At 33.4% G+C, this 144179-nt stretch overlaps 2 protein-coding genes across 2 annotated transcripts in view; both read right to left on the minus strand.

Annotated features, from left to right (window-relative positions):
- Nucleotides 1-13849: 13849 nt before the first annotated feature.
- LOC129230577 (transmembrane protein 47-like) lies at nucleotides 13850-107661 on the minus strand. Its single transcript, XM_054864981.1, has 5 exons — nucleotides 107445-107661; nucleotides 106483-106539; nucleotides 26029-26215; nucleotides 17705-17854; nucleotides 13850-14175 (listed from the first exon to the last, which is right to left on the minus strand). Exons 2-5 carry the CDS (start codon nucleotides 106531-106533, stop codon nucleotides 13949-13951), a joined length of 615 nt encoding a protein of 204 aa, XP_054720956.1. The 5' UTR covers nucleotides 106534-106539; nucleotides 107445-107661; the 3' UTR covers nucleotides 13850-13948.
- Nucleotides 107662-120685: 13024 nt separating this feature from the next.
- The window catches only part of LOC129229557 (activated Cdc42 kinase-like), a 71376-nt gene continuing 47882 nt past the window's right edge, over nucleotides 120686-144179 (minus strand). The window contains exons 10-17 of the mRNA XM_054863883.1: nucleotides 144010-144174; nucleotides 141872-142011; nucleotides 141664-141789; nucleotides 139175-139356; nucleotides 137746-139085; nucleotides 131212-131364; nucleotides 129759-129828; nucleotides 120686-125068 (exon numbers count right to left, since the gene is read on the minus strand). Of these exons, the coding sequence (XP_054719858.1) occupies nucleotides 124850-125068; nucleotides 129759-129828; nucleotides 131212-131364; nucleotides 137746-139085; nucleotides 139175-139356; nucleotides 141664-141789; nucleotides 141872-142011; nucleotides 144010-144174 (2395 nt within the window). The 3' untranslated portion in view covers nucleotides 120686-124849. The remainder of the gene's footprint in view (nucleotides 125069-129758; nucleotides 129829-131211; nucleotides 131365-137745; nucleotides 139086-139174; nucleotides 139357-141663; nucleotides 141790-141871; nucleotides 142012-144009; nucleotides 144175-144179) is intronic.

Consider the following 144179-nt stretch of genomic DNA (forward strand, 5'->3'; position numbering starts at 1 on the left):
AAAATCGTACAGATTTTGGAAGGGGTTCACAAGACAAAAAAGGTTGGGAAATGTTTGTCTTTTTCTTCCTTGTTTCAACTACAACTTCTTCTACTTTTAGTTCATTTAATTTTTGTGCTGAAGAGATTGTTCGCTTCTTCAAGGTACAGGAGCTATTCCCCCCCCCCCTCCCCCAAGACTTTTTTTTTTCAACTAAAAACCACAGTGAAAATGAAAACTGTTTTGTATGGAATATTTATGTCTAGCTACTTTTCTATGTTGTCACTATTTCAATTGAGTCATTTGTAGCAGCATGGCACCAATTTTCCAAACACTTGTCACTGAAAGCAGCCGCCTGATCAATAATTTTATACTATTAATGGGAGCATTTCCAATATCAAAATCATAGTTGATTGCTTATTTTGAACGCATATAAGTAAAAGATTGTTTCAAATGTCTTTAATTTTTCATAGCATAATAGCGTTTCTGAGCAGCAATTCTAATAATATTCACTACACATAATACAGCATAAAAAAACTTTTATTTTGAACTTATTTTTTGTTCTTGCCACTTATATTTCCTAACGTTGTTAAGTACATTTTGTGTTTACTGGAAAACATTGGAAGTTTACTAATAACCTCTCAAAAATACATGTCAGAAACACGTCATTGCCTTGATATAAAAAAGTAAGCCTTCATGCAACTTTTTGACAATATTTATAAATGAACTTTTGAATTTTGCACAGTGCTTCTGTTGATGCTTTGCTGTGCCAAATCATTTCTGATTGAATCTATGTCAACTTTTAAAATATATTACGATGTATTGAATGTTGTGGTTTTAAAATATTATGTGAATTTCTTGTTATTGTTCTACAAAGATTTAGGATTTAGTCATGTCATTTTGGTAAGGTAATTTTAAGTCCTACCTATGACCAATTACTGTGATTTTAATTTCTGTATCTAGTCTATTTTGATGTTTGAACTTTAATGCCAGTATTTTTATTTTCAGTTGTGATTTAATTGAAAGTTCACAATTGTTTAATTCTCGAAAATTATGAATAATTCTTAATGCAAAGTAAGCTATTAATCTTTTAGACATGTTTTACTTTTAGAGGCAAAAAAGTATAGATTAACAATCCTTTCGCTCTACCGTATGTAATTTGTATTTTCAACTATATTAAATATGCTTTAAAATTTCCTCCAGTGACGAAACTGCAAGCATTCTTGCTTACTTACATTAATTTAATAAAACTTTTAAAAATTATTAACCTGTGTAAACAGATGGCCTTGAAACATGTCTTTGCCAAAAAAAAAAATCATTTTTGTACACCTCTTATGCACTATTCAATGAAAATAAAAAAGGTGTAAATAATGCAACTATTCCAAAAGTATTGGTTTAACATAGTTTTAAAACAAATAGTTTCTGTTAACATTAACACATCTTTTTTAGCCTACTTTCCCAGTAAAAGTCAGAAAACGAAGAAAAAAGCATGAAAGAAGGCTTAATGCATCTTAAAAATATCGCAAAAAAAAAAAAAAAAAGTCAAAAATAAATAAATAAATATTGAAAAATTAAAAATTGGAAAGTATGGTATTGAGATGGGGGAAAATGTCTGTAGGTCTGTCTGTCCCCCCCCCCCCTAATAACTTTTGAATGAATAGTCCGATTCGAAAAAACTTTTTTTTGTTCAAAAGATCTCGGCGAGGACACCTCATTCCCATGTTCCACTTTTTGATTTTAACTATTTTTTGTTTAATTTTGAACAGTTCAAAAAAACTTAACATTAGTGCTTACGGGGAAATTCAAGGCAATTGCGAACTGTGAGGCGAATTTGCTTCAAACAAACTTTGTAGAAAAAAACTTTTGATGAAAAACTTAATATATGTATGTAAAATATCTTTTTGATTTGAACAATTTTCTGTTCAATTTTGAACAGTTCAAATCCCTGAACATTAGCGCCTACAGGGAAACTGAAAGTCAATGTAGATTCCATACTTAAGGCAGATTTACTTCAAACAAATTTTGTTGGAAATAGCTCTTGACTCCAGACTTAGACTCCGAAAATTTAGGGGCACTTGACTCCGATTCCGGTGCCCGACAATTAATCGGACTCCGACTCTCTGACTTCGTAGCTTTGGCAAAAATTTATACACGGAGGACAAATGACTGACTCTGATTCTTAGATATTTGACTCCGACTCCTTTACCCCAAAATGAGATTGACTCCGACTCCACAGCTTTGGTTTTGACTGTGAAATAATTATTATTGATTTGACTTGTTTTTATTTTTACACTAAAGTTTTAATTTAGGTATTCAGTTTTCGGCGAATAAACTCAAAGTCATTTATGTTTCTAAATAAAGATACTCGCAGACGATTTTTTTTTTTTTTTTTGACAATGAAAATTATTTTTTTAAGTTGACATTTCATTGTTATTTATTTTGGTAAGTGCATTAATTCATTTAAAAAATTGTTTTTGGCAACAGGGGAAAAAGAAGTGATTTTTTTTTTGATATGTTTTTTTTAATGAGCTTATTAATTTTAATTATTTTTTTTCGTTTTGAAAGCTGTTAAAGATTTTTTTAATGGAAAAAAGTGTATTAGCTGCTTTGTTTAAAGGTTGCTGCTATTTTATTTGTTCGTTTATTTTATTTTTTTAGATGAGTGGGGAATATTTTATTCCTAGAAATCAGCATAAAGTATTTTAAAAATATGTTTGAAAACATTTGCGATTTTAGCTATTTTTGAGAATATTGATCAGGTACTAGAAAGTAGTATGGGTATACGGGAAAGTAGGCTCGTCTAGTTCTAAACAGAACTTCTTGTATATTAATGCATAAACAATCCATTCTCTTATCCTGAACATTACAAAATTGCATGACATTAATTAATGTCTCAATATAATTCAAAAGGTGCAAATATAAGATCAGAAGTAAAGCTCTGAGTTTATCAAATTGCATTACACACACACACACACATATAAGATAATGCTAAATTTGCAGTCTGTTTGGCTGAGTCTTTTCTTTTTTTTAAATATGTAATATAAAATGTAACTAACTGCATGTTATTTACCAACATTGATGCTTGTTAACTATGACACTGCTTCTCAATTTTAAAAGTCCAAACACATTTCATGTTTCTATGTGGTTTAATTATGTCAAAAAATATAAAATAATTCATCCCAAAATATGAAATCTCTTGCATTCCATTTATTTTTATATGCTACATGAACAGCCTTGCATTGTTTTTAAACTTGTATAAATGAAGCTTTTGCATTTTAAGTGTGCATGAGAATTTATTACATATGTATGCTCTATTTCCTACTGGACATCTGTGCTAACTTATAAATAAAGTTTTCATAACTATTGAAGTTTTGTTCTAAATTTCAATTTCTTGAAATTATTATTTTAATGTTTTCTATTCAGCACTTTTTAAATTACACTTCTTCTATTGCTCCTGTCTGAAATCTTTGCTCCTGTTTAGCAATAAGAATGTTACTATTTTTTAGCCTACTTTCCCAGTAAAAGTCAGAAAAAGAAGAAAAAAGCATGAAGGAAGGCTTAATGCATCTTAAAAATATCGCGAAAAAAAAAAAAAAGTCAAAAATAAACAAAATAATTAAATAAATATCGAAAAATTAAAAATTGGAAAGTAGGGTATTGAGATGGGGGAAAATGTCTGTCGGTCTGTCCCCCCCTAATAACTTTCGAATGAATAGTCCGATTCGAACAAACTTTTTTTTTTGTTCGAAAGATCTCGGCGAGGTCACCTCATTCCCATATTTCACTTTTTGATTTGAAATATTTTTTGTTCAATTTTGAACAATTCAAAAACACTTAACATTAGCGCCTACGGGGAAATTCAAGGCAATTCCGAACTGTGAGGCAAATTTACTTCAAACAAACTTTGTAGGAAAAAGCTTTTGATGAAAAACTTGTTAATAAAATATCTTTTTGATTTGAACAATTTTGAACAGTTAAAAAAAACTTAACATTAGCGCCTTCAGGGAAACTGAAAGTCAATGTAGATTCCGTACTTGAAGGCGGATTTACTTCAAACAAATTTTGTTGGAAATAGCTTTTGACGCCAAACTCCAGACTTCGACTCTGAGAATTAGGGGCACTTGACTCCAACTCCTGTGCTCGACAATTAATCGGACTCCGACTCTGACTTCGTAGCTTTGGCAAAAATTTATACACGGAGGACAAATGACTGACTCCGATTCTTAGATATTCGACTCCGACTTCTTTACCCCAAAATGAGATTGACTCTGACTCCGCAGCTATGGTTTTGACTGTGAAATAATTATTGTTGATTTGACTTGTTTTTATTTTCACGCTAAAGTTTTAATTTAGGTATTCAGTTTTCGGCTAATTAAACTCGAAGTCATTTATGTTTCTACAGAAAGTTATGCGCAGACGATTTTTTTTTTTTTTTTTTTGACAATGAAAATTATTTCTTTTAGTTGACATTTTTTTTTTTTTTTTTTGGTAAGTTAGAAATTGGTTTCTGAAAAACAGATGAAAACTTCGTATTAATAAAATTAACAAGTAGTAATTGGATGGCTCAATTGCCAAATCGATCAACTCCACTTGAGAAAAAAAAAATCCTCATTTCTGCTTTAATAGTGCTTTATCCATGCTTAGCATGTGAATTTATATTAAAGTTTTTGTTCAGTACATTTCTGACCATGTGATGGCAGAAAATGTAACATGATGGCCTATTTACTTCTATGGATATATAACACTATCTTCTTCATACCTTTTCTCTACTGTTTGTTTTATGGAGTTAGTCGATTTGGCAAGTGAAACATCCTATTGTAACAACAAATCTTGATTTGCAGTTTTCTTTCCTTTTCCGCATTTTTCCACATTATGCATGTGTTCTTGCCTGCAAGATTCATCTTGAAGCAGTCAAACTTGCTTATAACGAGAGAAAAGGGACCGCAATATTTGCTCATTATAACTGAGTGCTTATAAGAAGCAAGTTTGTGAAAAAAAATCATGAAAATTCATTACAGTTGCTTTTTTTCTTCTTTTTACTCACTGTTCAGTACAAACAAATTTTAGTTAATTTGCTTTGAACTGTATGAATGTCTTTTTTTCTGTCCTTGTTTTTGAGGAATATACAATTACACACATTTTTACGTGTTTCTTTACTCCCACAAATTAAAAAAAAAGTGTCTGTCATCGCTTGTTCTCAGGATTTATGATTTATCACTACCTTTGGTTGACTTTGGAACGTTTTAGGAAAATTTACCAAACAAAAAAAAAGTTCATCTGTAAGTTAATAGAAATTTTACGAATCTCAAAAATATTGCTCGCTTTAAGCGGCGTTTGCTCGTTAAAAGCAAGTTATGCTCCCATAGACTTAACATTGTGCCAACCAAGTATTTCTGATTTCCTCTCTAAATCCGAGTTCTCGTTAAATCAGGGTTCATTATAAGCGAGTTCAACTGTATAAAGTGTGGCCATCATGTAAAAAAAGGTTGGGTGTCACTAGTCTAACCTAATGAAGGCCAAATTGTTTTAACTCACAAATTAAAGTGAACATTAATAGAAAATGAGGTATAAGAGTTATTTTACAAGAGACTTTCGGTTATGAAGGTTTTTGGAGACTTATGGCAAAAGCACTATAAAATTTGTTAATATTGTGTTACAAGAAGGTACATACATATTTTTTTAATACCAGATAGTTGTTTGAAATAAATATTTGTGACATAGTAACGTTTTGTTTTTCTGTGGTAAAGAGAAATGTAAACTAAAGCATTTCGAGTTCGATGGGCGAACAAAGCAAGCTAACATTTCTAAGATAAGTTAGGGAAACATGAAAACAGTATTGGGGGTCTGTAGCCCTCCACTTATATATATTTTTACCACAAACATAAATGTAAGTTCTCCAGTTATATATAATTTTACCACAAATGTGAGTAAATGTTAACACTTTATTCTAATGAATATGAAGATAAATACTAACGAATTTTTTTAAAGAGAGAGAGATTTCTAAAACTTTGTTTTAAATAAGAAGCAGACACAAGAAATAGTTTTAAAAAGAACTTTTTTTTCTATATAGAATAATTTTTATTCACAATAGAATGTAAAGAAGAAAAATGTTACAGGCAATGCAAAATAAGACTCACATATAGAATGAATTTATATTCAAATTTTATTAAAGATAGCATTTCAAGTTACTCTTAATTTTCATAATAATGCCCTTAGTATTATTTGAAATGAAATGACTATAAAATCCAAACATCAATTCTTTGATAACACTAATTCATCCTAAAATCACAACTCATAACGCTGCTTAATTCATTTAAATAAATGATGTAAAGATGATTTTTTAACAATAATTTTTGTTTAAAAATTACATAAAATATATGGTAAAAACACAGCGCATAATTTTTTAAATGTAAGTAAAGAGAAGATGGCGCAGCAGTAAAAATAGTACACAAAATCCTGAGCAACATTATTTTGTTTTATGTGCGATTTTTTAAGTAAGTCTATAAAACAAAACTATGACATTCAAAATCAAGATCATCTCAATTTCAAAGACTTTCTCATCTGAATTCAGCAGATTGTCTTTCATTTTATAACTTTTGTACTGATTGACGTTCAGTACAAACGAATCTACAAATCATGATCAGAATAACGAAGATAACTAGTTTTTGATAATTTATTAGCCATAATTAAATATTATTTAAACAAATAATGCAACTGATTTTTAAAAATATTGTAATAATTACTAAAGAAAATAAACAATATGCCATTTTACCTCAAACAAAAATTACATTGACAAAAATTTAAACATCACAGAAAGCTGCACTTATAACTCTGTACTGAAAGTATTTTCTACATGAATTTTAAATTCAATGCCGTTTTTTTTTACATACTTCCATCTTTAGCATTACTTTCTGAGACTTCTAACTCATTTTTGATAGTTACTTGTTTGTTTAAACTGGTTCCCCTCAGCCTTAATTTTTTTTTTCAAAAAAAAAAAAAAAAAAAAAAAAAAAAATCAAAAATTTTGTTAATTTAAAGAAATGATTGTACTTAAAATATAACATTTTCAAGACTACATTGCTCTTATGAAAAACACAATTTTACTTCTTGTATGGTAAAATTATGCACTTCAACAAGAAAAATATATTTCAAAGGGTAATCATTAGTATTTGATTTTATCATACTGTTGTAGAATTTGTTCTAATCCGTTTCAACATCCATAGTTTATCTGAACTGTAAAAACAATCCTTTATACACTAAAAGCTTTAAATAAATCTAAAATTAAACAGCTAGATTAAGACATTCATTTCTTAAAGCTCAAGAAGATCCTTGAGCAATCTAATTTGGGTTCCACACACACACACGAACATTATACAATATTTTATTAGAAAATATTAAACTCATGGCACAACATTTTGAATATTTATTTTAGGATTCCATAAATGAAGCATAAAAGTTGGATTTTGGGAAAGTAATATAGAATTTATATTTTTATGGTCAAGAGTAGGGATAGCATTGGGTGGTCCCCTATGTCATTTAACCAAAAGTGATCCCTATGAACCTCCTGTCATAAGTATGGAAAAAGTACAAGCTGAAAATGTGAAGGTATAAAAAGCATTTATATAAAAAAAAAAAAAAAAAACAATTTTCAGTGTTCACAATTTTATTGGGCAATGGATAAATTTATCAGAGATACATTTAAATGTATGCAAAAAACATGTCACACATTGTTTCTTTCCTTTAATGAAAAATACCTTTTCTTCAGGGGGAGGGAAGAGGAAAGTTCAAAATCAGTTGATCAATGTTTCCTTACAAATTTCTACAACTAACTTGAGGCTTAAAAATAATAAAGCTTAAGATGAATTTTTGTTATACATTTTTTTCATACATAGATAGGTTTCATATGCATTGTTTTTTTCTTTTTCTTTTTAACATTTTCAAAACAAGATGGTAGTTTATGCTTATGAAATTGTAAATAGCTTTAAACAGCAAACTTTTGAACACAGAAAAATAAAAACGTAAATGTAATTAAGAGCTCAAATTTGATGCTTCACCATTACAAGTTACTCTAAGCACACAAAAAATTCATACAATATACAAAAATTTCTTTGAAAAATTACCAAAATGGACAAAAAACATTATACGGCTTTTCAAAATCAGATTTTGCATTTTCTCGATCAGGAGGGGGGGAAGAGACAGCTTATCAGCATCAGCCATTTGGAAATTGAAGTTAATAAGCCCATATTTTGTACAAGCATTAATAAATTGTTTTTTGTCAATAACTACATGAAATTAGTAAATATTTTCTCTGAATCCACCCCTTTCCTAGTTAAATGGGATTTCAACAACCTAATTCAATTCCATCCAAGTAATCAACCTCTGAAATTTTACTTCTAACTGCACTGTTATACAAGACCATTATTTTAATACTAATAATAAAAACAGCATTAGTTATTGTAAAGGCTATTTCAATATACTATATTTGATCAACAATCACAGCTTAAAATAGTGTCTGATTTTTTGTTAAAGGAAATGGGAATATTATGGAATCTTTAAAATCTTACGAAAAAGATTCCTAATTTAATGAAATCTTACTTCTAAACACATATGTTCCTAATTCTTATCATCCAAGGAGTTCAAACATGAAGGAGAAAAGACAAATTTTATCACAAGCTAGATTTTTTTTTTTTTTTAATTTACTCAAAAATGTTTTTGATAAAGTATTTTAGTAATAAAAGTTAAGTATTCTTTAGTTATACTTTCATTAACAATAAAATTGAATAAAAAATTTTTAGTGATGGTTTTATAACATCTGAAAAAACTTTTGAACTTTAATCAGCAGTTTTCTAATAATTTAAATATACTTTACTTAATCGAAACCTATGCTGCTAACAGCTCCTTTAATGCAAGTTTGATGTTTTTATATTATTCATAAGTTGTGCCATTGTTTTTATAATTAATTTTCAATTATCATTGCATATCAATGCCATATTATTTCTTAAGTAAAAAATTTATGAAGAATATTTCTGCATCACAATAGTTACCAAACTTTATAATCTAGCAATTTAAAAGTATAATTTAGGAACCCTAGTTCTGTACCTCAAAGGTAAAATACTATAACGGCTATTTTTTCAATTTTAAATTTTTCAAAATGCATATAGGCTTGTTCAATTTATGTTATAAATCTGTAATAAATTGTGCCGATTTATAACAGAAATTTAAACTGTGTAAGAAGTTCTTCATGAAAGAAAATTTCACAAATGCCAGTTAAAATAGTTTACCTGAGGCAAAGAATCTGCATCTATAACTTGATCACATTCACAAATTTTAACAAAAAAGAATTTTAACATTTTATGTACACTTACCACTGTCAAGGCAGCTACTTAAAAGCCTTGCTTTACTTTTAAACTACTTATATACAATGCATAAAATTTGAAAGTAAAAATATTAGGATTTAGTTTTGGAGGGATTCTTATTTTTGTTTCAATTCTACATTATTTTAAAAGATGAGATTGGAAGGAAAATAACTATCTGTTAAGATAACAATTATTTTAAACACACATGTATTACATTTACTCAATACATTACAAGAAAATCTTTCCATAGACAGGGATGAAAAGTTTGGATTTCATTCAAGTTGAAAATTATTTGTACACCACTAAAAATATTCAGTGCACATAAATTGCTAATTTTGTATATGAATAATTCTTCATGAATATGATAAAAATATCTGACATTCCTAAATGTGTTTCAGAATTTTGTAAAGAAAGAGCTATAGTTTTTTTCTTTTTTTTTTAATTGTAATGTTATGAACTCATGTATGCATTTATAGAGAACAAATGCTGCACAATTCTGTTCTATTGTGTTCAGTCCTAATGTGTCAAAAAGAAAAGGACGTATATCCCCCCCCCCCCCCATGTTATTGCTTTCCATCCCTGCTAAAAAAGATCCTTCAACATTACTTTCCTGATAATAGAATGAAGAATAACACATAAGTTCATTTCAAAAGTGATGCTGTCTGACCACCGATGAGTTGGAAAGGCTAACATCCAGTTTACAAGTGGAAATGGGCACATCTATTAGTTTTCAGGGATGCTGGCTTTTGCAGATATGTGTTAGCCTCTAAATTAAGCAGAGAATCGCATTGAAATGAACAAAATACGCACATCAAGTGTTTTTTTCTCCTTCTTATTCAGATAGACTCATCTTAACTGGAAGTTTGCCAATTCTATATCAACCGTAGGCAGACAGCTACATATTTTCTACAGCGGATTCTAAGACAAATCTATTTCTCAATCATGAATCGTTGTTTTGAAATGTTTAAAAAACTTCCTAATATACTGGTAGAAAGAGAATTAAAAATTATATCTAAAGGATAAAAACTCATTTAACATATTCCTAAAACATTCAAAAGTTCATGTATGAAAGCATAACTTATTTCTAGCACAAGGCACAGGCCACTTAAATTTGTGGCTAATAGGGGCTGCCCACGAACCAGCATTTGCAACTGAGTACACAGATTTTTTTTTTCTTTTTTTTTTGTTCTTCAGTATTCCAACTACATTTACACATTCTCAGAATATGCCATTTCTAAATGCAATTAAGAATTGGCATTTTGTCACTTTACTTTTAAAATGCATTTCATTTTTTTTACAACCAGCATGTACAGCAATATATAGCAGAATTAATTGATTAATATAAAGGCCCCTCAATCAAAATACTTATTGCTTTTTGATGTATATATATATAAATAGCATTTTAATTCATTATGCTACAATATCTTTCCATTTCAAAATAATGTACCTTTTTTTTTGGTGATCCATACATATCACATTCTTTGGAATGTGCTTTAAATAGCATGTTCATGTTCGTATTATTTCTTTAAAATATCAAATCAGACATTAATGAAACACAATAATGGTGCATTTAAAATGCCCACATTCTACAAAATTTATTCGTATTGTAACAATGATATTACCCGATTGATTATGATATTACTTTAGTGTCACGTGATGGACCTTCAGAGATTTTTAAAAGCAAGTAGATTATGCATAATGTTGACTATGATTGAGCTTTACAACATATTTGGAAATAGAAAATGTTAAACTGAGATAGAAAAGAAAAGGAAATTTCTGAATAAATACAACTTTGTTGTTTCTTCAATAGTTGCTTTAATTAGCTAAATAACAAGTAATATACTGTTGCGCTAAGCACAGAAGTCATATCTGCACTTTTTAACAAAATTGAGTTATTGTCACCAGGTGGTTCTTTTTATGTATTTTACCTAAATACAACGTTTATGGTCATTTGGGAATGGAGAAATTTAAAAACAATTTCTGAAAAAGTGGCATCTGAATCAAATACATAGAAGCACAAAACTTTAAAAAACAATATCTTAGTTTGAGCTTGACTGCAGATACCACTTTTGTGCTTAGTACAGCAATATACATTTTACTTGAAATTTAAATCTCATTTTTTTAAAATATGCATAGTTAGGAATAATTATTAAAAAAAATACTTTAGAATTTGAATTGTGATTCTGAAATATTTCATTTAATATTATAAATACTTCAAATAAATAACTAGGAAAAACAATCATAAATTTACTACTTCCAAATGTATGGTCAAATACCATATTTTGAAAACAGTCTAAATTTGTTCTTCTATTCAATTTATATATTTACATAGAACCGAATGATGGCAAACCTTTTCCCCCCGCAATATGATTTTTTAAGTAAAGCATATTCTTGTGCAAAGCGCTTTGTAAAGAAAACCAACAGAAAGTCATGGGTCAGGAGTGGCCAAATTCTCCATGTCGGATGCCATAGTTTATCTTTAATTTTTTGCATATGCTTGAAACAAGTAGTTTTGCATGAGAAACATAGCATTGAAAAATAACGTAAAAAACTAAGACAAACTGGAAAGTGCTGCATGCAAAAATATATAAATGTATATATATATGTGTGTAAACACCATAGCTTTTCATAAAATGGCAACCTAATGTATTAGTTTATGCAATGGTGAATACTAACATTTTTCAATATTTCAAGAAAAGCATAGTAATACTTTATTTGAAATGTATTTTTAAATTTCTATTGTTCTTGCGAAATAAACACTTTAAACAAAATTCTTGATGCTGATAAAAGATCTTGCAAAATTCTGAAATGATCTACTACAATGCTTTGATAGCAAAAACACTGCGTATTATATTAAAGACAGAAAACTTTCAATGATTCTCATTGGCAAGTCCAACTGGAACTTTTTAAAAATATATGAGTTTCTAACTGATGAATTAGGAATCAGAATGCTATAATGTATATCATGGCGATAAAACAATCAAAATTGTACATGAACAGTATATTTGATGATCAGTCCTGATGTCAAAAGACAAAATGCAATGGTTAAGTTCAATTATTAATTTAGTATTAAAAATGGGTATGCATGCAACGATACATGTTAATACCAAGCTGTAAATCATCTTAAAACTAAATTTATACTGTCCATAAAACATTAAAATTTTCAAATATTCTTTTTACTTACTTAAACATGTCTTAATTTAGAAAAATGTGGGTTGCTTCATTATTAATCTAATCAAACCATCAAAATTCAGGCTGGGCGTCACCAAATGTAAAAAGTTTATGGAAAACTATTTAAAAACATCAATTGAAATAAATGTAAGTAACTGTACAGATACATAAATTTAAATATTATTTCCTCCTTTCTTCATTTATGATTTCAAAGAGAGATGAAAATACATGAAATACACCGCCAGCTCAGTCAATTCCGTGCTTATTAGCACTTATCAACCCGGCATAGGAGTGACTGAGCTGGAGGTGGAAAACCTCTTAAGAAGCCTAGAGTGCTAAATAAACTAATAACTAATACAGAATTAGCACTGACCAGACGAGTGTCCAAAACAATGGTTTGGTTCAACAGTCTGGTCAGTGCTAATTCTTGTAATAGCTACCAGTTTGTTTGGCACTCTAGGCTTCCTTAAGAGGTTTTCCACCTCCAGCTCAGTCACTCCTATGCCGGGCTGATGAGTGCCAATAAGCACGAAACTGTAGTCCTCGGCTGGAATTGACTGAGCTGGCGGTGTATTTCATGTATTTCTGCCTTAGCCCTGGCTATAGGGCGGTAACTTACTGAAGAGATGAAAATGTTCAAACTTTTAGTACAACTTGATATAAAAATAAATAGCAGACAGGAAGTAGTTGGCCACCCTGATTGCAGGCAGGCAGACACATAAAGGGAACATTTTGTAATTTCTTTTGTCACTAGAATGAAAATAACTGTAGCACTCACATTAAATTCTGCGATTATCGACACTTCAACGTACACATATCCACAGAGCATTGTAAGCATTAACATCACAATATAAGAAGAGTATAAGGTGTCAGGAGCTGAGATCATTGTCCCAAACATTTATTGGACGTTAAAAAAATTCTCCTGGATTTTTTTGGTGAACAGCTTGGGTTAATCAAAATGATGTAAAAAGCTTGAAGTATCAGTCAGGAAAAGGTTAAAACACATAATCCAGCTTCATAATGGACTGGTATTCTTGGATGGATGACAAAATGTTTGTCTTTAAAATAGGGTTGCCAACTCATTGCGAGAATCACCAACCCAAATTTCAAATAATAAATAAATGGGGAAAAAAAATCCAGAGAAAATTATTTTAAATAATCATAAAAATGGCACATTTGTTTCGATAAAGAAAGTTCTTAACGACATCTTAAGTAAAATAATATACAAGTTTGATTTTTAATCTCTCAATAAATAAGTACATATCACAATTGATTAAAAAAAAAAAATCTCATGTCGATGTCTCAAAAAAAAAAAAGCATTAAATAAGCGAGATCTTTGTCTCAGTAATTAACAATTATACAAAAGGGGAGGAATAGCATAACTAGTTTCATTTTAGTTGGCAACCCCAAGAATTTACTTATGTACACAGTTTTTTATACTTCTATGCTTTAGAATCTCCATTCTCATGAGTAATGGTCCGTTCTTTGTAATAAATTTCTTCCGTCTCTTTGTCACAAAGCAAAAGAAGTATGGCACCAAATAAAAATATAGCAGCACCCCAAGCAACACCGTATGCCCATCCGAACTCCCACACTGATCTGTTGCTTCGTTCAATTTCAGATGCAAAGCAGGCAGGGTAGATCACCAATGCAATTAGCACAGAAAGCACTGAAAAATCAACATTTTCAATATAAAATACACATAATATACACAAAGAGTTAACACTTGAATTATGCAGTATAGCCCCCAAGGGCTCTTGTCATTAAAATCAAATAAACCAACTAGAATTATGTGAGGGGTCATTTTGACCCCAAGCACACTTTTTTTTACTAGTTGCTCATATTTTTGAAAAAAACTGAATCCTTTCTTGACTTGTCCTAAATCACTGTGCTGTGTCATAATATAAAATTTCAAGCAATTATATTTTAAAACAAAACTAAATATTTGTACTTAAAATGAAGGCAGGTATAATTTTGACCTTTTTGAGCAAAAAAAAAAAAAGTAAATATATTAACTGATTCTGAAATAGAGCAGAAACTCATAAATGGCTGGACACATCCACCAACAAAAAAGGCTTACATTTGGAGTAGGTACTCAACAGAATGTAAAGGTATCCCCCCCCCCCCATGTTCATAAGACGTGCTCGATTAATTCTCCAAAAACACATGGGACTCCCCTTTTACCAATCTTTTATAGCCGTTTTTTGATAGTTCATCATGTCGAAATCGGCATATTGTTATGCTTTTCAGGATTCTAGCATAAATTTTTTCCTTTAAAATAAAAAAAAGTCAATCAAGCTCGAGAATGTCCAGTTAACTTTTTTTTTTGCAATTTTGTAACCATCTCACAACCTTGTGCTATCTTCAAATAGTCATTTTTTTAAAATGTACACCCTTTAGCTTGTAATTAAACCCCCTTACCTTAATCTGATGTGCTATAATATATCAATGATCCTTTTTTTAAAACTTATGACAGGCTGTCCTAGACGCATCCACCAGCAAAAAAGGCAGACATTTGGTGTAGGTATTCGACAGGATGTAAGGTATCTCCCCTGTGTTTATCTGCCCCGCTGGAGTAAATCCCCAAAAACCCAGTAGGCTCCCCTACTAATAGTCATGCAATACCATTTGCCCAGCACCATGAGTAACAAAATAATTAACAAAAACTTAAGAAAGCAATAAAAATCTTAACTATATTTTTTTTCCCTCAAGCTATCCTGTACACCAGAATACCAAATTTCTCTGATATTCCATGTCCCCTCAATTTATAATTTATTTCAATTGAAATTGTTGTAAATATCTTCAGCAAAACAATTTAATTTTTAACTTATCGTTTGCTGATTGAAGTTTGTTGATGGTTTTTTTTAATTGTTATAAAGAATGAATGTATGTAAATTTGATTATTAATATTTAAAATTTTTAGAATCAGTTGAATTAAAAAAAAAATATACAGTAACCTAATATACTTTTATTGTGTGATTTTTTTTTGTAATTCAAATGTTTAAGTTACAGCATTAATAAGGTGACCATTTATTTTTATCCCCTCAAAACAGGAAATTTTCCAATTCAACTGCATGTGCATGTTAAAAAAAGGGGGCTATTTTAAATAGTTTAAATGAGAGACAAAAACCAAAAGGAACACTCAAAAGAGGAGAATTGTGGTAACTTTTTAATGTACAAATATGCTATAGTACGTTTCGTACTGATTTTAGATAAAAATAGAATTTTTTGCAGAAATTAGCAATTTACTTTTAAATCAACATTGATTTTAAGATCTGTAATTTGCAATTGTGCTTTTTCACTAATCCACAAGTTAGTCATAAGCAAAAATATCCTTTCTATGAGTGCATTATGCCCAGGAAAACATAGAATCTCTTTATAGTAAATAAAAGTAAGGTTTCAAAGAAATTCTGGAGGGAAGTCTGGCGGACGTGCGCCCAGGACGCCCCATAGCACCAACAGCCTTGAAATTTTGTACAAAATTACTTCGAGCCCCGGGGGTGTGCATCTGGGATTTTATTTTATTTTATTTATTATTTTTTTTGTAATTAATTTTTTAAGCTCAAATTTCACGTAAATTGCCTAATATTGCCTATTAAAGGGGTGAAAAATTACTTGCATATACTAGTATTATATATCGTTGGAAAGGGTAGAATTTTCCGCGATCCACACAATTTGTTTCAATGCTCTAACTTAAATATGGCAGGAGTTATTTGCGTTTTTAGCTCGAACTTTATTAGGTTTAGCTAAAATTTAGGTACTACTTTCTTCATTCAGTCTATCAGTAAAAAGCGAAGGAATTGTCCAAGTTTTCATTTTGACACCACTGGAAATAGCGGCTTTTTTACTTCAGATCTAACTCGACCAATGGTCGAGAAACTGAGTTTCTATCTCCAAAGGGAAAAAAGTTACAAGCCGTTAAAAAGAAAGTTTGAACAGTTTCATCTCCATTAAAATTATTCCATGTTTTATTTGGCGTTGCCATAGTTACGTCTTTTCGATTTGCATGTTTCTTTTTTCTTATTCACAAACTTTAAGGGTTTCGATTTTAACGGAAAATCTTTGGCTCAACTCAATTCACGCCCCGAGATAAAGAGCAAAATACCTGTATATTACTTGAGACCACGAATATGAAAGCGACTTTTCAAACGTACAAAACTGCAGTTATGCAATGCTCAGGAGCCCCTTAGCCTTTATGGCTCTGCAAGTTGTTACAAGTTATTTTGAAACTTGGGGAAGGGGTACTTTTTGATCCAAAAGGGAGCTAGCTCATAATGCATTTTTAATCTGTTTCTTTTTAATTGGCGATTTAAATCTTTGAGAATGAAATTAGATTGCAAAGCAATCTTCGGGGGTTGGTGAGCATTAGCGAGCAGGGGGCAGAGCCCCCTAGTATATTAAATAATTCTGCTTGATTTAATTTATTGGTATGAAAATACTTAAACAACCTACTCCACCCAGTGACTTTTGGTTGATGCATTCAGTGTTCCATTCTGTCACTTCAAAAAATGGGTATTGCAGTATGTCCAGGGACAACAAGACAGAATACCTGAAAAAAAGGCTGTCCCATTCAAAGGAGACGTATGGTCACCTTAAGCATTAATTGCATTTAGATGGCGAAAAAGTAAAAATGACAAGCTTTGCGTTCTTTATTGCAATTCCATTCAATTTTCCTCTGCATATCATATCCACACCTTCATGAAAATAGACACTTCTGAAATAATGTGTGGTCAAGTGCCATGTCCTGACAGCTAGACTTTAAGAAACCTGGCTGTTCTGTTAAAAGGTGTGCATTTGAATGATGATCTTCAGGGTTCCCATCAGAGGAAAAAATGTGGGTGAGAAAATCTAGCAGTCTGTTGAAACTAGAGTGAGATTTTTTTAAAATCTTATTTAATTTAACAGCCATGATAAAATAACGAGAAAGTCTGGCATCAAAATATTTTTTAAGTGAGGTTTCTTTTAAAAGTTTATGTTCCCCGCGGTCTTGTACTCTATCGGGAATCCTGATGATTAATATCAGGGCTTGTGCGAGGAGCACTGAGAAAAATCACGATAGAGCTTACTTTCTGATTAGGTCTTGTTTTTGGGGAAACACAGCACTGATTACGAATTAATAGAATTTAAAAAAAGACTTCTCTAAGAAAACACTTACTACAAAAATTCAAGATGAAGCAAAATTGAAAAAGGAAACTTACATGCTCCAACCATAACATAAAGTGCAAATCTGTACAATGTGTATTTTCGTGTTGGGTCTTTGCTGCATAACCCCATTCCTGTCATGACAGTGGCCCCAATATCCATCAGCAATGTAATAACACATAGAGCTGCTGCTCCTTGTATGTAACCTTTATATTTGAGAAAATACATGAGTGAGTTTAACACCAACTTCAATTGACTTGCATAAAAAGTAAAACAGCATTTCTACTTCAAAAGAAAATAACTATATTAGACAGCAATATTTGTTTTGAAGAAAGTAACAGAAAAATGCCTGCTTTCTTTTTAAAACATAAAATATTTTTCTAAACACAAAATGATTTTTTATAATACAATCTCAAAATTCCATTCATATTTAGGCTCATCTTTTTAATATTGAAATTCCTTTTAAAAGAAATGAACTAAAGTATCAACATAGTAGAGACTGGGGATACTTGATCCCCACTTTAGTTTTCAATTTTTTTTCTCTGCTGCAAATTATCAGTTTTTTTTTTTTTTTTTTAAAGTACGCAAACAAAGGTTTTTTTCCCCTTTTATGTGACAGTATTTTTTTAAATTGAAACTAAACAGATAGTTTTGGTAAAATAATTTTTTCAATAATTTCATAAAGGGATTATGTATCCCCACATCAAGGGATACAAATACAAATGTGACGCCCAGCAACAAGCTCTGGGCCCAGCTAGGCTGGTCCTAGTCAGTTTATAAGTCCCCAATGAAGATCAATGGCCCTCTTAAAGCTATCCACCCCCTTGCTCATTACCACCTCTTCTGGTAAGCTGTTCCAAATGCCCAGGACCCTACTGAAGGGATACATGATCCCTTCATGGGGGATACTTGATCACACTGAGAAAATACTTAAGATTTTTCATTAGATAAGCAATTTAATTATGGATTTTAGTTTTCTACATAATGTTTCTATAAAAAAAACACTATTTCTAATTTTCTTTATTAGATTATAATAATAATATGAACACAAAATAACAGATTTAAATTCCACTAGGACATTTGTAAAAAAAATGTACACAACTTGAATGAACTTATGATGCTTTTGATCAGTTACTTTTTCTCTAATACAGTTGTGAACAATACATTTTATAAATAAAACTAACAATTTTTTAAAGTAGCGCAATGAATCAGAAATTACAACAAATAAAAAAATAGGATGACAAGCACAAAAATCAACTTATTTGCTTCTTGTCTTGCATGCAATAATAAAATTAAGAGTTTTATCAATTAAATCAATTTTTAAAAAGAGGGAAGAAAAATGTAAGTATCAGTGTACTTATGAAAATAAAAGAAAGCCTAGCATATGTTTTCAAAGCCTGAAAAGTAAAAAACAAACAATTTGTTTGCAATAATTCTTTAAATTCCACTCAACCCAACTGCATGTGTGCAGTTTAACACAATTTGTCAATTCTTCAGGAAAATATATTGATTAAGCAGATAACCTTTTTGCTTTAGAAAACTTAGCAAAATATTTTTTTTTCACACAAATTAAGATTTGACATCTATTTTAACTTGTTCAAGTTCATTTGGCTGATCAGAACATAACTCATCAGTAGAGTTAGTTTATGTTTAGATGTTTGAGGTGTTATGTGGGTTACAAGTGCGAACTGATATTTTTATTGTTTAGCATACTTACTGCAGTGATTACATAAATCTGTCACTCATACTATGATAAATTTTATTATGTTAATATGGTTTTAAATGTTTAAAGTTAATGTCAACTAAATAAACAACAGTTATATTGTTTTCATTGTGTCTATATTGTCATATGGATACTTGATCCCTGGGATCATGTATCCCTCTAAACAAAGGGATCAAGTATCCCTAATATGCGATTTTTACAAACATACTTGTTATATTAATAACAATAAGAGGCAATTTACTAAAAATATGTCTCAATTATAAAAGACTGTCTACTTTAACATCAGTGTTTTTTTAAGTTGTAGATATTGGATAGTGTAAACTTCACAATGCTTTCTAAAAAAAAAGTTTCCCTTGACACAGTCAATCATTTCTTGAGCTAAAACAAAATGGCTGAAAAAAACAAAGGGCTGCCAGATTTTTTGTACAAGTATCACTTTAACATAATTCTCATGTTTCAAATCTCTATTTGATGATTTTGGTACATTTTTGGCTATGGGATCATGTATCCCCAGGGATCAAGTATCCCCAGTCTGCCCCACTTAGTTTTTCAGCTTACTCAATCACAATATTGTACCAGCACTTACATTCAAAAATATTTAAATATTTAGACATTTATGCAAATATTTTGAACAAATTTCAAATTTATTTTTGAGCAAAATTAACTTAATTTTACAAGAACTGAAATTTTCAGTAAAGGTCAAAGAAAGAAGAAAAAAGCTTGAAAAAAGGCTTAATGCATCTTAAAAATGTAGCTAAAAACAAAAAAAAACAAAAAAAAAAGTAAAAAATAACATAATTAAATAAATATAAAAAAAATTAAGATTGCAAAGTGGGGTACATACAGATGAGGAGAATGTGTCTGGCTTGTCTTTCTCCCCTTCTCCCCCTAATGACTTATGAGTGAATGGCCCAAATCAAACAAACCTTTTGCTGCTTGAAAGATCTTAGTAAGGACACCTCATTCCATTTTTTGATTTGAACAATTTTTCACTCACATTTGGACAGTTCAAAAAACTTAACATTAGTGCCTACGGGGAAATTCAAGACAAATATAAATCCTGCACTTAAAGGCGAATCTGCTTCAAACAAACTTTGTTAGAAAAGCTCCCTTGGATGAAGACCCCCCCCCCCCATGTATAGAAAATATTTTTTTAATTTGAAAAATTTTCCGTTCAATTTTGAACAGTTCAAACCCTTTAACATTAGGGCCTACTGGGAAACTAAAAGTCACAATAGATCCTGAACTTAAAAGCAATTTTGCTTCAAACTAACTTTGTTGGAAATACAGTAGGCGACTTAATAGGTAGAACTTAATGTGATCACAGTTAATGTTATCATTCGCTTAATGTTATCAGAATAACAAAGTCCTGGAACACTTGTATATCAATATGCATTAAAAAAGTTGAATATTGTAATCAGTGTCTTCGTTTATTATGTTATCACTTTTTCATAGACTTTCAATTTTTCCCCTGTTTTTGTTCCTCAATCAACAGAAATACTAAGGCAAACTCCGACAAGACTTATGTTCTGTGCGGCATTTTGTAATATTCCATGGTATTGCAAACTTTTCTAGGGAGGAAACAACAGGAAGTTTGTTCTCAGTGACCACAGACTCCCTTAAAGACACCATTCGCTTGCACAAGCAAAACTTCTGTCACTGTACATGTCCATGGTTCGTTGTGGAGGTGGTGATCTTCTCCCCACATTGAGAGGATTAACGTAGCTTCCGAGAAAACAAGTTCCTTTCTATCAATAATGCAGAAGAATTTTTCTCCTTGTCCAGTTACCTTAAAACTTCACTCTGAACAGTCAAACATTTTACCCACATAGGAAAAGTGCAATGATTTAACTGTCAAGGAAGAAATTAAAATTTTAAAACACTTTAACAATTTACCCATGTTGAGTCAAAGGAATGCTGCAGCACGGCTAAAAATTTCTCGGCCATTGCTTTGTAAGTTCTAAAGAATCGTGATGAGATTGAAAACAAAGTGAAGCTAAATGAAAATTTAAATAGCAAGCAAAACCGTGAGGAAAATCTGCTTTAAAACTGCGGTTTATTGCAGTTGTAAAAAAAAAAGGTGCATATTAAATATATATATATATATATATACATATATACGTATTTATATTATTTTGTGCCTCCTGGATTCTTTTCGGTTATTGTTATCAAATTGTATTTGTCCAAAAGTGATCACATTAAGTGTCGCCTGCTGTAGCTCTTAATGACCAACTTCCGACTCTGACTCCTAGAATTTTAGGGCCTTGACTCCAACTACTGTATCGCAATATTAGTCGGACTCGGACACTGACTTCTTAGCTTTGGCAAAATGATCAAAGGCTTCACTCTTGGAATTGTAAAGCCTTTGACTCTGACCAGGGCCGTCCGAAGAGCTGACGGCGCCCGGGGCGAAGGTGGTTTCCTTGCGCCCCCCCCCACCTATACACACAGAAAAATCAAGTTAGTTATAACATCAGTGTATACTACGTACATACTTGAATTTTTTTTACGTATTAATGAACAGAACAATCAGAGGGATATGCATAGAGCAAATTAAAACACAAGCAATGAATCTGTTTCTAATATTTGTGAAACATTAATGAACCAAAAACTTTTTGAAAAATGGAAATGTTAAAAACCCAAATATTTGTCAAGTAAAATTTTAGCCCACTAGATAAAAAACAATTAAAACTGAGTTGGTTATTCATATTGATCAAACTAAGAACACAAATAAATAATTTGCTGATTATAAATAGTAAATGTATTTACTGAAGTAAATTACATCAAAATTAAATTTCAATCTGGACTCATCCAATGGTTCTTTTCAAGAGTTTTTTTTTTGGTTTTTCTTGTTCCAACTTAATACCAGCTGTCATATATGTTATTAACAAAGATGTTATTCTTTTGCATCAAATATTTGTAAGTTTTAGGGGGAAGCCCACAAATACTCAACAACATGGAAAATCGCTAAGAATTGCGTTTTTGGAGCTCTAATTTCGAAAAATCACTGGCCCTAATATTATAAAATATGGCCTTACAAATTGCGTTTTTAAGACTTGAGTTAATGAAAATATTCATGCAAGGGTCCCCATGCAGCCTTTCTTTAATATGACAAGCAATGGACTTTTTAAACAACACTAACAAAAAATTTAAGTGGAGTAGCCCCTGAATGTGAAACATTGCTCAAATTTTTTGAACCATAATTTTAAACAATTTTCCTGGGAAATCCTACAGATTCTCCAATCCATAAAATCTTCAAAGTTTGTCTAAAGTTGTGTTTTTGAAACTTCAATTTCGAAAACTTGCAGGGGGAGAAGGAAATGATTTCAATCTATTTAAAAAGTATTCCATCGGAAACAGTCTCTGAGCTGCCTCCCTTATCCTAACGTCAATAAACATGGCCTATACTCGCGTTTTTAAGGCTAAAATTGCGTTTTTAAAACTAAAAGTTTCTAAATTTTGACCAAACACCTTTTAATTTTTTTTCCTATCCGATCAAAAAAAAAAATTTTTTTTTTTTGAGCAATCACGATTGCTTATTGTTCTCATTTGACAGTCCTTGATGTTACGGTTCCTTTTTACTTTCTTCTATATCTAATATATAGAAGAAAGTATTGGATTCGTGCAAATTTTCGAATTTCGAATTTTGACGGATTCGAACGTTTTGAGGTGTGCTGAGTCCATTTCGACTATTTTTGGAAAATGTCTGTCTGTCTGTGTGTGTGTATGTATGTGTGTGTGTATGTATGTGTGTATGTGTGTGTGTCACGTCTGTGTGTGACCAGTTTTTTGTGGCCGCTCTACAGCAAAAACTACCGCACGAAATCGAACGAAATTTGGTACACATATGTGCCCCTATGTGAACTTGTGCCCATTGGTTTTTGGCGCGAATTCCTCCAAGGGGGGTGGAGCAATGGGACGTTTTTTGAGTTACGCGTGCTTGCTATTCCTCAGGAAGTAACTGGCGGAATCAAACAAAATTTGGACCATATGTTGCCATTAACAGGAACAGGTGCTGATTCAATTTTGGTGGCAATAACTCAAACGGGGGTTGAGCTATAGAACGTTTTTTGTCGTCAATTGTGACTGCTGTATCTCAAGAAATAATGAACGGAATGAAAGAAAAATTTATCGGCAAGTAGACCTTAGTGGGTATAAGAGCTGATTTTATTTTGGTGTCAAAAACTGAAAAGGGGGGTGGCGCAATCGAATGTTCTTTTTTTTTCATTGTGAGTGCCATTTCTCAAGAAGTAATGCTACGTTCTGGATGAAATTTGGAATAAATGTGAATCTATTTGTAAATAGGCGTTGTTTCAATTTTGGCGCCAATCGCTCCATGGGGGTCTGATTTTTTTTTGTGTTAATAAAAATAGCTTTATAAATGCAACAATAAGAAAGATAAATTACAATATTCTCGTCTGCTTATTTCACGTGATTTTAATTTTCGGGAGATAATCGGAAATGTTATCGCAATGATTTAAAATTAATAACTGTTGCCATTTTATGTTTGTTAACAAATAAAACATCTAATTAATTCAAGCAAGGCTTTTAAAATAACTTTCAAGTCGTTCTTTGCTTTGCTTTTGCGGGAATTCAGGAATTCGGACGGTCGTCAAGTTTTTTTTTTTTTTTTGCTGGGAATATTGCATTCTTTTCAAGCATAGGGATTGATCAGAATTCACAAGAAAGATATAGAAGAAAGTTTCGTGATGGCCACAACATACTAGTTCAGTTTGGACCAGGACTGCAGCACCACCGTCCACCGGCGGCGGCACGGCTGGTCCTGAGCACTGTCCAACGGAATCCACTTTTACTGGGCGGTGGCGTCCATGTCCTACACAAGCATGCTCATACACACTCCCCTACGCGCGCACGCCTTTACACACATACACACGCCTACGTGTACACACGTAAGCCTACATACACAACTGTACACACGTAACCACCCAGGAGGAGGGAATGCTTGGGGGGGAGCCATTTCTCGAAACAATAACTCTAATCAGTAGGGTCTTGTCGCAACTCGGGATTGCGAAAAACATAATTTGAATTCAAAGTTTCGGAATTCAAATTAGAGTTAATTGGGGAAAGTTTGTCACATTTTAATTTTTTTGTTTTTGTTTTTTTCCCCTTAAAACTTTTTTCTCGTTACGTCGCTGCTTGCAGGGGCAGAATTTAAGCAAATTTGGTAAGAACTGGACAAAGGAGAAGTGCCTTTTGTTTGATTCTAAACAGTTATATTCTCAGAAATTGTATCTGCTTCAATGATACAAAGGAAACAAATGTTTTGGAGTCTTAGAGAGAGGAATATTTTCGTGCCCTAGGAAAAAAATATAGAATCATTGCAATGATTCTCTATTTTGTGTGTCTATGACTGTGTACCTATGACACACAAAATGAGGGGGCGTTGCAAGGCTCCCCTAATCTTGTACAATTGGAGCATTTTATACCATGAGGGACGCCACAAGGTGCCTCTCATTTCGTGTGACTGTCGAAACGAGGAGCGCCGCAAGGCGCCCCCTCATTTTGTGGCGCCCGGGGGCGATTGCCCCGCTCGCCCCCCTCTTGGGACGGCCCTGACTCTGACTCCTTTATTCCAAAAGAAGTCGACTCCGACTCCTCAAACATTGCAGAGTTACAGACTGAAGAAAAAGGACCGACTCTGACTCTTGGAATTTTAAAGCTTTCGACTCCAAATAGTTTATGCCAAAAGAAATCTCGACTCCGACTCGTCAAATATTGGCAGTTGGGGGAAAAGACCAACTCTGACTCCAAATCTTTGGATTTAAAACCTGTGACTTCCAACTCTGACTCCTTTACCTCAAAATCACATCGACTTCGACTCTGCAACCCTGGTTTTTGTAAACTTGTAGATGAGGAGGAATTTAAATTATTCTCTGCAATTCAACTTTTAAACATATGACTAGGGGGCTCTGCCTCCTGCGACAGTAACCTCACCAGCTACGGTGGTTCAATCAAAAATTGCTACTAAGAAGAAATTTCTAGTAAAACCTATGTTCAATGCACTAAAAACTGCTTTCCAATGCATATTACTTCATTTTCGCATTTATTCTGTAAATTGAAGGTCTAAAACGCAATAGAGAGTAAAAAATGAAGAAATGCCGAGTTGTTAAAAAATCTGCCAATTTATTCAATCTTTCAAATTTGGCACCAATTATAAGGAGCAAAACTAAAGGGAAATCTCAAAAGATATGTATTTTGATTAATGCAATACAGTGGTTGATGAAAGGGAGGGGGGGAGGCCCAAGTTAATTGAATCTGCTACTTTAATAAATCAAATCCTCAAAAACAAAACAAAATTCTCAGCTTTAACATTAAAAAACACCGGATATTTGAAACCAACATGACATTTAAATGAATCAAGCGTATGTGACTAACCATTTCCCACAAACACATCAGCAGTCTTTTCTTTGAGTAAAATGAGATTTTTTACCAAATGCAAAGAAATGTATTTTTTTCATCAAAAGACATTTTGTAAGGTTATTGCAATTTTTTCAATTTGGATATGTATTTCAGTCATGCTTATAGAGAAAAAAAATCTGATTTCACTAATTTTTTTAGATTTAACACATAAAAGCATTTAGATGAATAAAGATAACGATGCCTGGGATGTTCTAAACACTAAACAAATTTTCTCACCAACTCTTCTAGCTGGATAGCATCCAGGTTTGACTTTAAGCTCAAATGGTAGGGGCTGCTTTGCTCCTTCGTCAACACACTGTTCCCACAACCCTTGGCGAAATTTCTCTGCTGTCAACCAATTTGATGAAGCAAGACATAGAATCATTAGGAGAATGACGATTGATCCACATATGAAGGCTATCACCTAAGTGAAATGAAAAAGAAAAAGAAAAATCAAACAAAAATATATCATGTTATAAAAGTTTATGAATAACAATACAGTACAACCTCATTTATCTGGATTAACTGGGACCAAAGGCCATCTGGGTAATCTAATAGTATGAGTAATAAGCAAAACAAATCCTTAATAAGCAGTCTAACTATTCACTTGATCAAAAAAAGCCATGTCTTGTAACAAAATGACACAGAATTGTACACAAGAAAGATGTTTTTTCACAACATTTCATTGTAAAGAATTGTGCCACTGTCTTCTGTTTTAAGCATGAGTGGAAGGGCAGGCCCTATATTTGGGCAATCGGGGGGGGGGGGGGGGCAGGGCCTGATTAACGCACGGTCCAGTGGGTCCGCGGACCTGGGCACCACAAATTTAGGGGCACTAAAATAGCATAAATTAACTTACTTCCTTCCAGTGAATGTTCCTTTTCAGCTTTAAAAAGAATCAAAAATCTTTTTAGAAGCTGCGTTTCTCCGGATAATTTACAGGTGTTTTTCTTATTGACTATTGAAAATTCTATGACATCAAAATTAGATTTCGATTATGTATGTGATCGACACATTTGTTTTGTTTTGTTTTTTTTTTTTTTGCTATTTTTGCAGTTTTAAATTGTTTTTTAATTCATCTTCACCTTAAGGTAAGGTAATTTTAACTATGATTAGTATGATGACTATCAAGTTTTTAATATTCAAATCCCAGGTTTCTGTAGTAATGTGTAGGTTTCTAGTGTATTAGGTTTCTAGTACAAAACATTGACTTTGAAATTGTGCTGATCTTCTCATGGGAGGGGGGGGCACCAATTTTTACTCAGGACCTGGGCACCAAATTGTCTTGATCGGGCCCTGGGGGGGGGAGGTCTTTCTTAAAGTACATTGTTCTTTCTTAATGTACTGTAATTTTCAAAACAAACGTTGATTTTGACAAAAAGTTTATCTTAACTATTTCACTTTGCCCCTCATTCCCCTACTAATTTAACACATTTACATCACCTTCACTTTTCAGATTTGGAAAAGCATGTCCCAATCAAGCAGGTATCGGAGGAGTGGACTGTTATCTCCTTTCCTTAACATGACCAAAGATAACATAAAATGAGGTTTTTGGGACTTTACTGTTAGAGGAGAGCCTCAAGTCTCTTAGTTAGGGCTAAATGTTACACTTATGACTTCCTCATTCTGATTTGTGTGATAATATTTGTGAAAAGACAGAAGCTAGATATGCTTTTGGCTCATATTGACAGAGTATTTTATTTATTTTATAATTCAAAGCAGTGTCAAGAATAACAAAGTAAAATATTTTACAATGTCACTTTGATTTTCCATCACACTGACATTACTTTTTTGCTCTTAGTTCGCCTAGATAAAAATTTATAAGTTCCCTAGCCATGAGTGCCAATATATGTAACTAGTATCAGCACAAGGCAATGGCTGTGCAGAGAATTTAAAAGAAATCTCTTGGGTTAATAATTAGTCTCCCAATATTGAGTTAATGACAATCTACCGAGTTAGTCGACTCATTCCATAACTGAATTATCTTTCACTGACTGAGAATAACTCTGTCAATAATTGAGTTAATGGCAATCTAATTCAGGATAATCTTCTTCACGTCATCCTCAAAATAAAAAGAACCAATTTCTGTAACTAAAATGCACACAGGTTATTTAACCTGAGTTTCAAGCACACTCCCAGTTGTAATAAAAATTCCCAATTCGACTAAAGACAACTGTCCCTCAAAACACCCATTAAAAATTAGCACAGAGTAAAACTCCCCTCCCCCGGAACATAAAAGAACTTATAATTGAAATAGGAATAAGAACAAAATGCCCCCTCATCTGGAAGAAAAAAAGATAAAACAAAATTAAAGTTCAGCTCCCTCCTCAGAAGAAAGAATTAGTCGGAAAACGTATTATAATTGGAGCAAAATAAAATCCCTCCTTTTCCTAAGTTCCCGGTTACAATTAGGAAGACAGATGACAGTAAATGACCTGTAACGTTTGCAAATCAGGGTTCGTGATTTTTTTATTTAAAAAAAAATTAAAGAAAATCAGATTTTTTTATTTAAATCAGATTTTTTTTAAAACTTCTAAAATTTGTAGATATTAATTACTTTACAATGGTAAACACAATATATTTCATACAACAGATGAATCTATTTAGTTTACTTTTAAAATTAAGTTCTCTAACTATTCAATACATTTTTAAAAACTTATTAATGCGTTATAATGCTTAGATGAGATGTGATTTTCTTTTATGCTTTGCTTAAAGATAAGGTTTCCATCATCATGTACGTTTTTAGTGTAAAATAATATGTTGAACAATAACTTTTCTTAACTATATTAGTCATGTAGTATAAGAAAAACAGAAATTATTTATTTCATTCTGAACTGTAAATTCAGAGTAAAAGAAATATTGCAAGAGCAAAAATCTGTTACAAACAGAAAGAGGGACCTACAGTGGCTCCCAAAAGTGTTCGGTACACTTTGAAACTTTTAGTAAAACCAAAATAATTCAAAACTGAATTCGAATATGAAGTCCAATATTTTTTCACATCATTCCTATGTCATTCTAAATACAACCCATTGTATTTTTCAAAATATTGACAGATCTTTTTTTTGAAATGGGTCAGAAAACGAAGAGACAGAGAAATAACACGCCACAAAAGTCATCGTACACTCAAATATTTTCGAAAAAAATCATGGTTAAAATTATCATATGCCGTTTTATTAATATTTTTGCATTGTGTTGACCCTTATAAGTCATTTGACTTTAATTTTTTGTTTATTTATTCCTTAATATTGTGCTTATTGTTATTTATGCTATAAAATGGCTAGTGTTCGTAAAAAAACCGCAAGCACCATTCAAAATTTGAATTTTTTCCCCACAGTAGCGGTAAATTGGTTTGAAATGTCTCTAAATTAGTTAATTTATTTGTTTGTAAAATAAATTGCTTGATAAAATGGTTTAAAGAAAGGAATCGGACCGAAAACAAGGTAAGAAAAGGTCAACCGGCAAAGTTGACAAAACATGATCGGAGATTTAAAGTTAAAAAATTTATGAAAAATACACATTTCAGTGCTGTAAAAGTTTCTGCAGAGTTAAATGAAACAATTAACCTTTAATTTTTACCTAAAATTGTTCGCCATGTTCTCTGATTAGCTGGATTAAATGGGACCTCTTCCAGCAGAAATTTTCTTGGTCGTCCAAAAAACAGAAAGCTTACGCTTTTCGTCGCCAAATTAATGATAAATAAGCTCAAAACTTTTTAGAATTACGTCTTACTTACAAATAAAAATGAATTCAACATTTTTGGTTATATTGTTGCATAGTTGTAAGTAGATGAAAAAATTAGGAACTTAATCTTAAGAATTAGTTGGATCAGTTAATCAGGACGGTGGAGGGTGTTCTAGTGTGAGGGTGCATATCAGCATCAGGACTTTAGCAGTTTGGAATTTTTTGATGAAATAATGAATCATGCTGTTCCTTTAATTATTTTAAACACCCATTTTGAACTCTTAGCCAAAAATTTAGTTATTGGAAACAACTTGGTTTTTTATCAAGATAATGATAAGAAGCACACGGTTTTCTACATTTGCGTCTAGTTCCTCTAAAATTGTCCTAAAATTTAGAAAATATCCCCTCAGTCTTCAGATTTTAACTTAATGTAACGTATTTAGAGATTTCCGGAGGCTAGATTACGAAAATAGGACTTTAAAACGAAAAATAGAGCTAGAAACAGTTAGACTCGAAGTGTGGTTGAACACTTACTCAGAAATTACGCAAAAAAAAGAAAGAAAAAAAATGAAATCTATTCCCAGGCGTTTAAAAGGTGTTATGAATAATGTATGATATTCTATTAATTAATAACTTAATCAAAAGTTAGATTATTCAATAATATATAGACATTTTTTAAAGTGTTCAAAGACTTTTGTGAGATAAAAATTTCCGGCACTTTTTGGTTTTCGATTTTTAAAAAATTAAGTTTTAATATATTTTTAAAACTTTTCATGTAATTTTGTTAAAAATTGATTATAGATCTTATAATTAAATACCTATTCCGAAATATTAATTCTAATCAATGGATTGGGGCCTATTTCGTTGAAAGTCGTAGGTGTACGAAGACTTTTGGGAGCCACTGTATGTAGTTTTTTCCCATTAAAGTTCAGATAGTATATTGCAGTGCAGTAATACATTCAAAAAACGCAAAATTAATTTATAAAAATTAACTGATTTTAATGATTTTTTCAAAAAAATCACATGATTCAAGTTGATTGATTTAAATCAATGATTTAAAAAAAAAAATACTTGATTTAAATCAACGAACCCTGTTGCAAATTCGTAGTTTTCAAGCGCAGTCCAGTTAAGATAGCAGTCAATTAACGAATTGAATACCCGAGAATTTTCGCTGACTCAGAAGTCAGAAATCTATATTGGCCAAGTTTTTGCCACCAACTAGGTGATATATCGCCAAGTTGGCGACAACATTTAAAAGCCAAATTCAATGTCAATTTGGAGATAATTTGCTAGATTTTCGTAGAATTAACGTTAAAATCGTCGATATCTGCAAAATGAATATCCGTAAAACGGTCTTTTCCGCATTGGTTGGCAACAAACTAGGGGTAATAAATATTTATTAAAAAAAAAAAAAAAAATCTGCAACCTAAAGCACTATTAATAATGTATTTTTGTTCCTTTTACACGCTACGTTTTGTTCCTTTTACACGCTACGTTTTGTTCCTTTTACACGCTACGTTTTGTTTCTTTTGCAGCAGTTTTAAATCTTAGACGCCGAAAGAAGATAAAATTTCTTCAAACTTGAAAGTGCCGTTCTCTATACTTACTAAAATTTTATGCGTGTAGGAAAGTGTCTAAAAATTCATTCATTTAACGGGCCGTTCACAAATGATGTTATGCTAGTAAAAGGTTTGGACCCCCCCCCCCCCCCCCAGTCTCTCTATCAAGCATGTTGAAAAAAAAATGTGATATCATCTATGAACAGCCTCTTAACAAGCATTATACTGTCGTGAAAATCTGCAAATTCTCCCCCCCCCCCCCTCCGCCCTTTTTTTTTCATCAATCCGTACTTTAGTTTTATTGAACAAGTTTTCTTATTTCGTTTCCCCTAGCACGAAAAAACGTTAAATTCCAACCTTTCCCTATTGTTAGTATGGGATCCAAAACGCTTCTTCAAGCATCTCAAAAACTCATTTCGGCAGATACTGCACTTTACCTTCTCACGGCAGTATCACTTCTAAACGCAAGTAGTACATGAGTACACGCAACTATTCTCTTTTTAAGTTAAGCAAAACGGCGACATGCACAAAACGAAGTAGGAGTCCATATCAGATTTTTATTTTGATGCAAATATTTGGTTTGAACATCGAACTAGGTCCGTTGTTTTGAATTTCCCCGGGTGGGGGGGGGGAGGCACACGGTATGTATTCAATGTAAATCGTAACAAAAACAGCAAACACAACGCCCATTAACGCGTAAGCTCATTAATTTCTCAAAGCTGAGGATGGCTTGACCACCCCACTTAAATGACAGGTCTGCTTCGAGCTCAAATTGCAGTACCGAAAAGTTTTTGCGCATAAAGAAAAATAAAACTATACACAACCAAATCAACTGACATTCTTCATCATACTGTCATGCCTGTTGTTGGGTGTCATCTACGACCTCTGCAGAACACTGACCGCACTCCATTTATTCCAGCAACGGCAACGTCGTGACAATGCGCACTCAGGAATATATTACGGAGCTGCATCGCCAGTGAATATCAATGCGGACAGAGCTCATGGGGAAGCATTTCATTAAAAGCAATATCCAGCTATTCAGAAGAAAACTTGATGAAAGGAATGATAGATCATAATGGGGCTGAACAATGGCTGGATGACGTCATGTGCGACAGAGGTCAATGTCACATCGATCGCCACAAAGTTGTGGTTGTAGTTTTTTTATTTATTTTTTCCTACACAAGCCCACTTTTTTTCTTTACGTTCAGAAATAAGAACCAAAACGTTTTCACGTCATTTAACGGTGCACCCAAAATTCATGAGATAATACCTTTTAATTCTATTCCCTTTTAAAGCTTTTCATCACGAACATTCCGAATAAAATTGTTCCGATTTATAATTTTTATAGAATCTTTTTTTGAGCAATCACAACAGTCAAATGAGAACAATAAGCGTTGCTTATTGTTCTCACTTGACTGTTTTTGGGCGTCCTATGATTTTATTCCCCCCCCCCCTTCCCGCCTCCCTCTGCAGCACCACCGTCGCGTCGGCCGGTCCCTCCCGATGCTGCTCCTCTGGCGAAAACCGTCTCCAGGTTGCAATCCTTGTCCTACACACCTCTATACACACACACGCGCGCACACACACACACATACACACGCATACATACACACCTACACACATACACACTCATACATATAGACATATGCGTACACGCACGCACACATACACACACAGACACACACGCCTACATACACACTCGTGATTGCGAAAAATATAATTTGAATTCCAGTTGCCTAAATTGATTTTTTTTTTTTTTTTTTTTTTGACGTCAAAAGGAGCTGCAGTTGTGCAAACGAACTCACTTATTCTATAAGTCAGCCTTTCTCATTCATTTTTAAATCCAGAATCTTAATTTTTCTAATTCAAAAAATAAAACTATTGGTAACTTTTATTTGGGGTTAACAATGTCATGGTAGGAGTAAGTGGGATAAAGAAAGCTCTTTTTTAAGATGACACCCAAACCAAACTACTAAATTTACGTTGATAAAACTTTTGATTTATTTTCACACAATTGATTCATAGGTTTTGCACAAGCAAAAACCAATTAATTTTGTAGGATTATTTTTGATGGTGTAAATTTAGGGTAGAAATTAGTGTATATTTAAACAAATACTGTTTTTGAAATGATAAACTAAATTGGTCTTAGAAAATAGATACTGTAAAAGTACTTGTTTTCGCGAGGCTTTAATTTTCGTAAACCCGTAGTAATCGCAAAAATTTAAGCCTCGCGAAACATTTTTTTTTTTTTTTTTTTTGTAGCGAAATTTCAAATTTCGGTTCTGTTTATGTATGATTCGAGAAAATTTCAGCTCGCAAAATGCCCTATATCTTCATCTTTGCGAAAATAAGTGCTTTTAAAGTATTCAATATTACATCGGGGGGGGGGGGGGGGAGGGTATATTCAGATCAAAAGTTACAAACAGCAAACAAGAGATAAAAATCTCTTAAAGCACTTCTCACAGCAAAGTTGTAAAAATAAGTACAATCGATTTCATTATTTTCCCAGTTACAATCTAAGCATTTTCGATTATCAAAAAAAAATTTGTTAGATAAGATAAAAATAAAACTCAAAATGCCATACATAAAAACAGTTTCATTTCTCATGATAAACTAACTTTCTGACAATAATCATTTGTCGGTAACAACAAGTTCTATCTAGAACTAAACGAGCCTACTTTCCCATATACAGTGGCTCCCAAAAGTGTTCGTACACTTTGAAATTTTTTAGTAAAACCAAAATAACTCAAAACTGAATTCGAATATAAAGTCCAATATTTTTTCACATCATTCCTATGTCATTCTAAATATAACCCATTGGTTTTTTTTCAAAATATTGACGAATCTTCTTTTTGAAATGGGTCAGAAAACGAAGAGCCAGAGAAATAACACGCCACAAAAGTCATCGTACACTCAAATATTTTCGAATAAATTCATGATTAAAATTATCATATGCCGTGTTATCAATATTTTTGCATTGTGTTGACCCTTATAAGTCATTTGACTTTAATTTTTTGTTCATTTATTCCTTAATATATTGCTTATTACTGTAAAATGGCTGGTATTCGTAAAAAAACCGCAAACGCCATTCAAAATTTGAATTTTTTTCCCACAGTAGTGGTAAATTGGTTTGAAATGTCTCTAAATTAGTTAATTTATTTGTTTGTATAGTAAAGAGCTTGATAAAATGGTTTAAAGAAAGGAATCGGACCGGAAACAAGGTAAGAAAAGGGCAACCGGTAAAGTTGACAAAACGTGATCGTAGATTTAAAGTTAAAAAAATTATGAAAAATACACATTTGAGTACTGTAAAAGTTTCTGCAGAGTTAAAGAAACATTTTACACTTAATTTTCACCTAAAACTTTTCGCCAAGTTCTTTAATTAGCTGGATTAAATGGGACCTCTTCCCGCAGAAATTTTCTTGGTCGTGCGAAAAACAGAAAGCTTACGCTTTTCGTCCCAAAATCAATGATAAATAAGCTAAAAACAGTTTAGAATCATGTCTTACTTACAGATAAAAATTAATTCAACATTTTTGGTTAAATTGTTGTATAACTGTGAGTAGAAGAAAAAATTAGGAACTTAATCTTAAGAACTTAGTTGGATCAGTTAATCAGGACGGTGAAGGTGTTTTAGTGTGAGGGTGCATATCAGCATCAGGACTTGGTAGTTTGTAATTTTTGATGAAATAATGAATCATGCTGTTCCTTTAAATATTTTAAAAACCAATTTTGAACTCTTAGCCAAAAATTTGGTTATTGGAAACAACTTTGTTTTTTATCAAGACAACGATAAGAAGCACACGGTTTTCAACGTTTGCGTCTAGTGCCTCGAAAATTGTCCTAAAGTTTAGAAAATACCCCCTCAATCTCCAGATCGTAACTTAATGTAACGTATTTTAGAGATATCTGGAGGCTGGATTACGAAAATAGGGCTTTAAAACAAAAATAGAGCTAGAAATAGTAATACTCGAAGTGTGGTAGAACACTTACTCGGAAATTACGCTAAAAAAAGAAAGAAAAAGAATGAATTCTATTCCCATACGTTTAAAACGTGTTATGAATACTGTATGATATTCTACTAATTAATAATTTAATCAAAAGTTAGATTATTCAATAATATATAGACATTTTATAAAGTGTACGAAGACTTTTGTGTTGATAAAATTTCCGGCACTTTTCAGTTTTTGATTTTTAAAAAATTAAGTTTTAATATTTTTTAAAAACTTTTCATGCAGTTTTTTTAAAAATTGATCATAGACCTTATAATTAAATACCTATTCCGAAATATTAATTCTAACCAATGATTTGGGGCCTATTTCGTTGAAAGTCGTAGGTGTACGAACACTTTTGGGAGCCACTGTACCAATATTGACTTTCTAGTATCTGATCAGTATTCTCAAAATTAGCTAAAATCGTAAATTATTTCAAACATATTTTTAAAATATTTTAAGCTGATTTCGAGAAATAAAGTATGCCTAGACAGAACTTCTTGTTGTTGAATTAGATACGTAAAAAAAGAACAAATAAAATATCAGCACCTTTTAAACAAAGCAGCTAAATACATTTTTTTCATCAAAAAAGAAAAAAATCTTCAACCGCTTTCAAAAAGGAAAAAAAAAAGAATTCAAATTAAAAGCTCATTAAAATAAATACATCATATCAAAAAAAAATCGTTTGTTTTTCCCCTGTTGCCATTTTTTTTTAAGAATGAATTAATGTACTTTCAAAAATAAATAAAAACAATAAAATGTCAACTTAAAGAAATAATTTTCATAGTCGAAAAAAAATCGTCTGCGCATATCTTTATGCAGAAACATAAAGGACTCCGAATTTCTCCGCCAAAAACTGAACACATAAATTAAAACTTTAGCTTGAAAATAAAATCAAAACATATTAAAAACAATTATTTCACAGTAAAAACCATGGCTGAGGAGTCAGAGTCGGAATAGATCTGATTTTGGGACAAAAGAGTTAGATTCGAGAGCCGAAAGTTTTAAATCAAAGACTCGGAGTTGGAATCGGTCATTTCCACAAAAAGTCCGAAAGTCTGTCAATATTTGCAGAGTCGAAGTCGGACTTATTATTTAATACAGGAGTCGGAGTCAGAGTTGAATTTCCAAGAGTCGGAGTCGGTCATATTTCCTCCGTGCATAAAGTTTTGCCAAAGCTACGAAGTCGGAGTCGAAGTCGGGAGTAGGTCGTCAAGAGCTATTTCCAACAAAGTTTGTTTGAAGTAAATCCGCCTTTAAGTTTGGAATCTATATTGACTTTCAGTTTCCCCGTAGGTGCTAATGTTAAGAGATTTGAATTGTTCAAAATTGAACGAAAACTTGTTCAAATCAAAAAGATATTTTTGATACATGTTTTTCATCAAAAGCTTTTCCTAACAAAGTTTGTTTGGAGCCACTTCGTCTCTAAGTTCAAGATTTATTTTTGCTTTGAATTTCCCCGTAGGCGCTAATGTTAAGTTTTTTTGAACTGTTCAAAATTTAACGAAAAATTGTTCAAATCAAAAAATGAATTATGGGAATGAGATGTCCTCGCCGAGATCTTTCTAACAAAAAAATATTTGTTGGAATCGGACTATTCATTCAAAAGTTATTAGGGGGGACAGACAGACAGACATTTTTCCCCATCTCGATACCCTACTTTCCGATTTTTAATTTTTCAATATTTATCTAACTATTTTATTTATTTTTGACTTTTTTTTGTTTTTCTGGATATTTTTAAGATGCATTAAGCCTTCTTTCATGCTTTCTTCTTCTTTCTCTGACTTTTACTGGGAAAGTAGGCTAAAAACGAGCATAACGATAAATTCGTTTACATATTATTTCCTTCACAATTCATCGGTCAAAAGAGTACATATAAGCAGGGCCGCGCCGAGCCTGATCGGCGTCGTCGTGCAAATGTCTTTTGCGCGCCTTTCTGTACTGGTGTTCGAGAAAAATACAGTTAACACTCGGAGTGAGATTTTGTACAACATGGAAAACAATACGTTTGGCATTTAATATATTAAAAAAGCAATGTATCAACATTTTGTGCTTTGTCAACATGTACACTTAAATACAATATTTATGTACTCAAACCTGTTTTTGTGTGGTGGAGAAAGACAGCATTAAAAAAATCGTTCATTTTATAAATAACTTCGTCCGTTTTATAAATAACTTCGTCCAATTTATAAATAATTGCGTCAATTGAGTCCCAAGCTGATTGAAATTTTCATATACCGCACAAAAAAAGTTCGCACGAAAAAAATATCTAACAAAAAAAAAAAAAAAAAGACTGCACAAAAACAGGTTTGAATGTACATTACATTCTGAATACATCCTATAATTTGACACTATCAACATATATCTAGAAACAAATTAGTATAATATGTAATACGTTACACATTTGAAATCTAAAGAGCTTATGTTATGTATAAATATAAATGTGCAAACACATTTTCAATTAATTATTCGAAGTAAATTATACTAACACACACATTAAATCTTTCCACCCAATCGCATTCGATCAATAAAAAACTATACAACAGCAAAATGAACAAGTAAATGTAACTACTTTAATCAAAATAAGCTCAACATCTATTAGAAGTTAAATAACAGAAATAGAACTTTTCGGGCTTTGTTCCTAGCAAATTGATTTATAAGTAAGTTTTAAAAACTTAGTTTTTAAAAACTATCATTTTCGATAGGAATAACTGCAATTTGCCAATCTCTCTTGACCCATACTGGATCTTAAATAGTTTTTAGCTACTCTTTGCTCCCTCCTCCAACTTGGAGCACCACCAATTGAAATCCTGTACAGCCATCGGGCTCCAGAACTAGAGATCTTGTTATCAAGACTTTTGGAGACATCTAAATCTTTCGCACTCTGCACGTCATCAGACACGACAACAACAGCTACTCTTAGCTTTGAAAATTATCTTTCTGCGGTAGCTACTAAGACCACTTAACCGAAAAAAGGTCATTTCAAAATGAAAAATGTGTGAAGCTGGTTAAAAGTTAAAAAAAAAAAAAAAAAAAAAATCCTCACACGCGTGTATGTTCTCCCGTACGCAGGTAGCTGTCCCCCCCCCCCCTCCCTCCTTCAGTTTTTAGATTTGGGGCAACCAAATTCATTTCAGTGATGAAAAACGCAGTGTTATAAAATTGAAACAGTAACAATAAATGAACAAATGAAATAAAGTGATAAAAGTACTTTTTCTGTAAAATCTTAAAAGAAAATGCAAATTTTGGATACTATTTAAAAACATACAAGATTCTGCATTATGATTTACCAAACGGAGGGCCGCTGAAATGTACGTTTCAAATATTTTTAACGGGAAAAAAGTATACAGTGCATAAGACAAGCCTATGACAAAAGCTTTAGTTTAATAAAAAATGAGTGCATAAATAAATACGATAGCTTCATACGGGCTGCGACGCATTTACATTCGTTTATTGATTTATTTTGTAAAGGTGGAGAAGATGCATGGGCAACCGAAAAATATTTTAGATAGAAAAAAATTTAAAGGCAGTATGTGAGATTTAAAACAATGTTATGAACAGTCATACAAGTTGGACTTTGAATGCAAAAAAAGAAAGTATACCAAAACTTTATCAAGAGATTCAGAAGGCATATGGTACTAAAAAAATAAAGGCGGGAAAGAGTTTTCAAAGCCATCCTGTCATCGATCTTCACCCAAGGTGGCTTACAATACAACTACATATATAGGAAACAATTCTGAACGATCAGGATAGCGCCCCACACCCATCCCATAAAAAAAAATCGCTAAAATTTTGTTTTTAGGACTTCAAATTTTAAAACTCTTCCAAAGGTCCTCGAAATTATTCTCCCACTAACATTCCCAAAGATCGACTAACTGCGTTTTTAAAGCTAATACAAAAAAATTCCTAGGCGGGCGCCCTCCTCAACAACGGTATTAAAAATAGTACTAAGTTTCGTTTAAAAGATCCAATTTCGAAATGTTTAAGGGGGAAATCTCCTAAAAACTCCTTTCCCTAACATCATTACAATTCAGGTGAAATTTCATTTTTGGAGCTTCAATTTTTAAAAATTACAGATCTTTCAATGTTACCAAAGACAACCTACTTGCAACCAGTTTTTAAGATTTCAACTTCGACAAAATTTCTAGAGTGGAGTTCCGAATGCCTCTTTTCAGTACATCACCAACCGTTTTTGCAGCTAGAATTTCTAAAAAATTTTGGGGGAGAGCTCCCGATGCACTTTTTTCGAACATAATCGGAGATAATTTACAATTGCGCTTGTAAACATTCACTTTTTTAAAAACGGCCGTTTCCAAGTATTGTTTATGGAATGCTTTTAAGATATGTTTTTAAGATGACAAATTACAAAATTTTACGTAGGTGGGCGTCCAAATCTCACATAGACCGTTTAACATTGTGTTTTTTACAGCTGCAATTTTTTTAAAATTTCCAGACATACAACAATTGCGCTTTTAAAGTTTCAATTTAGAAAAATGTCCGGGAAAGCGTCCCCGAATCCCTTTTCCCTCTAACATTAGTAAAAAGTCTTAGAATGCATTTTTAAGCCTATACAAATTAGAAATTTTTTCAGGGGTCCAAACTCCAATCTCTTCTAACCTTAATATCACCAAAATTCTTCTACAATTGCGCTTTTAGAGCTACATTTTCGAACATTTTTCGGGAGAGAAACCCCCGGAACCCCGACCTTTGAGTGCGTATTATACTTATGTGCGATTAGGTTCATATATTGCAGAAAATCTCTCTCTCTCTGCATTATTCAAAATACGTCTGAAATAATCAAGGGGCAATCAACTTCAAACATCCCCCCCCCCTTTTTATGATCTCGCGAGGGTCCTGATGAAAAATTAATTTTTTTTTTTTTTGGTTGGAGATTTTTTACCCCCAATTTGGAGTATTTTTTTTATCGGTAGAGCTCGGCGCCTTTTTGACTCTGGCACCGTCGTGCATCGCACGACCTTGCACATAGAGACGGAACGGCCTTGCATATAAGACAGGGCGAGAAGTTTCGAACAGATAAAACAGAATTAAAATTATTACAGTCATCCCTTCCCTCGTTTATTGCGGTTAATTCGTTCAAGTCTCGACCGCGATATTCGAATTTCTGCGAAGTACTTACTTATAGATCGAATATTTTCCTAATTAGAGCATATAAACATATTTTATTCTTAATAAAGGTAACACTGTTAGAAAAACCGAGTAGCTGAACACCACTTACCAATACAGGGTTGGCATAAAAGAATATCCCGGTTTTAAAAAATTTATATTTCATAAAGTATTACATTTACCACTATAATTGATACAGTGTATTAACTACTGCATTAGGATTAGCAATAATGTTAAAACCAAGACCTCTGGGAGGGGGGGGGTAACCCAAACGGGGGGCGGGGTTGGGGGGTAAAAACAGCCCTTCTTCCACTTCGCTGCGCCACTGACATTCCGCAAAACTGGATTGGCCGTGCAGATTCGCTGATTTTCTCTTTATGAGTTGGCAAGCCAGATCCATAAAACTAACCCCAAGTGATTTTTTTTATGAGGTTTCGTCAGAGAGACGGAGTTTATTTACTACCTTTGCCTACCTACAACAGTGCAAGAACTGAAAGATCGCATATAGAAAGGCGCACACATCGAACATTTGTGAGTGAAAAAAAAACTTTCACAGTTTATCTTTAATTTTATGTATCATTTAAAACCGGAATATTCTTTTATGCTAACCATGTACGAGTATATTCATCACCTAGCAATAGTACAGTGACATACACTCTCCTAGAGTTTAACCGTTGAAGTCCTACAGCGATTCTCTAACAATTTCTTCGATTTAACAACCCCCTGTCAACTACAACTCTAGTGTTAGTATGGCCCTTCGGAAGCAGGAGCTTATATAAGAATTTATTTTGAGAGGGGGCCAGATCAAACGTAAAATGCAGGATCTTTGGGCAGCCATGATTTTGTGAGCTCAATGATCTGATCGCTAAGTTGACATTTGCCCTTCTGGATCGCCTGCAATGCTGATTTGAAAGCAGAGAAAATGATGATGCCTCTGGAACTCTAGTCCTCCCTAGACAGATAAATCTCCCGAGCGCTTTTGATGGCGACGAGTTCGCATGTGTAGTTCGAGGCGATTTTCCCAACAGGAATATCGTGGCATTCCTGCGCTCCGTCTGGAAAAAGACTCCTGAGCTCCTCCTCTATCCAGATTACAGTTGGAAGAGCCATCTGTGTAAGCTGTGTATGCGGTCGTCAGATTTTGAGTCGAGGTCGTGAGTTTTTCAATAGTATGATCGCCTTTTTCTTTGATTATTGCTGTGGGTTCTTTCTTGGTGCAAGGCCGTAAGAGATTTAAAAATATTTTAGTTTGAGGGAGGGCACAGGATGTTGTAAGGCTCTTTAGAAATTTTGAAAGTCTCACATATTTGAGGTTGATATCATTCCTTATATCATGACCAAATTGGAGGGTTGAGGATCTCTTCACCCTGCACTTTCCCACTCCACGCACCAAAGGTTCTACTTGAAATATGGCGATCAGCAAGGGTTTGGATTTTGTTGGTAAATTTAATGGTTGTTAATTTTCTTCTGCTCTCCAAGGGGGCAAGGCTGCATTCCTTTCAATTTTTAGGTTATTCGTTGAAGAAACAGCTCCAGCTCCAGTGACGATTTTAGAGGCTCTGTATTGAACATTATCGATCTTTCTTTAACAGTAGGTCTTGCCGATGCCCATATGGGTTCTGCGTATTCGAGAACAGGCCTGACTATAGAAGTATAGGTATTCTTGAGAGCTTTTGGACTTGTTCCCCAGGAAGCATCACAAAGTCTTTAGAGGATGTTTAGCTTTTTCAGTGCTACATTTGAAACGTTTTCAAGGTGTTAAAGAATCTTAACTCTGCATCTAGAGTTAGTCCAAGATACTTGGGGTTAGAAGTTTTGTCTAATTTCTGAACCTAATAGCTTTAAAATAGGATGAAACGAACTTCTATTTTCCTGTCTGTGAGAAAACACAAAAGTTTGTTTTGTCTGGATTAATTTTAAACACAATATGTTTGGACCAGATTTCAATGCCCTTCATACAGATATTAAGAGCTCTTTGTGAGACTTCGAGATTTGAGTGGGTGTGCCAGACTGCAATATCATCGGCATAACAGGCAACGTTTATTTCTTTACTGATGTGAAGGTTATCGTATTGATGTACAGAAGAAAAAGAAGAGGGCTAAGTACGGAGCCCTGAGGAACTCCAGCCCAGGTATAGTGAATGGTGGAGAAATCGCCATTAATCCTGACTTTAAAGCTTCTTTTCCTGACAAAATCATTGATCCAGATTAGAGCATTTGAAGTAATGCCTGTTTTGTGTAAGATGTTGATCAGTTTTTGCCTCCAGACTCTGTCGAAAGCAGCCGAGAGATCAAGAAGAACCATGGTAGTTTTTTTATGGGGTTTGTTCTGGAAGCCGTCAATAATCGATTGGCAAAGATAGAAAAGCTGACCGACGGTGCTGTGATTGGCTCTATATGCGGTCTGGTATGAGTGCAAATTATTGTTCTCAGTGATCCAATTCATCAGTCTAGAATGAATGATGCGCTCCATAAGTTTGCACAGAATGCAGGTGAGCGAGATGTTTGTAATTTGCGCAGTTACTTGCAGATTTTCCAGGTCTTAGGACGGGAACAATTTCAGAGCTCTTTCACGACCTGGGTAACTTACCAGAGCGCCATGAGATACTAAAGATATACAACAAATCTCTTTTAGCATTTGCACCAAGATGCGTGATCATTTGTCCGAAAATGAGATCTGGGCCGGGGATTTCTTTTGATCCAGGCGATTGATTGCAGATTCCAGCTCCTCGGGACTAAAGTCAGAAAAGAAGATGCTGTTATCGGTCATATTCCTGCTTCTTTTAATAGCATATTTGTATTTTTTAACTTTTTTGTCTTCTGCAGAATACTGTAGTTTGCTAGAAACCTCGTAGTGCCTTGCAAGTTGGTTTGCTGTCTCTGTTCTGGCATTTAAGCCATTTGTGGAGATCACATTTGACTGAGGTTTCGCCTGTGTGTTGGCTGCTGGACTGCTTGAGTTTAGAGCCTTAATCAAATTCCAATATTGGGACGTGCCTTTTCTTGGGTCAAGTTTTTCGCAGAGCTCTGCCCATTTCTCTTGTTTGCAGACTGAGATGGCTTCTTCCACCTTGTAACTTACTTCTATAAGTTTACGTCTTAACTCCTCACTGTTGTTACTTTGGAGTTCCTTACAGGCTTGGTCTCTTTCCTTTATTAGTGCATCTATGTTGTAATCCTTCGAAAAAGGAGTCAATTGTCCTTACGCAATCCTCAAGGGCTGTGATGTTTTGCTGCCGCTAGTTAAAAGAGAGAGAGAAGTTCCTCGAGGTTACCACAACAGACTGTTGGTTCAGAGCATAGGTTCTCAAGCTCTTGGGCAAACCCAGGCCAGTCTGCTTTTCGGAAGTTCCTTGAGCGCTTGAGTTGCGAAGGACGTTCTCGGTCTATTGAGAAGGTTGTGAGAACTGGGTAATGGTCACTGATGGCAGAATCTAGAGCTCTACAGTGTGTTTTGTTTGCGGAAAGGTGGCTGATGGCGGTGATGTCAAGTGTCAAAACTTACCTTTAAAAATATTAAATCCCCCCCCCCCTCAAGATGCCCTTGCTTAGACGAACTTACCACACTTAAAAAATACATTGTTACTCTTTTGAAGGACAGATTTAATATGAGCAAATCAAAAGAAGAAGTTCCATCCAGAACTAAACGAGCCTACTTTCCCGTATACCAATATTCTCAAAATTAGCTAAAATAGCAAATTATTTCACACGTAATTTCTTAACATTTTTACCTGATCTGTCGCCACCCTGTTTTAATAAAAGTTGCCACCTGCTGTAAACTTTGTTATCTACGACTTGTGGCTTTATCTTTATACATAAATGATTATTTCTGTGTGCATGTATGTCCTTCAAAACTATCTGACCGATTTTAACCATTTTGTCACCATAGATAACTACATTATCAGGAAGCAACTTAGGCTATAATTTATTCCTAAAAAACTTAGTTTAAAAACGTCATGATGGAAAACAGTAAATGCCATATAAATTCCCCATTAAATGATTAAATATAAAACCCATTGTTGCGAAAATTCTTGCCTTACAACAGCAATATTAAAAGTAATCATAATGAAAATTTTGAATCAAGGCTTCTCCGGAGCAAACATGAGGTTCAAGTCATTTAAGAGCCATTGTCTGTAAGGATCAGGCAGGTTGTGATTGTTGGGATTTTTAATTTTCTTTATTTTCACATAGGTTGTTTCTTATCATGAATGTAATGTAAATCCGAAATTTGAGCTTTGTCTGACTCACCGTTTTTGAGAAAAAAATTTTTTTTTGTTTAGGGGGCGTGGCACATTTTTGCTGATTTTTCAAATTTGCAGATTTTAATGTGCTTGTTCCTTGAAGTGCCCTTATAATGACATGGATTTTTTAATTCCATATTACTATATGGTCTTGTTAGATACTGTTACAGCTGTCAAATCGGTGACACTACGAGGGCGACGCCCACAAACTCCGTTTAAAAATGACCGAAAATGAATTTTTTTCTATGTTCAAGGCCAATTTTTTCAAAGCGCCTTCATGATGACACCAACATTTTTAGATCATTTTCTAGCCACACTTACATACATTGAAAATATGTATCAAAGTCGGTGTCACTATAAGGGCGCCAGAAGATATTGGAACTTTTATTCAATAAATTTCACAAAAACACAAATATTTAGAATCTAATTACAGCTGTCGCCCTCATAGCAGATATCTGATACTACATTAGGTTGATAACACCATGTTTGTCTAACATTTGCACAAAAAAAATCGGTGTCACTCCTATTATTTTCGGAAATATAATCGTTCCAAGTTAGTACGTTATGGCGTTTTTTTATATTTATTTATTTAATATTTTCACACCCAGATTTTTTTTTTTATTTTTTTTGAACATATTTATTTTTAATTTAATACGAAGAAGTGAACCTTATAACATAAACAGCTTTGGGCAGTAAGAGCGTCTTTTTCTTAAATAGAAAATGCCCGTTTTGATATAGGTACAGGCGGATGTATTGTGCATAATATGTCTAGACTATCATACCAATACTCGTCTTGTTTTTCCGGCCAAACAAATCTATTTATTCCAATTGTTCTAGACATACATTTGACTTCAACTTGCAAATGGATTTTATACGAAAGATATATAGAGAGAAGCTCTTACAAACATCTTATATAAATGCTTCAAATTTTCAACTAATAATTACCCCTGCATTGCCAAAAGTTCAATTTAATGAAATTGGATGGGCCCTATCTTTACGAGCTCAGTTCAAGTTCACTTCAAAGCAGAAGGAGTATTTATAAGAACAATTTACGATTGTTGAAAATATTGGGAAAAAACAACATCCCTGTCAAGTTGCACACTAGATGAGAAATGCAGTTCGTAAAGGGGAAAAAACTGTTCGTTGCTTCAGAGTTATTGTACTATAAAACAAATCCTATCCCTTTTTTTTCGATGGAAGAAACAAAAAAACGAATGCATTCTCAATACATCAAATGAGAATATTGAAGAAAGCGAACATTCAGAATCTGAAAATGAATTTGAGGATAACGTAGACCAAAACGAAGAAAACATTAAGAATCAAATCAAACCAATTTCAGAAAGACGGTCATCTCTTCTTGAAAACTGCTAATTTTGTAGCACTAAAGCATGGGAAAACATGGTATCCCAGAAAAATAGTAGAAGTTGACCATTTGCAAGTTTAGGTCAAATGCATATCAAGGACAATTGGAATAAATAAATTTGTTTGGCCGGAAAAATAAGACGAGTATTGGTATAATAGTCTAGACATGTTATGCACAATAGATCCACCTGGTACCTATATCAAAACGGGCATTTTCTATTTAAGAAAAAGACTCTTGCTGCCCAAAGCTGTATATGTTATAAGGTACACTTCTTTGTATTAAATTAAAAATAAATATGTTAAAAAAAAAAAAATCTGGATGTGAAAATATTAAATAAATAAATATAAAAAAACGCCATAACGTACTAACTTGGAACGATTATATTTCCAAAAATAATAGGAGTGACACCGATTTTTTTTGTGCAAATGTTAGACAAACATGTTGGTTATCAACCTAATGTAGTATCAGATATCTGCTATGAGGGCGACAGTTGTAATTAGATTTTAAATATTTGTGTTTTTGTGAAATTTATTGAATAAAAGTTCCAATATCTTCTGGCGCCCTTATAGGGACACCGATTTTGATACATATTTTTGATGTATGTAAGTGTGGCTAGAAAATGATCTAAAAATGTTGGTGTCATCATGAAGGCGCTTTGAGAAAATTGGCCTTGAATATAGAAAAAAATTCATTTTCGGTCATTTTTAAACGGAGTTTGTGGGCGTCGCACTCGTAGTGTCACCGATTTGACAGCTGTAACAGTATCTAACAAGACCATATAGTAATATGGAATTAAAAAATCCATGTCATTATAAGGGCGCTTCAAGCAACAAGCACATTAAAATCTGCAAATTTGAAAAACCGGCAAAAATGTGCCACGCCCCCTAAACAAAAAAAAATTGTTTTCTCAAAAAGGGTGAGTCAGACAAAGCTCAAATTTCGGATTTACATTACATTTATGATAAGGAAAAACATATGTGAAAATAAAAAAAATTAAAAATGTCAACAATCACAAATGCTTTAAACTGCCTGACTCTTACAGACAATGGCTCTTAAACATTTGGAAACGCTACTTTTTGCACACTTAGGGAAACATAGTAGAGAGCTTTTTTTTTTTCTTTTTGTGTGTTTGTACTATTTAATTAAATAAAGCGTACGGTTTTTTTTAGTGATCTTTGTTTTTGTTAGTTTTGTTTTGGAAAATCTTCAAATTTTTATATGCTTCAATTCGTGCTTTCGTTTCTAAATGAATATTCGATATACTTATTGCTATTTTACTTTTATGGGTAAGGAAGAAGCTCGATTTTTAATCACGTCAAAGTGGTGTTTTTTGAATTTTTTCAGTTAAAACAGAAAACGAAAGAATGTAGCGATTGTTCTCACAATTATTCCAGACCCAGGCAACGCCGGGTATTTTTGCTAGTTCCATATAAAAGGTAAATTTTTAAAAAGTATTATCAATGAAAAATATCATTTTCGGTATTTTTTGAGTTGTGTCACTATTATTTTCAAGCGACGAGTAATGAGCATTGAAATGCTTTTCAAAGTAAGATTTTGAGACAATAAATTTGTTCAGATCATAAAGTAAAATGAATTTTGTACTATGCATATCTCCATCAGCTTCGGTACAATTTAATCCAGGTTTTTGAAACAGTTAATGATGGACATTTAAAATTGATAAATGTAGTGGGAAGCACCCTTCCCACAACCTAAGAGTTTTTTTTTTTTTTTTTTAAATCCCCTTTAGGATTTTTTTTCGATAGAACAGGTTGTGCAAAGTTTAAACCGATGAATCAATGGTGACAAATAAGTTATAATCAATAAACGAGTGCAAGATAAAGTTCAGAACCAGAAAAATACTACGACCATAATATATGTTACATCAACATTTTTTACCTATTGAAAAACAAAAAACTTAATTATAAAAATAAAAAATAAATAAAAACACAGGGCTCCGCTTTAACATAGTCTTCAGTTAAATTTTAATAGCCCTTTAACTGTCAGCTCGAAAACTGACCCAGGGAATGAAACAAAAAACCCAACGATTCATGAAATTAAAAATGCGAGCAGATAAAAAGAACACGGACACTTTTCGCCTACATCCGTTCTGGAACAATCGCTTCAGTATCGGATGAAAGGAAAAAGTTGATGTTGTCAACCTCAAGCAACACAATACACTTTGTCTCGGGCAGACAGCCTCTTTTCACGGTGTCGGATGTGGTAAACGATTCAAGTGGTTTTCATTAGTGTTTGGCGCAGTTTCGTTTATAGAGCGAGATGATTTATTGAGAAGCGATAGGATGAACGTACACTGGAGCTAAGACCTCCTCCGATAAGACCTAAGATATATTTCCCTTTAAACCGTAGAGCGTCTATTATACGCAGACCATTTAACCGGATGAACAATTATTATTCGAATGGATAAAGGGCCGTGCTTTTGCCTTCCCCGTCCAGTCCACTCAATTATTGTATACTGTAATGTGCGTTACATGTAATAATTTCTATGAACTGTTGAGAAAAGGCTTTTCGCCTTCCGCCCTGTCAAATGGTCAAAGGAATCTGACTGCGATGGGGAGGTCCCGGGTTCGAATCCCGCTCGGGCATGGATGTACTTTCTCTCTCATGTCCTTGTCCTTTCTTTGTGCTGTTGTTCTGTGAATGGTTGCCTACTCTATTAACGGGTCCTTATGGCATGTGTGTACTGTGGAAGTCGGACTTCATACTAAATTACGATACAGTTGGAAAAGTGAAGCAGCACACCCCAAATTGCCAGCCTAGCTGGCACAAGACAACACCAACAGGCTTTTCAAAAAATCTGTACAAATTAAAAAATTAAGTGCGAAACACGTCATTTGTAACATGTACCTAAGCCTGGAAGATATGAGTAGGGTGGTAGGGAAGTTTTCTAAAAACAAACTAAAGCGGCAAAATTCCACGAAGCTACCCCCATTGAAATATTTTGAAACCACGTCTTTCATCCACTCATCAATAGTTCAACATCCGTGACCTTCAGCCCACAAAGATATCTTTCTTCGTTTCGCAGAGAAAACTAAGAAACTCTTTTGGCCACCGATTTTTCAGCCTTTTTTTTTTTTTTTTAAAGACCAGAATGATTTTGTGCAGCGCATGAACAGAATTTACGATGCTCCTGTGCTGTATTGCGGTAATTTTTAATTTTGTAGCACCTGTTATTGATATTAACAACCAGGGTTGCCAGATTTAAGAACAGTAAATACGGGACAGGCTTCTAGAAGTGAAGCGGGGGGGGGGGGGGGGATATTTTTAAAGGTTGAGGGGGCAATTAGTGGATATGGTGTATTTTTAAGGGGTGCTTTCCGAAGTAGAACGTTTCTTCATGAAAAATCTGAGAAATCCAATTGTATTAAAGCATTCAACTTTTCAAACTATCGCAGATAGAAGTATAAAAATCGTTTTCATTGCGATTGCCAACGCATGCGCAGGCAGGGCTGGATTTGGAAGTGTGGAGGCCCAAAAGCAACGAAGGAGTGAAGGCCCCTAATCAGGGTTCAAAAAGATCATCATATTTTCGAAAATATCCCATACTTGGATATATATCCGAATGTTTGGATATATATTTTTGATCAGCACTTTAATAGTAAATACATCCTGAAGTTACTGCTGTTTATTTTTACTTTCTTCTATATCTAATATATAGAAGAAAGTATTGGATTCGTGCAAATTTTCGAATTTCGAAGGATTCAAACGTTTTGAGGTGTGCTGGATCCATTTCGACTATTTTTGGAAAATGTCTGTCTGTCTGTGTGTATGTGTCACGTCTGTGTGTGACCAGTTTTTTGTGGCCGCTCTACAGCAAAAACTACCGCATGAAACCGAACGAAATTGGTACACATATGTGCCCCTATGTGAACTTGTGCCCATTGGTTTTTGGCGCGAATTCCTCCAAGGGGGGTGGAGCAATGGGACGTTTTTTGAGTTACGCGTGATTGCTATTCCTCAGGAAGTAACTGGCGGAACCAAACAAAATTTGGTCCATATGTTGCCAGTAACAGGAACAGGTGCTGATTCAATTTTGGTGTCAATAACTCGAACGGGGGTTAAGCTATAGAACGTTTTTTGTCGTCAATTGTGACTGCTGTATCTCAAGAAGTAATGAACGGAATGAAAGAAAAATTTATCGGCAAGTAGCATTTAGTGGGTATAAAAGCTGATTTTATTTTGGTGTCAACAGCTAAAAAGGGGGTAGCGCAATCGCCCGTCCTTTTTTTCCATTGTGAGTGCGCTATCTCAAGAAGTAATGCTATGTTCTGGTTGAAATTTGGAATATATGTGAATCCATATGTAAACAGGCTGGTTCAATTTTGATACAATCGCTCCAAGTTTTTTTTTTTTTTTTTTTTTTTTTTTTGCGAATAAAAATAGCTTTATTAATGCAACAATAAGAAAGATAAATCGTAATAGATTGTCGTCCGCGTATTTCTCGTGATTTTAATTGTATGGAAATGATCGGAAATATTGTCTCAATGATTTAAAATTTTTAACTGTTGCCATCTTATGTTTGTTAACAAATAAAATATTTGTAAATAATTCAAGCAAGGCTTTTAAAATAACTTTCAATTTTCGCTCTTTGCTTTGCTTTTGCAATAATTCAGACATTGGGATGGTCGTCAAGTTTTTGCATGTGTAATTTTGTTTTTGTTGGGAATATTGCTTCCTCGTCAAGCATGGGGAGGGATCAGAAAAAAAAAGAAAAATATAGAAGAAAGTTTCGTAATGGCCACAACATACTAGTTCTATATTATTATTGTTATAATTTATATTGGAGAAAAAACATAAAATTTGCTGATCTGTGAAAGTTAGGATATTTTGTAAACACTTTATTGTGCCTTTTGTTGTGGAGGCCCCGGGGCAGTAGCCCCGCCTGCCCTCCCCTAAATCCGGCCCTGTGCGTAGGGGTATACTTCCAACATTAGTCAATGAGCAAAGAGGAAGTAATCATTGTTCTGTCGCCCATGATAAAACAAAAACCAAATTGAAACGAAAATAATTTTTGCGTTTGCTGCCACATGATTTTCTTTTTGCTCTTTTTTTCACATTTTATGCTTTACTTAATTTTTTCCCTTAAAATAATGTCTCATTTTATAAAATATTGCAATAAGCTAGAATACGGGACTTTAGCCGTCCCGTACGGAAGTTCCTGGGGACGCGGGACAAGTTTTCAAAATACGGGACTGTCCCTTGAAATCCGGGACGTCTGGCAACCCTGTTAACAACTGTCATTTGGGACCAGGGTACGTTTTGTTCAACAGCTGTTTATGCTCATTCGCAAACTCAAATTAACAGTAAGAGTTCAAAGAGGCAAAAACAAAATCGACTCACTTAGGTGGGATATACCATGGTTAATGAGCTAGTTGCTTAGGTCGCTCTAGATTTAAATGTTTTCTCTTTTCGACTAGTTTCTCAAATATCCGCAAGGTGACTTTTTCAAGCTCTAGAACTAGGAATTAATGTATTTTCTACTTTTCCTACAAAGTAGCTTCTGTTTTTTAAACACGAGAAAGAGTTAAGGATTAATTACGTAAGGGTCCCAAGGGGGAGATAGAGGATTGGAAAAATCTCTACGTACCCTTACTTGGGGAGGGGTCAAACTCATTCTTACCTAATATTTTCGAAGTCAATATTTTGTATTAGAAATCGCGCGGTCAAGTGGTTTGGCAGGGATCATATTTCATTTGCGTCTGGAAGGTAAAAAACGCATTAGGAACGAGCTGCTTTTTGTTTGTTTTTCAAAGAATGAATATTGTATAATATTATAAAAGAATCGCACTATGTATGGCATGTTTTTTTAAAAAATTAGTATCGCATCATATACAAAAAAAAAAAAAAAAGCCGAAAAAACATTCAGTCTAGATTTCTTTTAGCAAATATTTCTGTACACAAAAAGGTTTCATTGAAAAATAGCGAATTTAGTACGATTCCAGTGATGTAATATTTGTTATTTTATTTATTTATTTATTGTTATTATAATTTTTATCATTATTATTTGAAAAACGAAATAGAATCAAACTTAAGATTGGGGGGGAGGGGAGGTGAAAAATCTTACTTACCCTTACATGGGGGTAGAGGGGTCAAAAATTGTCAAAATCAATCCTTACTTAAGGAATGGCACTCTAAACACTATCAGCTGAGAAAAGAAGACAGGCCAGTGACACAGACAGTAACACTGGCGTTATGACTTCCACAATAAGTCACAAAAATCGCATCAGTTTTTAAAAAAATGAGAAAGTGTGGTGAATTAAAACTCGCTTCGGAGCTTATAAAATTTTACATTCTGACTTTATGCCCCTAAAATACCCCATTTCGACCCCCTTAAATAATCTAATGATTTCCTTTATGCTTTGTTGGGTAAAGGGAGTTCATATTTCTCCCGAGTAAACAAACCAACGAAATGCGAGGGCAAATCAAAGAGTCTTTGCGCCTATTTTTATAAAGCGAAAATATGGCAGGGAATACAAAACGAATGAATATATACGTTCCCAGCAGTGACAGTTCCTTTAACCGTACCAGCCGTATCTGCTTTTGGCTCGAAAGAGCGGAGCTGCTATCAGTCATTTAAGATGACGGTCTTTCTTCAGACATCCACAGCTTATGAGCAGCGAAATGTTATTCGTTTTCTATGGAGCAAGGGACAAATGCAAATAGCAATTCGCAGGGAAATGCTCCCCACGCACGGGGAAAAGTCTCTCTTGAAGAGACAAGAGGCGTTGTCTCTTTTGCTCCATAGAAAACAAATAACACTTCGCTGTTCATAAGCTGTGGACGTCTGAAGACGGACCGTCATCTTAAATGACTGATAGCAGCTCCGCATTTCCGAGCAAAAAACAGATACGGCTGGTACGGTTAAAGGAACTGTCACTGCTGGGAATGTACATATTCGTTTTGTATTCCCAGCCATATTTTGGCTTAAAAAAATGGGCGCAAAGACTTTTTGATTTGCCCTCGTAGTTTTAAATTAAAAAATATTTTTTAAAAAACAGAAAGAAAGAAAAAAGATGCGTTCGTTACCTACGAGAATCATAAAATGTTTGAAACCAGTTATAAAGGATATTCATGACACAACGAAGTTGCAAAATTAATAACAATGATGATTAAGTTAAAGCACCAGAGTGGCCAGTGCTTCAGTAGTGGTCATTTCAAGTTCACTTTTGTACTTCGAAGAAAGAAATGAACAATTATAATATGATTTTTGTTGGTACTTAATGTATTTTTAGAAATTAGGAAAAATTAGAAAGCGTTGGGCCATAAAACGCTCATTGAGTTTCAAGAGGGGCAATTAATATTCTAGACCTACAGTTTAAAAATATACTTCGCTGTGGATACTACTGGCTACCTTATAGGTTGCATTTTGTTAAAAAGAATTTTTTTTTTTCATCTTATGCAACATGGGTAGGAGGCAGGGGAGTAACCAGAATTTTTTGCGTCGGGGGGGGGGGGGGCGGTATAAGAGTCATCATATGCGGCATACAGAACTGAAGTGGATCAAGTTAGTTTTAAGCTAATCAAGATTAAAGTTATCTTACACTTGTTGAACAACACTGAAGATTCACGATAGTTTATTATTATTTTGTTGTTGTTGTGGTATAAAAACACGTTTAAACATAAACATGGGTCATAGTTTGAAATCCAAGAATAATAATTTAGGTTTTAGTAATCAGGTATTGTTACCCCAAAATTGAAATTACTCACATAAAACCATTGTCAAAAACACTATTACTTCAGCTTCACAGCAAGTACATAAGAAAGCACCGGCCTGGCTAGTCGATAAAATAAGTATTAATTTAATCATAGATGAGAAGTACTATGTAATTTCAAATCATGCAAGGACATCCCCAATTCGAACCACCCATTCGACAATTTTATCCTGCATGGAAGATTGCTCCAAAAGCGCCTTTTCAACAGAATACATTCCACCACTATCAAGCATCAACGAAGGACATATTAAAGGTAAGAGGATATAGGGAAAATGATAAGGAGGTTCACCGAGGCACGTCAACTTCAGCAATCAATAAGGAAGAATTTCTCAGTGACCGGAATAAATATTTCAATAGCCAAGAGCTCAAGAGCAATTCCGAAGAAATTGAAGTAGTGGACGGTATGTTATTTGAAATGAGTGTATATTTTCAACAGCGCAGAAGTGTAGATTGCAACATAAATTTGATTTTGTTTGAGTTTTTATTGGATGAAAGTGACAAAAACAAATCTCATCGGCGATAAACACTGCGTATTTTAGTACTTCAACCCCCCCCCCCCTCTCGTTTACTTTCTCTTTCTAAAACGAGCTGATGCATCACATGACTTCCTTTTACGCCAATTCAATGATAATAGTAGTGCCTTGGAGTAAGCAAAGAAACACTTTAAATACAGTCGAATACCGACTTACGCGAAGCATGCGTTCCAAGATCCCTTGCGTAAGTTGAAATTTCGCGTTGTAGAAAAGGGCATTTGTAAATTTTTTTATAAACATACCTAATTATTTTAGACACTTGTTAACACCACTTCAAACTATTTTAAACCATTCTTTAATTATACATTACCGTTTATTACAGAAGAACAGAACTGAATTTTTATTTGTATTTTTAAAAAAAGCTGTTTTAATAGACATAAAATACTTTTACGATGTACAAAATCAGTGATCAACGGGAGAAAGAGACATAAAATAAACCAGTAAGGTACGTACAGAATGTAGTAATAATAAAATGTGTACTATAATAATGCTGTGCAGTAGATCCAGCATTGATGCTTGTAACTTTAAAAAATGAAGATGATGATGGATCTATGCTGCGTGATCAAATCGTCATAATATATTTTAAAATACTGTTGCTTCGCTAGTTCTTTTATAACGTTTCTATCTATAGCAACACATATGGTTTCTTTAACTCTCAATACAAGGGCAGCTTCCATTTTCATAATTCTTGCATTTAGACACTACTCGGCGAACTTTTACGGATTTCCTTTCCTTGACTTTTAATTGTTCTCGTGGAAGATTCACTTACACCTAATTGTTGTGCTACCTTCGACGCAATTTTTAGTTGTTGAAGCACATCGAGAACTTCTACCTTTTCTTTAATTGTCAAAAACTTGATTTTTTTCTTTCAGTCTTCACAAATTTTAGATGGAACACTGCTCATAGAGATATCATTATACATCATCAACTTTAGCACTTAGAAACAAAAATGGCAAATGCGGAGTAATTATTTGCATACACAAAAAAAAAAGTCCAGACTAGTACGGTGTGGGAACTTTCGCTGCCAGTGAAGCTAAAGGGATGAAGAATAGATATTCACGAAAAAAACATTTTTGGTAGTCAATAACAAAGCCGATACTTTCACACTGCGATTCCCTTATGAAAATTTTCGTGGTGCGGGAGAAGAAATCGCGTTAGGTCTAAAAACTTTTACCGGTGAAAAAATCGCATTATAGCTATTTCGAGTAAGTCGAATCGCGTTGTAGCGGGAGTTGACTGTACTTTTACCCCAAGTTAGTTGCGAACTGAAGCAAAATAACGTTTTATACAGGTTAATTTTCCCAATATTGGACATTTTAGTGTGATTCAATAGTTAACTTTCTAAATATCACCAATAGTGGCCAAAATGGAACCAAATTATTAAAAAAAAAAAGCTTAGCGATATGTCGCCAAGTGTTTGCCAAATTATAACACCACTTGAGTTTGCATTGATTTTAACAATGATTTCCTCCCCAAAAAGGTGTAAAAGACTCCTTAGGAAAATCCGAATGCAACCAAAAGGGGAGGTGCACAAGTAGACCCCACTAGAAGTCTACGTACCAAATTTCAACTTTCTAGGACATACCGTTTTTGAGCTATGCGAGATACATACGCTCATATGCACTATATACATACGTCACGAGAAAACTCGTTGTAATTAATTCGGGGATCGCGTCAAAATGGATATTTCGGGTGTCTATACGTTCTTAGACATATATCCACGTGTGGTCAGGTTGAAGAAAAAGAACTCAACATTCATTCGGGGGTGAGCAAAAACGGAAATTAAGGCCTATATTTGGGTCAAAATTTTTTCATGTGAACACAAGACTTCTTTTACTTCCTAAAAGCAGGGTTGGCAAGGTTTTGGACACTACGGTAAAAACCCTGGTTTTTACCGTCCTGTCCAAAACCTATGTGTCCAAAACTGTCCATAAGTGTCCAAAACTATGTTTTTAGAAAAATTGTATTTTGTGAAAAGACGTTAAAAACTGAATAAAATGTATTAAAGTAATGCTTTAGATTGAACATTTATTCAATAAGAACATTCAACTTAGTTGTGCAGCTGATTTTAATCTAGTTCAATAGAAGTTGAATTCTTGATTATAATTTCAATTTGTATGCATGAGTATACTTTATTCATTATTTTTTGTTGATAATACAGTCAAACCCCTCTATAGCAACCCGGGATATAGCGATCTCCCGGTTGTAGCGAACCTTTTAATTGGTCCGAACTGAAGCCCTATGTCATTAATACAATTCCATATGCTTATAACGATCCAGAAACACGAAAAAATTGGCTATAACGATCCTAAAATGTCTGATTTTTCAACTTCTTCTTTGCACATGCCCCAATGAAATTCATTAGCAATTGTTCTCTCAGCAAACTCCATCTTCTACAATTCTCAACCCTTTTTCTAGGAAATCTCTAGTCCAAACCACATTCCTCATTTATTGTTCCTTGCAAGAGCAGCTGCTTCTTCAGGAGGGGGGGGGGGGCGAGCCGATTTTCAAGCTCCCTCAATTTTCTCAACTGGTTTTAGTCAGAGGACGAGATTATTGGTCACTCGTGCGTTTGCTCTGATTTTTAGTTTAATTTCCACTGCAGATAATCGTGTGAACGAGGTAGAAATCATCATGGCCAGGCGAAACAAAGGCAAAGCATTTTCTGTTGAAGAAAATGTGCAATTAATTCGTATATTAGAAAGTGGCGAAACCTAATCCTCACTTTGCAAAAAAATTTCGCTCTCGAAATCTACTGTAGCCACTATTTAGCAGAACCGTGATGCAATTGTTTCTGCCTATGAAACAAACATAAACGGCTGTAAAAAAAATGCGAAAAGCAGTAAGGGAAAATGTAGACGAAGCGTTATTTAAGTGGTTCACTCTGCAGAGGAACAGAAATTTACCGATAACGGGAGCCATTCTGCAGGCAAAGGCAAATGAATTTGCCGAACATTTTAATGAAAAAGGGTTTGTCTGTTCTAACGGGTGGTTGGATAGATTCAAGAAACGGCACAACATAACGAGTGGAAAAGTTGTGGGTGAAGCTGCAAGTGTGTGCTCTTCTGATGTGAAGGATTGGATGCAAAATGTGTGGCCGGACATCATTCGAGATTACGACGAAAAGGATATTTTTAACGCCGACGAAGCGGGCTTATTTTATGAGCTGAATCCAAATCAAACATTGAAGTTAAAAGGTGAAAAATATATCGGCGGAAAACACTCCAACACACGGATAACCACTTATTTGTGCTAACATGACTGGCTCTGAAAAACGAAAGTTGATGGTTATTGGAAAATCGAATAAACCCAGGTGCTTTAAGAACGTGAAGAAACTCTCTCTAGTTTATAAATCAAACAAAAAATCTTGGGTCCATTTCTGCTGCAAAAGCAGCTGTAAATATTTTGAACAATTTTTTTGCGACTGAAAACATTGACAAACATATTGTGGATTCTTTTGCAGTAGTTGAGAAAAAAATTGATATGTATATAAAATCCAAAAGTTTTCAACCGAAAATAACGTCTTTCTTCCATGTTACTGATAAATAAAAAAAAGTAAAATTTTAATTTGCTTATTATTGAGTAAGATATAGTTATTAGTTATTTCTAAAACTTAATTTTATTACCCTTACTACTAATTAAGTCATTGTGCAATTATGATGATTATTATTGTAAAATATTACTGAATTTTGACTATTTTTTGGAAAATCGGATGTAGCGAACCCCCGGTTATAGCGATTTCTCAAGTCGGTCCATTGAGGGTTCGTTATAGCGGGGTTTGACTGTAGTAACCAAATTTCCCTATGTTTATGCATGTGTGCAATGAAAGCAAGATTGGCAAGGTTTTTACCATCCTGTTCAAAAGCCTTGTGTCTGAAAGTGTCCAAAACTATTTTTTGCACTATATTCATTCAATGTGGATATTCAAGTATAAATATATTACTTATTTATGCAGCTGATTTTAATCTAGTTACGTAGAAATTAAATTCTTCATTAAAATTTTCAATTTGTATGCAGGAGTTTTTTTTTTTTTTCTTTCATTAACCAAATTTTTCGACATCTATGCATGTGTGCAAAAGAAAGTGTTCAAAATATAGTTCAATGATTGACTTAAATGCAATAAATTACATATTTTTGTAGTTACAGAATGTATTATATTAAAAATATGAACTAAAAAAAGAATAGCACAAGAGTTTTATAATTAAGTGTTTAATCATCAATTTCTTGTTCTTTACTCTATGATTAAATAATCTATGATTATTTAATTTTTATTAAAACATTATGTAAAAATTTTTTTTAAAAACCATTAAAAAAGTTAAGCTTTTTTTTTTCACCTCAATATTTATTGCACATTTAATAGCATTCCTTTGAGTTATAAATGGAACTGAAATTAGTTAGTGTTGTGTATTTCTTTTCATAACTCTACCAAATGTTACATAAGGAAGTTTTTATGCAATAGTTACTGGCATTTCTTTAAGTAAAGTATTTTTTTAATGAGCATTTGGAGAAAAATATAATCGAATACTCAGTAATTAAACCTCATTAATATCTATATTTATATATTACGAATATTGCATTAAAACAAATTGATTAGATTATACCCCTTTAGCTTTAGCATAGTTTTGGACAGTTTAAGCCAGTTTCGGAGACTTTTAGACAGTTTTGGACGGTAAAAACTACCTGTCCTGTCCTAAACCAGTTTTGGACAGTCCAAAACCCAACCCTGCCTAAAAGGAAGAAAAAAGTGAAATTTGTCTCGCTAATTTCTCTCTTCTTATTATATTTTAAAGTTCATGTTGAAATTGTCCATCTAAACATGTGAATGTTGTTTATCTGAATTCCACTAAGGACTCCCGTAGCAAAGCAGGCTCTGGTGTCAAGTTATTTCTCGATGTATTTTTCAATGTTACTCAATACGATTACAGTGATATTGTTGCCAACTATGGGTCTAATTCATTTACATTTCTATCAAAATGCACACAGCATCCTATTTGGTAATTCCTGTATGTTTAATTATTTTAAAACTATTATTACATTGTTCAGCACTTAAACTGACTGCTTGATTGATAAGAAAATATTAATTCACCCCAAAGTTAATGCGAAGCTAGATCAAATTTATAGGTTGTCTATCATATAAAGTCACCAGTGCCCGACTAGGAGTCATCACGCTGACTGCACGATAAATATTTTCGTGGGGGGGGGGATGAGTTCAAAAGTATTTTTCTTTTTTCAGGGAGGGTGTCTCACTCTTGAGGGGTTTCAGTGGTATTTGAGGCGTGGTATTTCACCACTTTGATTTTCATGTCCAATGCAGATAAATTCATAAAAATGACGAAGTTTCAAAAGTTTAATCTCTATTTTGATTATTTTAAACAAGATATTGATGAAACTAAGTCTATTAACCAGGGGCATTCGAATTAAACTAATAAAACGTTACAAAAGCAAATCAATCCTCTAAAATACTAATCACATGACACGAAAAGAAACTTTTATCACTATAAACTAATAATAAGATATTATTAGTCTATGTTTATAACACATAATTGAAACCTTTTTAATCACTTGAATAACCAGTTGAAGAGTCCCTCAAGTTTAAGGCTTTATGTGCTTAAACTATGGCATTATTTCCCTATCTGGGAAAAGAAGGGGGAAAGAGAAATCACTTGTTGTTTGCATTGCATTCAGACTATTTAAATTACAGAAAAATGCCGTCCGATAAATCGAAGCACCAAAATGGTGCATTGAATTTAAGAGGCATTCATCCAGAGAACTGCCATAAATATGATCATATTCACCCTGAAAATAAAACGCAGTAAACACTGACCACCCAAAAATATTTCATTATAAATTTCGGTTAAGCTATGAAAAAGATCGAAGAATGAGTTTCCTTTATTTTACCTCCCTCCCATATCGGGGAATATTGACATAGTTTAAGCACATAAAGTCTGAAACTTAAGAGACTTAAATTCCAGGAAAGTTAAACCGGGTAAATTCTTCAACTAGTTTTAGCAAGTTCCGTCAATAGTAAATTAATTCCTTACTGGTTCATTCGCTGCTCTCATTTCGGTCCACTTCAACGCTTATTGCTTGTCAGGCGACCAGAAGGCGCCATTTAAGGCGAGGTGCAAAATGTGGTAATGGACTTTGCGGTCGCGAAACTTGATGGGTTTCGTGGACATCGATATAGGAACTTTATGACACTTCCGTTAAAATTGGCTTTGGAAACGAACACGATGTTTGTTCCTCGCTCATAAAATATCTTAATTTTATTTAAAAGCGCACAGAATATTTCTGCAATTTTGACTAGACTACATTCCATAAGCGGACCAAGCTATTTTTTACTGAGTTGGGCATGCCAGTCAAGAAGCCCCTAACCTAGGGTCACTGCGCATGTTAGAAAAACCATTAGATAGAAATCTGAGGAATGATCAAGTCTATTCTATTTTCTTCGGCCTCTAGTCTCGTACTTATATTGTATAGTCTAGTTCTGGCGAAAAGATACCTGCGCTTGGGCGACTTTAAGTTATTGCCATAATACGTAGGTTTGCCAGACGTCCAGGTTTTTAAACTGCTCCCGGTTTTCGGACAAAGTCCCGGTGTCCCGGTTGGTTTACTTCACGTCCCAGAAAAAGATAAATTTGATTGCAGGTGACCAAATAAGTCTAAAAATAATTTTCTGTGAAAGATTATTTAGGTTAATTACTTTTTCATTTGAAACACTAGTGGTACCCGCACGAATATGCCCGTAGTAGAAAATTAAAAAGTCATTTGGTTCGCCTGTATATTTACAAATAATGGATGATGAATTTCTCACCAATTTGCTATGTTCATTTGTTTGCCCATGTTACGGTTCTACGTTAGGATAATATGGTAATTTACTCGTCCACGTTGTGATAATTTGCTCATTAAAATTTTCTTAAAATTGGAATTAAAAAAAAAACAAAATTGAATTTTCGAAAAATCGCTTCGAGGTACACACCCCCATGTTATAAAGCAATTCTGTGCCAAATTTCATGAAAATCGGCCTAACTGTTTAGGCGCTATGCGCGTCACAGAGATCCAGATAGCCAGACAGAGGGACTTTCAGCTTTATTATTAGAAACTAATATCGGACTAGCCTTTGAGGATTTTTACTAGATTAAAACCAAAAAAGACTTCCTAAAAAAGTCCTAGCGAATGAAAACATTGTTCAAACTTTTATTCCCCATTTAAAGTGTTTCTTGTAAATTATAAATATTAACATGTAAGAAATAAAATGTTAAAATTTATCTGCTTGTGTCATTTATAACTACCCCAGGTTTATCTCAAATTAGTAACCATTTAGTCATAGCATTATGAATGAAATACCCATTATAACATTAAAAACCAACTGGGGGTGTGTACTCTTTTGAATACTGGCGACGCGGAAAGGGGGGATGGGGTTCCTTCCGTTGTCCCGGTTGAACATTTAAAAAATCTGGCAAGCCTAATAATACGTACTGTCTGCCCACAGATTGTATGGAAAGGCAAACATCCGGTTTACTGGCGGAAATGGATACATCTATTAGTTTTCAGGGATTCCAGCTTTTGCAGATGTATGTTAGCCTTTAAATTAAGCATAGTCATTGAAATTAACGGAGCACACGAATGAAATTTTTACTTTTTTCCCTCATTCTGATAGACTCGTCTTAACAGGATGTTGGCCAATTCCATACAATCCGTGGTTGGTCTCTAGTCGTCGTCAAAACTGCTACGTTCATACTTAGCACGTTGTCTGTCATTAATTAGTTGCATTGCAAACATTAAACTTCAAGCTCCTAAAGCAACCTTTAAATTTCAATGCATTTTGCTGAAACTTTTCCAACTTTATTTTCTTTGCAAGAGGAACCTATTCAGATGGAAAGACTAACGAAAACTTTAAAAAATGAAAGTCATGCTTTTTAAGGCTTGACCCAAGTCTACAGAGCCTGTTTGTAAAAGCGTAATAGTGGAAAAAATAAATAAATAAATAAATAAATGAAAATAGAGGCAGTGGGGTAGAAAGCAAAAGGTAATTGGATTTTTTTTTTTTTTAAAGTTATGAGTACAAAGTGAGCATAGCACAAGAAGGTTTTTAAGGAAGTTTTTCGAAATCAAGCTGCACAACAGCATTTGCCAAGGCTACTATTACAATATCTTGCCCCAAAACAGAGTTTGTCCTACTATTTGTATAAGTTACACGCAAGGGCGCCCATACGCAAAATTGTAAGGGGGCTCAGATATTTTCCACATGGTTTAGCAGGATATTTTTCTCATGGAAACTGATTTTAGTGCAGATTAGAGTTATTAAAATTTGATATTTTTAATAACTTATTCATTAACGGCTGAAGAAGAAATGTTTTTACATTTTTGCAAAGAAAAAAAAGCACTAAAAGCAAGGAAGTTCTAAATTCTAAAAGGGTTAAGTCCCCACTTGCCCCCCCCCCCCCTTTTGGGCGCCCTTGGTTACTCGTATTTCTAAATACTTAATCTTGTCATTTAAACCCCTTTGCTTCATTCATAACTTCCATGCTTAACTTTTTCAATACTGCAGCTAAAATGCTAAAATTCAACTTAGTTTGAGCTTTATATATTTCTTACGAAAATGCATTACATAATTTGATATTATAAAGGAATACCTTTTTTATAATTATTATTTAAAGAAAGGTTTATCGTATTTTTTGAGCAAAAAATGTCTTAAAAACGACTATGCTTTTAATAACAACGAAACCAGAAAAAATTGAATGCTGAATGTGAACAAACTGAAACAGAACTAGTTCAACGGTCACAAAAGATGTATGCTTGGTAACAATGGGTCACGGTTCAGGTTAAAAGGGCAGTAACTGCCCTTTTATTAGTGCGACCTGTTATTAAGGTCAGAATCATCACGCGATTGCTATCAAATTCCCACGTTGCACAGAGCATGGTAGAAAGCAGGTAATTCAATATAATTAATTCTCTGGGTTGGAACTTTCACATTATGAACAACGCCACATTTAATCTATTATACCATACCAAAAGTTACATGATTGTTTGTCATCCTTTTAAGCTACTTTCCCAGCAAAAGTCAGAGAAAGAAGAAAAAAGCATGAAAGATGCTAGAAACGTACCGAGTACTCGGCCTTTCACTACTCGGAAGGAGTACCGAGTTACAGAGTACCAATTATGTTTTAAGAAGAACCACCGGCACACACATGATGAATTTTGAACTCATTGGAATATTAGTATAGACCTCCATGTCCATATAATAGTTTTTAAAACAAAATTCCAGCTGAAATTTAATTACACACAATTTAAAAAATTTTGTTTGTTTCAAAAATTTTACAAAAAAGTACTTGTTTAAAATTAAAAATAAACAAGTAAATAAAAGGTATGATAGAATTAAAACAAATTATATCAATTTATTATAGTTCTAGTCCATAATTTTTAGAAGCTAATAAAACAACAATAAAAGCACAAAGGTGCAGGAACACTGCAGACACGTGTTTCTGCATTACAAGGAGCATCTTTTTCAGAGCATACAATGTGGGCTAATGAATGTATAACACCCGACAAAAAAAATCCGACTTTGGTCGGATGTCTTTAAATCCATAAGTTCACATTTCGTGAATTGAAAAAGGCATTCCTTGTAACGTCAAAACAAGTGTCTGCAGCGTTCCTGCACATTTGTGCTTTTAGCGTCGTTTTATTTGCTTTTATTTTTTAAGCAAAGGTATTTTTACATTTCTTATAATTTTTGTTTGTAGCAAAAATCCATTTAATATAAAAATTTCATATTTTCTACACTTACTTTTTTGCCCCATTTTTAATAAATAAGTTTTATTAACTTAGGAGACATGAAAATAAATGACTCTTTTGAAGCATAACAAACTTCATTATTCTCAAAATTTAAATTTTAATTGTAAATGGTTGCAGAATATTATATGCTTGAACTTTTTTATTGATTTTAAAATCTGTCTTGAACAATATTCAATTTTTTACAACTACTCGGTATTGGCCGAGTATCTGATCAAAATTTGGCCGAGTACCGAGTACTCGGCAAATTGGCCGAGTGGGCTGAGTACCAAGTAGTTACCGAGTACTCGGTACGTCTCTACTTAATGTATCTTTAAAATATCGCGAAAAACAAAAAGAAAGTCAAAAATAAATAAAATAAATAAGTATCGAAAAATTAAAAATTGGAAAGTAGGGTAGAGAAGGGGGAAAATGTCTGTTGGTCTCTGCCCCCCCCCAATACCTTTTGAGTGAATATTCCGATTCGAACCCCCCCCCCCCCTTTTTTTTTCGAAAGATCTCGTCGAGGACACCATTCCCGCATTTCACTTTTTCATTTGAACAATTTTCCGTTCAATTTTGAGCAGTTCAAATCCCTTAACATTAGCGCCTACGGGAAATCCAAACATGAAATAAGTCCGACTCCGACTCCTCAAACATTGGCAGAGTTGCGGACCTTAATGGAAAATTATCGATTCCAACTCCGAGTCTTTAAATTAAAAACCTACGGTCCCGAATCTGATTTTTTTTTTTTTTTCTTTTTCGCATCTAATTCTTTAGATGAGTGAGGTATATTAGGGAAGGCTGGGTAAACTTGATCCTCACTTTAGTTTTCAATTTTTTTCTCGGCTGCAAATTATCAGTCCCCCCCCCCCAAAAAAAAAAAAAAAAAACGTGAAGAAAGATAATTTTTTCCTTTATCTGACAATATTTGTTTTAGTAGAAATTAAACCGATATTTTTGGTAAAATAATTGTTTTCAATAACTTTATAAAGGGATCATGTATCCCCACATCAAGGGATACTTGATCCCACTAAGAAAATACATAAACCTTTCGTTAGATCAGCTTTATTTATGGGTTTTAGTGTTCTACATAATGTTTCTAAAAAATAACACTAGTTCTATTTTTTTTATTAAATTATAATAAAGTGAACACAATGTGACATTGTTTTAAATTCCACTAGGACATTTGTAAAAAAAAAATGTACACAACTTAAATGAACTCTTATGATGCTTTTGATCAGTAACTTATTCTCTAATACGGTTGTGAACAATATATTTCATAAATAAAACTAACATTTTTTTTTTTAAGTAGAGTAAAGAAACTCAAATTACTACAAATAAAAAAAGAAGAACGACAAGCACAAAAACCAACTTATTTGCTTCTTGTTTTGCAATAGTAAAATTTAGAGTTTTCTGTATTTTAAAGAAGTTTCTTAATTTTAAAAAAGAGGGGATAAAAAATGTAAGTATCAGCAAACTTATAGAAAAGAATAAAAAATTTAGCATATATTTTCAAAACCTGAAAAGTCAAATGCGATGAATTCATTTGTTGTAGTTCTTTAAGTTCAGCTCAACCCATTTGGATATATGCAACTTAACACATTTTCATTCTCTTTACTACTTTAATCAAATTTTCACGAAAAATAGATTAATTAAGCCTGTTACCTTTTCGCTTTAGAAAACTTATTTCAAACTCTATAAATCCAACTTAGCACTCCATCCGCTAATGGGTCTGCATAATGGCTAACTTTTTTGATGTGAATCTAACGATAGCAAAAACTTTTTTTTTTTCATTCAAACAAGGATTTGACATCTATTTCAACTTGTTCAAGCTCATTTGGCTGATCAAAACATAACTCATCAGTAGAGCTAGTTTAGGTTTAAATGTTTGAGGTGTTATGTGGGTTACAAGTACGAACTGATATTTTTATTGTTTAGCATATTTACTGCAGTGATTACACTCATACTATGATAAATTTTATTATGTTAATATGGTTTTGAATGTTCTTTTGAACATTTTTTTTAAATTTATGAATATGTTTTTTTTGAAACCATAACATACACACTCATTTCGCAACCAATAATTTATTTTCAAAATCTTAAAATATTGCCCACATTTTTTAAAAATTCAAAAAATTTAGGAAAATTTCAATTTTTTGAAATGCTAAGGCTTTTTTGTTTTTGAACTTATTTAAAAAAAAATATTTTTGCTAAGCAATCACAATATTCATTTCTAAAAATCTGTGCATTAATTTGTTTATATATGTATTGGAACATTTTCTGTGATTAATTATGTAAAAAATCGTAATTTTTTTAAAAAAAATTTTGTTTTTAAAGGTGTAACATGCTCTAAACATTTAAGTAATTCATAAAATGCTTATTCAATGCACAGTTTCGTTAAATATATTATCCTGACTGCAAAAAGTATTACTTTAAAGCTGTATCTTTAAAACCCCTAAGGATTTTTTTCTATTAATGACATGAAAACAAAAAAACGATCACTGAGAAAAAGCAATTAAAAATTTTTCTTTTGCATAAGAACACATAACGAACATGACCTAAAACTACTCATAACTTTTTAAATATTTGAACTAAAGCAACGAAACTTTTTCCCTGTGTTTGGAATAATTTGTAGTTTTGAAATAAGCAATAAAATATTTTTTGATCGTTTGATCATCTTTGAGGTACTGTGACCCCTTAAAGTTAATGTCAACGAAGTAAACAACAGTTATATTGTTTTCATTGTGTTTATATTGTCATATGGATACTTGATACCTGGGATCATGTATCGCTCTAAACGAAGGGATCAAGTATTCCTAATATGAGATTTTTAAACATACTTGTTATATTATTAACAATCAGTGGTAATTTAGTAAAAATATGCCTCAATTATAAAAGACTGTCTATACTTTAACATTACACTTCAGTATTTGTTTTAAGTTGTATATATTGGATAATGTAAACTTCAGAATGCTGTCCTAAAAAAAAGGTTCCCTTGACACATTCAATCATTTCTTAAGCTAAAACAAAATGGCTGAAAAAAACAAAGTGTTGCCAGATTTTTTGTACAAGTATAACTTTAACATAATTCTCAGGTTTCAAATCTCTATTTAATGATTTTGGTACATTTTTGGCTATGGGATCATGATATCCCCAGGGATCAAATATTCCCAGTCTCCCCATATTGCTAGAAATCAGCTTAAAATATTTAAAAAATGTTTGAAACAATTTGCGATTTTACCTTCTTTTTTTTTTTTCCGAGTATATTGATCAGATATTAGAAAGTAGATATTGGTATATGGGAAGTAGGCTTGTTTAGTTCTGGACGGGATTTCTTGTTTATCTTGTCTTTTGCCGAAAATCTCAGTACGTTTAGGAATTTTTTTGAAAAACCTTAGCAAAAACGATTCTTTTTAGGGAAAGCTAGCTGATCGGTAACAACAAACACATATAAACTAAATTAATAAAATAAAAATAGAAAAGGATATTACATCGGCAGAACGCCAATCCGACAGTTACGGAAGGGGTTATTTTGACCCCACGCAAACGTTTTTTGCTAACTTCTCCTCTGTATTTTAATAAAATGCTTAATCCTCCCTTGACTTTTCCTAAATCATCATAGGCTGTGTAATAATATAAAGTTTCCAAGAAAGTTTTTTTTTTTTAACCTGAAATAAAAGGCTATACATAAAAGTGAGGGCACATGTCATTTTGACCCTTTTGAGAAAAAAAGAAATACAAATACATTTATTGATGCTGAAACAGATCAGAAACTCAAAAATGCCTCTGCATAAGATTGCAAGAGTAGCTTTTATAACGTTTTTGGACATTAAAGGGAACTTTAGCCGCTAGTTTCTGAAATGCAACTGAAAAAGCGCTGGTTATTTAGGCAAATTTTAACCTTTTTTTTTAAAAAAAATAATACTTCATTATACATCCTTGAAGTCTCTGCATACTTCAAAAAACTGCATTTATTTTAGTATGTTTTTTTTTAACTAATTTTTAGAAATATATAATATTATGTAGGGAACAATGCAGATTTTTTTCTCGGGAGTCAAAATGACCCCCGCCGTATTTCTAGGTATACGTAGACCACCGTAATTCTAGTGTTAAATGCCAATCACATTTTTAGGACTAGAAGAATAGATAGGTTGATCTGAAATCCAGACTTAAATTCAATAATTTGCAAACTACTTCACATAGAAACAGAAATTGACACATAACTTGAAAGACCACCAAAGGACACGAGTTTCACGAAATTGCATAAACTACTTGATGCAAAATTATTTCTAAATATGCCATTTGTTTTATAAAATAGAGTCATGTTCAAATGCAAAATTGCAGCTTTTTGTTTTTCCCCCACACTTGAAATGGAATACAGTATTTTGAACAGCAACACGATTTCAAAAAACACAGAACAAATTAATCGTGCTCTTCGGGGGTTACCTGTAAAAAATCAGTGTTTCTTTTTATCTTCAGTAATGACCTTTAAGTCGCCAATCCAATAATCAATTTATAAAAATGAAAACGCTCCTTACAAGATAGTCGAAAACGGCATGTTGTTTTCATAGCAATATGATTACTACAACAGGAGAAACACATTCGAAGGCTATCTGCTTCCGCTGCTCGGCGTCATCCCTTTTCGGCGAGAGTCACTAAGAAATTTTTTGAAAGTAAATTATTTTCCTTCATTGTTTTTGAGCATTGGAAAATAAGAAAGCGGGGAGAGGGTCATCAATCTGATTTTTAACGACTCTTAAAATCTTACCAGCCAAAATTAATAAATAATTTAAAACAAGGCAAGATTTACATCTCAATGAATCATTTTTATCAAAACACAAAATCATTTGCGGCATTTTTTTAAGCATGAAATTTAAATAAAATACTCGAAATACGAAGTGTCGGGCCAGAGAAAAATCGGGTCCGTTTCCTAACTCTCTACAAATTTTCTTAATTGACAACATTTCGATTGATTAAATCGAGGTTTGCAAGGGAAAAAACAAAACCTTAAAGAGATAAGCAAATTCAAAATCAAGCATTTATCCATTACTGAAGGATTATATTTTTAAATTTCACAAAACTATTTAATTTTTTACGAAGTTATACATATACATTGTCTTTTTTTTTTTTTTTTTTTGAGCAATCACATTGTTTATTGTTCTCATTTGACTGATTTGAATTTCTATGACTTTATTTACCCTCCGCCTTCCTCTGCAGCAGCACCGTCCACCGTCACCTCCCGATGCTGCTCCTGTAGCGAAAACCCGTCTCCAGGTTGCGTCTATATCCTACATACACACACACACACATACCCACACACTCATGCCTGCACACAAACACACACGCACTCGTGATTGCGAAAAACATAATCTGAATTCAAGATGTCAAAATTAAATTTTTTTATGTGACAACGGCGTAACTTTATTAGTTTATCAAGCTTCATTAGTAAGGCACCATTTTAAAGATTTTTTTTTTTTTTATCGCTTTCGGTGAAAAATTAAAGTCACATTTTGGTTGTTTTGTCAAAAAAAAAAAAAAAAAATCAATTTATTCTGTTATTTATTGCGGAACCTTTTTTTTTTTTTTTAATTTTATTTTGACTTGGTAAATCACAGCCTCATATACAGGGTGTCTCAGTTAAACGTTTCAGAACTTAAAGTGGTAGAGTGCGTCCTGACGATTCGAAATCATACAGCAATGTGGTCGGAAATGCTTTCCTAAAGTGATGATATAACAGAAGCACCACAAAGAAAAGAGAGCGTGAGTGAAAATAGCACATCGAATAAATTAGCAGCTATTTTTAATAGAAAATCACTGCATTAAGAAATATTCCTATACGAAATTTGTATCAAAAAAAGGAAAGTACATACGTACGGTACTTTTGTTACAATCGGCAAATGGCGACTAAAGAATTCCCCCAGTTTTGCACTTAAGAAAACAAAGTACAGGGTGATAAAAAGCTTTCAAAAATGTTAAACTGACTTAAATTAAGAAAACCTCGAAAGCTTCCTTTGAGAAATTTTAGAAGTCCACAAACTACAAATATGCTACGTTGTAAAGCTATAGCTTAGCCGTGGCTAGTCGCCATCGGGCGACCATTCCATTGAAAATGGCTACCAAAAAATCAAGTCTTGCGATCATATGTTTTTCCATTGTTACAAATCATATCGTATATCGCGCTATGACAACACGCTTCCGCTACTGAGACGTTCAGAGCACCAATGGACTCCACCTTGGCAACGTAATTCGGAGCAAACTCAATTTAAGGTTATTTATTTTTTGCGCTGAACATTTCTTTTTAAACGGCTACTAAAGAGTCAAAAATTGCTACCATTTTTTGCGATTTTGGTAGACAGAGGCTACTGTTCAGAATTCCTAGTTTAGAGCGATATTAATTAGTTGACTTTATTGACAAAAACTTTTTAATAACATTTTTTATTTATGTTTTTGGAAAAGCAAATTTGAGATTCGTCAAACGATCGTCTATGTCAGTGGTGCCCAACCTACGGCCCAAGGGCCAGATGTGACCCATTGTTATCTTCAAGGTTACAAATTGAAAAATATATTCTGGAGCCTTACAACAGATAGTGCATGCATGCAGGGGTTGATTCCTGAATAGGTCGACTAGGCCCCCAAATAACAAAAATTGTTTTTGACAATGGCTAAAACTGTGAAGTTTGAATACAAGGGGACTCAAAAAATTATTTGACATCGGGTCCTCCGATATCTTAATCGGGCTCTGTTTTTGCATGTAGTAATAACAGTTTTTGGTTTGTAATCCCTCCCCCCCCCCGCAAGGTTATCTGTTTTGCAATGTTTGTCCCATGCTATCTGTTCCCATGCTGTCCACTACCATCAGCATTTTCTCATGCTTATATGTGAAATATAATTTAAATATATTTTAATTTCACATATGTCCTGGCCAGAGAGGTTTATCTTAGTCTCAGGTGCAGGTCTCGGGTTGAAAAAAAAAAGGTTGGGCACCATATTATGCAAGGCAATAAATTAATAACACATTTGAGCCATGGTCATTCGATGTCTGACAGGAAGAAAAAATAGTGTGTATACGCGCCCGAGGTAAATGCTAAATGTGGCAGAAAGACGAAAATATTTTTATTCCTATAACAAAACTAGACATTGAGCAGTGGCGTTTTGATGCGAGATCGATAAAGGTAGAGAGAAAGAGAGTACCGCCTCTACCTACTCACTAATCTATGTTAGTTTTTTCCGCAGGTGCCTTTCGCACGAGGTATGCATGTGCGTGCTCCTTCGCGCTCCTCCCGCCTTCAGTTTTGATTTCGATCGCATGGCGTAAGGTATTCATTTAAAAACGATTTCGGAAGGGGGAGGGAACTTTCCTCTTCACTTCATTTCTGTCAAAATTAAGAGCATAGAGGTGAGGTTTGAGTCCCCCCCCCCTTTTTTTCCTCTCCTCCAGACGCGAGAAAAAAATGTGTGTCGGAGCTCCGAAAAGTAACAAAGCACTTAACCGGAGAAGGAAAAAATAAAAAAGGGGGGGGGGAGCGAGAAAAATTGAAGGGAGCAGATGATTTAGTGATCAAATTTTGCGCTTCAAAGGAAACGTCCTGCGTTTTATTATAAACTAGAATCTGAATAACACACACACAAAAAAAAAGGAAAAATATAAAGGAGCTGTGTCATTGGGATGTATACTAACGGCAGTTGTTTTGGGTCACAAGTGAGAAAAAACAATCAAAAATTTCCATACATACAGACTTAAAAAAAAAAAAAAAAAAAAAAAACGCTTCGGCACAAATTATTTTTCACTCAATTTGAGGACAGAAACTTATTTTTAAAGCTTAATATAATAATGACACTTCCGCATTAAAAGAGAGAGAGATTTCTACATTTAAAACAAAATGGCTGCATTTACACATAAAAGGATGAGAACATGCATTTCTGTCAACATCTGTGTAGAAGAATTAAAATATTGGGTATTTTCTAAGTAACAATTTAGCGGATAAACTTCCTAAATGCTTCGAACGCGCATTTTAAGTGCAGATCTATTATGACTAGAAGAATAGATAAGTTTATCTGAAAACCAGACTTAAATTCAATAATTTGCGAACTACTTCACATAGAGACAGAAATTGACACATAACTAGAAAGACAATCGAAGCACACGAGTTTCACGAAATTGCATAAATTACTTGATGCAAAATTATTTCCAAATATGTCATTTGTTTTATAAAATCGAGTTACATTCAAATGCAAAATTTGCAGCTTTTTGTTTTTGTCATCAATAATAAATTTATAAAAATGGAAACGCTTCCTACAAGATGGTTGAAAAAGGCATGTTGTTTTCCTAGCAATATGATGACTGCAGCAGGAGAAACATATTCGAAGGGCTATCTGCTTCTGCTGCCCGGCGTCATCCCTTTTCGGCGAGAATCACTAAGAAGTATTTTGAAAGTAAATTGTTTTTGAGCATTGGAAAATAAGAAAGCGGAGAGAGCGTCTTCAATCAGATTTTTAACGACTCTTAAAATCTCACCAAACAAAAAAAATAAATAAGTTAAAACAAGGCAAGATTTACATCTGAATGAATCATTTCTATCAAAACACAAAATCGTTTGCGGCATTTTTTTAAAGCATGAAATTCAAAATGCTTGAAATATCAATGGTCTGGCCAGTGAAAAATTGAATCCGTTTACTGACCCTCTACAAAATTTCTTAATTTAAATGGATGTTTGATAAAATTTCAATCGATTATATCGGGGTTTGCAAGGGGAAAAAATCTTAAAGAGATAGGCAAATTTAAAATCAAGCATTTATCCTTTAATGAAGGATTATATTTTGAAATTTCACAAAACTATTTAGTTTTTTACAAAGTTACACACATACATTATTATACACACACACACACACACATATATATATATATATATATATATATATATATATATATATATATAGTGACAACGGCATAACTTTTTCAATAGTTTTTTAAGCTTCATTAGTAAGGCACCATTTTTAAGATTTTTTTCATCGCTTTTGGTGAAAAATTAAAGCCACATTTTGATTGCTTTTTCAACAAAAAAAAAATGTATTCTATCATTTATTGCGCATTAAATTCTTTTATTTTATTTTAACTTAGTAAATCACAGTCTCTTATACAGGGTGTCTCAGTTAAACGTTTCAGAACTCAGAGGGGTAGGGTGCGCCCTGAAAACTCGAAATCATACAGATATGTGGGGCCGGAAATAAGAAATGCTTTCCTAAAGCGGTGATATAACAGAAGCACCATAAAGAAAGGACAGCGTGAGTGAAAATTGGTTTTAACAATACATGTAAGAAAGCAAAAAATACAAGAGTCAAAGTAAGTGTTCGAAGTTTTTTCACTGGTTACAATGAACAACTCATGTCACTGGCATGTCTCGAGAATTTTTCAGGTCGGGAAAGCATTTCCCACCCCGCATTGCATGATTTCGAGCCGTCAGGATGCATCTTATCCCTCTGAAGCCTGTAGCAGAGATACTGTACATTATTTTTCAAATGTGTTTTTTGTGGGTTCGCCATAACTTGTTTAATTCTTCATCAACTTCGAAAAAAATCGAACCAAAATTGCTACAGATGGTTACCTAAATCGAAACTTTTTAAAAATTCAAAGAACTTATGCCATAAAATTTACCAAAAGACTTGCCAATCTTAAAAACTATAAAAGCAGGAGAAACAAAACGGAAAAGGTGGAGAGATTTGTATACCTTAGAATAAGATGAATGCTTGGACGAAATTGATAATTCTCATGTCTTGTTCTTAGACGAAAGAAAAATTAATCCACAAGACACACATGTATATTTTTAAGTTAACAATTTTTTAAAAACAATAAATTATTATTATTATTTATTTATTTTTCTACTGTAACAAACATTTGATTCCTTTGCTTTGTCAGTCATTAGGTTTTCTACATTTTTCTCTACTAAGATGAACGCAAAACTAGAAACGCTCCTGCGAATCACGAAGTTCAGGAACTTTTTCGTCCGGTCAAGTTTCGGGGGAAGAGGGATTGTAAAACTGTGACAGTTTGTGGCAAGATGAAGTGGTAACACAAAATGTAACATCGCAGATTTTGAGAAAAATAAAAGTATTTTTTTACAATGTTCACATTAATATAGCGTTACACAAAGGGAGGACAGGCGGTAAGCTGAAGCGTTACACATTGTGACAATAGGGGAAAGAGGGGAGAGAGATGGCAACATATTTTGAAAAAAGTATGACATTTATTGACAAACCTTTTAATGAAAGCTACGTCCCCCCCCCCCCCTCAAGCTGAAGTCTAGGTATTTTAAAAATTGTTAATGGGAGCACTGGTTACTATAACCTACAACGAATATCTAGTTTAAGGAATTAAATAAGACCCTTACCTGAATTACTTCCATATTTTGAATTAAATTTGTAAGACAGCAGCAGTCTCTAATTTCATATTCTTCTTCTTCATCCACATAATCCTGATAATCATACAGGTCAGGAGCTGAGCGTAACTTAGTTCCATCTTGTCTGCCTTGAGCTGTGCCATTGCTAACGGTACGGTTAAAGCCACTCATACTTTTAGGTCTTTCTCAATCACAGTTATATTGTGATCGATTATTTTTTGATGAAAAATAGCAGGTATCCTTTTCGAAAAGTGAAACGTTAGCAAAACTTTGAATATCAATGTTTTCAACGAACAAAGTCGGAGGATTTCCACTTTGCTTTACAGAAAGAATTGTAGTTTCTTTTTCATATATTCTTGCAAGCCAAGTGTCATGCAATTTCGCCATTAAACGCACATTTTAAAAAAAACATATTTAGGTTTTCTCCATATATTCGACTGAAAAAACGAAACAGGAAATCGAATTCCACAGATTCTGAATAAATGTAAAAGAACACATTCATAACTGATTTCTTAGGCGTTTAAAAGAAGTAGTTAAAAAGTCTTAATCTATCAAAGAAAACATATAAAAATATCACAAAGAAAAATGGAACGAAATACAAAACGTAGAAATCAATTTCACACCCTGAAGAAGCTTCAAGAACATAGGTGTAGCGCAACAATGAAGAAAAAGTCCGTTAGTGAAAAATCTACTTTTGGACAGCACCTGCGGGCTTAGAAGGATGACTTTATTAAAGGTAACACGCCACACCCAATCCATTTAAAGATGGAATCGTAGCTGCAAAAAAGCAACTCGGTGCCCAATTGCTCTCATCCTCAAAGGCAGGAACTGTGAATGATTAATTTCAGTGTCACTCTTATAAAAAAATAAAAAATAACAAAGGCTATTACGCTAATGACCAACAGTTATTATTTTTACAAACCAATTTCATATTAAACTTCAAATCTATAGGCACGTATAGTTTAGGCAAAAATGTTAAAACTCATTGTAAACATTCATTTTAGTTTTATCAAATGCATTGAAAAAATATAAATAAAGTATGCGAGTCGAAGGTAAAGAAAATTTCAAAGTAGATAGCGAAGATTATTTTTCAATCCCCCTCTAATTCAAAATCATTTTAATGCAAACACTGCTAATGAATTCCTTCTTTTTCAATACATGAAGGATAAACAAAGATCTAAATTTGGAGCAGTTTCAATGTACAGTTATCGGAGTTCGTATCCAAAACTCACAGAATAGGTGTTTTTGTGCAAGATGGAAGTAATTAATCAGTAGCAATCAAAATTAAAAAAAAAAAAGTAAATTATGATATATAAAGAGAATGAAATGTTTGGAATAATAACAAAAGTTATCGGTAAGTAAATTGCTGATTAACAGTCTTGTTCAAAAATAAATTTGTCTAACAAATACAATCTTTAAATATTCTTCCTAAATGAACTTATGTTCCAAGTGAATTATTAGAAGTCAAACAATGAGAATCCACAATTATCCAGAACAGTTTCAAAACGCAGAACGATATGCATCAATTAACAAATTAAAATTGTTCACGAAATTCCAGCATTCAAAACGTTCTTGCAAAAATTTGTTGAAAATCACTTAAGAAATCCACGAAAAACTTTGAAATGTCACTCAAAAGTTACGAGCAGCTGCACAACCTCACATGAAAAAAAAATACTCCAGTTCGAGCTTTATTAAAATTTCGCAGACGATTTTCATAGCGGCTCAACAAATATAAAAAAGTCGGAAAGAAGTCATTTTATCGGGTGGCCACGCACGATTTGCTGATTCGCCAAAAAAAAGAAAAGCTTTTGAAAGATGGCAACAGAACTATTCTCAGGTAAAGTATTGATACTCCACTGGCTCCGGGACTGAATGTCTGTCCCCCACTGTCATAGTGGTGGTGATGGAAGTGTTCAAGCGGGGGTGTGGAGCAAACGGGCTGGCACGCAGCCGAAACGACGCATTCACGTCATTTGTTAAGTCCCATCATCTTCGTTCGTCAGTTTGATCCACCCCTCCCTAGCACACAGGGTACGAATGGAAATGCGAAGAGGGAGAAAAAAGGGCGCGAGAAAATCATTACCTGATAATATTGGGGGAGAAAGCGGCGAATTTTGCCATGTGCCAGGCGTTTAATAAGTTATTCGTAGTCGATTAGCGAGCTACAACGGCGGAAAAACTAAAGTTCGTGTTACAATCCAAGAACACTTCCTGTATTTCCTAACTTTGGAAAGATCATTCATAATTTTAGTGTCTAAAGAACAAAAACACACCATTCGATCAATTTTCACAAACAATATCAGAAATTTTTGCTGTCCTTTGAGTTTTTTTTTTTTTTTTTGAAATCCTATCCCATAAAAACAAAGTTTTAAAACGAAGAAAAAGTCGCATTTTTCAGAGAAACAGACCGGCACATTATTAAAAAATTAATAGTATGTTACGGTAACATATGCATCATAATCCACCCAATAGTAATGCAATTTGCAAAGCAAACTTTCTACACATTTCAAATACAGTAATCTCCGATCAATTTGTTCATTTTGGGGCATAATGATTTTAATAACAATAAACAAAACACTAAATTGGATAAATTTCTCAATTTGAGTCACACATACTCAGTTTCAAAATAAAATGAATAATATCATCATATATTTATGAACTGTATGTATATCAGTTAAAATATACAAGTTATACATAATTCTTAAATAATTCTAATTGTTGGTAATGTATAATGTTTCAAAAACTCATTTATACATTGCTAGTAGTCACGGTCTGCCGATTTTACCCGGCGATTCGGCAAAATTGGAAGTGATAAGCAATATATATATATATATATATATATATATATATTTTTTTTACTAGGGGAGCTCCGCTCGCTGCTCGTTGGCGCTCACCATCTCCCGAAAAGTGCTTTGCAATCTTATTTGGTTCGCGAATATTTAAAGTGCCTGTCAAGAAGCATCAGATAAAAATACAAGGTTACGATTAGAACAAAATAAAAAGCACACTCCCCTTCCTGTAGAAAATAGAGTTCCAGTAAAGAGTTCACTGAACTTCGAAAATAATTAAAATCCCACTCCAACCCGAAGAAAAAAAGAACGTGATAAAAATACGTAAAACAAAAGCAAAATAAGTTTTAAAAAACCGCTTCAAAGAGCCCCCCCCCCCCCTTCCCCTAGAGTCAAAATTAACTTATACCAAATGTCACAGCTTAAGAGCCCTTGTACATAGCAAAACGAGTTTTTATCATTTGGTAAAATTTGGAATTTTATTCGGTACATTGAGAAGTTCCCCCCTCCCGAAAGGTTTTGTTCGGGGCAGCACATTACTTAAAATGTTTCTATTTTCAGAATTTTGTAATGAAGTTATTTTTACCCTCCTGATTATCGATTCCCGTATGTTTATGCAGTACTGCATATTTGCTGAATAAATATTTAGCAACTGCGGCATTACTCAATTTTTCTATCACTAAAATGAAAAGTGCACACGCACATGAATTCTACTTAACTTCACCAACGCCATAAACAAAGGAATATGACTTTTCCGCAATGTAAACAAAAATATTAGCTTTAAAATACCGCGATTTTTATATGCCTTTTAACAGCAAATGACAACGAAAGAGAGACCCAAAATCAAACTCTTAGACAAGGAAATAAGATATTTTCTCAGGTTCAATACGCACTATTAACGAAAGAACACATATTTTGAAAAATGTCAACAGAACGGTGGAGGATAATAATATCTTAGCAAAAAATAGAGCCCCGAAAAAAAATGATTAAATAATCAATAATAGGCTTGGTGCGCAAGCCTCTGGAACAAAGCAAATATTGTGTACGAAAAAAAAACGATGAAGGTACGATTTAAGAGAATGAATTTTTTATTTAGGCTCACAACAACATCGTAATTGCAGTTACGAGATAGGTAATACTTCTAGGCATTATATTAATACACAAAACATAAAGCATAGATCTAATCAATACGCACATCCGCCATTTTGTAGCTCAATCGCATGATTGATAGAGTGGACGATCCGGGAAGGACATTTTTCTGCAGCAAAATGAGATGATCTTGAAGTAAAAAATCTAATATGATTCATCTCAATTGGGTTGTTTCTTAAATTTTAAACCTAACATGCTTAAAAGCTAGAGAATGCTTAAAAGCACATGATTCAACCATTTTTTAAACAATTTTACAAAGTTTAATATAATTAAACAATTATTTTAATCGGTGCGCGGATTGAAATTCATTTTTTTACGCTTCTGCACATGACATCACAAGTGATGAAATGCCATTCTTGAACGCAGTTGACAGCAAAGCGTAAACATTCAGCGGACCAATGGAGTAGCGCGCTAAGAAAAACACCTCCATCGTCTTGATTAACTGGTCCAACTAAGTTCATAAGATTAAGTTCTTAATTTTTTCTTCTATTTACAATTATATAACAATATAACCAAAAATGTTGAATTCATTTTTATCTGTAACTAAAACGTAATTCCAAAACGTTTTGAGCTTATTTATCATTGATTTTGCGACGAAAAGCGTAAACTTTCTGTTTTTTCGCACGGCCAAGAAAATTTCTGCTAGAAGAGGTCCCATTTAATCCAGCTAATCAGAGAACTTGGCGAAAAATTTTAGGTGAAAATTAAATGTAAAAAATTTCATTTAACTCTGCAGAAACTTTTACAGCACTCAAATGTGTATTTTTCATAATTTTTTTAACTGTAAATCTCCGCTTAAGCTTTGTCAACTTTGCCAGTTGACCTTTTCTTACCTTGTTTTCGGCCCGATTCTTTTCTTTAAAGCATATTTATCCAGCACTTTACTATAGAATGGAATAAACTAACTAATTTAGAGACATTTCGAACCAATTTGCCGCTACTGTGAGGAAAAAATTCAAATTTCGAATGGTGTTTGTGGTTTTTTACGAATACCAGCCATTTTAAAGTAATTACACAATATAAAGGAATAAATAAACAAAAATTTAAAGCCAAATGACTTTTAAGGGTCAACACAATGCAAAAATAATTAAAAAAAACGACATATGAGAGTTTTAATCATGAATTTATTCGAAAATATTTGAATGAACGATGACTTTTGTGGCGTATTATTTTTGTCTCTTCGTTTTTTTGACCCATTTCAAAAAGAAGATCCATCAATATTTTGAAAAAACTACAGGGTTTTATTTAGAATGACATAGGAATGATGTGAAAAAATATTGGACTTCATATTCGAATTCAGTTTCGCGTTATTTTGGTTTTACTAAAAACTTTCAAAGTGTATGAACACTTTTGGGAGCCACTGTATATAGAATCAGTAAATGTGTGTGCATCTCGTATAAAATTTATGTAAAGTTCATATAGGAACATTGGAACGAGTGTAAAAAATAAAAAGTATAATTAAGAGCATCATGTAAAAACCCTCCTACTTGTGAAATTTTAATTTGCAATCTTATGCCCAATTATTTAAGCACCTTATGGAACAAGCTATTTCCCTAGCAATTAGAATCTCACAAAAAATAAATAAATAAATACATAAAAAAAAAAAATTTTTTTTTGACTAGAAATTATTTCAAAATTACATTAAATGAGCGAAGTGAAATAAATTGCCCACTAAAATATGAGACAAGAAGTAAAGTGGTCGAAATGTCTTCGTGGCTTGAACCCATGCCCTCATGTAGGAAGGCATGAGAGTGCTGCAAAACAACGGTGCCCATGCGGAAGAATTACTTGCATGCATAATATATTTTCTTACATATCTCAAATTCCTATTCATACTACATCAATAACTTCTCAGAAGGTTAATATTTTTAACAACCAAAACAAATTTTTCAAACAATTTTTTCGTTTTTTAAATTCATCTTCATTTTACAGAGTTAAGAACTCACTAAAAAAGGACCTTTGCTTGGCAAAAATAAAAAAATAAATAAAAAAATAAAATAAAAATGCAGAGCGACCTCTCGTTCACAAGTCCCTCCAACCACCGTTGCGGAGTCGGAGGGAAAATGACTGAATCCGGGAATTTTAGAGCCTCCGACTCAAAATCAGTCCGAATGATCGACTCCGACTCTTGTAATTGGGTCATTCCATACAAAATGAGCAAAATTCACAAAAAAGTGGTGGCCGCATGGTAACAGATTTTTATGAAATTTGGTATACAGGTTCCTCTTATGCCTGTATAGAAATATCTAAAATATTTTTGCTTAATATTTTTCACTTGAATAGTTACATGCGATTGAAAATTGGTCAAATTGAACAGCATTCTCATTAATGCTAAATGTTGCATTTTTGAAGGCTTGTATCTTATTAACTATTTAATGAAAACATAAAAGTTATTTGTTGTTGCAATCTATGGAGTAGAGTAATTAATCTGATATCAGTAAAATTTTCAAAGTTATTATAGTTGACTTTTAACCGAGTTTCAAAAACTGAAAATATTTCAGTTTTCTCATAATTAAGCATTTTATTTTTCAATCTCAATCTTTAAGGAATGCATTAGCTTTGCTGAAATTAATACCTAATAATGTGCTTAGTATCATAAAAAAAACTACCTTACTTTTGAAGTTGTATTTTAACTCCTTTGTTTTCAAAATCAGTTTTAAACTTAGTGACATTTTGTAAAATGACGATTTTCTTCTTCACATAGACACAAAAATTCAAATGAGGGAAAATTCAGACAACTTTAAAATTTTGCAAGAATATAGAGCTGTGTTTCTACTATTTGCTTGAAGAAACTCGAAATTGGTTTTCAATTTCCAAACTTAAAATAAAATTCAGGAAAATAGCATTTTCTTTGTGTTTTATGGGTCATCCATACAGATTTGACGAATGCATGCGCTCGACCATTTTAAATTTTTTTTTTTTTTTTGAAATTCATATCCCTTAAAGCGGCGTATGAAAGATGTTTAAAACCACTTATTTTTTCTCTCAACTGGACCTTTGATTTTTTAGAAGTTTTCAAAAGGGATTTTCGTAGTCAAAATAGGGACTTTTTGCATTTTGGCCAAAATCTATTAGAATTACATTTATGATAGTTAATTTAAAGATTTGATGTTAAAGTGCATAAGTTGATAGTCTTACATGCTGAGTTACGTAGCTGTAAGTTAATAATTAAAATAATGGCTACAGGTAGATTCAAGGTCAAATGTAAAAATTTTACTCATTTCAAAGGGGGATAACTCGCGTACGGGACAGAAACACAAAATGAAATATTGCAAAAACTAATTACTGGAACCATGCTAAAAAGAATATGTAACTGTTGTTGTGTGTTTGTGTACCCTTTATAGATTATAGCCCCTCAAAAATCGGAAAAATTACAAAAATGACATTTTTAGACCCCTGTAAACCATAAGGGGATGAAGTGTATTTCGTCAAATATCTTATTCATAGATGAAACAAATTTCCTCAAACTCATAGCCCAATCTCAAATGCTATTGTGAATTAGACAAGATGGTCCCATATCTTTGAACTTAGTATGTTCTCTAAGAGCTATTTTTTTTTCCTATATCACGAATGGAGAGGAAAATTCAACACAATAATTAAGGAAACATTTCAGCAAGTACTTCATAAACATGCTTTTGAGAAAATGAAACATGAAAGCAATGGTTAGTTTTGCTAAACTTACAATAAAAAAAAGTAACTACTGAAATTTTACCTTTGTTCAAGTTACTCTAGCAACAAAAATACGCTGATACCAATGATTAAAATTTAGTAGCATCTAAAAGACACTTCAATGTGTTACGTAAAAAAAAAAAAGAGTAAATTTAGAGCATTCCCTCATTTTCAAAAAAAGCATCTAAAATAGAGAAAAAAATGAAATTTTCGGAAATTTTTGATTTTTTAAAGTACGGTTTCGTCATCAAGAAATTCATAAACAATAACGAAATTAGAGCAGATAGTCAGTTATAGTTTTTCAATCTGAATCATTTTTACTGTTATTTTTTCATTAAAAGAGCTGGGAGAGTGAATTGAAATCTGAAGTAAATTGGCAAAAATTTCAATCTTTGTTAATATCTCAGATTCAAAAAAAGATCCTAATAAATTTTACTTTGATATTTCCCCATAGAGATTTGTTTATAGAATATGGAGATATTTATTTTTCAAGTGTACGTTTATAACTTATGGAGTTATTGAGTCACAAACTGTCCGCCATGAACTCTGAAAATTTAGGCTTAGCGTAAGCATCAACTTCTATTTTCAATAACAAATCAACAAACCGTTTTTAAACTTCCATACTTTGCATTCCCTCACAGATATGCATGGTTTACCTAAATAAAAATTTTCATTGAAATCTGTGATATGTCAGCCACAGCTGATTTGCTCATTTCGCATGGAATGACCCAATTTTAAATCTTCAACTCTCTTCGCCGACTCCTTTACCGCAGAATGACTCCGACTCCGCAGCACTGCAAGAGGAGCATCAATAAAACACGGTTTAATCGTTGTTGTAGTTGGAGGGGGGGGGGGAGCGTTCCCCGAAATATTAGGTTTATGGCTGTAAAAACAATGCAATATTAATGTTAATTGAATTTCAACCCTTCCCCCCTTTTTATTTGTAGAAAAATGAATGTTTTAAAAATTAAAGCAGGCGTAAGTTATCTTATCTAAATTGACCTTTCCTTTTTTTTTTTTTAGCTCAACAAAAACCTCTAAAACAAGATCAGGCGTGGATTCAGAGGTGGGGGTGTTCATGCGATTCGATCCCATTAAGCAACCAAATATAACATAAAACTGCATTTTTTAGATATTGTATTTCGAAAAAATTACAGATTCTCAATTTGAGCCGAAATTGTACTTGTGCCCACACCATCCGTTCTCCAAAAATGACCCCCCACTAAAACCAGAAACTGAATCCGCCCTTGACCAGGACATCTATCCTATAAAAAGGTGCGTTCGCCCCCCCCCCTTTTCCCCCCACCTATGGCAACACTAGGCGTGATGCATCGACTTCTACTTTGGAACTCGGGAATATAAGCGACTAGAAGTGCATAACCTACTACACAGCGTAGACTTCTTTGGCGGTCACGGGATGAAAAATTCATGCCGAAAAACAAGATGCGGCGGACTAAAGTCACTTTCCCAAATTGCATTTGAAAGGGAAACGAGCCCAGGCGGCCTATTCACCCGGTCTTTAACGAAGTCGGGAGTGAGTTTTCCCGCCCGAGCGGAAAAACTGCTGGGGAAGCGAAATTTCGTTTTGGGAATTAGCTCGCCCTTGCTGACAAAGCTATTACCGGAGCTGAAGAGAATGGGAGGTCTTTTGAAAAGCGAATACAATTATTCGACGGGAGAAATGGCGGGAAAAAAGTCATCATTGCTGGGGGCAAAAAAAAAAAATTCATATTTATACAATAGCTGCATTAACATGGAAAAAAATTATAGATTAAAATAGATTTTCAATTATTTTAAACATAAGTAGATACTCATTTCTTTTGTCTTAATGTCTTGCATTTTCGGACAAAAGAACTTCAAGTTCATCTCACAAGATAAAGATAAAAAAACAAGCTTATTTCAATGGAGAACTGCGAAAAGAATAACTTGAAAAAAAAAATCCAGAGCATGTGAGGCACTCTACGAGAAAACTTTTCAAAAAGGCAGAAGCAACTGTTGCTTTCCTCCAGGTGGACATGCGTCCCGTTTTGAAAGGCACAGCCTCGTTTACAGGCGGCCTGTCCGCATATAAACAACCTTTAAATTACACAGCTAGGGACCTTATAATAGTTTCGGCGGGATTCCAGTCGGCTCTTTCCCTATACAACACATGAATCGATTATTTCATAAAGGGCATAAGTCCAACTGATGCAACTTTTCAGGAATCAATGGAAAATGATTATTTCATTTAGAAATGAACTAATTTCTACGAACATTTTTATGATTAATCTAACCACAAGTAGGATCATTACCTTACCTTAAATTACGTTTCATTTCGTCACTGAAATTAATTAAAATTTTTTTTTATTGGACTTATGCCTTTTCTGCAATAAATATCCTGAAAAACTAGTTTACAGTGATGAAAATGTAAATCAAGTGAAATATTTATGATAATAAAAAATATTAAAGTGACAAAAATAGTGAATTCCGTATTCGTAAATTCATTATCTTAAGAAAATACATCGCGTAGTTTCCATTTTCTCTCGTCTTGTTTTCGTGAAATAATAAAGTCTGGCGTAAAAAAAATAATAAAAAATGAATAAAATACAAAAACTAACAAATTGAGATAAAAAGCAAAAGTTTTACATGTGTATAAAACTATATTCATCAAATACATCCTCCAAGGAAATCTTTTTTGCAATCCTTCTTTTGTCTAGTTTTTGTACCAAGTTCGATGTACATATTATAGTATGACTAGGTTCAAAACTGCACTAAATAATCATCTTGATATTTGTTATTTCTTTCAACAATATGAACATTTTTCCTTTATACTCAATATTGTCAAAGGTAGTTCAGCCGACAAGCGTTACTTTGCAATATTCTCTTGAAACCGTCAATAAAATAGCTAGTCTGATCTATCAAATATTTAAGCATCATAAATGTTGATAATTGAAAACATTTGTCGTCCAGTAGAATCTTTTTCGACGATCTCAATTTGGGGGATAAGTCCTCCTAAAAAATGAAGGCCACCTGCTTAAGCAGTTACAGATTTCATTGTTTTCAACAGATTTGAAAGTGAATCTTGATGTAATTTCAGAATTTCACTTATAGGAGATTGGATTTCACATGGCTATAATCTATCATATCTGTTGACTTTATTGTCGCGTGATTCCGGTCGCAAAGGACAAACGACTGTCCTGTCAGAGGAAAGTCATCAGTAATCTTGCTAAATTCTTCGAGTTGTATTTTTAGAAAAAGTCTCCTGCAGTGTTGTTCTTATTTTGACCAGCGTTCATCTCACTGAAAGTATACAGTTTTTTCGCAGCTCTTAGAGATGTTATAAAACCCCTGAGAAATTAGCGCGTTTCATTCGGATTCTGTGATTTCGAATCCCCCCCCCGCCCCAACCCCTGAACTGACGAGCAGTGTTGCCAGATGGTCAAAACCAGATTTCCCCAATTCTTTTACAACTTTTCCCCAAAAAGCGATGTTTTCTACCAAAATTCCCCAAATTCAAAAATTATTATTTCGCTAATATTTTCATAAAATGAATCGACTTCCTCTGATTTTTTTTGTCTCTTGAAAAAAAAAATTTCTCCCCAAATAGCCAAATTTTCTTCTAAAATTCCCCAACTTTTTTTTTCTTCCCAAAAAACGCTTTTAATTTTTTTTGTCTTTATCTTTTTTATCTTTACTAATAATAAAGCTGAAAAAATCTCTCTCTCCGGATCTCTCTCTCTCTCTCTCTGTCAGGATAGCTGTGACGCACATAGCACCTAGACCATTCGACTTATTTTCATGAAATTTGGCAAAGAATCAGTTTGTAGCATGGGGGTGTGCACCTTTAAGCAATTTTGCGAAAATCCGATTTTGTTCTTTTTCTATTCCAATTTTAAGAACATTTTCCCTTAGCAAAATTATCTTAAAATGGACGACTAAATTACCAAGTTATCATAATGTGGAACCGTAACGTGATACAAGCTGCTACTGTATCACGTATCAACTAGTAACTCACACAGAACTATTAATGCGAATTCCGTAGCATAATATTCCACATAATACGAAATGCGAATTCCATAAAGTTGAGGAAAGCTAAATCAACGCTGTTTGATACAAACAATGTAACTACCAGATGTCAGGACGCAAATTTAACTACTTTTTTTTTCCCCGAATGTTTCTTTCCCCCCAAACAATTCCCTTCAAAACCCAGTTCCCCAAAATTTCCCCACAGAGCACCAGATTTTCCCAAAATGGGGAAATTTCCCCCAATCTGGCAACACTGCTGACGAGCCTACCATTACCGAAATTATATTCGATCAAAGAAGTTATTTGTTTTTAATTTATTAAGCCAAAAAATCTAGTTCTTCTATGATCTCGCCATTGCGTCTTACTATTTCTTCCTTCGCGTTTAGTGCAGAAACGGCATAAGGCACTTCCGCCCTTTCTGCACTAAACGAAAAATATCACCCCCTAACTAAGCAGTGCTTTGCTGTACAAGAATGGACTTTCCTGCTACACTAGTCGATGTCTCTACTACAAGCATTGGAAAACCACAGATAACTCAATTTTAGAGACGTACCGAGTACTCGGTAACTACTCGGTACTCGGCCAAATTCTGATCAGATACTCGGCCAATACCGAGTAGTTGCAAAAAATTGAATATTGTCCAAGGCAGATGCTAAAATTTATAGAAAAAAGAGCAAGCATTATATTTTGCAAACATTTACAATTAAAATTTATAAGTCAAATTTTAAATTTTGAGAATAATGAAGTTTGTAATGCTTCAATGGAATAAATCTTTATTTTAATGTCCCCAAAGTTGATAAAAATTATTTATGTAAAATTATGCAAAAAAAGTATAGAAAATATGGAATTTTTATGTTAAAAATGGATTTTTGTTACAAACAAAAATTAATTATGAAAAATTATGAAAATACCTTTGCTTAAAAAATAAAAGGAAATAAAACAACGTTAAAAGCACAGTGCAGGAACACTGCAGACATGTGTTTTGGCATTGCAAGGAATTCCTTTTTCAATGCACAACATGGGAGCTCGTAGATTTAAAGGCATCCGACAAAAGTCAGATTTTTTTGTCGAATGTCTTAACATTTTTTAGCTCACATGTTATGCACTGAAAAAGACGTTCCTTGTAACGGGGGGGGGGGGGGCAGAAACACATGTCTGCAGTGTTCCTGCACATTTGTTGTATTAAAATTATTTATGTTTTGCGGACTAAAACTATAATTGATTGGTATAAATTTGTTTTAATTCCAACTTGATTAATCATACCTTTTATTTATTTATTTTTAATTTTAAAAATAATTTTTTTTTGTAAAATTTTTGACACAAACAAAATTGTTTGTATAATGCGTAAATTGAATTTCAGCAGGAATTTAGTTTTAAAAACTATTATATGGACAAGGTCTATACTACTATTCCAATAAGTTCAAAATTCATCACATATGTGTCGGTAGTTCTTCATAAAACATAATTGGTACTTGGTAACTCGGCCGAGTTGTGAAAGGCCGAGTACTCGGTAACTCGGTACTCGGCCGAGTAGTAAAAGGCCGAGTACTCGGTACTCGGCGAAAGTGCTACTCGGTACGTCTCTACTCAATTTTGAAAAAAAAAAAAGTGACTTATGCCCTTTCTGCAATAATCGATTCATATGTGAACAAATTTTATTCCTCACAAGTTCTAAGTTCACGTTCGAATATTTTTACCCCCCCCCCCTCCTCCAAAGGTTGTTCATATGCGATCTGTCCGGTTGTCCCTGGATATACTAAAATTTCTAGTTTTCTGAAGTTGCTGAACGGAATATTGTGAAGAGTTGGACGGAGCTGTTGAAGATTATTTATACAAGTGAATTAAATCATGCTTAGTAAAAGAATATATTTTATGTTAGCCCTGCAGGCCTGCACCCGTAGAAAATGTATTTTCGCTTAAGAATAATTTTTTGAATTAGCAAAAAAACACAGTTGCAAATCGCGGTTTTTAAAGTAGTGTTGACAGTAAAACAACATATGAAGGTCAGCAAAGAATTTCCTTCTCACTAAAAATCATCACCAAATGTACGAACTCGAGCAAAAATTAATAACGATACATCAATTCTTCTCTTTCACGTGTTTATTTCTGTCTTTGTCTGCCATAAAAAGCGTTAAAAATATACACATGCAGTTGCTCAAAATTGGTAAGAGTCCCGTTTAGCTGAAGTGTCCCCCACCCCTCGAGAAAGGGCGCATCCCCCTAAATATCGCGAAGAACCCCGTCACCCAATAAAAAAATACCCCTTAACCCCTCCCCCCCCCCAAAAAAAAACTTTAATGGTGCAGTCTGCGCCATGAACCTCTCCCCCCTCCCCCGCCAGGTGGGCACCCTTGCATTTTAAAAGAATAAAATAAATGGTCACCTTTTGTTCACCTCATATTTGTAAACTATGCTGCCTTCTTCCCTGTCTAATGTACAGCATCAAGTACATAGCAACGTCATACTTTGAACATTTATGACACAACATATGTCGTTTGAAATTCACAATGCTTTACAAAGCACAGCGCAACAGGTGCTTCAACAGAATATCATTTTTATGAGTCTATTGTTTCCTTTTAAGAGCTACATTTCTGAAATTCCTAAATTATTGCAGTAGCACTGCAATTGTGTTGCACACATGCAATACAAATAATCATAGCAAGGCGATATGTCAGAAAATTGGTGGAATCGCTCAGTCAAAAGTATCTAGCTTTAATTACATAGGCAATTGCATTGCCATAAAAATTCATATCGCGATGAAATGTATGCTCTACACAGCAGATCGCAATCACTGAAGCGCAGTGCGATCCCATCAGTGTAACCTCGAATCCAAATTTTTGGGAGTTAGAGGGAGCTGAATTTACCGAATAAAACTCTGAATTTTACTGAACGATGAAGAAAAAAAAAAAAAACAGCATGTGCATACAAATCTTTATCTGATGAGAATAGTCACTAGGCATCATTAAACACTGATTTTAAAAAACTGTAATGTTGCAAAATTCCCTCCAAATTTTACGAATGATCAGTAAAAATTTACAGAGTTGGAAGCATTTCGGGAAGTTCCAGCGACCTCCCGCAGCCTCCCATTGGGGCGCCTCTGGACACAATTTTGGGTAGCACAAGATTAAAAATGAGTCGCGATTTGAATTTTGTATGAAAAGTCATTTTAATGCCTTTTGTGTATGAAAAGCTATTACATTCACAACTAAATTTCATCATAACTAGCCAGAGATTAAGAAATAAATAAATTCCTTTGGACTGAAAAGATAATAATACAACGTTAAGATGCAAATTTGCAACAAATTGCAGACACGTGTATCGAGGAATCCCATTTTTTCACAGCTAAAGAAGTGAACTCTTTGCAAACAAAAACAGAAGTGGAAAAATCTTCGATTTTGTAGCTTCGAAACGTTTTATTTATTACTAAGCAATAATAATCGACCCCCCCCCCCCCCCCCCGACAACGATGGATAGGTTTTAAGCTCATCTTTTACATTATTAATGACGACTATTTTTGTAGTAACTGAGAAATTACAACACTAGCAAACGATATTTTACTTCATTTTGTTACAAAATACGCAAACCCACGTTTCACTTCTACACACCTAAATCCAGTGGCGGATTCAGCCGATCATTTCGGGATTTCGCCATTCGAAATTTTTTAACGAACTTTCTTTGGATACTTGTCCGAATGGTCACCTCTCAAACAGTACTGAATCATATTTTTTTTTTCCAAAAACCAACGCCACTACCCATTTTCAAGTTTTTACACCAAGTTCGAATTAAAAATAACAGCAGAAATAAGTTGGATGAATAAAATTTATAAAAAGATAAGGTTAACACTGAAAAACTCTCAATGCGTAACTTTTCGCTTTGAGAAAATATACATCAATTTTTAGTTGTCCTTCGTGGCATTTGTGGAGAAGCATGGGAATAAGGGGTTCTTACGAAGAAAAGTTTGGTAATTAAAGCCATAAATAGCAACTTCAGGCTCTCTTTGGTCTCCTGAGCAGTAGGTGTACTCAGAAGGCAGCCGCATTCATAGATCGTCCAAGTGTCTAATGTTGGCATCAAGAAATGATGCAAACGATGGAGCAAAATTTCAGAAATAAAATACAGTCAGACCACGATGTAAGGTCACTCGCTTATAAAGTCACCCCGCACATAAGGTCACTTTTCTAAAGTCCTGGCTCATTGAATAGGAATTCTATATTATGTCTTATCGGATATATGGTCAAGTCTTAATACATTAAACGCTTATAAGGCCACTTTTGTCAGATTTCTTTAAATGATTTCAGTGCTTAATAGAGTCACTTCCAAGAATTGTCCGCGATATACGATCCCTAAAAAGTGAACGTAGCATGTATTGCACCGAATGCAGTAGAAATTAGTACGACAGTGACACTAAAGTATAAAGTAATAACGAGGTCACTCAGAGTGTACTTTTTTGCAATTATGAGAAGACGAAGCTGCAAATTTTCTGAGAACATTTAGAAAACCATTGTGCTTAAATTTAAATTTAAAAAAAAAAATCTATCAGTTCAATATTAATGATAATTGTTAAGTTAGATAAGTTGCACAACAGTTCTCTGCTTAGGCATATTTGTTAGCAGTTTTACTTTACATTAAAGTTTTAAAAAATCATTTTAAAATTTCTTATCGATTCCAAAAGTTTTGATTGGTTCAAATCTATTAAACTATTATAACCGAATTACTAATAATTTTGAACGTTTTAAATTTTAAAAAGAATTAATGTATACATACACACACATGTTTATTCCTTAAACACATGGTATAAAATCTATATTGTTCGGTTATAAGATCACACCGCTTATAAGGTCAGTTTCGTGTAGTCCCGAAGGGTGACTTCCTTATATCGAGGTTCGACTAATTTTGTTTCGAGGAGAGGAAGGTAATTTTTCTCCGAATTAAAACCTAAATTTATTTCACAGTAAAAGTCATGATTTAAATTTTGTTATTTTCACATAATATTTACTTTTTTTTTTCTTCTTGAAAAAAATTCCTACACTCACAAGGTTTGGGGAGTGGCCATGGCCCCCTTTCAGATCCATCCCTGCCTAAATCAAACATTTCAACGAAAAGTGCAGTCTGAAGTAATAAAATTATTCAATATCGAATAACTTGAAAAAAAAAAGGGGGGGAGGGGAACGTAGCAAACGTATAAAAACCAAAGACTACGAACGGATAATTCTTTCTTTTTCTTTTTTGCTGTGCCAAATCGTCAAGGCTACGATGTACTGGGGACGGGAAAGAAAAAGAGAAACTAAATCGACACATTAAAACGAGATTTCTTTTGTTTCTCATCCACTACCAGAGCAAGTCTGAGGCGAAGGAAGAAAAAAGAATATCAAAAACCCGTGCTGCAGTTAACAGTTAGGAATCGGCACTCTGCCAGGTAGGCCACATGTGGGAACTGCTTTTAACGTCTCTAAGACAAACGATTATATACACATTGCCGGCTTCAGGTTCTTCCTCAAGCTAGCTGAAATATGGTGAACATTTCGATCGCGTGGCTGAAGCTTCCTGTTTGAAAATATTCGAGTCCGTTCAAAGCAATAACGAGAAATAGGTATATTTAATTTAGAATCTATTTTCGAATGGCCTGCACACGAATTACTTTTAATACGGAATAGAAAAGGTGATTAAAGTATTTAGCAGCAAGGTGTCAGACAAACACCTATTACAATGTAATTCAGAATGTTTAGAATGGCATTCACGATTTACACATAACAACATAGCTTATAATTGACATTCTATTTTTAGGACTTGAAGCAACGGTAAATTAAGAGCTCAGAATTCAACGAAGTACAATTGAAACCAGCAATTTTTTCCCTCAACGGGAACGGGATCCTCACTGCGAGTTAATTACCAATTCTTCCAGAAACGTATTTCGGTTTGCAAGGGTGCTTCCCTAACAGCAAGGATTACCCCCCTAAGTATCGCGAAGACCCCACCAAAAGCAAGAACTTCCCCCTAAAAACGTCAATGGCGCAGGCTGTACCATGCCCCCCCCCCCTTCAGGTGGTCACCCCTGAGTTTGATGGAAAAAAGGATAAAAAAAAGTGAACTAATAATATCAGAAACACAGAAACAATTATAAGAACTCCCAAGTATGTACGGGAATATGATACACTAAACTGGGTGCGGCTATTAAGATTATGAAAAGAGTGTGCTTTCATGAAAATAAACGTTGAGAAATTTGTGAAGAAAATTCTAAATTTAAAGACAGCAAGATGCGTTGAGTTCGTTTTTTGCCTCCCCCCCCCCCTCCGCCAACACTATTTAAGAAACATTAAACCAATAATTATATGCATGAAATATGAGCAGTGTTCTAAGTAATCTAATAATCTTATTTTTCTAGAAAAACATCATGTAAAATTTGGAATTCATAAATTAAGTTTTTATTTATATATTTTAGACAGATTTAATTTCAGTTATGAATGCTTGATCACGAACCTACTGTTCTATCAATTTCTAATGTCACAATGTTCTAAAACTGTGTTTACAACAGATTTAAAAGGATTACATTGTTGGAAAGAGCCCAAAAAGGATTTAAACAAGTTGGCAAATGGACTCACTGAGTGTGACTTTAATTACAGAATTGACAAGCTAAATATCTACAAACTATAACCACATATGTTTCAGTGATCAAATATACATAAGCAGAAGACAACCTGACAAAGCTATTTAATCTTTATCGCAACAGATAATGGTTTTGAGCGCAATTAAGAGACAAGAGAATTTGTGGAATATCTTCGAGAAAAGAAGGATCTATAAAATGCGATAAGATACGCATTTCACCAGTTCACCCAAAATGCTAAAATAAGTAACAGACACAGAGTATAATTAAACTTAAAGGTGTAAAAACTTGTATAATAATCAAACAGGTCAGTAAAACTAAAAAATTATTGAAATGATTTTGAAGTGCAAAAAAATTGTAAGTCCTAGTTCTTGTACTAGTGGCGTTCCTAGCACGGGTGCTACCTCGGGTTTTAACTTGTAGTGTCAAAAATTCAAATGCTACAATTACTAGGTATGATTTTTATTACTTCTTGTTAAACTAACGTTTCCTCAGCGGTAGGCAGCCCGTCGATAGCGATAGACCAGTCGATCTTCTCGGAACCGTTTTCAGTCAATCCCGACAGCTTTGTGTACCACGCTTTTTGTCAAAGAAAAAATATAATATTGTTTCCTAGAAAAAAAAACTAGGCCAAACTTTTTAATTAAAAGATATTTTAATATTTTTCAAAACTTGTTATAATTGCTGGAAATGCCGCAATTTTTAATTCGCATGAAAAGAATTCTTTTTGTCTTTTGTCCTCGAAAAATGTTCTCAGAAGTTAAAAATTTGGTTTGAAATTCAAAATAAATTTGTTAAGCAGGAAAGCAATAAAATCAAATACTTTGCGCTGAAAATGTTTAAAAATGCAGCGTCAATGGAAGCAAATAAAAGAAAACATTGTTTTGAACGAGATTCATCACCCTCCCTTCGCGTAACTTGGAAAGTGGATCGATAGTTAGCCTATCGCTACTCTATGTGTTAAACTTTTTTCGTTGATTCATTTATAAATTTTTTCCTACTCCTGCTCCCCTTAAAAAGGGAAAAAATAATCAACACATTTACACAATTTTAAGTTTACTTTTACAAAAAAAAGAGGGGGGGAGACTTGTAAAGTTTTTAAGGAGACTGTTAGTGGGTACAGTCAAAAAATGCCTTTCTTCCTCTTGATTGGTGTTTTTTGAAGTTTATAACATGATCAAGTGAACACTTTTTATGATCAGATAAAGCTGAAAAAAAATAGTTTCATACATGTGTGCTGTTTATGGTAATTCATGATAGAGTAGGACATCTTTGACTTGAATCTAGAGAGAAAAAAAAAACAGTTCTCTTATATATATCGATCCTACTAGGAAAGAGCATGAAAATTGTTTTCCCCTCAGGTTCGTTTTCGACAGACGTCGCGTCTGCGATTTCCCTCTCTCGAACAGTACAGTACTCAAGGAAAACTACGGTTTTCTGGCCCGATGCAGGGGGGGGGGTCTACTTTTAACTATTTTATTCATTTAAAACGTGACCAGGGGCGGATACAGACTACCATTTTAGGGGGGGGGGGTCATGCTGAAGAATGACCCTATCCATGAACGAACTTATAGTTTTGGTACTAAAAATTTCTGAAACTGTTTGGGGTTCCATAAAAAGTGTCAAATCGGCCAGGAATAAGGTACTTAGTAGAGCATAAACGTTAAAAATTAATTTCATAAGCATTGAAAAAAAGCAGTATTTCAAATATTTACTTTAAAAAAATAAACAATTGAAAAAAATACTGAAATTGTTTACATTTTATTCATCAACTGCTTGAACAATGTGAACTCATAATATTGTCAACGGTTTAGGGGGGAGGAGTCATGACCCACATGAGTCTCCACTGAACGAGAAAACTTCAATCTTATGTAAAAAAAACACATACACACAAAGCTAATTTCATCAACTGATTATTTAAAATACAAATTAGTTTTCTCAACACTTGTTGAATTGTAAAAATATCTAATCTCTCTGGGCTAAATATCACACTTTCTTGTAAGCCTATGAAATAAATGATGTTGTATTATAACTCAAAATGTTAACGAGAAGGAAGTAAAACTTCTTGAATGAGTAGGTTTTAAACATTTTCCTACACCTATAAAAGTATACATAAAAAGAGTGACATTAAAGAAAGTTAATCTTCTAGTTTAGATGGCACCTAGATCTAAACTGCAGCAACAAAAACAAAATGGATCTTGCAAAAAGAATTAAAATATTTTTGAAAAAAAAGGTTTACAATATAATCACTAAGTGGTCGCCAACTGATGACATTTCATTTATCTTGAGGATGATCAAAATGAATAGATTTTGGCTGTTCACTGGTTCGTGAGTTTAGTATATTTACTTGCAGACGGGCAGAAAAAACAACTAGTTATTCATTTGGATAAGAGAAATAGTACAAGAAACAAGAACTAACATTAAATAAAAAGACCCCAAGGACTGAATCATCTCATATTAAAAACAATCTCACAGAGGTTAGAACAAACTATAAATTTAAATGAAATTTAACTTTTTCTGGATAAAATGAGAAAACATGAAAAAGGAATAATAATCACTACTCAATTTTGGTAGTCACAAAAGTAGAATAAAAAGGGAAAACTGAAAATCCTATTAAAAGCCTTCCTTATATAGTAAAATCAGTTACAGGTACTTAATTTGTTAACAGAATACGATAACAGGTAAAAAATTCAACTTGTTGAGCTTTCTCCTTATCTGCCAACAATGAAGTCATTACAAAACGCAGAAGAGCCTAGAAGTGTAAAAATAATGTTACAAATACAATCCAGTTTTGTATAATTTGGAAGTTCCAAAAAAATTCAATTTTACACATAAAAATTCGTTTTTTCAATTGGTACTGATATTTGTAATGTGTAAGTAAGTTTTATCAACCAAAATTTGCTCATTTTCATGGTTATTTATGGAACTTCAAGACCTATAAGCCTACAAAAATGACGCCTAATGAAGAACCCTCTCGATCAAGTGACTTTTTAAGCAAAAAAAAAGTTATCAAAATCGGTTGATCTGTTTAGTAGCTATGATGCTACAGATGCACACAAATACACACATCACTTACCCCTTTCCTTTTTTGCAAGGGGTTTAAAAATGGAAAGTTAGGCAGAAGTTTAAGTGACTTTCTTTTGAAAATACAACTGCAATACTTTCAGTACTTTACACAAGGAAGAAAAAAGAAAATCAAAGTGCGATCACACTGAGGTTTTTCTCTCATTTTCTGTATTATTAACTGAATCAGATTTTAATCAAATTCTCATGTGCTTATAAAGCAAGAGGAGGGTCATGGGGGTCATGATCCTCCTCCCCCAAGGACGCCCATATGCAAAATTGTAAGGGGGAGGGGGGGGGCTCAGATATTTTTCCCATGGTTTAGTAAGACTCGACCGATGTATCGGCCTGGCCGATGCATCGGCGCCGATGGTTCAACAATTTAGCCATCGGCATCGGCGGCCGATGCTAACTTGCAGGAAACATCGGCCCATCGGCCTTAAAAAACATCGGAAAGCCGATGGAATTGGCCGATGTTTTTGAAAAATAAGGACCTTAGTTGTTTTACTTTTTAATACAAAGTAAAGGGAGTTATTGTTTTCATATAAAATTGTTTACTTAAATTTCAGTATGAATTTCTATTTTAGTCACCCCTGAAAGAGTTTTTAATACTGCATTCAGGTACCAAACATGTTAATTATTGCGTTGTTTCTTGCGGCTGGATGTACGTATGTATCTCTCATAAGTCATAACTCAAACAGGGGTGCCCATCCCCCCCAAGCTCAATGGCGCAAAATCCCCCCCAAAAAATTTCACTGCTCTCTTTCTTTTAAATTAGGTGAAACATAACACTTTTAAGAGTCACACATTGTCAGTTAAATTTACACCATTTGCAATCCAATTCAACAAAATAAAGTTGCTTGAGATTTAAAAAAAAAAAAAAAAAAAAGTTACAACAGATGCGAAAACAAACTGCTTACATTTACGACAGCAATTAAAAGTGCAAGCAGTAGTTTTTTGTAAAAAATTTAGGATCTTGCGAATAATCGAGGCTAATACTAAAATTAGTTTAGCTACATTTGTAATTTATGTACAAGCCCCAGTTAAAATGAAAACATTCAATTTTTCATAGCCGTCGCCAGTTTAAATAAATCTAAAGGGAAAGGGTATGAGTTTTAGCTAGCTCTCATCCCCCCCTTTTTTTCCCCTTAATATATTTTTTAATACACAGAGAGAGAGGGGGGGATTCAGCTTTTGATTAGCGTGAGAATCATCACTCGATGTAAGCAATACGACCCCCATAATAAGTATAATATTGACTCAAAAATAATGGTTTCTGGCTTTTCTTCCCCGAAAAATTTACGAATTTGCAGTTTTTGTCGATCTTTGGTAATTTTAGGGAGAGGAGAGGCTTGGTGACCCTCCCGTGGAAATTTTTTGAAACTGAAACTCTAAAAACACAATTGCAAATTGCTTCGATTATGTCAGGAAAAGGGTGGCCAGTGACTGCTTCGGAACTGTTTTGAAATTGTAGTTCTAAAAATGCAGTTTTAGACAACCTTTAGTAATGTTAGAGATATCAAAATCTTCCGTTTCTCTTCCGTGGCAATTTTTCGAAATTAAAACTCCAACAAAGCAGTTTTAGACAAAGGTTTGGTAATGTTAGGAAGGGGGATCCGGGGCCCTCCCCCCGGAAGTTTTTTGAAATTATAGTTCTAAAAAGCTGTTTTAGACGATATTTGGTAATGTTTGGCAAAGGAGAGGCTTGGGGACCCTCCCACGGCAATGCTTCAAAATTGAGACCTCCAAAAACGTATATTTGGATTGTCTTCGGTTATGTTAGGTAAAAAAGGTTCAAAAGATCTTCCTGAAATTTTTTTTAAATTAAAGTGTTAAAAACGCGATTGAAAGCCATTTTTAGGTAGCGATCAGTTTTTCAAAATTGAAGCTCCCTAACCGCAATTTTGCCGACCTTCGTTGATGTTAGGAAGGGGAAAGGGTTTGGAAGTTCTCCCACGCACTTTTTATTGAATTGTCGTTCTGGAACACAACTTTAGGCAGTCTTCAGTAATGTTTGGGAGGGGGGAGGTTCGGGGGAACTCACTTTTGAAATCAAAACACCAATAGCAGATTTAGACGATCTTTGGTAACAATAGGGAGAAGGGGGAGTTCAGAGACTCCCCCCTGAAATTTTTTTGAAATTATAGATTTAAAATCGCAGTTTTAAACGATCTTTAGTAATGTTAGGCAGAGAAGTTCCGTTGCCCTACCGGCAATTCTTTGAAATTGGAACTCCAACATCGTAATTGTAGATTGTCTTCAAGCAAGTTAAGGGGAGAGGTTGGGATTTCTTGAAATTTTAGTGCTAAAGTTGCGATTGTACGCCATCTTTGGAAATGTTACAGACTAGCAGTTTTTCGTAATTGAAGCTGCAAAAAGGCAATTTTAGCCGACTTTGGTGGAAGTGTTCCCCCGGACATGCTTCAGAATTTCAGCCCTTAAAACGAAACTTAAAACTATTTTTAATATTGTTTGCGAGAACTGCAGAGATGAAGGAGGGGGAGAGGGGCAGCCTTGGGAAAGTTTCGAACTTGTATCTTTAAAAAGGCAGTTTCAAACAAGCTTTGGTAATGTTTATGTTAGAGGTTGAGGGGTCCTCCGCAGGCAGTTTTTAGAAATTGAAATTCCAGATGATCGGCTAACTTCAATTGCAGATGAATTTCAATAGTAATGCAATTGAAGAAAAAAATTCACGGTTTTGCCGTGAATTTTTTTTTTTTTTTTTTTGAAATTGATCCTTAAAACAAAATTTAAGACGTTCTTTAATGATGGTGAAAGGTGGAAAGGATTTTCTGAAAGTGTTTTTGAGTTTGAAGCCCTTAATATGCATAACCAACAAAAATCGGTCACACACACATATCACATATAGAGACTGATATTCTCCAAAAATGGTCAAACTTATTCATCTATTGAGCATACAAATTCGAGAATTTTTATGGATACAAAACATCCTTCTATGTATTAGATATCGAAGAATGTAAAAAAATGATTCATGAAAAATAGTTAACATAAAATTAAACTGCTCCACTTCCATCTGCGGAGTCCAGCATTTTTGAAAGTTTGGTAAAAATCATCTAATGATAAATTCAAAAAACTCACTTTAAAAAGGATACAAGAAATGGAAGTAAAATAAAATGAAAAATTCTTCATGAACTCAAATTTGTTTGCAAAGAAAATCTGTATATTAAAAATCGTTAGTCAGGTGCAAAAAAATGTTATTTTAAAGACTAGTTCTAATTGAATTTTCCCGGTTTTAGTGAATCCATGAAAGGCCGGAGCAAGATGGTCAAAATTCTTACAAAAACAAAAAAGGTTTTAAAAATATTTTATTTCATCCATTTTTTATTTCTTTTTCATCGCTGTCCCACGTATTCATCGTACAGAATTATACTCGTTCCAGAAAAAATCATGTTGATTTAAAATGAAATCAGTCTGAACCTTTTTTGCAACATACTGTAACGCCATCCTGTGTCTAAGGTGATCTTCATTGAAAAAAGACAAAGCTACTAAATTTTGGAAGATATACGTCAAAAAAAAATAATTAATGCAACTTGATTATTCTCGTTGAAAAATTTTAATACTTTACTTTCCTCCAAAAATTTCATTTTCAAAACAGAAAAAAAAATCCCCCCCCCCCCAAAATATGAGATGGCGAAACCGGTTTTGTTTCATTTTGTTAGATTCCCGTTAAACCGGTGGTAATTTTTAATTTTTCGATATTTGTAACAATCACAGTAATGCAGTCTTTTCTGTATTGCTTCGGCGGAGCTACAAGTTTGGGACCCGTCGAAATACCTTTTTGGGGCCCTATTTCTCTATCACAGAAGTTGTAAAACATTTATCATAAGCATTTTTGTAACTTCTACGGTGCCCCTATGGTTATGGGCCTCTCGCGCACTTGCAACATTTCCTAAATTTTAAATCCGCCACTGCACGTCAAAACACACTTGGGTGCAAGTTTTAAAAGGGTTTTTCTGCTCAATGTTTATGATTGTTTTGAACTCTATTTTTAAGACTATTTTTTGTATTTCCGAGAACACTTGCGTACCCTCCTCTCATTCCCTCAATTTCTGAAATTAAACTCTAGTTGTACTTCTTAGTTGTTTAAAACTAACACCATTCCTAAAATTAGAGATTTTTTTTTTCAAGCTTTATCTATTGTTTAGGAAGAGTTTAGAGCATTAATGTAAGAAATTGATTAAAGACGTTTTGAATGGTGACATAATTCGGAAATCAAAGGGACTTTTGAATTTTTTCTTCAGAAGTGCTTAAGTAGATTCAGAAACTCTTCCGAAGCGTTGGTGGTAGCGGTTCTGTATTAAAAAAATGATCTTTCAAATCCCTGACAATCTTATCAATTTATTTCTGTTAGATTTTTTTGAGCAATCGCGATTGCTTATTCTTCTCATTTGACTGTCCTAGACGTTACGCTGATTTTATTTCCCCCTCCCCCCGCCTCCCTCTGCCGCACTCCCGCCCATCGTCCTCCGTAGGCGCGGCTCCTCCGGTCCTGAGCAATGTCCCCCGAAATCCGCTTCTCCTGGTCGGTGGCGTCCATGTCCTACACACGCTCACACACACACACACACACACGCCTATGTCCATACACAAGTCTATGCACACACAAGCTTACACATGCACAAGCACCTACACACACAGAGAGAGAGAGAGAGAGAGACATACACGCCTACGTGTGTGCACAGGTTTACGCACACATAAGCCTACATACACACACAACTATACACACGTAAACGCCCAGGAGAAGGGCAGGTTTGGGGGGAAAGGAGCAGTTTCAAGAAACAATAACTCCAATGAGTAGGGTCCTGTCGCAACTCGTGATTGCGAAAAACATAATTTGAATTCAAAATATTAGAACTCAAATTAATTTTTTTTAAACTTTTTTTTTGCCATCGGCCAACGGCATCGGCCATTTGGAAGAAAACTATCGGCCATCGGCCATCTTTGAACAATCGGCCAACAATCGGCATCGGCCCATCGGCCAAAAAATGCCATCGGTCGAGCCCTATGGTTTAGTGGATATTTTCCCCATGGAAAAAAATTTCAGGACAGATTAGAGTCATTAAAACTTGAAATTTTTAATAACTTATTCATAACTGACCGGAGAAGAAATGTTTTTACATTTGTAAAAAGAAAAAAGTACTAAAAGCAAGGAAGTTCTCATTTCTGGGGGGGGGGGGGGGCTCGAGCCCCCACTTGCCCCCCTATATGGAAGGCCATGCTCTCCCCTAAACTGCAGACAATAAATATCATCCATCCATTATTGTGTTCAAATACACGTTGAATAAAATGTAAACCATTAAAGTAATCTTATAGATTCAGTAATCATTTTTAGGAGTAAATGTTACCAATATTTTTTTATTTCATTTCCTATGAAATGAAGTTGTAATGCTTAAGCCTTATTAGGTGCCTTACTGCTGGACAATCAGGTGCTTTTTATTGACACCTAAGCAGATTCAGAAGTTTTTCTCATCCGAAACCCTATATCCTTTAACATGACCCCCAAGGGCCGAAATTCCTAATAGGCAGAACAGGGCAAAAAAATTTCAGGGGCAGCAATTTTTTCTTTAACCACATTTTTAAAGTAATTATTCTGGGAGGATAAAAAGCAAGCGTTGATTGAATAAAAGCACGCGTCATTGTGTTTGGCCAAAAATCACAACAAGATTGGAGTTAGACTAAGATTTCAGTGACACTCAGGGCCGGATTTGGAAGTGTGAAGGCCCTGGGGCAACGAAGGAGTGGAGGCATCTAATCAGGGTTCAAAAAGATCATCATATTTTTGAAAACATCCTGATACTTTGATATATATCCGAATATTTTGATATATATGTATATATCCGATATTTTCAACTCGTAAAAGTTAGGATATATTGTAAAAATTTTATTGCGGGGGGGGGGGGGGGGGAGGGGGAGGACCTTTGTTGTGGAGGCCCCAGGGCAGTAGCCCCGCCTGCCATTCCCTTAATCCGGCCCTGGTGCCATTTTAAGTGGATTCAATTGCAGTTTCATGAGTGATTGACCCTTATTTTCTCTGTTTAAAAAAAAAATCTGTTAATATTATGTCTTGGAGGCAAATGAAAATCGGAGACAAGAGAAAAAGCCTGAATGATTTTGAATATAAAAGAAAAATGCTAAATTAAAAACCGAAGAACAAAACAGCCTTCAAAATGTTTTTAAAACAGAATACATATTTTTAAAATAGGCAGTTTTAAAAAGCAGAAACTTAAAATTGTGTGGCAGTGAGAAGCAACACAATGAGGGTCCTTTGTGTGTGCTTCTCACTGCCTTAATTTACAAATAAAATTCCATAGGCAAGAGAGGAGTAGTAAGAAACTCATGTGAATGAAGAAACGTAATGAAACAGAGAGAATTATTTAAATCGTAGATTCATAAATGAAAAAAAAAAAAAAATAACAGGAAAAAGATGTAATTATAAAGAAACATAACAGCTATGATAGATTGATTAATGCGCAAAATATAGAAGTTCAGTGTACAACAAAGATTTAGCTATAAGGTGTCAAATAACTAAGCTAGAGGTTCGATTTCAAAACAAGGGTTTTGATCAAAATAACACTAATAATTTTGTAAGAAGTAAGAGAATTTTTTTAGAATGTAATAGTTTTTTATCAAAATTTCTTTTTGAACAAAAGATGACAAATAATGAAACAACTCAAAGTTAGTGAATTTATTCTAAAAGTAAAGGTGCTATCTAAGTGAACCATGCTCTTTTTTAAGCAGGGTATTTGTTAATCCGTTACCCAAATAAGGGGGAATGACAATATTCATACTTAATTTTACAAGTAAACCACCCATAAGAATTGGATCTTTAAAAAAAATTTAAAATTTACAAGAATTTTGTGCTTTGATTAGGCAAATAGTACTCGCGGAAGGGTCATGCCACAGACTGCGCCATTAAAATGTTTAGGAGGGTTGTTTTCAAGGGTACAGTTATCTTTTTAGGAGGGTTCTTGCTCTTGGGGGCATTGTAGTAGATGAGGGAGGGCACACCCTTGTTCTTGGAGGGGGGGGGGAGATGGCACCCATGTGCCGAACCCCTTTTAAAGTTTCAGGTACATCTAAGGTTTCTCAGAACCTAAGTTGAAGAGCTCTGCTGTAGGCTAAGATTAAATTTGTTTCTGTGACTCATAAAAATGTTCCCTGGATCAAAAGAAGTACAAAACTATGCTTTACATTAGTATTTCAGCAATAGAATTGATAACACTGAGTAACCTACCCCCTTTGTAAGTTATTATTTATATTTAATACTACTCATTTTAACCAAGCTTATTGCTATTCTATTGCTTATATTCAAGGATGAAAACAGCCAAAGAAGAAACTTGCATGGGGGGAAAGGGGGGCTCATGTGAACATTTCTTTTTATTTTTTATAAAATATTATCAATTTTCAATGCAAAAATTCTCCTGGTTGAATAATCTTTTTCTTTATGTAATGGAACTTGAGATTTTTTTTTTTAATATTTCTTTACCTCTCTCTTGTGGGGGTTTACCACTTACGAATAATTTCTGGGCACATTTGAACACAATTAAAAATGCAGGACAAGCATCATATTTTGAAGAACACTTTAATATGAAACATATTGTACATAACAATTACATTGAAGTGTTTGTAACAATTACTGTGTCAGTTTAAATTGTACAGTATCTGTCACTAAGAAAATATTTTTCCCCCATTTTATAGCTCTGCTCACTGTCAAATTTTAAAGTCTTGTAGACTATTCTGCCCACTGGATGGACACAAAAAAATATAAGATTACAAAGTACAAAGGAGGGACAGAACGGAAGGGTGACCCCCCCCCCCCCCCCTTGAGGGACCCTGCACTCCAAATTTTTTTAATTTGGTGTTTTAAAACGAGAGTGTAGGGCTCTTTTTGATATTAAGGACAGAAATAGTGTTCAAATTTCCCTCCTGGTAACTGTTTGGAATTGAAATTACAAAAAGGCAATTTTCGACAATCTTTGGCTAGAATGTATCTTAATAAAACATTCCATGTTCACAACTTCCAACTCTCTCCTAGCTGTCACTATTAAGTAAATAAATGGTCTAATACCCTTTCAACTTCCAAAAACTACCCAGTTTTCCTCATTTCAGACATAAGGATTAGTCCTTAAAGAAATTTTAAAGTTTACCAACTCTGTCCGAAAATTGATTTTTGAAATACTGTATGAAATATAACATTAATACAAATACAAAAGTGACGACCAGCAACAGGCTCTGGGCCCAGTTAGACTGGTTCTAGTCAATTTACAATCCCCAGTGAAGATCAAAGGCCCTCTTAAAACTATCTACTCAATTGCTCATTACCACCTCTTCCGGTAAGCTGTTCCAAGGTTCCACTACCCTGCTATAATAATAATTTTTCCTAATATCCATGTTAGCCTGAGATTTAAATAGCTTAAAACAATGACCCCTTGTCCTGTTTTCATTGCTAAACTTCAGCCCCGTAACATCCTTCATTTCAATAAATTTAAACAGCTGAATCATGTCCCCTCGGTCTCTTCTTTGCTCAAGACTGTACATTTTTACCCTTCTACGCCTGGAATCATAGTCTAAATGAGAAAGTTCATTTATTAGCCTTGTAGCCCACCTTTGAACCCTTTCCAATACATTAATATCTTTCTTAAGATAAGGAGACCAAAACTGAACGGCATACTCCAAATGAGGTCTTACCAAACTTTTATATAAGGGCAAAAGAACTTCTTTAGATTTGTTTGAAATAGATCTATTGATAAACCCAAGCATCTTATTGGCTTTGTTACTAGCTATGCTGCACTGTTGACTAAACTTTAAATCCTGACTTATTAAGACGCCCAGATCAGTAACTTATTCTGCCTGACTAATGACTGAACCTTGCAAATAATAACTTGTACACTCATTTCCATGCCCTAAATGTAGCACTTGACATTTCCCGACATTAACAGCCATACCTCATTAATCAGACCACTCTGTAATATGATCTAGATCCTCTTGCAGCAGATTTGCTTGTTCTTCATTTTCTACACTCTCCATAACTTTGACATCATCAGCAAAACAATTCATGTTCCCAGAAATATTTTTATAAATATCGTTCATAAAAACAATGAACAAAACAGGCCCAACACTGATCCTTGAGGAACTCTGCTTAAAACCTCACTCCAATTAGAATAATTTCCCCTTACAACTGCCCTTTGTTTTCTTCCAGTCAGCCAGTTTTTTACTCAAATGAAAGTTTTCCCTCCTATTCCTATATCAGCTAATTTGCGCATGTTGCTTAAGTAGAGCAACATGCGGTACCTTGTCGAAAGCTTTTTGAAAATCAATGTAAACAACATCTACAGGCTTCTTATTATCCAAAGCCATGATAACTTTGTCATAGAAATGTAATAAATTAGTTTCAGAAGATTTACCTTTCCTGAAACCGTACTGAAAACTAGTCAATAGATTATTAGTAAAAAAATTAGCCTATTAAAAATCATCATAAAAATATTCAGAGTCTGAAATGAGCTATCACATCTGGATGAATTGCCCCAGACCATTGGCGTCTGGTGCAAGAAAAAAGTGGGGGGTCAAGACAAGTGTAGAGGTTAAGCGGCATGACCCCTGAGGTCGTTTTTCTTGTTTGTAAAATTGAATTATATTGCATACTGGCTTTTAATATCACCGATTCAATTACTTCTAAAAATAAGAAATATGGTTTTGAAAATTGAGGGGGATGGATACCGTCGACTTTCCCCTTCTATTTTAAAGTTCCATTCTTATGAAACAAGATGAGAAAAGTTCATTTATTTCGAATTTTTAGTTTTATTTTTGTAAAATAAATCAATCCACCATTTAAAACTTATTTTTCAATCAATCATTAATTTTTAACTCTGAAAGAGGGCGCAAGGCGACTTTACTTTTTGAAGTGATGGAGCGGTTGCCCCCCCCCCCCCCCCCCCCATACGAGCAGACAAATGTTGTCATGCTTTAAAGGGTACAAGAAATTCTGAACTTGTGACAAGGACTAAAGACGACGTAATAAGAAATATACCAGGACAGATTTTACATCAGCTCAGTTTAATGCAATCGTTTCCAATCTGTCGGGCATGCCTCCCAAGGGGCCAATAGAGGCACTGAATAATTGCAAGAGGGAAACACTGCAGTTTGTAAAATATCCTTTCTTAGTCTTGAATACCATTAAAAGAAAACACTTAAATTTGTATAGGAAAAACATGTCATCATGAGCTTGAGCATCAGCCATGTGATATACTTTAATGACACTAGGTTTTTATAAAATCGAAATTCAGCCCAACCATCAAATTAATATTGCATTAATCAATTTTTAACATCTATTTTTCTATAATTTGGCACTCCAGTAAAATTATCAATACTCATATTTTATGAGACAATAAGAAAAAAAGGTTTTGGTGCATAAAAATAATTTATTACAAAATATGACAACCTTTTTTAACCCAAATTGTACCATTAGGATAATATTTATAAAATTAATTGTGAAAATTGGAGGAGACAGGACAATTTCCTTGTAAAAAAGGGGGTGAGGGTGTAGGCAGGACTGTTATTTTAAAAATTTCAATTGGGAGCAAAGAATTTATGTTCAATACATTTCATAATGAAAATACAACAAAAGTTATGCACAAAAATGCCTAATTTCATGACATACGTTTCTACAATTCAAAGGGGGCAACTGACCCATTTCCCCCCCCCCCCATTTAAAAAAACCAAATGATGGACCTGGACAAAGGTATAAAAAGTTAGGAAACCATTGGTTTAATGCATGAAAATTACAAATTCTGTTTCTCTCATAATTTCTTCATTTAAAAATAGACGAACTTTATCAGACTTATAGTCAAGCTGCAAATTAAAAAAAAGTTCAAGCAGCACAAGCTTTCAACAGCACCAATATTTTTGCCTTCCGTGCAAAGATTCTATGTAGGCAAATTGGTCATGTTCTATTTTTTAACAAAAAGAGAGTAAGAAAGTAATTATATGCATTTATGAAGGACTTACTTTTAAAGGCCTTACAACTGTGACTGTCTCTATCGTTGTTGAGGGAGCCATTTGCACCTAGAAGTGATTTTTTTTAATGTAAAATTTAAACTAAAGACATGCTTATAATTATACATAATAACAGGGGCGTGCACAGATATTTTGAAGCCCGTAACAAATGACTTTTCCAGGACCCCTTCCATATTGTTTACCCTTAGATTTCACACCTAGTTTTTAAAATATTGGGCCCCTTCAGGTTCGGGCCTGAGCCAACAGGTATCCCTTCTCCTTCCCTGTGGACGCCTCTGCATAATGCAGATGTTTATTATGAAAAAATATTCAAAATTACATGCGAAAGATTCACTTCACAAGTTATATTTTTGAAGTAAAATTTTACTGGAAATAAATATCAATTATTGCAGGAAAAGTCCGTTTTTTGTTTAATGAAGCTTTTAATGGGATTCTCTTCTTTTTTAATTTCAACTTTATAACAAAAGGCTAAAAACCGTTTTAAATCAGAAAACAACGTACGAGATAAAAATTATGGTTTGTTTTAAGAGTTCTTCAAAATTCATGAATGTTATTTTCAAAATCCAACATTTGTATTTCTATAATTAAAAATGCACTATAAGCATGAGAAAGCTGCACACTGTAAGTAAACTTGATTTTCTTAAAATGTAAATTTTAATCATTTGATAGCATGAAATCAAATTGCGTGCATTTTCTTCAGTTCAGCACTTAATTGCTGCAAAAATAATCGGAAAATAACATGACCTTATAAGAATATTTGAGTCGTCGTTAAAAGTAAACAACAGCATTAATACTCCGAGAAAAAACCTTCTAAGCTTGAAAAATAAAAGGATAACTAGAGGCAACTTTATACGGCTTCAAGACATGAAAGAAGCAAATAAAGGTGAGCTGCTTTATCACTCATAAGGCTTCAAAATAAATCAAGGGGTTTTAAAAACAAATACGATTCTTACCTCAAAACTACTTTGAACATAAACTACTAGTCTTTAGAAAAGTTGTATATTATATTTATTAATATAATATAATGCTTCTCGAAAATGATGTGCTTAACACATCATGCGTTCGCCATTCGTTTGTGAGTCACACTAAAAAATATTCAGCCGAAACTACTCATATTTTCCATCGTAGCAGACATCAAAAATTTTTGATTACGATACGAACACTTCAAGAAGAAACCATGCTGAATTTTACTACAACGCATGCGCAATGGCCTGCTTCACATCGTCTGCGGAATGCACTTGAAATTCAGTTTTTGTATTTTATTGGCAAAGGAATGAAAATTTTGAAATTCTTTGAATATGTAGAAAATTTTAATTTCAATTCAAACAGAAGCTATCAATTTTCAGCTTCAAACTTCTTTTTGTGCATGGAATTCAATCAGTTCATGCAGAATAGTTCTAAATCAAATAGGTCAGTGTAGGATCAACAAAAACATGCAGAGGTTTTTCGAACATGAAAAGACTGGAAAATTTCGAAAGAACATTCAATAAATAAAATGTAAATAAAAAAGTGAGAGTGTTATTTTGATTTGGGAAAGGATTTCAGTTTAGTGCGGAAAGTATTCCCCATCATATTTTCAATAAACAAATATATAAAAAAGCGTCAAGAAACGCAGAAATGTTACTCTTTTTTCTTTAACTCATAAGCAAATCAACAACGGAATCGTTTTGAACAATCACGGTGAAACACAGAAAAACAATGTCACGGTGAACATATGGAGCAGGAAACGGTAACCGTATAAAGGCCTCCTCCACTTTTCCTTTCCCTCTAATGCTCTAATCTCTTTACCTGTGGTGTAATAATGAAAGGAAAAGTGATTCCCATACTGTCCCGGGAGGGGGAGGTCACTTTAGACGGCAACAAGTTCAAGTGTGACTTCAAAAGCACGGACTCAAAAGAGGACCATATAACCCCATCGACGAGACCTACGAGATCCTAAAATTCCCCTTATATTAGACCTTCAGTCATAGGCGGATTTAGGACTGAGTTCCTGGGGGAGCAGGTTAATCTTTTTTTTTTTTAAAGCAATATTTTTATTGCCCCCCAATCCCATGTTTTCGTCTGTTTCCTGTGATGCATAAGTCCATGCTTTACTTTTTTGTCTGTCGTTTTCATTAATGTGTGTTTTCATGCTGTCCTTTTTGAATTGACCTTAAGAGAGGGAGCTGAGCTGGTATCAAGAGAGTGACGCAGGGCTCCCTTTTAAGTGGGAAGTACAATATCTCCAATTTTAGGGGGGGGGGGGGTTTCTCCCCCAGAGGAAATTTTATAAAATGGAGATAAAATTCTGCATTTTGTAGCCTTATAAAGGTTAATTGGATAGACATAGAAATTGATAACTAGATTATACAGTTGTACAATATTGTTCAAACTTTGTAAGAAACAGCCATTTTAAGTTTGAAAGAAAAAATAAACTATAGATTTCTCCTTGAAATAACCTTTTTTTAATTATATGTAGAGTGCAGAAAGCGAAAAGGAAGAAAGGTAGTGTATCATTTTTTTTCCCTGGCTACACAGATTAACAACGGTCTAGGAAGATTGGGCGCCGGGAACTTTGGGCACCGAGCATTTTGGGCGCCAGGAACTTTGGGCGCCGTGCATTTTGGGCGCCGGGAACTTTGGGAGCCGGGAACTTTGGGAGCCGGGAACTTTGAGCGCTGAGCATTTTGGGCGCCGGGAACTTTGGGCGCCGAGCACTTTGGGCGCCGGGAACTTTGCGGGCGCCGAGCATATTGTGCCCAGTATTCCCGAGGCCTAAAATGCTCGGCGCCCAATGTTTCCGGCGTCCAAAATGCTCGGCGCCCAATGTTCCCGGCGGCGAATTTTGAAACGCTCTCAATGCTTACGTTGCGGTAGCTACCGGTTAGTTGACCACGTGACAGCTAATGATCACGTGCTCCAATCAACTGCTTAGAAAGGTAACCGGTTGATCATAGAACGCTGGGGTTAGTAACCGGTCGACCGGTGAGGTTCGCCGAGCTCAACTGGTAGCTACCGGTTAATTGATCATGTGACATCTAATGATCACGTGCTTCATATTAATACGGTAACCGGTTGATGATAGAACGCAGCGGTTAGCAACCGGTTACTCAGTGGTCGACCGGTTAGGATCGCCGAAGAAAACCAATTACAATACATTGGCGAAATGAGAAATAAAAACGAGCGCGTTCTATTAAACAGCATGGTGACCTGGATACATTAAAGCCGAGTAAAATATAAACAGAGCCGCCCCTTTAAATTGTGAGGTAGAAATTGCAATGCGAAATATTGCTGTTTAAAGTTTTAGTTCGTTTTAATTTCACGATTTACTGTTTTTTGTGTTGTGAAATATTTCCGTTTTCGTAGGGTTTCTTCTGAATCTTAATTTACGTCTGTATTGTTGTTATGTTTGGAAAATTCTGCTTGCTGTAAACATTCGCAATAAACTCACATGGAAAGAGACGCAGAACAGATTTTAACATGGTAGATAATACATGCTGTTTCAAAATGAGTTTCTTTGACTGTTGATTTTTTTTTATATACTTGAGAATAGTAACTGAAATACAATCTGAGTGCGCTTCTCTTATGTTGTTGATGTTTTAATTTATTGGTTTTCTCTGAACAATATGTTGAAGATTTTGGTTATTTCATAAAGTTTTTTAACAATAAAAATGTCGTGAGAAAATCTGTAAAAAATACTACCATTTAATGATCTAAGAAATACATTTTGTCTCAGGAAAGAATTTAATCCTTTTCATTTAATTTAATTTCACCTTCATCTGTCTCAGTTTTTAGTTTTATAAAAAAAAAATGAAAAGGGGAAAGGATGGGTGGGAAGATGTTGAGTCACTGCTTCTATGCTCTGTGGGGCTCGTGAGAATTTGAGCGACCAGTGTCAGCCTTTGCACACTCCCCCCCCCTCCATTTCCTAGAAAAATTAAAATGACACGTTTGGCTACCACCACCCTACTAGCAAAATTTCTTGCATCAACCGTGACAGATCTTGATATTATACTGACGGCGTCAATATTGACGTGTTTCATACTGCATAAAGCTTGCATAAAGATTAAAAAGTAATATTACAATAACAACACGTATAGAACATTGCATTCATCTTAAAATATCAATATTGATATTACCTTACAATAACAACATTGCATACATGTTGACGCCGTCAAGATGATATTGATTTCATGCTGTCGGCGTCAAGGTAATTTTTGGAGGGTTCAAGGAGGGACTGGGTTCAAGGAGACTTTTATGAACGATATTCACAAAATTATTTCTGGGAACATGAATTGTTTTGCTGATGATGTCAAAGTTATGGGGACTGTAGAAAATGAAGAACAAGCAAAACAGCTGCAAGAGGATCTAGATCATATTACGGAGTGGGCTGATAAATGGGGTATGGCTGTTAATGTTGGGAAATGTCAAGTGCTACATTTAGGGCATGGAAATAAGCGTACAAGTTATTATTTGCAAGGTTCAGTCATTAGTCAAGCAGACAAAGTTACTGATCTGGGGATCTTAATAAGTCAGGATTTAAAGTTTAGCCAACAATGCAGCATTGCTAGTTACAAGGCCAATAAGATGCTTGGGTTTATCAATAGATCTATTTCAAACAAATCTAAAGAAGTTCTTCTGCCCTTATATAGAAGTTTGGTAAGACCTCATTTGGAGTATGCTGTTCAGTTTTGGTCTCCTTATCTTAAGAAAGACATTAATGCATTGGAAAGGGTTCAAAGGCGAGCTACAAGGCTAATAAATGGACTTTCTCATTTAGACTACGATTCCAGGCTTAGAAGGCTAAAAATGTATAGTCTTGAGCAAAGAAGAGACCGAGGGGACATGATTCAGTTGTTTAAATTTATTAAATTGAAAGATGTTACGGGGCTGAAGTTTAGCACTGAAAATAGGACAAGGTGTCATTGTTTTAAGCTATTTAAATCTCAGGCTAACATGGATGTTAGGAAAAATTATTATTTTAGCAGGGTAGTGGAACCTTGGAACAGTTTACCGGAAAAGGTGGTAATGAGCAAGGGAGTAGATAGTTTTAAGAGGGCCATTGATCTTCACTGGGGATTGTAAATTGACTAGGACCAGTCTAGCTGGGCCCAGAGCCTGTTACTGGTCGTCACTTTTGTATTTGTGTTTGTATTTGTATTTGTATTAGTACACAATAGAACAGGTGGACCTTCGTCAATACTTGCGCATGCGCACAGTTCTTTCTACCCAGCGTCCCTCGCATTGCTGACACATTTTCCTAAGTCGACCTTCGATTCAGTCGGTTCAGAGCACGTGGCCTTGTATTCTTTAGGCTTCGTTAAGTTGGTTGCTTAGTTATTAGTGTGGAATAGTATTGTTTTAGGAATAACTTATGAATGACTGATAACTGCATTTGTTTTTTAATGTAGTACTAAACAAGTCATATCGCAGACGATGTGCGATCAATGTTAGAAATGGCCGAAAATTACTTTTTTCGTTCCTAGACTTTGAAAAAAAGGACATGAAGTCCAGAATTTCATATTATCACTCCAATCTCACGAGTAAGATTAATTTTATTCAATGGTTATTTATGTTATTCTTTATGATAAATTCATATGTTTTGTCCATGGATATTTTTAATGCTGACATCCATTTGGAAATGTACTTTATTGTATTTATTTATTTATTTATTATTTTGCTATCTTTACTCTTAAATGTGCTATAAAAACTTCCGCAATTATTCCTAACTAGGCATTTTATGTCTTTATAATACAATTAGAAACATGAATTTAAAAAATAAGTCAAGTATTACGCAAAACGAAGAAACTTTCATTCTTTAAATTAAATTGCGAGTACTATTAATACCTTTATATGAATTTCCGATCAGATGTCAGCTTTAAGAAAATATTCTTAGGCTAGAAACCATCTTGAAGAATAACAGAAATAATTAAAGAATGAAATTTAATTCTCGAGTTTAAAGTGAAAATAATACAAATAAATAAATAGATAAAACACCTTGCAAACGTGCTGATTTCGTACTGTCATGTCAATGTATCCTGACATTTTCCTGTCAAATCAATACGTATGCAATATTACAAAAGCAAGATCATCTTGTCTAAACCTTGATTTCATGCTGTCATCACAACATCTTGATATTATCCTGTCACATCAATACCTATGCAAGATTACAAAAGCAAGATCATCTTGCCTAGACCTTGATTTCATGCTGTCATGACAACATGTTGATATTATCCTGTCATATCAATACGTATGCAATATTACAAAAGCAGCCTACCTTGTTATTTTCCTGATATTATGCTGCATATACCTTGTCAGTCAATATTGTGGCAGCCTGCTGACAGCATAAATGGAGTAACATAACAAGATTGAGGCAGCATTAATGCAAGATGATTTTTCTTGCATGTCAACCTTTATGCAATACTGAGGCAAGATGTTTTGCTTACTGGGCAACTACTCGCAATCAGTAGTCATTGGCCCCAGGAACTGTAAGCTTTTCCATTTCGATTGTTTTATGCTCCGAGCTTGTGTCACTCCTTAACTGTACTAAATCATTATAGTCTAATAGGTGTGAGTTCATTTGTATGCTAATGATAATAATATATTCAGAGCTCTAAAAAAAATTTTTTTTTTTTTGGCCTTGTTAATTTTGCCTGAATGTTAATAACCTAGAGTCTTTCATGCTCCTCAATGGTATTTTAAGACTGCATTTTTAAAATAATTTTACGGAAGAAAAATATTTTGTCACTTTTATTCCAATTGTTATAAACGGGGTCGCCGAGAGCAAAAACGGATCCGGTTAAAAAGTGACATAGATCAATTTTTTTCACAGGCCTCCTTCTACACCTTTCACCATTAGAATATTTTACCCTCTACACGAGTTCAATTCCAAGCCGGGCCCCCTATTCTCCAACTAAGCTGACATGATCTCACATCGGCCCTTGTCGTAAGTTGCATTTTAGAGCAACTGTGAACTGTCATTTATAAATAAAAGCGTCAAAGATACCAAAAGTATTTTAACTTTTTACGACCTCTAAGCTTTCCCTGTTTTTTTTTTTTTTTAATTTATTCATTTATTTTTTATTACACCGCTAAAAATATATTGGCAGCCCCAGGGTCCGACTAACTAAAAGTGAGGCTCTAGGCCCACATTAATTTGGAGACCCCTGAAGACTATGCAGTGTTTGATTTACATTTTTAAATCACGAATGCACTTTTGGGGGCCTCCTTGTCTAATCACATAACTATGTATAAATCACTTATGTGTATTTATGAATCCCCTTTGGGCCCCCTCATAATCGTGACCAAGTAAATTCGTTACTAGCAGAATGATTAAAAATTCCCCTTCAAAGAAGTTTTTTTCCAATTAATAAGTCATACTTTTTTGTTTTTAAAAAAATACATGTATTTTTCATGTCGTTGCAATGCAATGCATAATTCTTTAAAAAATTTGGGGCCTCTTAGGAACATGGGGCCCCAGATCTAGGCCTAGTCAGCCTGTATGATAATCAGGCCGTGGGCAGCCCCATTTCAGAAATTCCCTCCCCCCTCCCTCTTGGAGACGGCCCTGCCTCCCTCCACCCGCAATCTTTGGCCCATGCGTAAAGAGGAGCTGAGGCTCTGTTTTTCGAATTTGCGTTATTCTAAACACATGCGCGCAAAATTTGCATATTGCTCTTAGTAGACAGGCCCGAAAGACTTTACTGTTAGTTGATCGGTCCGAAGCATGACCGGCCCACCGGGCAAATGCCCGGTTGCCCGCCGGCTGTATCCGCCACTGCTGATAATTGATAACAATTTGCAGATTGCACCAAAATCTTAATTATATTAAAATGTTCCCTATCAAAGAAGTTTACAGCAAATATTGAATAATTGACTTTGAATTCATAGCACCTGTGATAGTTGGCTAGTGCATTCTTGCACCCTTTGAACTTGTTCGTTTCCGTTTTTTTCCCTTACATTCATGGCATGCGAAAAATCCGGAAAACTTGCAGAAGGGGTTGCTATTCATATTGTATTGTAATTAACTCTGAATTTGGAGCACTTCAGAAGTGATTGGTAGTTGGGGGAAAGTTTTCCAAACATAACAACAATACAGACGTAAATTAAGATTCAGAAGAAACCCTACGAAAACGGAAATATTTCACAACACAAAAACAGTAAATCGTGAAATTAAAACGAACTAAAACTTTAAACAGCAATATTTCGCATTGCAATTTCTACCTCACAATTTAAAGGGGCGGCTCTGTTTACATTTTACTCGGCTTTAATGTATCCAGGTCACCATGCTGTTTAATAGAACGCGCTCGTTTTTATTTCTCATTTCGCCAATGTATTGTAATTGGTTTTCTTCGGCGATCCTAACCGGTCGACCACTGAGTAACCGGTTGCTAACCGCTGCGTGATCATTAGATGTCACGCGATCGATTAACCGGTAGCTACCAGTTGAGCTTTCCTTGCGTTCGACGAACCTCACAGGTCGACCGGTTACTAACCGCAGCGTTCTACGATCAACCGGTTACCGTTCTAAGCAGTTGATTGGAGCACGTGATCATTAGCTGTCACGTGGTTAACTAACCGGTAGCTACCATAACGTAAGTATTGAGAGCATTTCAAAATTCGCCGCCGGGAAGATTGGGCGCCGAGCATTTTGGACGCCGGAAACATTGGGCGCCGAGCATTTTAGGCCCCGGGAATACTGGGCACAATATGCTCGGCGGCCAAAGTCCCCGGCGCCCAATATGCGGCGCCCAATCTTCCCATTTCGGATTAACAATATGCAGTAGAAGTAACTGGAGTCCACTTTGCTTAGGATTTTCAAAGGCTTATCTAATTATTTTCAAGGACTCTAGAATAAATAAAATTATTTAACGCACTTCATTTGTGCTTTCCAGTCTCTGATATTTTAGTACTTGATTGTAAATTTTTACAGCCCTGTTCTAACTTTATGAAAAATAGCTATTTTAAATTTAAAAGAAAAAAGAAACCATAGATTTCTCATGACAACAACTTTTCTTCAGTTGCAAGTGGGGCAGAAAACGAAAAGAAATTGAAGTAGTGTGTATTTTTTTCCGTGCTAAACAGATAGACATTATGCAGAAGTAAGATAAAAGCAATCAATACAAAAGAATTTCCAAAATACTGAATTCGGGATTAAATAAATAGCAAGATATGAAACATGTGAGTCACAAAAATTTATTTCAAATAATATGTTACAAATGTGAGAACCATGATTTTTACATTTTTAATACAGGATGTGGCAAGGAGCTGAATTAGGCATATTTTGGCATTCCTCCCCCTCTACCATTTGTTAGAAATTTTAAAATTTAAGGTTTGTAGCCACATGTTTCCAAATATTCAAAGTTTTCAAGTACTTAAAAGTGAAATTAGTTTTTTCAAGCAATTTCCATTTTTTAAGGAACGAATCATGAATCCTTTTGGGGAGTTAGGGACCCACTTCAAAGCAGGGGCCCTAAACAATAGCTTGTTTATCTTATAGGCAAATTCGGCCCTGTTTGTAATTCACTCTTACCTGCAAATTTTTGCTTGATTTTTTGTAATTTTTACAAAAGTTCGTCAGTTTTTACGGTTAAAGGATTTTTATGATTTTACCAATCTTTTTTAAGTTTTTATAGACTTTTATAAAATTTCAGCAAATTTTTCCAAAACTTTTGATGACTCAATCATTTCGATTTCAATAATGACAAGGACTGACTCACTTAGACTTAGATGATTATGACACCTTACTTTTAGAACAGTATTTATAAAGTAAGTAAAATTGTACTCTCCCTCTAGTAAAAAGATTCATTTAATCAGAATACTCAGATAACTGAAATTTATTCAGTGTGCGGTAGTATTTATTTTCTCTCTCTCTTCTCTCTTTAAAAAAAGAGGGGGAGAGAGAAGGGGGAAAAAAACTTTTTTAGAATTTCTCAAAAGGCCAATTAATCTACTAACATAAATATTATGCACAAATAACTTGAAATGTGGACACAAATCATAGCAAGTAGATCGTTCTGTTAGCGCGAATGGGGGGGGGGGGTTTCTCCCCTTTGCTTTAGGCTCTAATTTGTTAAAATAATCGTCAATTATTATAAGTGTTGCAGCTTAATGTATAGCTCGTTTAGCCTATATTTTCATTCATATACTTGCCCAAATGGTTTTCAGTCCAGAATAGTGAACTTAGACACATTTTCAGCACCTCAGTGACAGCTGTACTATTTGTATTTAATGTTCGTAACCCCCTCGCCCCTCTTTTCTTTTCTCCCATCAGAAAAGGACATTCGCTTTTCTCTTCATTTTCATTGAACTATTCAAAAAAGAAAAAGTCTTGATTTTTTTGTTTTAAGATTTTGGAAGGTGTGTTGTTATTATATAAAGTCCTCCCTAAACTGGGGGGCATTGCCCCCTATAAATCCACTTATGCCCTTCTGAACTATTCAAAAAAGAAAAATAATATTATTTTTTTCTTAGTTTTTGGAAGATGTGTTGTTACCGCATAAAGTCCTCCCGAAACTGGGGGGGGGGCATTGCCCCCCTTTGCCCCCCCATAAATCCGCCTATGCCTTCAGTTACAAAAAACTTCTTGGTGAAAGCATTATTACCCTCTTCCCCCTCCCTAATGTCACAAAAGAAAGCTAAAAATTGCATCTTTACTTCAATTTTTGAAAATTTCCAGAGAGGTAAAGGAGCCCGAGCTTTACCCACATTTCTTCTCTAATAATCGAAACTGGCATTTTAAGGATTTCAAATTCCAACAATTTCAAGTAAAGCTCTCTTCCTTCCCGTCACTGAACCTAACGTCTTCAAAGATAATTTTAGAATGGAAAGATTCCAATTTTCTCATCCTTTCTCCTAACATCACCTAAGATCAGGGCCGGATTTGGAAGTGTGGAGGCCCCGGGGAAACGAAGGAGTGGAAGCCCCTAATCAGGATTCAAAAAGATCATCATATTTTCAAAAATATCCGATACTTTGACATATATCCGAATATTTTGGTATATATGTATGTATCCGATATTTTCGATTTTTTGACCCGCGAAAGTTAGGATATTTTGTAAAAAATTTATTGTGGGGGCCCCTTTGTTGTGGAGGCCCAGGGGCAGTAGCCCCGCCTGAACTCCCCTAAATCCGGATAATTAAAAATTGCATTTTTGAGCCTCATCGACGCCGCAAATTACCGGGAGAACTCTCAAACCTAATAATATTACTAAACATAACAAAAAAATGGAATTTTTAGGCCTTAAATTTAAAAAAGAATCCGAGAGAAAGCTCCCTACCCCCTTATCTCCTTTCAACAAATATTGGAACAAAATGATGCGTTTTTAAAACTAATCTATCACCGAATTTCTGGGGCAGCTTCTAAAGACTGATCGTTTTCCTCAGGTCATTATAGATAGTCAAAAATGCATTTTTAGTACATCAGTTTCAAAACCTTTCTGGAGGATGGTTTCCGAACCACCGCACTCTTTACCGAATTCCCACGATTAAATAGTCTGAAATGTGGGCCTCTGTTTTCAATTTGTAAAATTTTCGGACGAATATTTCCCTAAAGTTGCGCTTTAGTATCGAAAAATTTTCAGAGAGATTCCTCGAATCTTTCTCATTCCCTTGACTTCACCAAAGATAGCTTAAGGGGGGCCCACCTAGGATGTGTGTTTTAAGGGGTATTTTTTTCATTTTTGGGGGTCTCCGCGATATTGAGGGGGGGGAGGCACCCCTGGCTTTAGATTGTGTATTTAATATTTCAGTTTCAGAAAGTTTCTGAGAGAAGCTCCGATTCTCTAGCGTTATCTAAGATAGCCTAAAATTAACTTTGATTATTTCGGAGGAATCTCAAATTTCCTTCATCAAAGTTGTAATAAGTAAAAGTTTCAAAATCTTCAGATCATAATTATTTGTAAAACTTTCTATCTGTTTACGAAACATTATTTAGCCCCATAAGCAGTAACTTTAGTTTTTGTATTCATTAATTTGATATTAGTAAATCAATTGTTTTATTTAAGCAAGCCATACTTGCTTAATGAAATTTAGTATTTGTGACATCTCAAAACACTTTGGGGTAAATGGTAAATAATGTTAGTCTAATTCATATGTCTAAGTGTTTCTTCGGGGAAAGTTATTGTGTACATAATTCATCAAAAGCTTGAGAAAAACGTAAGTTAAGGTGTTTCATTTGATTCAATTATTCATATGCTCTCAAAATCAATCTCAGCAAAATTTTGTACTTTTTTTTTGCTGCCGCTAAAAATCCTGCGACTTTTCGTTGTCATTTTTTTTGCCCCCCCCCCTCCATTTTTTTAGACCCCGATCGCCGCTTCTGTTCTTAAAGCTTCATATCAAGTATTTTCCTGAGAACTTACACCGATATTCTCACCTTCATCAGTCTTCTGACGTTGAAAGGAATATTAAAATTGTTTTTTTTTTGATATTGTAGCTTAATATCTATCTTTTCTTCACAGCAATAAATAGCACATAAAGAATAACTCAGTACTAAATTCACCTTATGAATTCCCTTTTCTCTGCTTTTTTTTAAAATTAAAAATTGATATAGTAACACGTTAGGAAATAAATATGGTGGGTGGCAGTTTTCTTTGCCGAAAAATTGCAGCTTGGCTGTACAACTTCACCCTCCAATTAGCTTCAGATTGGGGTGGGGGGGGGGGAATGGGGCAGGGTCATGGGCGCCCATATGCAGAATTGAAAGGGGGAGGGGGTCAGATATTTTAACCATGGTTTAGCCTGATTATTTTCCACGTGAAAACCAATTTCAGGACAGATTATAGTCATCAAAATTGGACATTTTTAATCACTTATTCATTAATGGCTGGAGAAGAAATATTTTTACATTTTTGCAAAGAAAAAAGTACTAAAAACAAAAGAATTTCAATTTCTAAGCTGGGAGGTTCGAGCCCCCCTATACGGGCGCCCTTGGGCAGGGTGTTTATGCTTTGTCATAATTGCCCCCCTCCAAATTTCTAACATTCGTCCTTAAAATGCAGGAAACTTGGTGATCTTCAGCTCATCCTCTGGGTTTTATCAGTATAACACCAGGAAATAGGGCAGACAACTTGAGGATTACTCAGGATCTTGAGGGCATTGTTTGGACATAAGGGTAGTATGAGGACTCCCCCAGGATACCAAGACCAACTCTTGATTTTTTTCACCATCAGCCAATCCTGAGGAAGTTCTTAATTATTTTTAGAGAAGGTCATTTGATCAATAACAAAGTTAAAATCTGCTAATTAAGCCAATGAAAAAAAAAGCATCTTTTGGGGTGCTGTCGTCTAATCACCCTCCTTTTTAGTTGCAGCAGTGGTCTATGTCCTTAACGTTAACAAGCAATATTTTTATTTATTACTTCTTAATCCTTCCTACCAATAAGAAAGAATTCTCCAACTCTAACTGCGGCATCCTTTGAACGAATAAATCGAGCGTCCTAGGTATACTGGTAATATTGTCTGAAAAAAAAAACCTAACTTGCCAACTTACCATCATTTTTTTGGTTTTTAGAATCCAAATTCTGCCTGTTTGAAGGCACAAGAAAGTAATCATAATCATGTTCCAAAAACTTCAATTATTTTAAAAGCGATTGAAAATATATTTTTTGATGTAAGATGTATTCACCCAAAAATAAATTTCAAAAAAGAAAAATAGATTTTTTTCCCTCTTAAATTTATGATTAATCATGGTTTATTCAGGAAAAATGAAAGATCATGAACTCAGATAAAATAGAATAAAAAACATTTCAATAATATGAAGAATCAAGATGACTGCGCAGTTTATAATTCAACTATAGAATCTTCATTCAAATCATATGAAACTTTTTTCGCATAAGTTTGAAAATAAAAGGTAATTGCTAGGGTAAAGGTAAATTTTGTAAGTGCACTTTTGTAAGAATCACTCAAAATTATCTTTTATTCTTTAGAATACTAACTAATTACTTAATAAACTTCTAAGATAGTTTTAAACAAAAATTGAATGATTCAGAAAGAACATTTATGTCTGGATTATATAACCCCAAGTCACATAAACAAGAATTTCATTATTTCGAATAAACAGATGAAGTTAAGCATTGTAATGGAATTAAAAGTGATGTTTTTTAAACTTCATTTCTTAAAGTAACTAGTTACAAGGCTCAAAAAAGAAAAAAGAAAAAGAAAAAATAAATAAAAATGAAATAAAATATAAAAAAAAGAGATGAAGCCATACAAGAAAAGCAAACAATAAAATTTATTTTCTACAAAGATTGCTGATATATTATACAATAGTAAATATAAAAATTTACAAAAATCAGATCTATATAGTTGTACTAAATATGTGATGCATTTCTTAACATCATTCAGTAAAACAGAGCATGACAACGAATGAATGATTTAACACTTGCCTTTGTAGTCGCCCTATTTTTAAATACAAACAACACATTCAAAACAGGCTTGATGGCATTAAATCATACTTCTATTGAGCAGGTAAAATGTATAAAACAATTTCCATGCATAAAAATATACTTTAAAATCACAAAATCTTACATTACACACTAAATATGCAGAAGAAAATATTAAATATTCAAAGCTTATAAAAGCATGAAAAAATTTTGCATAGAAAATATATTGTTCAGCATCAGTCTTTTAAAATGGAATATATTTTACATCATATTTACATCTTTACCAAGAAAAAAGCAGTTAAAGATTTGTAGAAAGAATAGTAAAGTACATAGGTATTCAAAACTTTTTGAAAACTTTTAAATAGACAAATTTGTTCGTTTAAAATTCAATGAACAAAAATAAACGAGAAATGCATAGCATTGAGCCTCAGTTAAAAACATAGATGGCAAGATATTACTTTATTGCCTATTATTTTTTAAACTCATTTTTAGGTTTCATGAATTTATTTTTCAAAAAATATTTTAACGACAACAACATGGCACGTATTGGGAGCTCCTCATAAAGATTTTCATCAGAATGTTTTGAAGAAAACCATATCATGACTATAATAGTAATATATTTAGGACATTGAAGTAAATTTTGTACATTGTGATGGGCTAATTTACTTCAAACATTAACATATCACAGACACTTTATAGTCTGAGCTATTTTGATTATTTAAGCCTCAGTATGTTCTTTTCACACTTCTTTTAATGATGTGTGGTTCCTTTTATGTTTTCTTAGACGATATGGATATGATTTGTAATCTAACAATAAGGTTTTTGATAAATTTTTCTTTTATAATAAATAAAATATTTGAATGTGCTAAGAATGCTAACTTTATAAGAAATTACACCATCAAGTCTGATAGAATCTCAAGAATAAAATAAGTTCTGCATCAAAAAATTATTTTTTAGAATGAAATGTTACTTGCATTAAAACAAAATTTGCCCAAATATTAGTTTTATTTGTGAATAGAGTGATTTTGTCAAATTTTGTTTAGAAAGTCACATTTTCAAAACATTTGTGCCGAGTGAACTTCACTAGGTTTAACTTAGAATATCTCCTTTAAGAAAAAAACATATCTATGTTGCTGTCATCTATATATATATTCTTTGAAAGAAGATTTATTCTTAATTTCAGAAAGATAAAAAAAATGAAATAGTATGTAGAGAAGAGAGTTTAAAATTGACCAGAAGGAGTACTAAGGCTCAGATCACTCCAGCAAAAAATAGTGACTGGAGTGAACTGTGACGTAAGGAGGTGATCTGCAGCTCAGGTACCCTCCCTTAAAGCTCAAAAATATATTCCTGTAGTGGATGTCAAAGCTATTATCTTCTGTTTAAAAATTTTTAAATAACTAATCACATTTATCTATCTATGATTATATATACACTGCTGTAGATGGAAAAAAATATTTGGGGAACGCCTTGGGGATTTAGGGGACTCACCAAAAGAAAATGTGGTTTGAAATTAATTTACTTGCATATATTTGGATTATTTTTACAATAAAAAGCCAAACATTTAGGGGAAAAGTATCCAGCAGCGTTCTCTCCCCCCAACTACAGCACTATTTTTTAAAAAATCAAATTCTGATTGCTTCTTTTTTTTCCAAGGCTAGTTTTTCAAGAATTTGAGTTGGCTACTTCTAGCATAGACTTGAGATATACCTAGCTAGCTAACCCTCTGCGAATGCTACTCGACTTCAGATCTCAAGGTGTTGAATTGAAATAAAAGTATATGTTCTATTATAGAACTTTGATCAATTGAATAATTTGAACAAATGTCATAGCATTTCTTCCTAAAAATAATTAAATCTCATATTATTCATTAACATACTGCTTTACTTTAAAATGAACTTTCTCCAAAACTATGATTAAATTTATATGAATTATTTCTAATTCAGTTGTTAGTTCAACTCAAAATAAGCTCATCAAAATATTTTTAACGAATTATTTAGAATAACAGCTACAAAAATATTTTCAAAACATAAAAAAAGAAATTACAAATAGGTTCCCAATTTGGGATTTCTAAAAAAAAAACAAAAACAATTCATAGTTTTTTCCCCATATGAGATGATATTCAACATTTCAAAACAATAAAAGTAAAGAGTTACATCTTCAAACATGATAATGAATAGCTCGAAAGTTTCATGATAAAGTAAAATGCTAAATGCAATATTTTCACAAGGTTACATTCTTGAATATCTTTGAATAACTGCTTGGAAATATTTAAAAATCAGAATACATTTCATTTGACTGCAATCATTTCATTCATTAAACATATAAGCATAAAATTAAAAGCATAACTGTCTAAAATCATAGTGAACAAATTCTTTTTTCTAGATCCATTGTAAAATAAGGTATCTAATTGTGGGAAATTTCAAATCTTAAATAAAAGAATCTGCAGAGTAAAGTAGAGCAGCAAATCTCTAACACTATTAACGTAATTTTAATTTTTAATGGTATAACACCAATTTGGTTAGTGTTAAGAATTTTTTTTAGTCCAAGGTCACTAGACCTTGTTAGTACCTTTTCCCCAACACATGGTTAAGCAGATAACGATTGAAAGCAGCTTTTAAATAGCCGGGTCTAAAACAACTATTTCTCCACACGTTGACCAAGAGTGCAAGAAAAGAACAAAACCTTTCATGTGATTTTATGACATATGTTATGAAAACATAAAAATAATATACTTCATGTACAAAGCTAATTTGTTAACGCACTAAAATGAGTATAAATTAATGTTGATTACTATTATTTCCACCCTAACTATGCTTTAATAAGTAAGTTGCTGCAGTTCAGGTAACTTGACATTTAAAACAATTTAAACCGCCGAAATGTTTTTAACTGTACTTGTGGGCAAGTCTAACTTAGCAGCATTGTGCTTAACTACACAGATCCAAATTGCAGCATTACTACACTGCCAGGTTAGGTTTGCCCTAACTGTTAGTGTTCTACAAAGTCTTGTGGGATCAACTTAATTTTAATACTTTAATCGTTTGCTGTTTGCTTTTAAATCTTTATCTTGATGGTTTGACCACAATTTATTTTACAAATTGAGTTAATCTATTTTACGTTTCAACTATGCTGTTAATACCATTGCAAAACAATATATTTACAGTAATATGCCTATAATGTTGCAAATAATTTGTAGAAGATTTGTTCAATCCTTACTTTCCACAGGTATTTCCCACTGAACATAATGCTTAACCTTTGGTTTTGAGCAAAGGTTTCAGATGTACAAGAAACTCAAATTTAACATTTACTGCATACACAATTTTAACTGTACAGGAGAACAAGGCATGACTTTCTTAAGCCTACAAATAAATAAATGCAAAAACATGCACCAACTGAACACATGAATATATGAAAGCACTTTCTTCTGATATATTACACTTCTGAGCAAGGTTTTCTGGGTCAGACTGCTAAGCCGTTTAGAAGTTCAGGTGCATTTTTCAAGTTTTTTTTTAAAAGCCCAAACTGATTTAAGACAGATAATAATGCACTTACATGATACAAAACACAGTCATGAAAACTATGCATAGGTGTGATGTGAAAATTAAACTATTACATTCAATTTCACAAGTCACATTAAAAGTATAGGAAAATCAGATTTGAATAATTTTTCTTGTATTGTTTTTATTGTATAACTAAATGTAACCAGTAAATGTTAGTTCAAAATTCCACACAGGCGAAATTGATAGTAACAATCATTATCATGATCTTAACAATTGCTTCAACAAAATGTATAGTTAGATTAAACAAGACATGCACCATATTTCAGAGGAGCATGCCAATCAATATGTGAGGCGTTCACTGCTGAAGCCGATCAAGTGCATGAACGATTTGATCCACTTTAGCTTTGAACGAATTAATTAATAACTATGGAATTTTAACAATGCTCATAACATTTTTCAAGCAGAAAATTGTTTCAAATTGAGAACTTTTAACTTGTCATACTTCTGTTGTGTCTTCATTAACATTGTGAGTTGCGAGGAGGTAGTTAGCAGCTTGCCGCACATCCCAGCTGCATTTCACTAGTGTCTGTTTGAGGTTTTTAACAGGAATTAGATGTGAATTCAAAATACACTGTAAACGCATGTACTTGATTGCATTATGCATGTTCCAGTCTGTTTCATTTAAAGCAATGAGACATTCTTCCGGAGTAACAATCTGAATAAGGGAGAAAAAAACATTTAAAAAGGACAGAAGAAACTTCTAAAACATTGTATTGAACTAGAATCAAACAAAATAGGAAGTTTTTAGAGACTGATGTCTATACTCTAAAATGCAGGTTTTTGGAGAATATTTCTCCTTTTCTAATGCACAGTTCTAGTTATTATTTTCCTCATTCAAATGGGAGTTTTTAGCAACTAGGTCTCCTTACTGTAATGGGTATTTTTACAGAACCCTTGACGTTATATAGGAATAGTTATTCTCCTTCTAATGGGGATTTTAAGCGACTGTTGCCATGACCTTAATGAAGCTTTTTAGGTACTGTACTCCAATGAAGATTTGAAGGGTTTGTTGACGTTGTTTTGAGACTGTTGTCTTTTTTTAATGTCAACTATATTTCTCAAATGAAGGAAGGATGTGCATCACATGACCTTGGTTTCTTACTCTGTCAGGGAACAAAGCAACAATTGAGATAGGATTTTAAAGGGAAAGATCGACTTTTATTTAAAAATCGATGTCTTTATTTAAATGGGAATTTTGAGGGATGGAGGGAGAGGGGCACTGAAAGTATCTTTTGTCATTATTCTGATGGTGTAGTTTTTACTAAATTTCTCTCTTTTGAAAATCTCTTCTAAAGTGTTAATATGTGTCATGTGAAACAAGTTTTTTTTTCTCTCCCCCAAAGGAATGAAAGAATAGTCAAGACAACTAGTGCAACACCAGGCCGTGATTTTTAGGGACTCTGGAAAATTCATTTCTGTGTGGTCTCCATTAATTTAAAAAAAAAAAAATATAGCAAAATTTTTGCTTATTGTATTAACTAAAACTAAGATGTATGATCTCTGATTAAAGCATATAAAAATAACTTAATCATATTTATATTTAATTTAAAATCAATAATATATCTTTTCGTAGTAAAATCCTACATACACAAAATTATATGAGTCTCTCAGAGAAGTCAATACTGTTTAGTCCTAGAAAAGAAGAGAGAGAAAATTAATGTCTTTTAAGGCATTACATTTTGAAATTTTAGTTTTCTTAATTTGATCGGAAAAGTAAATAGTAATTATTTCACATACTTGTCTGTGCCAATTTAATAACTATTAACTGTCCCATTGAAACCCACAGAAATAAAAATTAACAAAAATTTGACTTAACAGTACTGGCTTCTGAAAGACATATGTATAAATCATTGAAATTAATTGCAATATGTTTGTTATTTTTAACAGCAATCAATTAAAAAATAGTTTCAACAGAAAGACTTATTTAAAAACAACTAAATTAAACTTAATAAAACATATATAGATTTCTTAAATATTTCATTGTTGCCCACTTGGGAAAATTCCAATGCGTAAAAAATGTATGCTGATTTGACAATGATTTCTATAATTGAATGAGTTAATGCCTCTGCATGCACTTACGAGCGATGAATGGGCGATGAACAGCAATGCTTAGGGTCTTGGCTTTACCAAGCAACCCTAAAGCCTCTTTGGGGTAGTAAGCATGAAAGGGAAAACACCACCCCTCGGTGAGATGTTTTTTTCAAACGTCAACAGAAGGAGCTATAGGACTCACTCCCAATCTCAATTTGTAGTAAGGGTACAAGCTTATCCTATACTTTAATCATCTAATGCCAAACTTTTATTGTAAATAAATTATTTGTTTGTCACCAACAACACATTGAAGCAGTCAGGCCCGGCTCTTGGGGTAGGCGACCTTGGTGGCCGCCTAGGGAGGCAGATTTTAGGGGCGGCAAATTACGAAACTAAAATTTTTTTTAAGAGTATTAATATCTGTTACAGTGCCATAAGATTCACTGCTTCAATGCTAAAAAAAAATATTTATAATGATAATAATAATTTAAAGTATGCACCAGTGCTTGGATATACAAAACATAGTTCAGAATTTAACTAGAAATTCAATTTACTTTTGAGGCCGTAAATTGCGCGATTTAAAAATCACTTGAAAATATTAATATCTGTTTCAGCACCATAAGATGCACTACTTTAATGATTATAAAAATACAATTTAAAGTGTATACCAGTGCTTGGATATGCAAAACCCAGTTTGGAATAAACTAGAAATTCCCTTTAATTGTAAACACTTTACTATTACTTTTATTTTATTAAAATATCATTACAGTGACCTCTCACTTATACACGACGAAAGGGGACAACACAAATTTCGAAAGGGGACAACAAAATTTTCGTGCACAAATGAGATTCGCGCACAAGTGAAAAGCCCCCCCCCCCAAAAAAAAACTTAAATGCAATAAGTTAACATCAGTAATAGTAATACTAATAGTACACTGCTAATACTAATGAACAAACACTCACATAATTTCTGTTTATGCATTGTAATTTAATAAAAATGTAAAATTTTAAGTTGCATGTTTTGTCATTTTTTATGCACTGTACAGTACGTTATATTCTTACGAGGATGCAAAAGATTTTCAATATGTTGTCAATGCTTACAGCTTGACCACGACCGTCAACCTTTTAGTGTTTATGTAACCCATTCTCCCTTCTTGCTGTCAATTACAAGATTAATTCCACCCCCAATTGCACACTTGTGCTAAAACGAAAGCGTTTTTGGAAGAATCCGAACATTGGAATAAAGGCCAAGAGACAGAAGCAAAGTGTGAATAAGCGATTTAACTAAAACTTGAAAAAAATTTTATCGCACGTAGCTGAAAGTTGCATTTTAGGTTTCACATATAAATGAATAAGAGTTACCATTGTTTTCCTATATCGCTGACCGGGCCAGTGAAAAAAATGAGCATAAGTGAAAAACGCGTATAACAGAGGTTGTGAATAAGCGAGATATCATTGTATTTTATATTATTACTAGTGGTACCCGCACGGCTTTCCCCGTAATAGAAAAATGAAAAGATCTTTTGGTTCGCTCGTACATTTACAAATAATGCATGGTGAATTTTCTCGCCAATTGGCTTGTACCCATGTTACGGTTCCACGTTACGATAATTTCGTATCTCGCCAATTGGCTTGTGCCCATGTTACGGTTCCACGTTATGATTTCGTAATTTACTCGTCCATCGTATGATAATTTTTTTCTTAAAATTGAAATAGAAAAAGAACCACATCGAATTTTCGAAAAAATGGTCTCAAGGTGCACATCCCCCTGCTACAAACTAACTTTGTGCCAAATTTCATGAAAATTGGCCGAATGGTCCAGGGGCTATGCGCGTCACAGAGATCCTGACAGACAGAGATCCTGACAGCCAAACTTTCAGCTTTATTATTAGTAAAGACTATTATTATTCAATGGAAGGGGGGAGGGGCATTTGATAATATCGCCTAGGGCGGCAGAATTACTAAAGCCGGCCCTGGAACCAGTACATAACATTAAATACTGTCCACTGACGGAAATATAGTTTTCCCCTTAGCCGGGTGGAACTAGCATGTAATATATTTGTACGTTTTGTATGTTCAATTGAAAAATAAATTCTTTTCAAAGTTTGATTTCACTTTTTGTTTATTTATTATTTGAACCTTTTTTTTTTTACAATTACTTGAAAAAACTAATTGTCATCACCCCCCCCCCCCACCCCCAGCTTAAAACATATTTAGATCTAGTATTATTAACAAAATGACCACATTTGTAGCAACTCACATAATTGTCAAAACTTTGAAAAAGGATGAAAACATTCTTTGCATTTGAGAAACTCACTAGTTTTGTAAACTTTTGCCTTATTCTTCCCAAAGAGAAATTGTAGAAATGTATCACCATTCTATATGTTTCTAACAGTTAGATAAATTTGATTTTATAAAAATCTTCATGAACTATGTTTTTAGTGTGTATGGTATACATTAAGACTAAATTTGGTGAAACTCTGAGGGAATTGGATAGAAATTTTTGAATGGGTGTGGCAAAACAATGAGCAAATAAGTCTTTATGAAAAATATTTAAAAAAAAAAGACAAGTTGAACAGTGCCGGATTTAGAGGGAGCAAGTCAGGGGCCCTTGCTTTAGGCGGCAAATGTACCCTATTTCTGTTTTTTTTTTTTTTTCTCACTGAAACTTGACAGAAAAACTTGAAGGAGTAAATGCAACAGTTTCAAAATTTCCCCTGGCTTGGAAAAATCTTAGGCACTTGGGATAAAGAAATGCATAAAAATAAAGTCTGTGCATAAAATCACGATCAAAATGAGCAAAAGTTAGCAGGTATGCCTAATTTTTTTTAGAAACTAATTACAAAACCATTTTCAGATACAGAGGAAGGTGAAAATTGATTGCTCAGACACAAATAAAAGAGTTACATGAATAAATTCAACTATTTTGTTTGGTACGCTCTGTGTTTGAAAAATAAGAATATGATGGATCAATCATTTATTTTTTCAAAGTTCGGTAAAAAAAATTATGCTTCATCTTCATATTAAAAAAAAAAAATCTTAATTCTTTAAACATTCTGTGATTTGTCACAATACGCAAATTACTTGTACAAATGCTTTCGGAGAGCCCAGAGAAACCATTAAAAAAGACATGAAAGAATGAGAAATGAGAGAGAGAGATTCAAAATCAATTTTGATAACTGTCTCATGATAGGATTTTTTTAAAAGTCTATAGGTGAGGGATGAGGCTAGATATAACTAGTGTACCAAATAAATTGCACACACTTGCTACGCAAAGAAAAAAAAAATGAAAATTCAACAATTATAAGTCATACCTCTTTTGCCAACACTTTTTGCATAATTCTAACTTCATCAGAGTCAATTCCTCGAGTACGACCTTGCGTTCTAAAAAAAAGAAGAATTCAGAAACACAAAATTTTCGAAATGATGGTAAATTAAATTAGAAAATTAAGTTTTATTCTTGGAATGTTGTTTCCCTTACATTTAGTTAATCAAGAACTATTATCCAGATTTTACCTTAATAATGTAGCAAAAATACAAAAAGAATGAATATGAAACAGAAACGTGACCTTTTTCAACCTTTAGAACATGTATGATATTGCACATGTTTTGAACTATAACTTATTTTTTGTGCTACATTGTAGGTTAAATGACTACTTATGAGCACACAACCAGCAATGGGTAGGTTTGTCTTGTATTGTAAGAAAGACTTTCTCAAGGCAATTGTAGATGAAAACATTTAAATCTGATTTATCTTTCATTGTAGGTTTAATTAAGCAGCATGACTCGCGCAAAAGGTGAACAAAACCACCCCCGCCCCCTCCCTGGAGTGATTTTAAAATTGAATTTTCCCTGTTTCCTAGTAGGGTCCTTTTGTTCCAAATTTCATCTTAATCATAACATTACTTCTCGAGAAATACCAGTTGCAATGAAGAACGTTCAATTGCACATCTCCAGAGCTATTGGCACCAAACTCGAACTAGCTTTTATAACTTCTAAGTATTAGCTCTTGTACCAATTTTTGTTTAAATCTATTCATTACCTCTTAAGATATAGCAGTTACAATATTGAGGAAATATGCTTGATTGCTCCCCCCCCCCCTCCTTTTAGATATTGCCACCAAAACTGAATCACCTTCTGCAGTCTCTAGAGTAGATATATGGACCAACTTTTGTTTGATTCGGCCTGTCACTTTTTGAGAAATAGCAGTCCCACGTGACACAGAAAACTTTCAACTGCTTCACCCCCCCCCAAAGAAATTGACACAAAAACTAATGGGTACCAATTTATTTAGGGGCAGATATGTGTACCAAATTTTGTTCAATTTCATGCAGTAGTTTTGAGATAGAGCGACCAAAAAAAAAAAAAAAAAAAACTGTCACACAGGACACTGTCAAATAGGTATAAATTTTCCAAAAATGGTCAAAATGGACTCAGAACGAATCAAAACGTGCATATCCATCAAAATTTGACTTTTTCATATGAATTCAATACTTTCTTCTATATATAAGAAACAGCAAAGTAGAAAAGCAAAAAAAAAGTGTACTACTGTCATGAAATTAGCTGGATCGTTAGACAAAATGTGCCAAAAAAGGAATATTTTTGCAAGGTCACTGTAACCTCCTACAGAGGTGTCCTTGATTACAAGATAATGCTAAAAAATGAGAAAAATATTCAATTCAAAAAAATCTCAATAGAGAAGTTTTCAGAGAACTATTTATAACTATTTTTTCGGCAAGGGAAAAAGGGAAGAAAATTTCACTTTACCTTCGTGTATTTGGTATATCTAAGGCAAATTCCAGAAGATCTTCACAACTGACGTGGTCGCCTCCCTTATACATTAACTGAGATTCTTCCTCTGGAATATTATCTAAACTGTCAATCTCGGCTTGGATTTCATTTTCGAAGGAATCATCTAAACTGTTATTAGAGGGGAAGAAAACATTAACAGAAGTACTTTAAATGCTAATTACACTAACAAGCAATAAATGTTTTGATTTCAAATTAAATATAAAATAATTAAAAAATATACTGTTTGAAACAAAAATGTTTACAACATGATCTGCAAATACGTTTAGTATAAAATTAATTACAGTTTAAGAAAACCAAGTGGAAATGAGAAAAACTAAATAAATATGAAACAGACTACAATAGAACCTCATTTATCTAGATAATCTTGATTAAATTTGTAGACTTCTTAAAATTTTATGTTCATATAAATATAACTTTAAACTATGACAGCAAGAGCTTACCTATATTCACAACAAGCATCTACTTTTTATTTTGATCTTATAATGATTTCATGTTTGTTTAATGTGCTTCGTTGAAACAATACACATGTTTGAATTAGGAGACTGTGGATAGATTCTTTGTTAAGAAATAATATGAAAAATTACCTTTATATTTTTAATGTCTTGTACACAATTCTATATTATGTTTTTAACAAAACATGATTTTTTATCATAATAAACCAAAAATCTGCTTATTTAAGCACTTGTTTTGCTTATAATGCATATTACAAGAATTTTTGACTTTCTGGATTGCCTTTCGTCCCAGTTAGTAGAGAAAATAAAGATTGTACTGTATTCAAAATATTCAGTTGTAAGAAACAAAATTGCAAACTGAAACAGGAATGGTTCTTTTATTTTATGTTACATGCAACATAGCATATAGCAAAATAGAAACAGCAGTCATAAAGAAACAAAATAGTGGACACAAGAACAATAAAAATGCTTCAAAAGTTTTAACACAAAACCTCAGTTTTTATATTATTTTTTGAGACATGAATTTCAGTCTCCCATTTCAACTAGCTAAAACTGTCAAAAATGACATGAAAGTTGGAGAGCAGAAAATGAGGTTTGTCATACCCAAAACACAAACCTTCTTGGTTTGTGTTTCGGGGTTATAACAAAACTTGGACAACCTAAAGTGTTCTTTCTGGGTTAGAACAAACCTGCATAAATTTTCAGATTTTGTTAAATCAGTGAAGATAAATGCAGATTTGTTTCATTGAGCTGAGTTTAAATGCTGTTAAAAAGTGTTTTACATCAATATGAACATGTTTCTTTTTTTAAATCTATACTAATATTATAAAGAGAGAAACCGGATTTTTGTGGTTTATATGTTCGAGGTAATTTCCAGAACCATTGCAGCTATTTGAAAAATTCTTTCAGTACATGAAAAGTGCATTGTAACTGAGTGACATAGGCTATAAATTATGAAATGAGCTTCTGTAGGGAAGGATGATTGGTACCGAGTTGAGTTGGCTTGCTTTTGTATAAGTTTTGCGAAAGCATTTCAACTCAAATCCATGTAAAACACATCCCTTTTGCATTGAATTCCTCAAAAAGATGTAAACATTGTCAAGGTTGAGCCATAACTTATCAGAATCCCATTATGACGCTTTATTTATCAACACTAACTTTGTAATTCATCCAGTAGCTTTTGATTCTAGACTCAAAAACATGACTTTTTATCCCTCGTTTGAATTTTGTAAATGCATTTATTGGCAACAAAATTGCCATGTGACAGATGCAGATGTTAAAATTTCCAGCAAAGCACATTTTATAATTTGTTATAATCGCATTTTCACTTAAAATTCATAATTTGTTTTTTATAAACAACATCTCAACGTGAAAATACTCATCCCCCCCCCATTTTCACTTAAAGTATTTCACATAGAAAGGAGCCTACACTAATGTATGGAATGATTAGTTATGAGGGGTATTGCAATGAAACTTAATTTTTTCTTGAGTTTGTGGAGAGTTGCTGTTAATGGCTCAGACATGATAATTTCAAAGAAGATTCTTCAAATGTTACTTTAACATGAAGTTAATATAGAAACAAACGCATTTTTCAAACTGTCATCAAATTTTTCTTTTTTTTAGTATTGAATTAATCTTACTCCCCCCTCCCCCCAAATACATTTTATTTTCCTTACAGCATAATTTCTGCATGTTTTTACACCCATACTAAATGTAGCAAGTTGTGTAAATTAAATTAAATACAATGAAACCTCTCTGAGCGGCCACCCCTCCATTCCCTAAAATTTCGGTTGTTCAGAGTGGATAGCCACCTTCGTTGCAATGACAATATAATTTCTACAACACATAATATAAGCAAGTTTCACACATAAAATGAAGTTTGAGACTTTTCTAAAGAGGAAATAGTACTTTATTTAATTGCTCTTTACATATTTCAAAGAAAGAGTACAATTTGTGCCTACGTTTTTTTCTCTGTAACGATTGTTTTTAAATTTGTTTTTCAGCTCAAAATGTAAATTTCCAACCAATTTATTTGTGATTGCATCGGAAATTTCTGATGAATTTATCTGTTATCCCTAAAACCCCAAAATCACTTCGGTTGAAAATTTAGCTTGCTGACAATTACAAAATTGAGGCTGAATTAGTTTAACCTGAAAGGCACAAAAAATAATTTATTCTAAAAATTACAATTATGCAAGGTAGCGAACTTAACAGTTAATTTAAATCAATCTAATTTTAGATTTGATTAAAAAACGCTAATTTTCAGCAAACTTGTAAACCAGAAGACGTTTCTCTCAGTCATTACATTAAATATCAAGGTACTCCATTGCTGTTTCATGCTTGAAAAGAATTTGAAATCGTGCTCCATTAATACTCTTGCCAGTTTTCCGTGCTCGTATTGCTCAGAGCTTCAATACGTTCTTCGAGATTCATAAAACTATTCTTCAACAGTGTTGTTTGCAACCCAGATCAATCACACACGCACACTGACCAACTAATAAAATCAGCGAAAGTGACATTTTTACTCCAAAATTATTGGAATTCGTTAACAGCCAATAACACTTCTCCTCCTTAAATGAAAGGCTGTATATTAGAAACAGGAAGAGAATAAATTTTCCTGAAAAATGGGATGCGTGCACTCACATGGCAGCCGTTGCGAGGGATGTTTTTAACATTAAGTCTACGGGCCAATAAATCTGTGCCACAAAAAATGACTATTAAAAGGGGTGGCTACTCAAAGAGATTTCACTGTATTATTTTTCTTGAAGGTAAAATAGTATAAGGAAAATGTGATGAGAGTCGAGTAATTATACAAGGCATAAAAAGTGATTTTATAAGAGAACCTTATCTGATAGAAGTAAATGGCTTAAAAATTTGGATTCAGCACATTGACACTACAAAATATCACTTTTTGCTTCAAGGTTGCTTCACAAACAAAAGGTTGAATTCATACACTAGTGTTGTTTTACGAAATTCTATTTCAATGCAAAAACAAGTGTATAGACAGACAAACATCCAGGTGAAAACAATTTCGAAATAAGAATAATGCACTCAACCATGAATTTTCAACACAAGAAGAACCATTTTGTCCAGTTACAGAAAGAAGAAAATAAAAAAAGGGATAAGAAAAATGATATTTGTAACTAACAACTGATGCAGCAATAGACCAAATTGAAAAGCAACAAATTATTCTTTATAGAGCAGACATAAAACATTCTAAGAAAAATCTACAGCATTTTGTAACTACAGTAATTCTCAATTGCTTTCATCTGTAAATGAATCGATTAATTCAGAAAAGGTATAAGTGGTCCATCGGATGTACGATCTTTCTGAAAGAAACAATTCAAATAATGTCAAGAGAGAAGCTCTAAATAACATTAAAAGTTTCCCTTACATTATAATCTCTCTTTTTTTTTTTTTTTTTTCAAAATAACAAAAACAAGTTTTTTTTTTTTTTTATAAAAAAAAACTTCCATTTCAATAAGGAAATCATAAAAATGTATAATGAAGCAACCAAGACTCAAAAATTTTAAAAATACTCTATGTATTCAATCATGTGTGTATTGAATGATACTTGAAAAAATAAAATTACTGACTGTTTTCATTAGTGACTGTTTAAAGTATTTATTTACAGTTAAGAGATGTGAAAAAATATCTTCTAAAGATGAAAAGAACTTTTATTTAGTATATAGATCATCCTCATGTTTGATTCACACCATTATAACTTGTATATAAGGCAATTGGCACACAATTATTGATGCCTTTTCACAAAACTAAGCTAAAACTTTCATCTGCCAATTCAAATAAGTTGTATAGTAATTCAAAAAACTGCATGATGTGTTTAGTTAAAAAATGAAAGGAAACACAATTTTCCCCCTACAATTAATAGACAATATTAGAAATTAAGATTGATTTAAAATTTGATACAGTATTACATAACTTAAAAATGTTGTTTATCTCCTATTATTTTTAAGGGTTTTCAGTCATTTGTTGAATATATCCTATTCAAGAAGTGGCATAATTATACAACAGGAAAGAAAACTCCATTTAGAAAAAGTGTGCTTATTGCAGTTTCATTTTTTAAAAATTAGTAATACATTTAATATTTAATTAAATGTACTGATCAAAGAAATAGTCTAGATCAAAGAACTTTTGAAAAGTTTCTTATTAAAAAAAAATCCTTACAACATTGGAAAGTTTTACATGAAATAAAAGGCACAATCGTGAAAGTGTTGTATGAGCAACTTTCTCAGCTTTAAATGAATAATTAGGCACAAATAGAGTAATTATTTCTTAAATAAGTATTGAGAAACTAATGGAACACTTACATTCATTTATTCACAGTCATCAGGCAAAGCAAACATTCTAGTTAAGTCATTTTATTTCAAAGCAAACGTGGAACAAAAAAGTAACGTTTTCAATTTCAAAAATACATTTCACAGACGGCTCTATTTATTTCTAAAATGTTATTCAATCATCAAGTATCTTCCTTTATTGTTTTTGCCTGGAACAGGCTTTTTTTATTTTAAATACCGCAGATTTTAGATAAACAGATAATGGAGATCATGTATGAAATTCTTCAACTTTGAGTAAGACACCACACAATTTTATATGGCCATGGATTATTCTCCAACTAACATGATTGCTCTAAAATTTTTCAGCTGCTTTACTCATCTCACACTTAACAAATGTTTATGATAAAAATGTCATTTTTGATTTAAATTTCACTTAATTTCACATTTAACAGATGTCTGTCTTGAGAATGTTTTATTTTTTAATTCTAAAGTAAAATACATTCTTTTAAATATTCCCACATTTTAATTTTTAAATATACAGCCCCTTCATTTTGTTGTTGTATGTTGGCAAAAAAGAGAGAGAGAAAGGGGAGAGTAATCAATATTAAAGGGGGAGAGTATATCACTTTTAGTAATCTCAGTTACTTAAGTCACATATTTTTATCCTTTCTTAAACCCTAGATTAAAACCTAGACGGTGTTGATGGCTGTGACACACATAGAGGGGATATACATGGCATCTGGAGAAACAAAGAATGGCATTGAAATGTTTTTGTTCACTTTGTTTGAGTACAAGCTTTTTACTTTAGTCAAAAGGATTGGAAAAAATTAAGCGTAAAATTGATATTAAAAAGCTATCAAAATAAAGAAAAACGAATATTGACAAGTTTACTTCTAGAAATTTCAACAGATTAACTAATTTATATTTTCATATGAATGAATCAGCATCCTAGAACTATATTGTTCAGTACTGAACATTTATTTACATTAATTACACATGAGCAAATCCGTAACTTTTATTCCAGAGTGTTATTTAGTAAACTAACATGTCTTAGGTTTATTATAAAATAGTAAAAAAATAAATAAATGATTAATTAAAAAGTTAACTTAATAAAGCTTAAAGAGAAATTTAAATGAAGACATAAATTCTTTTAACTATGAAGAAACTTGAACTAAACATGACATGTATTAAACATAGTTAAAATGTTCTTTTAATACTGAACACAACAAACTAAATAATTGCAAAAAAATGTGTTTCAACACTAAACAATACATCAAAAGTAATACTGAAAATAATGTGAGAAAGGTATTTTAAAGTGCTTTTATTCGAGTTTGAACACTTGGAAATTTTCTGTATTTTTACGCTTGCTAGAAACATTTTACATTGTCAGGTTTCACTATTTAGAGAACTGTCCCTCCAATATACTCAGTAATCTATTTTTTTTCAAAGTTAGTTTCAACTTCTAATTTAATCATATTGATGAACTATGAAGAAAAAATGAAAACAAATTATTGAAAAATACAAAACGGATTTACATTTATTTCTCCTTTTCTTTCTCTCTCTCTCTCGATTGTAACTATGTCATTGATCAAGAAAAAGTTTTGGAATTAAAGAAATTAAGTGAAAAATGTTGTATTACCACCAACCAATAAAAAAGAGCAAAGTACAAGGTGGTGGAATCACAGTAGCATTTAAACATGAAACAAACAATAAAACAAAATTACACACAAAATGGCACTCACGTAAAAGTCCTTGCTGGTTTAGGAGGAGGCACTGCAGTGTTGTTAGTAACAGACACTGTAGCAGTACTGCTAAGACTAGAAAGATTTGAATTTGCAGCATCTAGCAATGATAAGTCTGATTGTGGTGGCGTAATATCACTAGATCTATGCTCAGTGCTTTCAGAGGACGATGAAAATGATTGAGATGGCACATCAGGGCAGGAAATTTGTTTTCCTAAGCTTCGACAGCTGTCCAATGTTGAATTAATTACTCCGGGAAAAACCAAAGGATGTTTTCGTTGATGATGCTTCAAAACAGGTAATGGCTTAGTCCTATCTCTAGGTGGTAAGGGCAGTGGATTAGGAAAAGCATCAGTTGAACTTTCACTACAACTGACATTTGTATTAGTACTTGAAGAGTCACTCTGGTCTTCATTTCTCACATCTGATGAACCGTCATCTGATTTTGGAGAATTGCTGGAAGCACTGGGGTCTTTGGCATACCTTGACACAATATTTGGCCTGGGAAATGTTTTAGGAGCTTGGGGAGGAGGGGGTGGTGAACCAAGAGTTGATCTGGTGCCATTTACTAAGGAAGTACCATTGCTAGCAGCAGCATTAGCAGCCAGCCGTGCCACTGTTGCAGTATGAGGAGTAGCAGCCCTTCCACTGTTAGGAATTCCATGTTTGTTACCACGCACTTTAGGACGCACTGGAACTCCACTCCTAAGCATTCTAAGAGGATTATTATCAACTGCTTCTGACTCGGGATCTGAAGAATCCGTTGCATGGTTAGAGGCAGGTAAAGGTTGCCTAGAACGTGACAGACTGCTCTCGATAGTTGGTTTTGGAGCAACAGTAGGAGGTAATGAAACACTCCGTTCAAGTCCACTACCCTTTTGCACAAGTGAATTATAAGCTTCTTTAGCTTCATCTGTGATGATGTCTTGTATATCTGGAATTGCTTCAGCTTCCTCCGAGAAGTTTCGCCTATCAGCTTTTGGACTAGTCTTAAATTTAAAAGAAAACTTTCTTTTAAATGGCGATGTGGGAGTTTTGGGGCTATCTAAAGGAGTATCATTATCTGATCTACTCTCCAGATCTAAAAAACTCTTGCTAGCAAGTTCTTTTGACAATGCTATTGCAGAATCAATGGTATGTTCATCAGCTGAAGAAATAGGTTTCACCAAAGCATGCTTCTTTTTGGATCCATTCCTTCCAACCTTTGTTGTTATCTCTATTATTTCACTCATTACAGAGTTGTTGTCATTGGAAGGTGCTTCTTCAAAATTCAGTTCTGGTTTGGTTGATCCTAAAGCTTTGAAAACTTCGTCCATAAGAGATGGGCCAAAATCTAGGGACTGAAAAAATAAATATGATTAATATATGCCAAGAATATTTATTTATGTTAAGTGATTTCAAACCCAAAAGCAGAAAAAATTAAATTTACATCAAATCTTGAATTTTCAATCAAGCCAAAGTCCTCTTCATCACTGATTTCATGATACTCATGATCTGTAATATTGATTAATTTATCACCATCTTTGTTTGTCTTTTTTGGAGGTGCATCAAGAGTACAAGGACCTAAAGTTTCAGTTCCATTTTGATCCAGTGCAATTTCAGGCCAATTATCTGAAACAATAAGCACAAAGTATAAAATATTGAGTTGTTTAAAATATATTCTATAACATAATCATAAAACTAAAGTTAATCATTAGATGAAGATACAAAATCAAATTTCAATTTTAAATGCTTTGAAAGGAATTTTAAGTGCAGTGACTGACAAAAAAATATATGCACCAATAGCAAAAAGTCACATTTTAAAGAATTTTGCAAAAATTTGCTAAGAAACAATTGTTTTGTAAGACAAGATATGCTTCAGCTGACATGTTTCAGTAAAAATTAAAGCACTCATGCATTTAGAGCACCAACAACAAATTAAAGAAACTAAACAATAATTTTATATATTTTTGTGAAAGTATCACTCATATTCACAAGGCTATAAGCATTTCTTTCAAAAATATTAATTTTTCTCACATGTGTTAGGCTTATAACATGCAGAATTTTTCGTTCTGGCTTACCAAACTTTCATAGAACTTGATAGCATGCAGGAAAATCATTATTATACCAGAATTTAAAATGAAAATTTTGAAAATTTGATGAAATATGAACATTTATAGCAATTAATTTCTCACTGAAATAGCATGGAAGATAGTAAATTATAACTTTCAAAATTTTGTAGTCAGATTTGCCCAACTTATAAAAAAAAAATCTAGTTCACTATCATAAAAACTTGTTGGCGACCCAGTAAGCCGAATAGGCAACAAATGGTATGGGATCATTTGCAAATTTGTAGCACTTTCCTGCAATCATTCAGCGTGATTCATAAATAAAAACAAAAAAAAAAAACAGGTTTTTTGTGAACGATCCCTTACAATTCATCGCCTGGTCAAGAAGAATTGAAATGTGGCTCATTAGGTGGCCAATATGGTTGTAAAAATGGATTTGATGTTCCACTTAATTGTTTGGATTTCATGCAAAATATTGCAATTTTGTAGATCAGTACCTTTTGTAAACTTTAAATACAATATGATAACTGATCAATTCATTTATCTATTTATTTATCAATTTGTGTAATGTAATGGAGCATAATCCTACTGTCTTATACTTGACTCATATCTTCAAAATCTTATGACAGCAATTAAGTAATAGAACTAAGTCTTTTTTTTTGGTAGAGCATTAGAAAAGACGCATTTTTAGGAAATATTGAAAAAACAGTGTGTACAATTTTGCCAATGGTAAATAATAAATAAGATGAGATAAAATGCAAAAAGCTCTGAAAGATATTACAATATCAAGAAACAAATAAATGTCACGAATCTGAATTTTAACACATGGTAACATGCTCAGTTAGTTAGAACATATTTGGCAGAGAGAAACAAAGGGATGTAAGTGGACTTTATGTTTTGAGAAAAATGTATTTGTTCAGATCCTAGGTAGGCTTCTATTGAATTTTTTTTCTAAATCATGCTATAACAGCAGAGCCTACTAGAGCTACTAGACCTTGCACGAATGCCAAGGGGAGGTGCTCCTAGTATTTATACAAGTTTCTTCGAAATTTTTAATTTTGCACTTTTATTCATTTGCTTCTTAATTGATATTGATCGCCAGTTTTATTTTGACAGTTATTTGTGTCACCAGTACAAGCAATATCGAAAGGAATGGAAAATTTAAGGGTACTAGCAGTAAGTAATTCTATGTCAAATAGAAAAGATTTAAAACTAGTAGAGACTGATATGCTTTAATCTGACTTACACAGAAGTTCTTAGCAAAAGAAAAAAAAAAGAACATCCACAATTGGCATAATGGGGTTGTTACCTTGTCAAAAGTACTACTTTTAGACAATGAAATTGAACGAATAAGTTAGAAAAAAAAAACATAAAGCGAGAAAAAACTTTCATTTTCTTAACGTTTAATTTTTAATTAAATTTTTAAAATGTCCGATTTTGGAGGTAAAGCATGGTCTTTATGACGTCAAAAGTGGTGAACTTTGGCGAGCTACTCCACTGGTGCACTGAATGGTTACCGCACTTCCAGATTATGATAATTAAGAAGCGAGTTAAATATTCCGCTCTATGCTTGCTATCAACCCTATTGTTGTCAGTACATGTGAGTAAAGATGCAAATTAAATATTGCACTCTATGCTATTGGCATCAGTGAATGGCATTTCATCACTTGTGATTTCATGTGTAGAAGCATGAAGAATGAAATTGAATCTGTGCACCAATTAAAATAATTGTTAAAATTAAACTTTGTTAAATTATTTAAAAAATGGTTACATCCCATGGTTTTAAGCGCGCTCTTTCAGGAAAAAAACTTTTAAAATTTTGGAAACATTTCAATTCACATTTTCAAAAAATATAAATTAAAGAACAAACCTAATGAAGAACCACTTCTTCCATCAGAAGCACTATACTTTTTCAATAGAGGAATTTTATCAGACGAATCGGTTGACAATGTTGTAAGTGTTGGGCTAACATTTTCTTTGTCATCTTGAGGTTTATCTGTTATGAAATAAAGTTATATAATGAGATATATTTAAAATGTTTTTTAATTGAGAAAATCTTGTTAAACCCTGATACTTACAAGGGGTAACTATTTGCTTTGGTAATTCTCTATAATTTTCACCTAAAAATGATATATCTCCAAAAAATGCTCCATCTAAACCCACATGTCCCGTATGCTTAAAGTCACCTTGTGGCCTGGATATCATATCTGTTCTTAATCTGCGAAGGAAAAAAGAAACATTCTCACAAGTTTGTGAAAGCTGGAATATAAGCTTTTTGAAAAATTTTGCCAAGGACAAAATATTTGAGAGATAAATTTTTATTCACACAACATTTTACTTTACTGCATACAAATGCATCCTTTTTTTGTTGTTGTTGTTTCAAACCAATTTCATCATACATTTAATAATTTGTAAAATAAATAACAAAGGTATTTAGTTAGCAGCCCCAACGTTGAAAAATTTCTACTTTTTGTAATCATTTTGATAGTACTTACAACCTGAACTAAGACGTTTTCTAAACTTGTAATTTTGATAAATTTAACCCCTGCAACAACATGAAAATTTAAATTTTTAGTTAGTCACCAGATTCCGATAGACACTTAGTTTAGCAGCCACTTTATCCAGTACTTTTTTTTAATGAAAACACTGGCATAACAGCCCTAATTGCAACATTATACAAGTATGAATATTTATTTTTAAATGGAATAATGAAAATTTTAGAATTTATGTTGCTTTAACTATCAGTTTTTGTAAAAAAAAAATAAATTAAATTGTACATGTGATTTTCTTATTAGTTTACGATAGGGAATAAATACCATGTGAGAACTTGGGAATTGTTTTTACATCACAAACTGAGGGCAACAAAATAGAAATGACTCGTTAAAAAAATAAATGAATGAAGTAATGCTTTTCTGTGACCGGTAGGGTTTTTAATAAATAGCTAGTTGAATATTTTATTTAGTGCACAAAGCTAGATCTTGACTCACCAGGTGGCAAGTGGCAAGTTATTATTTTTAGATCAACCACTGCATATGCTTTCAACTAAACGTTGACTTGTTTGACTAGTAGAAAAGGGGCATATAAAATAGTGCAAAAACAAAGATTTAAAGCTCTAATAACAAACATAAATACAGTATACTCCCGATTATCCGTGTGCGGATTATCCGGTTTGCGGCTTATCCGTGCATAATTTTGGAATCACACTTTTCTAAAGCTTCGATGATGTTATCGATAATATCGATAACATCATTGAGGAAGTTAAAGAAATCGAAGGTTTCCAATCAGTTGACGCTGAAAATGTCGAAGAGTGGTTTAAAAGCGACGAATGTGAAACAGGATTTCAATGTCTAACTGACGAAAATATCATTGAACTTGTTACTGAATCAAACGCAAGTGATGATACAGAAAACGAAGATGAAGAGCATGAAGAAAATACAATTTCACATTCTACTGCTCTACAATCTGTGGAACATTTATTGGATTACATGAGTGAAAGAAGTTACGATTACGGAGAAATAATTGAAGTAAAAAAAATTCGTACAGAGATACGCAACAATTTAAACAAACAAAGAAAACAAAAATGTATCACTGGATTTTTTTTAAGCAATACATTTCAAAGAAAAGTTCCTGGTTTGTGTGAGTATATACATAGTTTTTTCCAATTCCCCCTTAAATAGTTACCCTGCATATTCCTTAAATGATTTCTCGGATTATCCGTGTTTTTCGATTATCCGTGCTACGCCGCCCGGTGATTAGCACGGATAATCGGGAGTACACTGTATGAAGTTAGCAAAAAAAGTTTAGATGATATACAGTTTAAACTGAATTTAGGATAGGTTTTTTTTTTCCTTTTTTAAGAATGCAGCCATCAAATATTGGCTGCTATTTTTTTAAATTATCGATTGTAAAAAAAAATGTATAATATGATACATTATGTTTAATAAACAGTGCTGTAACTGGAGGTGAAAAAAGGGGGGAACTTGTCTTATTAATAGGAATAAGTCATGTAAAATGATCAGTTTATAATACTTAAGTCAGCTCAAATAAAAAAAATATATAAAAAGATGGCTTGAAAGCATTTAATATTACACTTACTTTATTTTTACATTAAAAAACCAAACATTTGGGGGATTAACCCCCCTTCCTTACTACAGCACTGTTAATAAAATATGAAAGTAAAGGATTGTTTTAGGCTAAAATGTAAATCTATTCTTACCTCCTTCGACTAGCATAAATTCCAGATTTTGAATCAGCACGTGAAAAACTGGGTCTATTAGTAGGAAAATTAGCTAAATAAGCAACAGTATGAGCTGGATTAAACAAACCAGTTTTCCCATTATTAAGAACACCTTTCCACAGATTCGAATTTTCTGGTAAAGGCCTAGA

Source organism: Uloborus diversus, chromosome 9, assembly GCF_026930045.1.
Source record: "Uloborus diversus isolate 005 chromosome 9, Udiv.v.3.1, whole genome shotgun sequence".
Classification (NCBI taxonomy): domain Eukaryota; kingdom Metazoa; phylum Arthropoda; class Arachnida; order Araneae; family Uloboridae; genus Uloborus; species Uloborus diversus.

Bases quoted from the DNA above. Each gene is read 5' to 3' on its own strand.
- LOC129230577 (XM_054864981.1), bottom strand. From the start codon at position 106,533: ATGGCTCCCTCAACAACGATAGAGACAGTCACAGTTGTAAGGCCTTTA. The intron at 17,855-26,028 runs GTGAGAAAATTT...TCAAATATAAAG, and splicing joins CTATCCAGCTAGAAGAGTTG to GTTACATACAAGGAGCAGCA. The intron at 14,176-17,704 runs GTAAGTTTCCTT...TTGATTTTTCAG, and splicing joins TTATGTTATGGTTGGAGCAT to TGCTTTCTGTGCTAATTGCA.